The sequence below is a fragment of the Cupressus sempervirens genome, chromosome 7 (assembly GCF_028749045.1).
Source record: "Cupressus sempervirens isolate cs-2001-9-10 chromosome 7, ASM2874904v1, whole genome shotgun sequence".
NCBI lineage: Eukaryota > Viridiplantae > Streptophyta > Pinopsida > Cupressales > Cupressaceae > Cupressus > Cupressus sempervirens.
Window position 1 is genome coordinate 848,303,971 of NC_143124.1, and position 144,179 is coordinate 848,448,149.

The 144,179-nt window shown below is 36.0% G+C and overlaps 1 protein-coding gene across 2 annotated transcripts; it reads left to right on the forward strand.

The window, feature by feature from the left end:
- Positions 1-9,264: 9,264 nt before the first annotated feature.
- LOC149550083 (mediator of RNA polymerase II transcription subunit 33A-like) lies at positions 9,265-110,201 on the forward strand. 2 transcript variants are annotated; one of them, XM_089793227.1, is made up of 13 exons: positions 9,366-9,505; positions 9,618-10,110; positions 13,383-13,493; positions 20,826-21,179; positions 41,640-41,953; positions 42,060-42,151; positions 42,285-42,672; positions 42,865-43,075; positions 43,234-43,348; positions 43,661-43,822; positions 43,978-44,689; positions 108,782-108,988; positions 109,070-110,201. In XM_089793227.1, exons 2-13 carry the CDS (start codon positions 9,833-9,835, stop codon positions 110,182-110,184), a joined length of 4,059 nt encoding a protein of 1,352 aa, XP_089649353.1. In that variant the 5' UTR covers positions 9,366-9,505; positions 9,618-9,832; the 3' UTR covers positions 110,185-110,201. The 2 variants fall into 2 exon arrangements, with proteins under 2 accessions (XP_089649354.1, XP_089649353.1); XM_089793228.1 differs by having other exon boundaries at positions 9,265-10,110.
- The last annotated feature ends 33,978 nt before the right edge of the window (positions 110,202-144,179 follow it).

Consider the following 144,179-nt stretch of genomic DNA (forward strand, 5'->3'; position numbering starts at 1 on the left):
TCAAATTCTTAGTGTGAGAAATAAAGATTCCTTCTTTATCTTGTACAATATATAATCCTAGAAAATATTTCATTTCTCCTATCATACTCATTTCAAATTCATTCTTCATTTCTTCAACAAACTTGTCACTTTCATTATCATTTCCTCCAAATATGATATCATCAACAAATTCTACCAAGATCATTAATCCATCATCAATTTCTTTCCAATATGGATTACTATTTGCCATACCTTTGCTATATCCAAGCTTTGTCAAATGCTTGTCCAATCTTGCATACTAGGTGTTGGGTGCTTGCTTCAAGCCATACAATGCTTTCTTCAATTTGCACACTATGTCCTTGTCATTTGTCAAAGGACAACCTTTAGGTTTCTCTATGTATAGTTCTTCTTCAAGTTCTCCATTTGGAAATGTTGACTTGACATCCATTTGATATACTTTCAATTTCTTATATGCTGCATATGCTAAGAATAACCTTACTGCTTCTATTCTTGCCACAGGAGCATAGGTCTCATCATAGTCTATTCCTTCTTGCTATGAGTAACCTTTACATACAAATCTTGCTTTATTTCTTACAACTTCACCTTGTTCATTCATCTTGATTCTAAATACCCATTTTGTTCCTATTACATTCTTGTCTGCTAGTCCAAGGACCAATTACCATGTCTCATTCTTTACTATATGATCCAATTCTTCTTTCATAGCTTGTTTCCAATGATCATCTTTGCATGCTTCATCTACATTTTTAGGTTCTACTTGAGATATCAAACATAGTTCTTCATTGACTCTGCTTCTTTTCATCACACCTTTATCTTTGCTTCCAATGATTTGCTCAGGTGGATGATTCTTTGTCATATTCTTACCTAAAGTAGGAGTTCCTATCTCAACTCTTGGCTCTACTGAAGGTTCTGAGCTTTGTTCCTACCTTGGATCTCCTTTATTCTGCAAATCATTGTTAGTCACAAGGAATACTTCATCATTCCTTGGTTTAGTAACAACATCATCATCAAAATTGTAATCAACTATTCTTTCTTGTATCCTGAATTTCTCATCAATTCTCACATTTGCACTTTCCATTATAGTCTTAGTTCTCAGATTATAACATCTATAAGCCTTGCTTTTCAATGAACAACCAAGAAACATACCTTCATCACTTCTAGCATCAAACTTACCAATATCATCATCTCTTTTGATATAACACTTACTACCAAAAATTCTAAAATACTTAACTGTAGGTGAGTGACCAAACCACAGTTCATAAAGGGTCTTGTTTATGTCTTTACTGACTTGTACTCTATTCATAGTGTAGACTACTATATTCACAACTTCTCTCCAAAACATCTTGGATACATCATTCTTAGCTAACATAGCTCTTTGTAGTGTCTGCCCCCTAGTTCACATTTTTGTTATCATTGTCAAATTCCTTAGGCTAATTTTATGCATTGATTAGTTTTAGAGATATTGGATTTACAATATTATGATATTATTTCATGTCTTGAATTACAAATGTATCGGTTATTATTGCTTAGTTGATTTCATTCATGTGTTGTTAATGGTATTTTGATGATTCCTAGTTAGTAAATGTGGTTTCTTTCATAAAAATGTTAACATGATGTCTTTAATGATGATTATGTTGTATTGATAGAGATGCATTATTATATGTAGGCATTTGATGTTAGACTTGTGATTTTTACGATACTTACCCCATACTTGCATGTGTATGGTGTGCGTGTTTATTTTATCTTTCTGTCTGACATGTTTGATGTGGTTAAGGGAGGGAGTCATAGTCACCTGCTAGTCGGGATCTACACGATGAACCACTCCCCGCCATTGTCTGTTTAGTTTAGATATATTATATACATGTACATGCTCGTCTTTTATACAGGATGCAGGTATCGGGCATTGACTTCCCTGAATTGCCAGGATGAGCGTGCCCTATTACAAATACTCAAATGGTGAGAATGGGAAGATAATGATCAGGTCCAATCCTAGCCATAGCCTAAAATACTTGTCCTGCAAGGAGGACTTGTAATAGACTGTCTACCCTTTTTAAACCCGTGCGTATTTTGTGCATATGTTGTTTTGTGAGTCTTTGATGAATTTCTATTAATTAAGTCTAATTAATAGATTAAATTAATAATTTAATTTAATGGAGAATTATTATGACTTTTTGAATATTTAATTATATTTAATTAATTGAGAAATTAATTAAATATAAAGAATTAAATTGAAGATAAAAGTTTTAAGATTAAATTTAGAACGTGATAATATTTATTTAATTTAATAATAATATATTTAGAGTTCATTTTTAAATAAATGCTAAATATTATTGTTATTTAAGTTAATAGATATTTATCAAATTAAATGTTCAAAAATATATTAAAAGTGAAAAGATATTAAATTATCATAAAGATTATAGTTCGCATGAATTATGCATGAGTTGAAAATAAAAGAGATTAATTTAAAAGATAAAATATGTGAACTTGATTAAGATATTTTAAAGTGTGCATGAGATTAAAGTTATAAATTAATTTAAAGTAAAGTAAAGTGGAAAGTTAAATAAAGTAATTTAACAATTCACTTAAAGTGCATGAAGGAATAATAAAAGAATATTTTAATTTAAAAAGAAAATTAATTGTGCATGAATGAATTAATTAAATAAAATTATTATTATTTTAGACTGGTGGTGATAGAAATCCTAAAGGGTAATTAGATTCTATATTAGAAGGTTTCGGGTCATTATTGCACACACAGGTTGATGGAGAGCAACTCGAAGGTTTTGGAAAGAAGAGAATTTTATGTGGCTTGAAAGGTTTTGCTTGCGGTAGGAATTCACATCTAGTTGTTAGAGGTTAGCATCGATACAGGTAGGGTCTTGTGTTTTGATTAGTAATTGAGTTATGCAACTTTCGTTCTTGTCTTCTTCGTGCTTGTGGATAGTAGAATCATAAATTCTTTGTGATAAAACTTTGAACATTTAATGTTGTAAATTTACTGGGTGTGTGTCTATATCTTTTGTGTATGTAGGGATTAGAAAAGCAATAAGAAAACTCTAGTTTCGTAGATTGAAGAAATTAGAATTTGATTTGAATAGGGTTTGAAATAAAAAAAGAAGACTTTAGATTGAAATTCAAATGGTGAGAATTATTTTCTCTATGAGACTGTATTTCTTTATATTTAAAAAATAATAATAATAATAATAATAGTAATAAATTATTTATCTAAGATATTATTATAGAAATTTTAAAGGAAGTAAAACTGAATTTATATATATATTTAATTGGTAATATATTTTAAAAAGTTTATTTAAAATAAAATAAAACTAAATTACATATTATAGCAAATAAATTTTAAAAGTTTTATTTTGATAAAACATAAAATTAAAAAATATATATATTTAATAAATGAGGTGGGGTTATATTTATATTTTGTTTTTTTGTTTATTAAATATATATGTAACTATTTATATTTTGTTTTTTTGTTTATTTAATTAAATTTTAATACGTTTTAAAATGTATTTAAATTACATTGTAATAAATTTACTTTATAATTTAATAACATTTTTGTATTATTAAATTTTATAATTATTTATTAATTTTTAACTATTAAATTATATAGATGTTTTGTAATTAAATAAAATTAAATAACTTTATTAATTATTAATTAATCTAATTAAACTTGATTTAATTAGGATCTATTAACGATAAGAATTAGTTAATGAGGTTATTAATTTATCATATTTAATAATATTGATTTTATTAAAATTATGGTTATTTTATTTAAAAATCAATGAACTGTTTTTTTTTTTAATAACCTAAATGGAATAAAACGATTATTCTAGATTATTCTACTAGGAAATGACTTTTATTATGATGGTAATTTTACATATTTAAGTCGAATAATGAATGGGTTAATGGGTATAATAAACCGAGAATCTCCTACACTTGAACGTTCATTGTAATCCAAATTGAAAACATTACTTTTGATTTCTTTTTTTATGTCTTTTCAAATCAAACCCAACTATGAAATTGTACTGTTTTCTATGTATTGTCTTTACTTGTGGATTTTGGAGTTGACCTAGTTTGACTAGTTTAGGATGTACACCAGAGGCTTTGTCAAATTTTTGTTTTACCATTTATGTGATTGGATGACATGATGTGTTTTAACTTTCATATTTGAGATTATATTTATGAGTTTTATTTGTGGAGCTTTTATGTGTACTCGAATAGGAGAACCTTCTTGTTATCAGGTTGCCTGTTAAGGAACCGAGTTTGATCTTTATGGGTGTTGTGGTATGGGACACAACTGTGTTTTTATGTGCTTAGGAGAGGTTGTCTAGGTACGTGACTTGGGAGTGGCTTGCATAGGGGTCCGGGACCCAAAGTGGTCAGTACCAGGGTAACCTAATGCAAGTTATGTAATAAGTGATAATCTAGTAATTAAAATTTATGGGGGGGAAACACACTAAAAAGATAAGTTAGGGATTTTGATCTACCCATACCTCGAGTGCTTAAATAGACTAAGGATGGGAATGAGATGAGTTACTCGTCTTCTTGAGAGGGCTTTCTAGTTTCCATATGTGTGATGTTGAGGGTCCGGGGTTCAGAGTAACCAGTCCAGGGTAACTCAACACTTGAGGGTCCGGGGTCTATTAAGAGATCAATCCAGGGTAACTCAAGCAGCCATGTGATGACACTCCCTAGTATGTAGCCTGAGTCTCCTCTGTAGATTTTGTGTGTACCTCTGGTGGTGTACTTATTATTGATTGTGTTTATTGTGGTTATTACTTTCATTGAGGATGATTGGTGATTCATGGATGATGTACTCTTGATATGTGGTTTTTGACTTGAGGTGATTATCTTTCGTTGAGTTTATCTTATGATCTTGGTATTTGGTTTATACTTGGTTCGTGTATGATGTTTGGTTATGTGGTGTCAGTATTGGATTGAGTGTTCTTACTTTTGGATTATTTTATCTTCTTGAGTAGTATGTGTTACCTTTGAGATAGTTTTGGCTAGTAGGTATTCCATGCCTAGGAATGTTTTATGTTTGTTAGCCGTTTGTGGATTGTTCATTATCTTCCTTGCACGGTGGGAGTGGAAGCCTGACTAGGTAACCACGCGGTCGGGAGGTAGTGCCTTCTTACCATTTGGGTTCCCCTTCACATTGCTAGCTGTTGGATGTTCATTGCAGAAGACGTACCTTTATCATTCTTATTTCTTATCTCAGAGACTTCTTTTCAGATGATGTATATATGTTATCATGTATTCTGTTGTACAGTATCTATTTTCACATACCTTGCGACATGTGCAGTGGATGTTATTGATTGGATGTATTTTCATTGTATTGTTTATACTTATGCATTTGCTTATGCGATTTATGTATCTATTATTTCTTTATGATCATGTGACATTGTACTTGAAACTTAAACTAATTAATTTAAAATTATTAAATGTGACTCAACGTAAAGGAACCTTTGAGGAATTGAAACTATATCTGTAATTGCAAATGTGTATTTTTTGTGTATGTTCATATTGCTTCCGCATTAATGTTATCTTGATGTTGTTTAAACTTCAAAAAAAAAAAAAGTTCAATAAACATTGTAACATGTTAGGTTTATTTCTCTTGGGTTCCCGAGCGGGGCGTTACACTCTTGTTGCTTCTGTTATAGACCGATTTCTTTTCTCTGCAATGCCATTCTATTTAGGAGTCTTCAACTCAATTCTTTCTTCTTCTCTAGGATAAGATCTTCATTCTTTAATCTGATTCACATTCTACAAATCATTGCTAATGATAACTTCCACTTTTTTATGGTTAGCCTTTGGATCAACAATAGTTACCAAAGTTATCGCTTCTACTACTTTCTTTTCCTTAATCAATTCAAGCTCACTATCTTTATCACAATCATTCAAGAATCTTTCCATACTTGCTTTAAATTCTTCATCTTCATCAGAAAGCAAACTCTTTCTAGTTTTCCTTACTCTCTTAGGGCATGTAGATGAAAAATGACCAAACTCTTTACATATGTCCAACAAGTAAAAATTTCCATACCTTCTTTCTCTCTTTTCATAAGCTGATTGATACCTTATTTGATCTCTATTTCTTTTGATCTTGATCTATCTTTACTTGTTCCTCTATCTTGAAGCTCAATGCTCAATTCTGTACACAATTCTGATCTCTTACCAAGAAGCTCCATCTTTTGGGTGTCAAAATTTCCTCCATCAGACTTAGGACTATCTTTTCTGAAATAACTTGTCACTGATCTCCTAAAGCTATTAAGCTTTATCTTCAAGGACCTGATGCTCTGATACCAATTGTTAGAAACAATAGTCCAACAAGATAATTGAGAGGGGGGGGGGAGGTGAATCAATTATCCAACAATTAAAACATTTATCGACCTTAAACAATCTTATCCATTCAACCAAAGTAAACAACAAACATAACAAGATGCACATAGATAATTACACCAGATATGTTAATTAGGAAAACCCTTGATCAAAGGGAAATTATTGGTGGGAATGATACCCACAAGATGATGTACTAATATAAATATTCCTTGTTATAGGATTGACCCTGTTAGGAGTCTATTACAACGTTTAGTACATATGAGTCCCTATTAGGAGACTTTGAATCCTTGTTAGAAGATTCCAACCTTGTTAGGAGTTGTAGAAGACAAGGACCTAGTGTCCGAACAACTTCTAGGCAAGACCATTGAACTCACTGTCCAAATGATCTCTCAACTATTCCTTGCAGAATAATTGTGTGTACTAAACTTTATCTTCTTTCCTTTGTCCTAACAACCGAACCAATCACTGTCAAACATTGTAGATTAGGTCACAAACCTCAGATCCAAGTATCCAACCTCGAATCACTCAATAAAACCTCGACAATGAAGTTTCCTTCACTTCTGCTCTGCTTTACTCAACTTCGCATTCCACTCTTTCTACTGCTTACAATCACTTCTCTTCAATACATATCCACACAAAGGAAAATGTCCTTCCTTTATATTGAATCCGTAAAATAATTCCCTGAGTCAGCTACTAGACCTTCTCATTAATTATTATAGGACCACATTCAAAACACTTTGCACGTAGCGATAATATTAATCTTTCACCTTGCAACTTAAATAAATTTTTGTACACACAATATTATGATGAGCGAGCTTAGCTACGTCATCATCAACATGTCTTCTAATTCACATCCTCAACCTTGATTCTCAAAATAACAATTCTGCTAAGAGATATAACAAGTTTACTAAAACATGCCTCTGCAAACTCTATCCCAAAACAAACATTACCAAAACTTACATAACTTCTTCTAGACTTAACATTTCTCCACCTGACGTTAACTGCATATACAAGATACTTAGAAGTATCTACCATAACCTCAGATAGTGAGAATACTCAACTAGCTATCCATACCAACTTGATCTTTCTGCCGTTCTTCTGTCAGATACCATAGAAAATTGCTATGTTGACATCAATGACAAACATAGTCATGAATGTAACATACCATCATTATAACATATCTATAATGCTTCCCCATAGGAATATCATTAGTATTCATGCTTCCAACACACCAAATACAATCTCTTCGATTAAATGAAGGATCGGCCTTAAAGACCCATTAATGGGTAAAAGGGATTTGATTTCATTATAAGGCATAGTACTTGGTTATAAGGTTTTGAAGATGGGGTGACAAACCCAATGTGATTGATCTATGGGTTTCTTAAGTATGCTTAAGTTGAATTGGTACCAAGATTGGTGAACTCCCAAGAAGTCTTTGATTCATCATTATGAGCACTACCTAAACTTAATGAATGCTAAGTGAACTATTTATTGTCATGAGATATCACAAGTTTATGTGAACTAATACCTGTGAAATATGGGCAAATAAGTTTGAATAAAAAAATACACAATCTAGTCCTAATGAAATTTCTCAATTTGACACAATATGAAAATAAATCCTTGCTAATGAATGCCCTAAGAGGGATTTATAATGAATGGTTCTTAAGGATTTTTTTAAAAGGTTTTACAAATGAGGTGGCAATCTAAGTGGATTTTATCTTGGAAGAAATCTATGGTTAAGTAAACTTTAATCAGTGGAGTACTAAGATAGTAGACTTTCCTTCTTGAAAGTCTCAATACTTTACTCCATTGAGCATCACCTAAATGCAATGAGTGTTATAAGGATCCTACATGCTCATGAGTGACGGGTTCATGTGAATCATTACTCATGAAATATGAATTTGACTTAAAAATAGATAGTTTAATCCATAATTTGATACATTATGATAAATAACTACTCCTTGTCAATGAATGAGTTAAAATGCCCACTAATGAATATATCATAAGACATAATACTTGTTGAAGGCTTTAAATATGAGATAGCATGTTATTAGGCTTAATCTTAGAATACATTCTACAATCAAACATGTTTGACTTACAATATAATTAGAATCAATAACCTCCCACAAAAAAATTCAATACTTTCACCTTTATAAATATTACTTTAAAACAATGAACATTACATAAATAATTGATATTTATCAAAGACATATTCATATGAACCATTTCTTAAAAATACAGATCAAGACAATTAACTTAAGAAAACATTGTAAGCTTAAATTAATAATTAAAAAAATAAAAAATATTTCACAATTACAAATAATGTAATATTACTTTTACACGTACATCGATAATAGAAACTATTGATACAAAGACCACTACATATTCTCTATATAAATAATAATAATAACATAAACTTCAAAAATATCATTTAATCATCAATAACAAAATCTTCTATAAATGAAACATATAATATTGTTGTCAAGATCAAGATTCATAATAGAATTGTTTTACACGAACTATACTGAAATTTTGCACATAAAAACAAGTCCACTCTCTAAACTTGCTATGTAATACATGTGGATTCGTATCCATATATATTCTACATAGTTTATTTGTTTATAAACAATTTGCTTAGAACAACAGATGTAGAGAGGAGATTACAAATTACATAACATCTGGGTTCTTTGACCTCATAGATATGTACGATTTGCTGATTGCTTCGACTTCATAATATTATTAAAATCATTAGTCATTGTAGACACCAAATGTAACTTTGGTTCCACAAATTAACAAGTACTGTCGTTTGAATATACGTCACCTCATATTCGTACCATACATTTGGAAAGGATTAACTACATGAATTCTAAACCGACGGCTGAAGTATAACTTTGTCACGCACGAGTTGAATCGAAGACCGACCAAATCTGACGACTGCACAGACCTCCGGGGCTGTCTCATTTAACGTAGGGCATGACATCCAAATATTTTCATCTTAAATCAACAAGAAGCTTCGATCAAATTACGATTAAAACTATAGGAACACAGCAACTCAAATATTAAATAAACGGAAAGGCAGCTGGCCTTCTTCCTCTCTCGTACAATTTTTTTTCCTTGGTTGTATCTGTTTTCTCAAAATCCTCGTCTGACCAATCTTAAGGTCTGTACCGACTCATTTGGGCATTGCAAGTCCGTGTTCTTCATTACTTAATCCCTGAATGAAAACCGTGTATCAATTTTTTCTAATTTAGTGTTTTTCGGGCGCACTGCAGATCTTTGAATGTGTCTTTTAAAGTTGTAGATTGGCTTCAAATGGTTCAGCTGAGATGGGTGTTGAGGAAAATGCTGCAATAAGGTCTATTTGGTGCAGTATATTGATTTGAAGGGGCGTGTGTGTAAAGGCATGGCTACAGATTGATTCGAGGAGCCTTATGTTTTGATGGGTATGGTTCTCTGTTAGTTTGATCAGAAAAGGTACTTGTTTGAGATGGGTAGTAAAGAGGAAGGATGGGTGTGGCAGCAGCATGTGATGCAGGTAACAAGGGTGTGTCAGGAGCAGAGGGACACCCCTCTATTGTGGGCAATTGAAGTGAGCAAATGCCTCAAAGCAGCAGCTGTCAGCACGCCCTCTGTGGAGCTGGGAGATATGCTCATATCGCATTTGTGTTGGAGCAATAATGGACCTACGTTGTGGAAGTACATTGAACAGGCTATGTCATCACACATGGTGCCTCCGTTACTTATCTTGGCCTTATTAACTTCCAGGTAAATGTGCTCTCTGTTTGAATTTCAGTTGACAAAACAGGACTTTCATAGAAGTGTCATGGGATCTGGCTGCTCAAAATACTTGAAGGCTTTAGTAGTAGGTTAATAATTATGATAATTTTTAGAAAACAGCATGAAATTCGTGGTTTTTGTCAAAATCTAATTCCAGGGTCCAAGGGTTTGTGGCATAATGGCAATGGGCACGCTTATAAGAACATGTGACAAGGTTTTGTTGTAACATTAATGGCATACAAGCGAGCCTTGACGGTGCTTACAAATCTTTTAAACGCGTCCGAAAGCTAATCTCACATCTCGTAGGCTGCTCATAACTTCAGCCTAGAATTACTAAGCGAAAAAGGTCACATGTTCAATTTTAAGAAAATTGTTGATGACCAAGCGGAGATTATAGTTATATAGCATTTTCTTGCGAGTCAGGACTTACAGTGTGTAAACTGAGCAGATAACATTGATACCCAAATCCACTTTCTGATTGTTACAATGATACTTTATGACGACAACATTAAGTTCAACCATACTTGGCTAAATTAGGGTCTCCAGTACAGTTGAAACCGACAGTGTTAGTGAATTTTGACATTTGCTTGGCAGTAAACATTATTGACTACCTGAAAATATAAATCAATCTGCGTTTCATGTAAGCAATGATTAATCAATTTGAAAAGAATTGGAGTAAGGGGAATAGATAAATGTCAACACGAATGAATGCAAATTGAATTGAGGGAAAACTGTATCCTTCATTTACAATTACCATATTAATGTTTTTGAAACAGGCTAAAATCTTTAAATTGCTAATAGAAAACTTGAAAAACAGAGAAAGCATTAAAACAGTAGCAGATTTTCAGGTTTTTGCATTAATTGAGTCATGGATTTCTCAGGAAAATTAGGAAGCCCATATGAATATATGATGAAATCTCTTGTTCCAAACAGTACTATGGTAAAAATTACTAGACACCGTTCAAGAAATATGGTAAAAATTACTAGAAACTGCAGACTAGAGCCATGATTATTGGAAATAATCAACGGCATAGCCTTTCTCAATAAGGACATGACAAAGTAGTAACATAAACATGCAATTAAAGGCCATTCAACTTCCAGAATTTTTGATCCATTTGTGAAACCCTTGCTAGCATCTTACTGCTCTCTGCCCATAAATGCATTTTGCCTGTACTAGCAGAGAGGTAATGACCATTATCATTATGTTTTTTCTCAATAAAATGTTTCAGATACATGTGGGTCTCTGTCTTTAATATCATTTAAAATTTTGAGCACCTAAGAATTTGCTCAAGCCAAGCAACATCTGGTTTGAAACTCTTAGTATCAGGCAAGACCTTCTTAGGGAGCTATGGTGTTAGAGCAATCTGGAGGTGTTTATAGTGGCAGGACCAGCTGCTTACAACTTGATTTTTCGGTGCATGACAGGCACCTTCAGATTAGTTAAGTCTTTTTTTTAATATCTTCCAGTTGGTAGGTTTGGGAGGACGCCTCAAATGTTTCACTGTACGAAGCATATTATCTAACTACTCTAAAGATGATTTTTTCTTAAATATGCTGATGGTGATATAGATTTTGATGGTGCATATACTATAAATCTACAGCCAGAAGCTTGATTTCTTCTTTAATAGATTCCTTAATATATAACTATTTGACCTTAAGAGACCTTGCAATTCAAGTGTGGTTGAGTTTGGTGATGGCTGTCACTATTTAAGATCAACGCATATCACAAGTGTTGAAGGATTAGGTTGGATATAGACTTTCAGGTATTCTAAGCCATCAAAGTATTAGATTTTTTGCTATTACCAAATCTTCAATGTTCTCAATCATTTTACTTTTAGAGTCTGTGAAGGAGTCATGGTGACTCGGGAGCCTTTTGGAAAGCTTCTTATAGGATTTGAGTGCGTCTTAGTCGAGGATTTAAGCTTCATTGAGCTAGGGCCTTTTGAAGATTTACTCTTTGAGAAGTTAAGGTTTGTCCCTGGTCATGGTGTTGCAAATGGACAAACAATAGAAAATACAAATCTGAAAAAGCAGAGAAGCTCCCAACACAGAGTAAGCTAAAATATTTGAGTAAAGCATTGTTGAAATTTGTGATCCAAAGTTTATTTTGTGCATGATTTAAAAAGGTTTGGTTTTTTTATTTTCATGTTTGCACATATTATTGTGGGAATGCATCTCCTTATTCATTATGTCTTGGGTTGTATGTTGTTTTCTTTTGTTAATGTTTTGTTTTCTGTTTAGGTTTTACGTTTTCTGTAATGTGGTTTAGGAAGTTGTGTGGGAGAGGCTCTTATATGTTGTCTTCCTTGTTCCTTGAAAACCTATTTTGAAGGAAATTTAATATACAAATTAAGTTTATAAATTCATGATGTGAGCATTCAATGTTTTTAGTGTTTGTATAACCAACAAGTGGTGTCAGAACTACCCATGAAAGGTTATATTTTGCTTGGTTTACAGTTGGATTTGGTTGAGATGTCTTATGGACTAACTTTATATATGATCATTTGTTATAGCTTTCAATGTTAATTCAGTTCTTATGCAATCTATGGACTACTTTGTTTATTAAAGTTTATTAATGATTTGGCTTAACATAAGTCTTATTTTATAGCAATATTTATTAGAAAAACTTATTTTATATTTATAATATTTACTGGTAAATGTACTTTTACAGTTGATTGGATCCTATAGAAAAAATTTCATAGGATTTTTGACTGGTAAAATTGGTACCTGCTTAGCTTGAGATCAGGTTGGGCATGCCTTATGAAGACCTTTGTGTATATTTACTGAAACTTCTGGTGTCACTTATTGATGATCACAAGTATATCAATACAATTGTATTAAAATTTATTTCCTTTTTTGGGCATATAGCTTTCAAACTTAACAAGTTTGTTCTCCTATTCTACAAAAGTATAACACTCATGTAGGTTAATTGCATAAACTATTTAATTGTACATAGTTATTCTACTCTTTCAAATTTAGCAAGGTCGTATTCCTATTCTATGGAATCATAACACTCTTGTGGGTTACTTCCATAAACTATACAATTGTACATAGTTATTAATTTTTAGTAGACAGATGATTGTTATTTTTAACAGAAAACAGAATTAAAGCCAACACCACACTACTATTAAAAATGTTAAGCATTGTAATTCTTTCTAAATGGAATACTGTATGGGCTATAGTTTTTTTACTTAAAATCTTTCTGAATGTTTTCTATAGTTAGAGTGTTCATCTATATTTTATTTCTAATTGAATTGCAGGGTGATTCCCTATCGCCAAATTCAGCCTGAGGCATATAGACTTTATCTGGAGCTTATTGATAGATATTCATTTTGTTTAGCTATAACAAATGCTACTTCCAATACCAAGAAGTAAGTACACTTTTTAAAACCTTAGCATGCCAAATACAAAAAATAAGATCATAATTTGCTTTTCATTTTTAAGCATATTTATTGAAAAATAAAGATAAAACTCATAGATGTACAGGTACGATGTAGTTTGTGTGTTTAACATTCTCCCGTTACAACAGTTAGAATTATGAAAGTTTACTTGAGTCCATTCGTGTCTTCCTTCCCTATCTTGCTTATCCAATTTCATAATTGTTCAAATCTTGCAAAACTCAATTGATATATCTCCTCTTCTGTGATTTCTTTTCCAAAGTAAAGCTGAACTAAACAAAGCCAAAATCATTGATGTAAAGACATTCCAAAGACCAAGGTCCCAAACATTATTCAACCTGTCTAAGAAAAGGATAACACCTTTAAATAATAAATGGGAAGCTGGTACAGTACAAAATAACTGTTAAAGAATTTACAGAAGCAACAGAGTATTTGATATACTTTTTCATTTTTAAATGTGACTATTGACTGAAATACTTGATCAGAGATAGCAAGTTTTTATAATCCATGACAATACGGAGATGCTTCTGGGAATGATTGTGTGTCAATTTTTAACCATCAATGTTTTGGATTATATTCCATAATCCATCATCACAATGAAAGAGTGGAATAATATGCAAAAAATAAATAAGTTCTAGACTGATTGGTGTCTTGCAGAGTCTAATTGTTTTATTCTGAACTATATGTTTTTAAGAAAAATATTTTCAAGTAATGCTTTATTGAACAGAGACAGTTTTCGATGGTTCAAAGCATCCATCATATGCCAGGCAAAAGGGATGACTCGTGGGCTAACAAAAAAAAAAAGATGAAATAAAGAAAGATTACATATCAAATATTCCCACTTGTAGAAAAAATAAGGATTCCACATCTAACTCATCAAAAGTGATCACAAATGTCAACATATATATGATTGATAAATCTTATGTGTATAGGTGTTTCTAAAATGCTTTGCTTATACCATTACTATTGAACTCTGAAGCTATGCAAGTGTTGGTGTTATATGCATCCTTGCTTTTTCTGGTGTTTTCTGCTCGAGATCTTTAGAGAAGTAGGTGGAGATGCAGAAATTATTTCTTAAATTTTTTTCATTTGCAACATTGAAATAACGGAAAAAATCTTCTAAATATAATATTACAGAAAATTTCCACAACCAGCAGTGATTTTCAGAATTGGAAGTACAATATATCTTCAAAATATGAAGTACCCAGATAAGTGAAATACAACAAAACACCATGTATCCAACATTGTGATACTAAATTTGCATAAAAAATAGCAAACATGAGACTCCAAACTTGGATGCCACACCTCTAGATGATCTCCTTGGCCTATAAGATGAATAGGAAACACATGTTTGGCCTAGGGTATTCCAACCAACAAAGAAAGGTCCCTCCACAACAACATCCAACTACCATAATCCCTCATTCCTAGAACCAGTTGTATGACCTCCCTAGGAAAGGGTTGACCAGCAAAAAGGAGCACAAAATACACAATGAAACTTTCAAAATTCCTTCTAATCTACTACAATTTGGTCTCTAGCTTTTGTACTCAAAACTAAAGAGAAAAAATTGAAATCTAACACCAATGAATACTCACATGTAGTCTCTGCATGAAACCACAAATCAGTCCTCTGGGTTAGATCTTTCAATTGTGAAGAAGATGCTCATTGCAAAGGTATTCGTCCTGATAAAGCTAGAGGATGAATAAATTCAATCCAACAAAGTCTGGTTATCACTATTTAATCAACATACTGAAAAATGAGTTTAAAATGGACCTCCCAGAAGCCCATGCCCTTTTTTAGGGTTTCACCTTTTAATTTAATTTTAAAACACTTTATAACTTCCAAAGTGGACGCCCATCCTCAAAAACATCGCTTAATTTATTTGCAAAAGTACTTTAATTATCAACTTGGGTGCACACTTGACAAATATTCTATGTTCCCCCGAGTTTCTGGGACGGGTTTTGTGGACGGCAAAAAAATTTGCTGATTTTGGGACAAGAGGGACGGCTATATACTAATAGGGAAAATGAAAATATATAGAGAAATTTAAAATATTTATATGAAAACATAGATAATGCATATAGAACCTTAAAATATAAGAATCAACAGGTTTCATTTGCCAAATTTGTGTTACTTTGAGAGTGAAAGTCTAATTTGTTTTAGAAGTGAAAGTCAAAGTCCCTTAGGTGTCCTCAAGTCTTTGACACGTTTTCCAGGACAGGGACGGCCGAATTGGAAATATTTAATAAATTACATAATAAATTTGAGTTATTTAAATTAAATGTTCTAGACCACATTGAAAACTGAAATATTATCATCTCTTGTTCCAACTGATATCCCAAACTAGGAATACTACCAATTATCCAAGTCAATGTGTAGCTTGACACTTTCTAAAAATACTATAGACTAATTTTCCAAATCCACTCTGAAAAAGGGCATTATGCAGATCTCAGCTAGCTGAGCTCAATGTGACCCTTCCATTGCCAAATAATCTGAATTATATTGTTCCCAAGAGTCTCCTAACCGTAACTCATTAGTTTACAGGTAATTGCTTCATATGCTAAGAGTCACCATCATAAGAGTGCTTATAGAGGGGACAGTATAATTTTCCCTCCCAAAAATTGCTTGCCCACAAGTAATTCCAACCATGGATGCTACAAAATCTGCTTATTTTTGAATGTGGTTCACACATAAATCGACTCAATTTACTCACCTTATAGCATATATCAGGTCTTGTGTTGATCAAATACTTTTAAGGAACCAATTAGCTGCATGTACATGGTAGGGTTTACTAAATCTGAAACAGCTGCATCCTCATGTAGTTTTTTCACATTTGCTTCCATAGGTGTCACCATAGATTCATACTCTAGCATTCCAAATCTTTCCAAAATATCTATTGCATATTTGCCTTAACATAATTTCGTTTGGCTTTTGCCAAACCTCAAGTCCAAGAAAATAATGCAACAATCCAAGACCTTTTATCTCAAATTCTGAAGTAAGCTATTTCTTACACTTATCAATGAGATCATCATCACCAGTAATAAACAAGTCAAAAACGTAAAGTACAAAAATCAACACTTTGTCATCATTTACTGTGAAGTATACATTTGAATCAGCATTGTTCTTATTAAAACCCAAACTTAGAAGGTAGTGATCAATTCTTTTATACCAAGCACGGGGAACTTGCTTAAGACCATATAATGCCATTTTAGTTTGCACACACGAGACTCCCTGTCATGAATCACAAAGCCTTCCGACTGCTCAATGTAAACTTCCTCTTCAATTACCCCATTTAGAAAGGCTGTTTTTGCATCCATTTGGTGAAGTTTCTAGACCTTTGCTACTACAATAGCAATGATTATTCTAATTGAAGTGTTTCAAGCTACAAGAGAAAAAGTTTCTTCATAATCTATCCCTTCTTTTTGAGAAACACCTCTAACAACAAACCCAGCTTTATATTTATATTCTGTACTACCATCAGTAATATGTTCAATCTTAGAAAATCATTTGGAAAAATCTACAGATCTACTTTTTGCTCTTGAAATTATATCCCATAGATCATTTTTAATGATTGACTGATATTCTTCCATCATGGCATCTTTCCATACTTGCTAATTAAAGGCTTCTTCAAAACTTGAAGGTTCAACTGCAATAACATGGCTCACAAATGCGACATAACCAACATATTTATGAGGCCTTTTACTTTCTTTGTAAGTGCCACGGGGGCTGCCTATTGGTCAGCTTCTTCTGCAGTGTTCCTAGCCCACAATGGTCTTTTCTTGTCGGCTGAAGTATTACTAAGACCTGCTGAAGTATCAATAAGATCTATAGGATCAACTGGATTAGTTGAATTATTCAATTCTGTATTCTCCTTCTGAATCTCAGAAGGTCAATCTAGATCAGGCATAACTGAATCTTGAGGAAGCTCAAATTCTTCCTCACCATTTTCAATGATAGATTCATTAAAAATCTTGCAAGCTACATCTTCATCAAAAGTGGCATCCCTGCTTGTTTCAATTTGTATTTGACTTGGAATATAAATCTTGAAGGCTCTTGAGGAATCACCATATCCAACAAAGATATCTTTCTTTCCTAAAGGCATTTTGATCTTTTCTCTTTTGAAAGCTTCTTCAAGGTCATGTTGTCAAGGACCCGATGAAGATTACAATTTTGAATATGAACTACTTTTTTGCATGCTTCAACCCATAGAAAAGTTTAAAGACTTTTATCATGAAACATTGCCTTTGCTGCCTCAATAATTTTCTTGTTCTTTCTTTTAGCCACACCAATTGTTGAGGATTACAGGGAAGACAAAGCTCCATCTTAATCCCAACTTCAACACAGTAGTCGTGAAATATACCAGATACATATTCATCTCCATTATCAGACTTTAAGATTTTAATTCTTTTGTCAGATAAATTTTCAACAAGAGTTTTGAATTCTTTAAATTGGGAAAACACCTCATCCGACTCCTCAGACTTAAGAAAATAAATCCAGCATTTACGAGAATAAATATCTATGAAAGTAACATAATACAAAAAACCGCTAAGAGAAGCAAATATTATTGGACTGCATAAATCTGAAATTATTAATTCTAGAATATCTTTAGCTTTACTTTCACTAGTATGAAAAGTGCTCTTGATATTCTTACCTAGAGCGCATCCCTTGCAAATTCTTTCATGATGTTGGTTCAGCTTTGGGAGACCAACTACAACCTTCTCCATAGAGGATTAAGTCCTGGAATTGAGATCAAAACCTCTTGTGCCCAAGTTCATTTGAGACCGAAGTATTAAGTGCAAGAGCATCCAGGGGATGGGCTGAAAGCTTGTAGAGACTATCATGGCGAACTCCAATTTCACGAGCTGATTGATTACTGCAGCTCTTTTTCCATGCTAAGACCTTGCCATCAACAAAAGTAACATTATATCCTTTGTCTTCTAAAGCTGATATGGAGATCAGATTACTCTGATCACTTAGATGAAGAGGAATTCCGAAATCTAATCTAAATGAAGTAGAACCACACCCTCACTGAGTAATTTGCATCGTCACCAATTATGGCTTGAAGACGAGAATCTTTTTTATTCAAATTAATAAGATGCTTTTTGTAACCAGTGATATGATGAGGTGCACCACTATCAATCAGCCATGTATCACTGTTTGTAGGAATAATGCTAGAAAGTGCAAAAAGAAATAAAAATCCCTCAACATTTTCACCTGACTCCTTTTGAGGAGAAGAGTTTCTCAACAATTGTTGCAGCAGCTTGAGTCTTTGGTGGTCTAGAATAGAGATCTCTTGCAATCTGTCCATACTTGTCACACCTGAAGCACTGGATTTTGGAATGATCCCGTTTTTCTCTCTTGGAGTTGGGATTAGATTCAAAGTTCTGATCTCTGAGACTATTGAAGTTTCCTGTCTTTCCTTTTCCTTTTGAATTGTGACCTGCAAGACCATTATCATCTTCATGATGATTTCTATTGCCATTTCCTCTTGCTTCTAATTTGCTTTCTTCTTGAATGCAATCAGCCCTTAACCTGACAAATTTTGGAAGCTCATCTCTTCCACTAGTGCCCTAAATGAATGATTACCAAGATTGGGGAAGACTGTACATAGCAAGCATGCCAATATCTTTGTCTGAAAATGTCACCAATTGCACTAAGCTGATCCTTCATTTCTGTAATTTTCATAAAGTATGAGACAGCAGAGTTGCTCCTTTCCATTTTTATATGCTGCAGTTGACGCCTCAATGCAAGAACTCTACTGGTATTATTAAACTCATACAAATCCTTAAGAGTCTTGAACATCTCTTTGGCTGATTTTAATTTGAAATAACAGGAATCAAATGATCCTTGACACAGTTGATCATGATCTTTTTAGCCATAATCTTGTTTTTCCTCCAGAATTGTATATACATAAGAAAGCATCAATACACAAGATAAAATCTATTAGACTGCATACACATGCATCAAAATCAGACTGCATATACTTGCAGCATTAACGCATAAAGGACTAAATGCATAATATGTGATGCTCAATAACAAATTGATCAAAACCCAATAATCATCTGCTCTGTCTCTTAAGTACAACAGAACCTTTTGAATTCTACAGCATCAAAACAAATCTTGTAACTATACTGTAACATATGCTGCCATATATCCAGAAGATATATATATTCACCTCCCATCTTGAGACCAAAAGCAATACCAAGAATAACCACAGAAGAAGTGTCAACGATAGCCAAAATTGATTGCCGTTACCAAGGAGAGGAGAGAATAAGCCCAGCAGTGAAGAGGGAAGAGCTGTTGACAACTAGCCAGGGAGTAAACAAATGACTGACTTAATTACACGAGAATAAATAATAAAAGAAAACCGATAACAGTAGCTGGCTCACGAAAGATGTACAAAGAGAGCCACATCATTAATAAAAACACAGTCATCAATCCCACATCACCATAGGTGAGAATATGCACACACAGCATGTAGAGTGCCGAGACCAACTGACAAAGATCATAGAGAAACAGGGACGGTAGCGACAGAAGAAGAATACTACAGAAGAGAAAAACTGAAACTAGCGAACCACTGAGATACATGAAAGTGAGGAAGACAGAAGACCAAAATTTGCAGAAATAAACAGAATTATGAGAGGATCTGTCTCGCAGCTATCACGGTTCAACAACCAACTGGTGTAAGCTTGGGTTTCTCAATTTTATGCCACTAAATAGTTTAGAAGTTACCATATCAAATAGCCATCATAGTCTGTTGTATCTATCATACTTAACTAATTGGAAACATAAAAAGTTAAAAACCATAACGCAGAAGACAGTTGATGGTCTGCCTCATTTTAAAATGCTCTTGGTCATCACTGCTAATTTTATCGTTTTTTGATTTCCTATGTTACTTCAAGCGCAATGTTGTCAGCCTTGTGGAGGAAATTGACCATGAATTATATTTCCAACGAAATGTATTTATGTCCTTGGTGCAATGTAACTCGTATGCTTACGCCATTCTACTTTCATACTTATGTGTTATTTCTTTTTTTAGCTTTCAGTTGCTTTATATATCTGAAATTTTGCTTGCTACTAATTTGGTACGATGCAGTTTTCTTTATGTTCGCCCAATTCATTTAGTGCAGTAACTTAAGTGTTATGACACCTTTTGTAGTATTGCTGTAATCCAAAGAAATATTTGCTTTAGTTCTACATCCATTTTAATTCCTTCCTCCATGCAAGCATTATATATAAGTATAGATTTGTAACATTCAAGAGAGGACTGAGTTTAATTTACTTTATGGTTTCCAAAATGTTTGCAGGATAGTAGAGGCTGTGGATGATGCTCTTCAACTTTCCAGAACTTATGGGATACCTGTGACTGAGCTTGGGAAAACTGCAGTGCTATTTACTTTTATGGTTGTTTCCACTTTGATCAGTGCAATAGCAGAAGATTCAGGTCTGCAAGTTAGATGGTTAGAGAAACAATACCAGTTAGGTGGGAATGTGGGACAGCATGGCATGGCAATAGGGGCAGATAAGGATGCTAGTGAGAAACGATATCAATATCAGGAGCATCTGCGAAGAACAAATATTGTGATGGCTCTTGAGATGATTGGGAAACTAATGGAACACAAACAAACATCTACCTTTTTCCGTCTGGCATGTCAAAACATGTATTTCTCTTGATTCTTGTCTTGTCTATTCAGTATAATTGTAGTTTTTTGTTATTCTTGAAGATGGATGGAAACAAGAATGCAGATCAAGCTGTGGGCACACTTGGAAAGTCTTTGCAGGTAGAATTGAAGCTTTTAAAATGCAGAAGCAGATTGTTGTATTAAATATGGTATCTAATGGTTAAGATTTTTGCAATGTCTGTTCAATGCGGTTTCCTTTTCCTTGCATGTATGACCTAGGAAAATGCTGAAGACATAAATTTGCCTTTACTACCTTTACATGCAAGCAAAATTTTCTATGTTAAAGCATGAAGGTAATATATGGATTCACACATAGAGATCTCATATATTGCGGCATTCCTTAGTTGGAAAATTTCTGAATTATGACAATGATTGGTCTGCTTCATTTTTGGGAGGTCATGAGGGAATAAGCTAACAATAATTCTTTATGGTTTCGTGGATTTTCTTTTACGATGACCGGGATCAAATATGGCAGTGGGATTGCAGACTTTGGCTTCACGGAGATGCCTTTCAGGATATGTTTCACTCCACAAATTTGAATCCTTTCAGGTATTTGAATTTCAGCTTGAATGTTGACGAGGATTCCATTTTGGGGTTTTAGGAGAGGAGAGTGTTGTTGTGGCATGATGATTTTACAATTTTCATCCGAATGGCACAGTGTTAGTTTGGTGGCTCTTTTCTAGGATCAACTTGGAAACCTAGGATCACCTCGGTGTACAGTTCAACAATTTATGGGAATGAGAAAGTTGACAATGGATTTTTTAGCTAATCTCTATGATGGCTCGGTTTGGTTCATTCAAAGAGTGATTCCCAGAGGAGTTTACTGAGTATATGTTGTATTTGATTGCTCTTGTTTTAGGAGTTTTTAGGAGGTCTTTCTTTTTCAGGAGAAAAATTGATGGTGAATGAGAGCACCGAAGGTAGTAGGGATAAAGAATTTAAAACAGACCAAGCCTGATGGTGGGACATGGTGAAAGAACTGAAGGCCAAGAAAGAAAATCTAATAGAAACTAAAGAATTATGGTGCATTGACTGGAAAAGAGGTCGCACTAAAAATAATAGCATGAAAAAAATGATTCTTTGACATTTGTTAGGTAATAGGATATTCCATTAAAGAATGCCCATACAATAAAAAAAACAAGGAGCACACAAGTGCTCTTCAAACAAATAGAATAATCACCTGCAACCATGCCTAAACCTAAAAACTAAGTTGCTGACTCATGGGACTTTTTCATGCAATTCTGGATATAAAATGTACCGGAATCAGGTTCTGAAAAGAGTCTCTTGTGGGTACACATCTGTGATTTGTGTTTTTAAATGCCAAAATGTTTAGTGGTTCTAGTTTGATCTTTTAGATAGTTTTAAGATCAAAACTACTGATTAGCAAACTCCAAACTTATCATAAGATTTCGGCTTGATCTTTTTGATATAGAAACTTGAATTTAAATCAGAATGATTTTTTTCAAAATTTGAAATTTGTAATGGTTTTGTTTAGCATATGTATTGGTATTGACATTCTAACCTTAATTCTATTTTGTAGCTGCATATATATACATATTCATATGTGTCTGTGTGTTTTTATGAATGTAATGAAATGTACCTATGTGTGTCTGAATGTAATGAAAATGTACCCCCACAAAAAAAAAGAAAAAGAAAAATATACGGTTGTACCAGCATTTCCTATCCACATATCTTTACCCCTTCCCATTCCCGATTCAGCAACTTAGCCAAAAAATAATAGTAATAAATGCATCTATTTGCAATTTTGCAGGTACCACAATTTAAGGCAAAATAATAATTGATACATTAGCACAACTTTTGAAGTTGACTCTGGTACAAGTCTAAAGGAAGAGTGTGGATCTAGTGCCGAAAATGTAGTGGATGGCGTCACTTCACCGAAGAATGCCAAAATAACAAAACAGTGGAGGCATTTTGTGTAAATGATGTGGATCAGTGTAAGAACCCCTAAAGGAATCTTGCCCAATATGCCTAAAAAATTCTATCAATGAGAACTTTCAACTGTGGACATTTTATGAAACAGATTGTAAGCACAGGATTTACTTCTGGCTTGTGTTGTCAATGCAAGATACATGGAACCAAACATGAATGGAAGCCCCACACAAATAACTGAACTGAAATTCAATGTTTATATTTTCTTTTATATCAGAACTGAGCATGAATAATACATTCTTGATTATACTACTCAAATTAGATTGCAAGGAAAATACAAGAGCTCTGTGCACAGAGCTTGAGTCCCTGCCTTGTGTTATTGGCCTGAACTTGGTGGGAATGCCACTGAGACTCACCATGGTCGCTACAAATATGAGGGCAAAAGACAAAAGTACATGGTGAAGATTTGGACTTCAGAAAAGAAGAATATGATGCAAAAAATGTAAGACACATTTAAAATTTTTAAAAGAAAAACATAAACAAATTGGAAAAGGAATAGATTAATGATTTTTTTTTTGGTTAGTTTTGAATTAGATTTTGAAGGGCCTTAAAATCTGGAGCATTCAAACTGTTTTTAAAAAAAAACATTGATTAAGATTTTATGAATAAAAAACTGAGTTTTAATAGTGAAGAAAACAATAAACATTAAATAAAATTTTTAAAAATAATTTAGAGTACATTTCAAAAATATAAAATAATAAAATTTTGAACTTTTGAAAGAAATGAAAAAAGAAAATAAAAAAACTACTGAATATTTTTATTGTCATTATTCAAAAATTAGTTATTGTAGAGAGATTTTATCTTTTACTTCTAAATTTTAATGAATTTTTAAAATGACTTAAAGATTTTTTAAAGAATTTAAATTAGGCAAATAATATCATAATAGAGTCTTATAATAAAGAAATTGAATTTTTCAAAATAATGCTACTTTATTCAAAATTAATATTTTTGCAACATCACCATTAAAATTATAATATCGACTAACATAGAGATTTTTCCCATTGAAAGCAGTGCATTTCATACGGTTTTCACAGCCACCATTTTCCTTCTTTCAATACCGAAATGCCCCCAGAATTTATGTTTTACCTATTTAATAAATCATCATTCTTCTCAACCATATATCTACAGAATCCTAATTATTTCAGTCATTTGCATTATTCCTTCTCCACAATAAAAACGAAAAGCTCAAAAATACAGTTCATAATCTCAGTGTTTTCCCTAAAATGCTTCAGCCATAGGAAGCGCTGATTCTATGGGCAATCCTGAGTGAGAGGGTTTTGGATTGATTGTGAGAGGTTCAGTTTTGGACTGATTGATTGATTGCATATCCACCTGATTCATTGACTGCCTATCTGCCCAATTGATTGATTAAATTGAGGGCATGATTTAGAGTTGGTTTCCCTAGTGTTGCCCTCCCTTTATTGCATGATTAGCGTTGCCCTCCTCAGTCAGTGCTAGTGTCATAAGCCAGCTGGGATACAACACATAATCAATCGCCGACCACGAGAATGGAAGGACAGACGCCCAGCAGGAGAAGTGAAGGAGGGATTGATTCATAATCAAGGGGGTGGCTCGCTATTTCTGCACAGATTTTCTGTTAAACCATGGATAACCATGGGCTCATTCCGTGAGAGGAATCTTCTGGGTTCTGTGTGAAAGTTGAATTGGAAGAATGAAGAATCTTCGAGAAACTTTTTTTTCAATTTTTGGTGGAAAAAATTCATTTTTACCCCTAGCATTATTGCTTTCAGCCAATCAGAAAATAGAAATTCTTGACTTAAAATTAATTAAAAAATAAACTGCCTTCTGAACTTTAGAAATTCATTACCTGCAGGGACTAATAAAAATTATTTGGGACCAACAACAAAAACATTAGTACCCTGCCTTATGCAAGGCAGGGACTAAAAAGTATTTTTGACCTCAATATTGCACATTAAGCATGGGCATCAACTAATTGAGATTTGATGACTTTCCAACACCTGCCCACATAACAGACTTACCTGCAAATTACTTCTGGTCATTGCTGTAGCTGTTTTACATCTCAAGCCTAATTAGTCTGTAGATAAATATTCCCTTTCAGCTCTACTAGTAGATTTGTCACTGAACATATGAAAAATCAGAGTACCAACCAAACCCTTGAAGCCAACTGTTATCGGCAAAAGCATAACAAAGCTGACGAGATTAGTTAGTACTTGAAAGGTTGCACGACGGTTGAGTCGCCCCTTCGGAATATATATGTATATTGTCTTATTGACCTATGGATCATCATTATGGTTGTAATTGTTACTGTATGTTCTGCGTATATGAATACAATACTATCTTATGCTGTGTCATATTCTAGTCTTTGAATGCAATAAATCTACGTTTACCTTGTGTGGTAAACATTTGGTGCCATTGCTGGGGACAAACCTGGGTCACCCATGTGACAGGTGGGAATACTCACCACTATACTACAACGACTCTGCGGTGAACACCAATGTATGCATAAAAACTCTCTTGTGATCAATTCGCTCCCTTTTCTATGATTGGTGCCAAGATTAGGGTTTGAAACCCCAAGTCTTCAAGTCACAATGTCACCAATGATTGCCTCCAAACTGATCTGAAAATCTGTGGTGCAATGTGGCTCCAAACTTGCTCTGAAATGCAATGTAGCTTCAGTGGAATCCTGTGATGAATCCTTCCCTAAGTGATCTTGGGTTTCTGCCCAAGTCATGCAATATCTCCAAGGTTTTCCGCCCTAGAAGATTATCCAAGAGAAAGCTCTCCAAAACAAGTGAAAACAAATAAACTCTCCATATAACATATCCTTGGAGAAGGGTGAGGTCCCTTTATACAAACTTCCCAAACCATTGGTGAGCCTCCCCTCTCAATGTGGGATTGGAACAAACTTTTATTTTATTTTGTCTCTAGAAGCAACTTTATGTTATAATTAAAGTTTAAATTATAGTAAAGTTATTAATTTAAACTCCCCCATTGTTCCAAAAAACGATCTCTTCATTAAAATAATGATAATATGACACACAAGGTGTCTATTTTATGTACCCAAGGCTTAAAAATTCTCATCTTGGTTCTATGAGCTGTAACACCAAGATTCTCATTAGACAAATATCATTAAAATAACAACCTTAGTAAATTTAATTAAACTATAGCCAATAGTACACCCGACTCACAGAATGACCAAAAAGCATTGAAATTGAAAACTAACAACACAACTAGGTCTGTTTTCAATCCATCTTGTAGACAATGTATCCCAACAACTTTCCTTGTGGCACCATGAACGTTTACTTTTTTGGATTTAGTGCCAATCTTGCTCTCCGACACCTCTCCATGCACTCCTAAAGGACTACCAGGTGTGTCTTTTGTCCACTATGGATGGACAAATCATCTAGAAACACCTCTAAGTTTCTCGCTGACATCTTGTCAAGGATATGCAGTATTATCCTTTGAAAAGTCTCTGTTGTGTTACAAATACTGAAGGGCATCTAGTTGTTCGCATAAATGTTGTCTATCCAAATGTTGTCTTTAGTTTATCCTCTTCGATGATGGAGATTTGATTGCCTCTCGAAAATCCATCCATAAATGAATATATTTCATGTTCGACTACCTCCTTCAGGATGATGTTTGTAAATGGTATGGGGAAGGGGTCTTTAATGGTGATGACATTTAGACACTTGAAGTCCACACAAATGCGGATTTGATTTGTCTCCTTCAGTGATATGATGACAGGGGTGCCCATTCGCTTGTTTGGATCCTGAAAATGATATACACTTCCAATATTTATTTTATCTCTTCACTAACCTTTGGAGAATAATTCTTATTCATCCAATACGGTCTCTTTTGTACTGGCACAACTCAAGGCACCAATCAAATGATGTGTACGCACAACTCTGGAGGTACTCCCTTTAAGTCCTTGTACGTCCACATGAAGACATCCTTGTACTCCATGAAGGTCTTGAATGCCGTTGTCTTCAGTATTGGATTCCAGTTGTCCCCTACCAATATATTTTTGGGTTTTGCCTTGTCCTCGAGGTTTGTAATCTTCAGTGAAGGTTATATGTACTACATTGGTTTCTCCCAATGGAAGAGTTCATTAGTGAAACCATTGTCTTCTTCCGAGCAACCCTAATGTTCCAGTATGTCTTCTTTATTCGGCTCTATCCGATGCTTCCCTTTGTCTTCCCCACGCATTTCACCTTTAGACTCCAACATTTAGGAAGATGGGAGTTTTTCACTCACCATCTGGGTTATGACGTTGATGCCATATTTCTTTTCTTCGTTCTTCGTTGACAGAGTGCTCCTCTTCCAATTATGGTTCACCTTGGCTGTGGCAAGCCACCCTTTCCCCAAGATGACATCATATCCTTTCTTCTTCAAGGGGATCACGATAAAGTCAAGGACGAAGGGTTGGTTTCCAATTGTCACCCGTTGTGCCATCAATATTCCAATCGACTAGATGATGTGCTAACTGACACCCACTAGGTTAAACACTGGTGGCCATAGTGTCAACTTCCCCAGTTTATTTCCATTTCTTCTTCGATAGTACGCTCACCCCTAACCATCCATAGACAATGGTATTTGTGAGGATGGTCCCAAGGATGCTCATCTCCATGACTGCAGGGTGCCAATTGCTATTTACCACGAGTAACGTTAGATAAGTAGAAGGGCCGATGGGAACATCCATGTGCTCTTCCGTATGAGTTAGTATGGGTATGGTTCTCAACAAAGACCTTAATTGTGGCCTAGTTTCAATGAGTTCTTTGATCTTTACTAGTACTTCCGATGACAACATTTGACTTAGAATGTTTTGTTCTACTCCTATTCGAGATGTGATGGTTGTTATCTCATACATCTCTATCCGTTGGGCCATCATTTCCTTTTTAATGTTCGCCTTAGTTTCTTGTACTCTACTTCTTTGTACAGGGGTCAGGATACATTACCTTCTTGGCTTGTGCTCGATGATTGCCAACACCCCTTCATTCACGCCAATCTTCTCAATGTTTAGTAATTCAACCCAAAGCTTCAAATAGTTGGCATCTTCATAATCACATGGACCGTAGGGTTCCCTCCTTCGTGTATTCACATGCAAAGTGCCCCCATTGCTTACAGGTGCGACATTAAATCATCAACCTACCCTTTTGCATATCAAATTTGGCTTCAATTATTATTATTGTTACTGTTGATACTTCTCCTTCTATGTCGGTTGTTCCATATCTGCTAGATGATGTGTTTGTGTTTGTCTGCTGGGAGGTGCCAACAGTTGCGGACATGGATGACTATTCCTGTGTGAAAAGCACTCGTTGATTCCTTGTTTTCATATTATAGGAGCATTCCTTGGTGGAATATCCCACAAGTTGGCAAATGCCACAAAATGTTTTCTTGGAACATGCTCTTTGAGTGACCCTCCAACCTATGCACCATTGCTCCCCTTCAACATTCTTACTAGTGCTCTCCTTCGTTGCCTTAAACTCCATCATTCTTTGTGTGTCTTTTTGAAGGGTTTGTAGCTTCTTGTTGAACTCCTTGTCATTGGTGCGTTCATTTGAGGAGTCGTCATCATTCGATGACCTGCTTGTCTTTTTCTTTGAGGTTCTGTTTTCACTTTCAAGGTCAATAGCATGGTTGTACATATCAATTTATGACGTGGAAGGAAACTTTTTCATCCTCTTGAGGGATGGTTTTTGTTCTTTGAACTACCTTTTTTTCAAGCCATCTGTTGGCTAGCTATCCATTTTCCTTAGCAATTGTTTTAGTCTCCGATCGTATGCTATGACGATCTCATTCTTTCCTTGCTTTGTACTTTAGGTCTTTGCCACAATTTTATTGCGTTCTGAAGCAATTGAAATTCACCTGAAGAAATTCTTTCCTTAAGTCATCCCACATACTTTTATTTTATCAACGTGGAGTACTAGTCTATGGCTACTCCACACAAAGTTGTTGGAAACTATTGAGCCCATTTGTCATGGTTGGTCACCCCATTTGCAAACCAAATTGTTTCACATGTTCGACAGTGCTTTATAGGATCCTCCTACTTGTCCCCTGTGAATTTAGGCCACTTCTGTTTTTGTGAAATTACTATAGTTTTGTTTGTTGCAGTATTGTTTGAGTTCTTGAATTGGATGTATTAGAACCAGACGGGTTGTTTGACTATCGTGCCCTTGTGTCCCTCTGACAATCCTTGCTACACTGGGTATCCTCTACATCCTTGCCCCTGGTCTCCTTTGCTTCACTTCGGGCTTCCCTTGCTTCTGTATATGGTGTAAGGGTTACGTACTTTAATTGATTTTTGGTTTCTTCGTTTAGTTCCTCACTGTTTACTTCTGCACGATGCCCTTCTTTTGTACTGTACATGTACCTTTCATGTTTGGCTGGTTTATTTATCGTGGTGCCTTCTTGGTTCCCCTCTAGCAACCCCCCCTCCGACTATCCCTCGACAAGTCTTCTTAGCCTTCGCCTATGCTCTACGTGTTGTTCTACTCTCAAGGCCCTCTGAATGGCCTCTAAGTCGTCTATTTGCTCCTTGCAATTTTTGTCTTTATTTAGAAGGTTTATATAACATGCTAAAATTTCCATTCCTATTTAATTGATTAAATACCAAAATAACATTTCTTTTCAATATCACATGAAGGACAGTTATAACGACCAACCTATGATATACACATGAAATATAGTTACATCCTCAAATTATATATTCAAATGATAAGAACAACAGATTTAACTGATCCTTTATCAAATAAAAGAATAACCAATTTAACTATAATAACCACCTAAGCAATACATAAATCATAATGCGGTTATTTAAAAGTAAAGTAACCAAAAAGTAGTTATCTTGCATGCAAATCATATCCTTGTGTTGTGCAAGCCTTGGCATCCAGAAGAGAGGAGAAGCATTGCCAAGGGCTTAACCTCCCAACCACGGACCCTTTAAGTATCCCCACATAATCTCTATTGAGAAAGGCCCTCCTTGTCCTGGGATTAGGCTTGGGACAACACTGTCCAGCCATTGAGCATCCTGATGTTAGAGTGTCGGCTAGACAGCCAGCTAGGCTATGGACTCCTTACATTAGCCTATCTGCCATCTGCTAACAACCTTGACCTCTAGTGATCACAACAACAAGCATGCCACTAACCTACCTTGGCCAAGGATTTGTGTGGACACTATGTATCCAATCACCCACTGCTCGACCTCACAACAAGACCTATACAACGTACTACCATGAGCTGACTCAGTTTAAAACATTTTTATTACTTGCATATTTTTGTTATTAATAGTTCTTTGTCTTATCATGCAGGGATAACTCGTGGTTGAATAACTATTTGTAGACACCCTTCATCTTGACCTTGCTGGTCTTCCTTGATGAATTCCTGGGGTGACTGTCTAAGCATTGTATAATCACAGCCAATTACATTTTGCCCAATCTGGGCTTATGGCTTAACAATAGATTCATGATGCTTGTAATTTATTCCTAACTCTACATAAGAGTGTTGTATCTTATCTCAGAGGGTATATAACAAATACCCCTATATGCTTGCAGTGGTTGGATCTTATTCCAAGTTAAGCAACAATTTTGAAAGGAGTTATTACAGGCTGCCAAAGATTGCTCGATCTTGAGCATATTTGCAAACTATGACAAAAATAAAATAAATAGTTCATTTCAGAGCTAGGCTGGCTCAATGAAATCGTTGCCTTCTTTACTTCCAGGCTAAAATTTATGAGCCTCTTATATCAATTTGTAAAGAATAAAAATAAGCAGACATATTGCATGACTTGGTTGTAATATCACTTTCTTGAATGCCCAAATCAGACCCTAAGCAATTGCCGGTAGATGTAAAACCAAGGTTGCAAACGTAGAGCAGAGAAATATTTGGTACAGCCTCCATTGTGACTCATGACACCTCTATGCTTGTGACCTCCAAGAAGAATGCCTAACACGGTATGGCAAGATATGTGCAAGAGATTTCACGGTGAATTGATCACACAACAATTGAGCACGGTTCAATAATCAAGGCAAATGGAATCACAATTATATGTGGCTGTGAGGTAGTATGATGGAAATCATAGGCAATATGTGATTGTGAAACAATACGAATTGAAATGTAGGTAGTATGCGAGTATGAAATTGCAATATCTTTGTTATGATGTTTCAAATGCTTCTTATTAGTAACCATCACACAAATAAAATCGGTCTTTCTCGGTTGCATGCTCATTTACGAGCAAGCAAGTAAAAAGGTGGCAAAGAGTTACAAATAAAGAGCGATCGATAGTATGTGGCAATATTATAAAATTTAAAATGACTACCAAAAGATATAAGGGCTTGATGAAAGAATATAAGAAATATGGCTGCTCATGATATAATAATAAAACCATTGCCAAGGTTGGAAAATAATAACTCCATACTAAATGTCCTAATATAAAAATATCATACCATACCTACCTATACTTGTGTATGTTGGGAGGTCGGTGCCTCCATCCCCTCTAGGTTGGTGCCTCTGTCCAACATAAATCGATGGATTTGTGACATGTGCTTAACCGCCTCCCATGGATCCTTGTCTTTGGCTATTGTAACGTTCATTGAAAGCTCGAGCTTTTGGTGTAGCGGCATCAATGATTCCAACAAGTTGTATCAGAGCGTTGGGTTATGGGTTCAAAACCCTCAGGTCATGCTGAAGGGGGATTGTTGGGAGGTCAGTGCCTCCATCCCCTCTAGGTTGGTGCCTCTGTCCAGCATAGACCAATGGATTTGTGACATGTGCTTAACCGCCTCCCGTGGATCCTTGTCTCTGGCTGTTGTAACGTTCATTGAAAGCTCGAGCTTTTGGTGTAGCGGCAGTAGTGATTCCAATAATGTATGCAGGCACACATGTGTACACACACACACACACATATACATGATATTCTAACAAACCTATCTAGTATATACATCATATTTTAAGTGGGTGTATACATATTTTTCATTTTAATTTACGCATACATACATATATGTGTATGTACAAATGCATGTGTATGTACTTATGCAAGTGTATGTAGATACTATGGTACTGTTATATTAAGACATGATATATATCAGAGGAAGCTCTAAGATCAATCCAATTTATAAGGTAACACATTAGTTCTTAGTTTTAATTAATGCTATGTGATTTTTCTTTTATAATACATATATTGACTGGGTTGGCTCATGGTAGTCCATTGTATACTCTTGCTTGCCTAGCCGTTTACCCTTAGCCTTGGTGGTTAGAATTCATACCTATTGACTCATAGGCAGATTGGTATTCTTTACCAAATTCCTTCTCTGGCAATGCTTCCCCCCTTTGTCATGCTTCTGCAAAAGAGAAATTCCACGATAATAACATATTCCTTTTTATAAAATCAAGTTACTATAAAAAGTAATCATTTTCATAAAACATCATAAAGATTAACAACCATTTCACTTTCCAAGAAATTATTATGAATAACCAACTTTTCCATTTCACATGAAACCATAATGTTTAACTAATATACCACTCAACCGACTTCACATGAAATCTCAATGCTTATAAGGCATTTTAAATTAAGTAAAAAAAAATTGGGATGTAACATACGCTCCCCCTTGTATTTCATCGCCCTTGGTGAACTTTTCAAGCAAAATTATTCCAAGATTACAACATACATATCATCACATTACATTTCAAATTGAATCATAATTTATTTATGTGGAAATTTTTGGAAGATTTTATCATAACCTTCCCAAGTGGCATTCTCTTCAATATGCTGGTCCTATTGGACCTTGCACTGAGTGATATCTTGATTCCGGAAGCAAAGCTTACGCACCTCGAGTAGTTTAAGTGTCTCCATTTCCACCACCCCTGGATCTCACACCTACAAGAGATTCCGATCATTAACATGTTAATGTCTAGTTATATATTTCTTAAGATATGAATTGTGAAATACATTATGCATTTTGGCAAGGGTTGCGTGTAGGGCAGCTTTGTAGGCCACAAGGTTTATGACTTCCAACACCTCAAAGGGTCCCACATATCTTGGGGCTAATTTGGCATTCCTACCAGGCTTGATAGTACTTTTCTGTGGTTTTAACTTTTAGGAGAACCTTTGCTCCCATTGCATTTGCATAGCTTTTTTGATGGTTGTTTGTCTCCTTTGGCCTCTAATGGATCTGAACTACCTGTCCCTCCATCTCTAGAAGCATCTCAGGCCCGACAATAATTCAATCCTCAATTCTATCCCAACTTACAGGTGTTTTGCACTTACATCCATATAGAGCCTCAAAAGGTACCACCTTAATAGCAGACTAGTACGAGTTGTTATAGGCAAATTCAACTAGGGGAAGATTTATGTCCTACTGATACTATCGATCCATGCAATATAATCTAAAGAGGTCTTCTAGCACTTGGTTTACTCTTTTTGTTTGACCATTGACGTCTGGATGGTAAGTTGAACCGATATTTTGTTCCCAAAGTTGAGAATAAGGTTTGCTAGAATCTAGATGTTATCCTAGCATCTTTGTCAGATATGATATTTTCTAGAACACAGTGAAGTTTGAAAATCTCTTTCACAAACTTATGGGCAATTTCTGGTGCCCCATCTGTTAAATTTCCAAGGATGAAATGTTCTACCTTAGTTAGTTGATCCACAAACAACAGGGTGGTGTTATGCTTGTTTCGTGTCATGGGTAACCCTTGGATAAAATCCATAGTGATTATTTGTCATTTCCATTTTGGAACGTCATTTAGAAGTAACAGTTTGGCTAGGTATCTATGCTTGACCTTAACCCTCTTATAGTTGAGGCATCCTGCCACATATTCAACTGTTTCCTTTTTCATGCCTTTCCAAAAATACAAATGTTTTATGTCAGCCAACATCTTGGTTACTCCAGGGTGCCCTAAGTAAGGAGTGGCATGGGTCTCTTCCAAAATCATCTTTCGAATCCCTAGGTATGTACATCCTACCTTTATATCTTAAGAGTCCATCTCTTTCTAGTTGGTATCCTTCATACCTGTGATCTTGAGGATCCTATGGAGTGCTTGACAAACCTCATTATAAAACTCATCTCTTGGTAGACATTGAAGTACTTTCTCCCTGAGCCCAATATTTATTGCTACCATGGATGATATATGTCTTCACCAACCTAAGGCATCAGGGTCTCTGTTCTCTTTACCCTTGATATAACTAATCTCAAAATCATAATTGGCTAAGAACTCTAGCCGCCTGCTCTTGCGAGGGCTAAGATTGGGTTGGGTAAATATGTACTCCAATCCATGGGGGTTTGATCTGAGCTCAAATGGTTTCCCAATCAGATAATGTCTCTACATCTGTAAAACATGGACGATGGCTGCTAATTCCAAATCGTGTAGTGCATAATTTTGTTCGTAATTCTTCAACTTCTTGGATTCATAAGTAATGACTTGGTCTTCTTGCATCAAGACAACCCCTAGTCCTTCTCCTGACGCATCTGTTATGACCACAAAGTGGCCTTCAGGGTTAGGTACTCCTAAGTATTAGTGTAGAAGTTAGCTTATCCTTTAAGTATTCAAATGCTACTTGACATTTTTCAAACTAGATAAACTTTTTTCCTTTCCTTTGCAGTGTGGTGTGATATATGTGCTATCCTAGAGAGGTCTCTAACTAATTATCTATAAAATCCTGCCAAACCCATGAAGCTTCTGACCTCCATCACATTCCTAGGTACCCATCATTCTTTGATTGCCTTGATCTTGGTTGGATCTACTGTTATCCCCTTGGCTGAAATAATATGGCCTTAAATATTGGATTTCTTTCTGGTAAAAAGAACACTTAAATAGTTTTCCATACAACTTATGCTCTCGTAATCTCTACAAAACTATCTCAAGATGTTTCTGGTGCTCCTTATTCTGGGAATAGATGAGAATATCATTGATAAAAACTAGCACAAACTTGTCTAATCAATCCTAGAATATCCTATTCACGAGGTTCATAAAAGTTGTAGGGGCGTTAGTCAGTCCAAAGGGTAAAACTGTGAATTCATAGTGCCCATAGCAGGTTTTGAAAGCAATTTTGTGAATATCTCTTCTTTAATCCAAAGCTGGTGATAACCCGATCTCAAATCGATTTTGGAAAATACCGTTGCTCCCCTCATTTGGTCAAATAGATCATCAATCCTGAGAAGTGGATATTTGTTCTTGATGTTGACTTTGTTAAGCATTCTATAGTCTATGCATAGTCTCATAGTTCCATCCTTCTTCTTAGTGAAGAGTACTGGGGCTCCCTAAGGCGAAACACTCGGTTATATGAGTTTCTTATTTAAAAAATTTTGTAATTGCACCTGCAATTCCATTAATTCAGTATTGGTCATCCGATATGGCACTCTTGATATGGGCTCTGCCGTAGGTACCAAGTCTGTGGTAAAATTGAATACCCTAGTAGGGGGAAGGCTAGACAGTTCCTTTGGAAATACGTCCTGATAATTCTTAAGATAAGGATAATTTTCCTCAAAGGATTCTTTCAGTCTTTCTCTAATCTCCCCATCTTCGAGAATGTAATTATCCTAATAGGTGGTCTCTAGTGGTCCCTTAGGTTTTCTATCTTTACCGCAAAGATTTTACATCACACCCTTTTCTCCTACATCTCATAAGTTGCATAGCTGAGATTTGACAAGGTTTTACTTCATGCATTATTCCTTGAATACTCACAAGATTTCCCTGGTCATTTAGGCATTCCACTGTCTTTGCAAGACAATCTACCTTCTCTTTGTGCTCATTGAGCCAATTTATTCCCATGATAATATTGTAGGACCTTGAGGTGCTACGTACAAATTTACCTTAGTAGAGAAATTCAGAAAGTCTACCTGAGCCTCAAACAAACATTGATTTACCTGAGCCTTTGACTGGTTTGCATATTCAATAGTCCAGGGTTTTTCATAAATCCAACTCTTTTGGAAATCTACTTAATGATTTTGGGGAAAAAAATATTTTGTGGCTCTAATATCAATTAATATACAGATGGAGTTTCCATAAATCTTACCTGTGGTTTCTATAGGTCCCAACTGTTGCTTTGCTTGAGGGTTATCTAAGGCTGCATGTATCGTCCATTGAAAGACGACCTGTTGAGGAGGTAAAGGAGGTTGTGCTTTCTTGTTGGAGATACCTTTATTAGAACATTGATTGGCATAGTGGTCTCCACCACATGTGAAACAACCCTTAGGTGGTCATTTCCTCTCACCTCACTTGTTGCCATTGCCACAGCTGGGATTACCTTTAAACTCTGTATTATTATTCCCATTATATTATGATTTGTTGGGCTTAAAGTTTTTTAAACTCTTTTTGTGTGTCCTCAAGTCAGAGTTGTTGTTACTCTAATTAGCTTTCCTTTTGTTGTCTCGAATGGAATCATCCCTTTTAACTTTGTGTTCTTGTCAGATGCCCTTTTTAAGAGCTTCCTCTATGGTTCGTGGGGCGAGAACATCAACTGCTACCCCGATCTTGTTGTTAAACCGCATAACGAATTTCCTAACCTTTAGGTTCTTATCTTGCTAATACGGAGGGACATACTTTAGGAGACGAGCGAACTTCTCCTAGTACTCGTGTACAATCATATCTCCTTGTTTAAGGTTCTGGAAGTCTAGCAACTTCTGATCATAAAGAGTTTGGGGTTACCATCGGTTCTTGAAAATAGAGAGAAACTTGTCCCATGTGACATCGGCAGTCTTAATATTCAGTTCTATCTTGGTGTTACCCCACCAGGTGGTCCTAAAAGGTGATAAATTCCCCAAACTGCTTTGGAGGTTTCAAAAAGACTTCTGATCTCGAAGTATTGTTCCATCTTGGCTAACCAAGCCTTTGCGACTTCACCAAAATCAGACCTTGAAGACCTAGGGGGTTTAATCTTTTTGATGTCAGTAGACATATCACTGACCATCTCTTGTGTCTTTTGCATCTTTAGATGGAGTTAATGGGGCTTGGTTTTCTTGTTCACTATGAGCAGATAATTCTAGCTTAGTTCTTGGAGGAAGCAAGGAGCGAGTCTCCTCTTGACCTTGCGCAAATTGGGCTTCTGTATCATTTATTCTGTTTTCGATGTTCTCCATTCTTTTTTGAGTGTCCTACAAAACTTGGATCAACAAATCCATGGAGTTTTGAGGATTGGCCTCACTAGTCACCTCATTTTCAACATTGTTTTCATTGCTTGCCATAGTTTAAGTTTTGTTCCCTAAAACATTTAGTTGATTCCTTAATCAATGTCATGTTTTTATTCATGTGTTTACTACTTTAGAGAAAGAAAATTCAATTGATTTCTTAAAGAATTAAGTACAAAATGCCATTTCTTCTCATTATCATTCAAAAATAGAAATATTTCTCTTGTTGCAATTGCAACCATATTTATTTACAAAATTTCCTCTTTCTGAGGATATAACAAAATAGCTTAACATAAATCTTTCAAGGAAATTGGACACCCAATTCCTGGGTATTTTGTCCGTTTCCTTCCTTGGGTGTATCCTGCCCTTTACAAGGTTTACGATAGATCATGAGTGGATTTATTTGTTTGTGTTGAATTTTCAGATTTTAATTTTAATCCTTCTAACAATTTTGATATCTATCTTTATTAAATATATTTAGGCAATATAGAAAGGACCTTGCAATAGAAAGGACTTTGCTAGATATATTAATAAAGTTTACTCAATTTATAATATTGACTTGTCAATAACTTTACTCAATATAAAATTGAGTTTTTATACCCTTTACATAGACTTTATGAATACTGATGAGGTCACACAGAAAAGGTGGTGAGTGACGGTCAAAACTGAAGGACAAAATAATATGTTAGATCCACATTTTCTTCTTAATTTTTATCGCAGATTGAATGAGGTAATATATGTATGTTTAAAGGGAGTCATGACCCCGATGGGATGTGACTCCACATTGAAGTCATGTCCAATCGGACTCGTGACTCCTGATGTGCGAGTCACATCCAATCGGGCTCGTGACTCCTGATGGAATGAAACACATATGATTTGCACTTATCAAAACACCAATTAAGTTAAATGAGAGCAATATAATTGCCATCGATAAACTCATGAAAGATAGATACGTATTGGGTTATATATATATATATATATATAGAGAGAGAGAGAGAGAGAGAGAGAGAGAGAGAGAGAGAGAGAGAGAGAGAGAGATGAATAATGGAAAAATTAATTTATATAACACATAACAAAGGATATCATTAATATCTATAATATTAATCAAGGGCTGAATGTTATATTTATTCTTTAAGTTTTATTTGACAAAACTATAAAACATTAACAGTTTGGCATTCCATGCCTCAATAAGTTTGGTTCTCAAAATTGCCTTTTTGGTAGGAGTCCATCTAACTCTTTCCTTAATCTAGAGAAAAGCATTGGCTAAAGTTTCATCATTCTTGGGTACAGAATAGTGAGAATAGTCGTACTTCAGCATGTTCTTAATCAAATAGAAGAATACATGATGATGGGGTTTCTTTCAAGGAGTAATTTGGGTGTACATCTTGTTTTTCATTTAACACCGCATTTTCAGTTTTCTAGTTAAGACAGTGATGAGCCCAGAGTTCAATGTCGAACACAATGATCTGATACCACTTATAACATGTTAAAATTTCCATTCCTATCTAATTGATCAAATAACAAAATATGTTTTTTTCAGCATAACATGAAATATAGTTATAACGACCAACATATCATATCCACATGAAATATAGTTACATCCTCAAATTATATATTCAAATGATAAGAACAACATATTTAACTGATTCTTAAACCAATGAAAGAATAACAAATTTAACTATAATAACCACCTAAGCAATACATAAATCAGAATGCAGTAATTTAAAAGTGAAGTACCCGAAAAGTAGTTATCTTGCACACAAAGCATATCCTTGTGTTGTGCAAGCCTTGACATCCGAAAGAAAGGAGAAGCATTGGCAAGGGCTTACCTCCCAACCATGGACCCGTAAGTATACCCACACAATCTCTACTGAGAAAGACCCTCCTTACCCTAGGATTAGGCTTGGGACAACACTGTCCAACCACTAAGCATCTTATGTTAGAGTGTTAGCTAGACAACTAGCTAGACTATGGATACCTTCCATCAACCTATCTGCCAACTACTAACAACCTTGACCTCTAGTGATCACATCAAAAAGCATGCCACTAACTTACCTTGGCCAAGGATTTGTGTGGGCACTATGTATCCGATCACCCACTGCTCGACTTGACAACAAGACCTATACAATGGACTACCATGAGCTGACTTAGTTTAAAACATTTCAATTTGCATATTTGTTACTAATTGTTCTTTCTCTTATCATGCAGGGATAACCTGTGGTTCAATAATTATTAGTACACACCTTTCATCTCAACCTTGTTTGTCTTCCTTCATGAATTCCTGGGGTGACTATCTAAGCATTGTATAATCACAGCCAATTACTTTCTGCCCAATCTGGGTTTATGGCTTAAACAATAGATTCATGATGCTTGTAATTTATTTTCTTGACTCTACATAAGAGTGTTGTCTCTTATCTTAGAAAGTATATAGCAGATACCCTTGTATAAGCTTGCAGTGGCTGGATCTTATTCCAAGTTAAGCAACAATTATGAAAGGAGTTATTACAGGCTGCCACAGATTGCTCTATCTTGAGCATATCTGCAAACTTAGACAAAAGTAAAATAAATAGTTCATTTCAGAGCTAGGATGACTATGATATTGTTATCTTCTTTACTTCCAGGCTAAGATTTATGAGCCTCTTATATCAATTTGTAAAGAATAAAAATAAGCAGAGGTATTGCCTGACCAGGCTATAATATTGCTTCCTTGTGCGCTCAAATCAGACCCTAAGCAATTGCTGGTAGGTGTAAAACCATGGTTGCAAACATAGAGCAGAGAAATATTTAGCAGAACCTCCAATATGACCCATGACACTTTTGTGCTTGTGACATCCAACAAGAATGCTTGACATCGTATGGCAAGATACGAGCAAGAGATATCATGGTGAATTGATCACACAACAATGAATGATGCAGGGTTCAATAATCAAGGCAAATGGAATCACAACTATATGCGTCTATGAGGTAGTATGAAGGAAATCACAAGCAATATGTAATTGTGAAACAATACAAATTGAAATGTAGGTAGTATGTGAGTATGAAATTGCGATATCTCCGTTACGATGTTTCGAATGCTTCTCATTAGGAACCATCGCACAAATAAAATCTGTCTTACTGAGTTGCATGCTCGGTCACGAGCAAGAAAATAAAAAGGTGGCAAAGAGTTACAAACAGAGAGCCATTGACAACATATGTGGCAATATTATAAAATTCAAAATGGCCACTGAAAAAGATATAAGGGCCCGATGAAAGAATATAAGAAATAGGTCACTCATGATATAATAATAAAACCATTGCTAAGGTGGAAAATAACAACTTCATACTATATGTCTTAATATAAAAATATCATACTACACCTACCTATACTTGTGTATGCGCGCGCGCGCACACACATGCACATATACGTGATATTCTAACAAACGTATGTAGTGTATACATCATATTTTAAGTGGGCATATATGTACGTGTCATACGAATACACACATACATACATATATGTGTATATACATATGCAAGTGTATGTAGATATTATGGTATTGTTATATCAAGACATGATAGATATCACATGAAGCTCTAAGATCAATAAAATTTATAAAGTAACACATTAGTTCTTAGTATTAATTAATGCTTAGTGATTTTTCTTTTATAATAGATATATTGGCCTGGTTAGCTCAAGGTAGTCCATAGTATACTCTTTCTTGCCTAGCTGTTTACCCTTAGCATTGGTGGTTAGAATTCATACTTGTTGGCTCATTGGCGAATTGGTGTCCCCTACCCAATTCCCTCTCTGACAATTATGTGCACTATATATCTATATATATATATATACAAATTGCGCACACACACACAGAGATAACTATATGTGTATATATATAACTTGTCTAATAAATATTAAATCAATGATAGATAATCAATTAGGATAACTAATTTATCTCTGATCAAACTAATCTGACTGAAGCTATAACTTCAACAGCCTAGATAATTTATTATTGTTATTTGTTGAAATTAATTATTATTATATGTTAAAATCAAGTATACTTGAACCCATGACCTCTCAAATGAGAGGCTCGCAATCTACCATTGTCTTGTAGGCTCTTATTCATAATTAAGTATATTTAACAAAACTGTGCATTAGGAGAAAACTATGGTCAGTTCTCATTACAGAATATAACAGCAGTGATTACAAAATATTGATTAATTAGCTGGCTATAATTTAACTAATTTATTTGAGTTATTTAAAGTGATTTACTTCTGATGGATTTAGCATTGTAGTCTTGGTTTGCAACTTGAGTTTATGTCTGCAATTTTTATTTATGTATAATCTCTATCAGAATTTTAAGCAAGAAACTCTTAGAAGATATTGAAGACCATTTTTCAAACCTTGCAGGACTGAGCAGTGGAGTGATTTATGTCAACACCTGGAAGTATTAGAAGCTCATACATCATCACCAAATTTGAAGATAGATGGTGGATTATTCACGCAGATGATTATCTCCATTCAAAGGTCCTTATCCCTAGAATATCAACCTAAGAAACACCAGGCAATTAGAGCATTTATTGATTCCAGTTATCGGACATCAGTATTTGGGCCATGTTGTGGAGTAGGTCAGGCTTCCACATGGCTTCCTCTTGATTTGTTCATGGAAGATACAATGGATGGAAGGCATCTTCAAGCTAAATCTACTATTGAGGTCCTAACAGGTATGCAAAAGTGAAATAAGAAATGTATTCCACCTTTTGTAATTAGTCTCTTTTCAAGATTTCTCTCTGTACTAATCAGCATTGAATTGGATGATTTGATGTTCAGAACTGACAAAATCTCTCCAAGCTGTAAATGGTGCAAGTTGGCAAGAGACTTTTTTAGGTCTGTGGACTGCGTCTCTTCGGCTTGTTCAAAGGGTATAAAAGTACACTGCTAAAGTCTTTATCTTTTTCAAGAGAGACCAGTTTATAAATTTCAATTCAGACCAAGAAACTACATGTGACTTCCACCATAAATTAGAGAATAATTTTAGTTTTGATTCATTTGTAGGAACGAAATCCCTTCGAGGGTCCTGGACCCCATCTTGATTCACGGTTGTGCATTCTACTAAGTGTTACACCATTGGTAATTGTTTCTATTATTGAGGAAGAAGATAAGATTCTTCAAGCAGCCAAAGATAATAATGTATCAGGAAATATTGTGAGCACACATGCACACGACAAAGAGAGGAAAACCATGGGGTTAGGTACAAGACATGCAGCCTTAGTATCAAGTCTTCAAATTCTGGGACAGTTTGATGAACTGTTAAAACCCCCTGAGTCTGTGGTCTTGGTTGCTAATCAGGCTGCTCTTAAAGCGAAAAACATGATTTCTAGCCTTAACTGTCGATCTGGGAGCTTCAATGGGCTTGGCAGCAATAGCGTTTCAAGTGCAGTAGGTGATTTTGTCAATTGCTAACTAGATATCTTTAAATTCTCTTTATCTTTGTTCCATTCCAACATTTTAGTTGGGTCACAAATTGTGACAGTATGTGTACAATGGTTTTTATTCTAGGGGTATTAAATTTATTAGATGATTTAATGAAACATATCACCAGTGAAACTCTAAAAATCATTTATTTCGGTTGCAGGGGGTAACATGTGGCACTTAATTGTTGAAGCTTGCATTGCCAGGAAATTGATAGACTCTTCGGCATATTTATGGCCAGGCTATGTTGAAAGATCAGCAAGTCCATTGTCTCATTTGACAGCTGTTCAAGATTCTCCTTGGACTGCTTTTATGAACGGAACACCCTTATCTGTTTCACTCAAAGAAGCTCTTATTAAAACTCCTGCTTCAAGGTATGTTAGCATTTCTTCGCAACCGTAATTTTTTTCGTGAGAAGGCTGCCTTATAATGTAGCCAGTTTTATCTGTGCGACTTTTTTATAATTGCCTTTTCTAGTAAACAAATCATTTTTAGGATAAAGACATTGAACTTTATGTGAATCCAATGAAAGATTCGAAGAGCTGGAGAAGGTGTATCATATTGCAATGAATGGATCAGAGGAGGAAAGGTCTGCTATGGCGAGCATTTTATGTGGTGCATCTCTTATCCGTGGATGGAATGTCCAGGTGATGTATATGTTTGTGGAATTGAATAGAATGTTTCTGTTAATGTTATAATGCTTGTGACTTATCTCGTTGGTCCAAATATTCTTTTTGGTTGATAAACATGGATATAATTAGGATTTTCCAATAGCTCAAATAAATATGTGGAATCTACATACATACACGTTACAGATTATAACATTGTGACTTGCTTTGTTAACTGTCCTGATGGTGAATTGTTTTTCAAAAGAGGGTAGGAAAATAAGTGATGAAAGAGGCATGAGTTCTATTGATAATTCTCTCCTTTGGTTTCACATAATTGGCTATTTTCTACAGGAACATGCAGTTCGCTTTGTAGTGAATCTTCTTTCACCTCCTATTCCTGTAGATTATCATGGATCTGGAAGTCATTTACTGGCATATGCACCATTACTTAATGCTATTCTTAGAGCAGTAACTACTCATGATAATGTTCATGTACTTTCGTTGTATGGAGTTGTAAGTTCATTTAACCTGATACACTTGCTTCTGCATTGTGATTTTTGTTGTTCCAGATTGTCTAATTACTCTTTGAAAGTAGCATTTTCATGGATAGTTCTGTTCCTGATTCTCTGACATGATTACCATCTTACATCTAAATTCTCTCTTGGCAGGTTCCAGAGGTAGCAGCTGCATTGATGCCAATTTGTGAGACATTTGGATCCATTTTGCCTACCGCACCACAGATGCCAAGCAAAGGGGATGAAGTTTCAGTTTATGCAATTTTTACAAATGCTTTTCTTTTGCTGCTTAGGTTGTGGAAGTTCTATGGATGTCCTCACACACATTGTTTATCTGGAAAAGGAGCTCCAGTTGGTACAGAACTTGCGCTTGAATACCTTTTACTCTTGCATAACAGTAGACTCACCAAAGATGATGAACACTATCAAGTTAAAGAATCCTTGTACTCAGGCTCTAATTTCCCACAAGTTTTAATTTCCCCAGACGATCAAACCCTTGCAACTTCATCTTTTTCCAAGCCATTGTTTCTTGACTCATTTCCAAAATTGAAAGTTTGGTACTGTCAGCACCAAGCTTGTATTGCATCGACTCTTTCGGGCCTTGTTCCTGGGAATCCTGTGCATCAAACTGTTGATAGACTTCTGAATATGATGTATTGGAAACTGGGTAAGGGAGTACCTCCACTTAGTACTGTGGCATCTGGGAGTAGCAGTCTAAGCAGCTCTTCAGGAAGTGCAGGAGGGGACACAAGCCGCAAGCCTCTGTTATCAGCATGGGATATTCTTGAGGCTGTACCTTTTGTGGTAGATGCTGTGCTAACTGCTTGTGCACACGGAAGAATTTCTCCTCGGGACCTTACAACAGGTTTGCAATAAATAATTCATTTGAGAAATGGTGACTTTTGCTTTAAATATTCTGTTTGTCTTTCTAAATTCTATTCTGAAGTCTTCTTTATTATTTTTTGTTTGCCATCACCTTTCCATTTAAAAGATTGTGAAAAATGTTTCAGTTTTCAATGGATATGCTCTTAGCTTTATAGAGAGTTTCTCCTGCTTGTTTTAATGTCTCGGTGACAAATATACAACTAAAAAATCTTTTGCTCAGAATACATGGGTACCTCTCCCAACGTAGGCTAAATTAGCTAGGTGATTCTGTCTGTGAAGATAGAAGCTGTCTCAAGACAGAGACTGGACAACAAACTTTATTGGACGGAGGAATCTGTCAGTTGTGACTAGTATACACGTAATTGTGATGGTTTTTGCTCTTCCAACATCTTCCCAGTTGGCAAGGATGAAAACCTTAAATTGGGTTCCAAAACATTTGATCCATAAAGAATATTGTATTTGATAATCGTGTTGAAGAAATGCATTGTTGAAGGATAAAAAAAGAAACATGCATAGATAATAAAAGCACATGCACTCCTTGTCAAGAAGAAAAATGTCAGTGACACACACTAGAATTATAATATTTTCATATGTCATATATTGTTGTAGATTTGCTGACATGTCATACACATATCCTTTCCCTAGTCACTAATATGTTATAGAATCTCTATTTTTTTATAAGAGGCTTCATTGTAACTTCGGAATGACCCAACCCAATAAAAGCTTAAAATAAGGGCTAAGCAGGTCTATGTATGGGTATTGGGCATAGAGTTATTGTTTCTTTGTAATATCCTACCCAGTTTATCTTCCCAAAAATTTCAGAAATATTAAGTTTTAACAGATAATCTAATGCACAGTTTTCAACAATTACCAAAATAATGCCCAGTAAAATATACTCAGAAAAGCTATGTTATATTAATAATCAGCAAAACAATAACTTTATAAATATCAATCTTAAAAACAGTAACAACAGTTGGATCGGATAAACAAGAACCTAAAATACAAGTGCAAACTCTGCTGTGAATTTGTCACAGCTGTTGTTGAACCGGGTTTACATTCGATTCATCAAGAAGAGCATGAAGGTTGCCTTCCTCAGGATCCTGAATAGAAGCTTGAGATTCCTCTATTTCTCCAAGAGAAATCATAAATCAAATTCAATCCAAGCCTGGTGAAATGAGCTCCTCTTCCTTCTTTTAAGCACAATTTGGTGACTTTTCATATTCCCTTGCCGATCTATTCATTTTTATTCTCTTTTATTCTTTTTAATTCGTTCTTTTTCCTCTTAAGAGAATAATATAGCCCTGTAATAATAAATTGACTTATTCAGATGCATATAAAATTAAAAGTCACTTTGTTAAAATTATGTAATCTTCAGGCATTAAAATAAACAACCAGTCAGACTGAAAATCATTTGTGATAGCTTTTTGGGAAGAGCTCGATGAGGGGCTCTAAGTCCAACATTAAAAAAACCAGAAATATGTACCTCTGTTGGCTTGGTATAAACAGTAAGTATTTGGAAACCTTGCTATCTCAACTCTGATCTGCGTGAAATTCAAGATGTCTATGTCAAATCTCACACTGATCCTTGCAAAGTGTCGGTTAGCCCACAGGACCATGGTAAAAAGGGCTAATGACGCATCAAGAAATGATGGCTAGAAAAAAGGGAAATTACAGTCTTCCCTTCCCAAAGGTTTCTTGCCCTCAAGCAATCTGCATCTGCATGCTGTGACCAAAATGTCTGGATCCCGTATCAACCTCAAGGAAGCTGCTTCACAAAACTGTTTGTGCTACTTCGATACAAACTTATCTAGAACTGTGTAGCTACTCATCGATTACCCATAATAGTAATACACCAGTTGTTCTAATACCGGGATCCCAAATCACTCCCTGTGCATGATTTGTCGAGTCAACCTGCCAAGTGCTACTATCATATGTAGAAAGATCCTCAATCCAACTGAGAACCTCACTCCAACTAAGGTCAAATGAAAGTAGGAGCTCAACATTATGCCAACCAACTCCCTGAAACATTACTAACCATGTGAATGTTTCTCTTGGGTCCCACAAGCAAAAAGGCCATCTATGTAACGTACCCTATTCTGATAAGCTTAGAATACGGGAAGAATTTCAAAACTTCAATTAAAGAGATTTAATTCAATTTAACTTTTGGTTTCTACTTTGTTGTTAATGCAATAACAAAATGATGAAGATTAACTTGTGTCTCATTCCCTTAGGTCAATCTGAAATTCAAGGAAATAGTATGTCGTTAACTCTCTTAATTATTTGAAGATATCTTATACAATATCATCAGATGAATAATGAATGATTCTATTTAAATATTGTTCAATATGATAAATGATGGAAATCCTCAAGTAAAACACTATATTGGCTCCAAAGTATGTCACTGCTGTTGGTATATTGCTGGATACAAGTTTTGTATAAAATATATTATTCTGAGTTATATGCTATTCTCTGATTAGATCTTATATCTATGTTAGTCATAGATGATTTTAGTTCTTCCTCCTGATGAAATGATCATGAGATTTATTCTTTTCCTTTTCTAGTTTAATTATAGATCTAGCATTTGGAGATTGTATGATGTGAAATAATCCTTGAGGTGTGAAAATATTTTGGTACTAATTTGTTTGTTTAGTCTATAATTCAATCCATTAGCATTTCCTCAATCAATGAATTGGTCTATGTGATATTCTGTCCGGACTCCTAAATCCGATGATTATTAGTGATGCCTGATATGATAGTGTTACCCACAGCATATATTTATATTTGACAAAGGTGATATACTAATCGCAAAGTATCAGTGTGATGACTGCACTCAACTATAGGTAACATGTCTAATATTCTTATTATCCTGAGTGCTGGTTATTGTAGCTGCTATCTCCATTTCTTTTGTTCGTTTAATTCATGGTATGAGCCGATAATGGGTTATGTTCCAGATATTATGTCTTGCTGGGACCTTGATGATTATTTTCTCTGACCCGAATAGTTTTTTTCCCTGTTCGAATGCTAATTCTCATTTTTTGAGTTTGAATGCTATAGCTTATCCAATCGCTGCCTTAAGAATTCACTGAGTGAACTGATGATTCAATTACCATCGAATCTCAGAAAAAGGCTGAGTCGGATATGTAAGACCTTTCCTCTTCCAAATTCTCGTCCTCTTCCTTTGGTGCCTATTCACGCTTGATAGAATTCTTTGCTGGTAATCTGACCTTCCTTCATTCTCTCCCACGACTGTATATCTCGTCTCTTCCTGTTTGGTATATCATAGGTCAATTCTTTAATGATCCCTCTGGTAAGGAAAGCTGTTTCCTATATGAATTGATTACCAAGTTTGGTGATGTGGCGTCTTATTCTATTGTCTATATATTCTGCTGCTAAGAGTGTTTATACCATGCAATGGTTGTCGCTCCATGCTATTTTCAAGTCTAATATTGAAGAAAATTTTGAAGTATGCAGTCTGTGCTTGGTCTTTCATTTTGTATGCTAGAGGCATATTCTTATAAGTTTCTCTTCCATTCATATGCACAATATCAGTAGTAACAAATCAATCGGTTTGTGTATTAAATACTAATCTAGGCATCTCCTGAGTTTACATTTCTCAGCTATCATTCGACTTTGGATATTTCTTTGAAGGTTTGTTTGTCTCCTATCCTTCGTATGCTCTTCGCTTCTAACTGGACCAAGGATTATCCTTCTTCCTTGTATGATGAATATCTGTGATCCATATGCATATGTGCTGTGACTGCTCGATATAGACTGCCACTTCTTCTTATACGGGATGTGTATGAAAGGTCGACTTTTGTGTATAGAATGGAAGACTGCCAATTTTATGCTGCTTTCATCTTTCTTTCTTTCTACCCAAGAGAATTAAATCCTTTCATATAATATATCTTTCATGAATCATTCGGTATGGTTGTGACTCTTCAACATATTAGGAATTTTAAACTGTTTATCTTTAATATGATTATAGATATTAGGTATATTCATTGTATCCATAATGAATTTATTATATAATTTATTATATTAGGTAATCTAGATTATATTCGATAATGTCTGGGTGTAATGTCTATTCATTCATTTATTTATTAAATCATATTTTGAAAGGTATTATTTCGGATAATAGATTAGAATGCAACAATATTGTTAATTAATATATCTAATATTATCTCATATATATATATATATATATATATATATATATATATTACTATCTCATTATTATTATATTAATCTAGTTTACTTAATGATAAACTAATTATTCTTTTATTCTTTTATTCATTATCCATTATTAAATTTGTAATGTCCACTATTTTATTATATTTTAACTTTATATAATTGAGTAATAAAATATTATTATATTAATATTTAATTATAATTTCATTATTAATTAATTAATTTAATTAATAATATTTTATTATTTATAATTAAAATTATATTTAGGTGGGGACATGACAGTCTACCGTTCCTCAAAGTGCTTGCCCTCGAGCAATTACCAATATGAGTTGCTTCTTTGTGCTCCTCCTGACATCATCTTGAATTTAATAACCTTGAAATTATGATTTCAATTTTGCGATTAGAATGAGAACATTAAAAAAATCTGTGTAAAATGCTGAGTAGTTCAAAAAGGCAAAAATTATCTTTGTATAGTACTTTTGTATTCCTTGCTTAGGCACATTGTCTTGTCCCTCGATGAGTTGTAACAAGTAGACCTTGTAATTTCTTAGAGAGACTTTATCTCTTCTGTAACAACCACTTTTCTCAGGTGTTAACTAGCAACTAACATATCAAAGAAATACAATTAATACTTATTTTTCATAGGAAGACAGTTATATCAGTTATGTTTATGTGAATGAGAATTAACAGTTACAATTACTTAAACGGAAAACTCATAACTAACACTTGAAAACACCGTTAATAAATTTATTATGGAAATTAAAATCTGCATACTATGGAATTCGAAACCGAAATTAATCTAGGGTTGCTTCTGCAAACACCCAGGTTAGTCCACAAATACCACTATATCAAAATCAAATGACGATTACCATCAAATACCACTATATCAATTAGGGTATGCGAATTAGGGCATCAATTACCTTTGGATCGTTTAGGGCATCAGATACCACTGTACCATTTGGGGCGTCAATACCATTGTATCATTCCTTTCTTTCCGATTTGCTTAACTGTGGCAATGACATAAGATTAGAAAATATGCTCATAATCATAATTCTTATAAATGAAAGATTGAAATAACAATCCATCAAATAAATCCATCTCTCGCAAATAAATATATTTCACATTCAGTTAGAAGATCAACCGATCTAACCAATTGCCATTTATATTGACGATAAGAGTCACTTTCATTTAAAGAAATAACTGTAACGATGATTCAACTCAATTAATCTTACCTTCTACTTGAACATACATCATAAAAGTAAAAATACTTGTTTCCGACAAACGTTTGAATGCATAACTTATCTTTATCTGGTGCTCGATCGACATTTTTTGGAGAGGGGGAACATTGTTAGGGGCTTAACCACCCAACCTCGGAGCATAACTTACCCCTACACAATCTCTAACGAGAAAGATCCTCCCTATCTGGAATAGACATGGAACACCTTGTCATCCACTGAGCATTCTGGTATCTAATCACACCACTCAACTTGATAGCAGGTGAATACAGTAAACATGATCATGCATGAGCTATTAAATGATTCTTTTTAAAAATGATAAACATTGTTATGTCACATCTGATTTTGTTTCATGTTATTGTAGATTCTTTTCTCTCACCTCTTCACCCTTTTCCTTGGCTATACAATTGGGTGAGTCCCAGGTGTTTGAATCTTAGAGCAACCAACTCTTTCTGTTGATTCTCAACTGTTTCAATATATATATATATATATATATATATATATATATATATATTTGAGCTTATCACAATCTATGATTTGAAGAATGTGTTCTTGAGATTGTAGAAAATATCATTCCAATGGCATATTAAATCATGATTTCACAACATGGTTACTTGGCTTTTTATTTTCCATAGACAACTCCTATTGAGTAAGATAATTTACAACATGTCATAAGCTGTAGCTTACTGCCATATAAATCGGGATGCTGTAGCAAATTTGGTTGAAATTACATTGTAATGTTTGGTTTTAGGTTAATCACATAACCTGATATATTCTGAAAGAAGAATGGAGTTTTGCTGATAGTTCAACAAGCCGCCTTGAACCCCTGTTTCTAGTATAAATGTTGCTCACGATTTCCGCAGATCATCTGAATAATCAGAATTCGTGGTTGGAAAAAAAAAAACAATGCAAGGATTTCTAATTGACATGGCTATCAGGTGCCAAGGTAATGTGGTTGATAACATGGAGAAGTTGGGTGCTTGAAACATATGGAAGTTGGGTGCATGAAAAGTAAATATCTATCCACTTCTCACTCTCGATTTCAGCAAGGATGAACAATATACGACAGACTCGTAACAAGAAAAGTGCTGTTATAAACTGCAGAGATATCGAATGGAATTTGTAGAAATTTGGATGGTTTTTGCAGAGTATTGGTTTGTAGATGGTAGCTGGAAATGAACAAAGAAATCGTGAATAATAAAAGGAAGTCGGGTATGCTTGAAATATATATTCCCGTCTCTCCTGACCTATGATATAAAAAGGACTCTTTGGTTTTTGTAACTTAAAGAATTATATTGGCACTTTGAATGCCAATTAATGCCAAGTGATCAATCGGTTTTAAACAAAAGAAGAATAAAAGGTAGAAAAAGAGTTGGAAGGTTATAATTCGAAAATTATTATGATTTATATTCATATACGTTCATGTAAATATATTGGTGAGGTGGCATCATTTTATTATAAGAAAATAATATGATGGTGTCACTTCATTTTTATATCTATGTGTATGTACATAGATATATATTATAATAATATGGTGAAAGATCATTTAAAATCCTTTGAGGTACGTATTATATTTTAATTAAATTAGTTTATGTTTTAAATTATTTATTTAATAGCTCATGCGGTTCCATCGATTGTATCCTGATGTTCAAGTTGCTAGGTCTTCAACCATGATGATTCACGATTCATTCCATTCTCCTAGTGATGGTGATTCTCATGTGCCCAATTCTTTTCTGACAATGCTTCTGCCCCTTCGATGTGCTTCCTACAAGGAAATTCTCCGCAGTTAAATCATATTACCATAACAAGTTATTTAATCATAAATAATTATAACGGCTAACCACCTTTTCAATTCCATGAATTCATGATAAATAATCAACTAGCATGTTATCTTCACATGAAATTATAACGACTAACCATTTTACCATTTCGTAGGATTATAACAAACAAATTTAACTGTCAACTGACTTCATGCGAACCTCAACAGCTATATTTTAAATTAGGTCAAAAATTGGGATGTAACATCTTCCAAGACCTTATGGTTACTCTTTTAGTACGCATTTGTAAACTTAAGGGGAGACTTATCTCGCCTTAGGCCTCTAAAAACACAAGTTCTTCTTTATAGTGGGGTGTCCTAGTAGTTCTTCCATATTCACAGTGTAGGAGGGTGCCCTATTGGTAGTTCTCCCTTAACTACCGCTACAGAAGGGTGCCCTTGGCGGTTATCCCTCAACTACTTCTACAATAGGGTGAACTATGGTTCTTCCTCATTTATAACACAATAGGGTGCCTCTATAGCATCTCCCTAATTGTCACTATAATGGGGTGCCCTTTGTGGTTCTCCCTTAATTGTAGCCTTGGTATCTTCTGCAATACGACACCCTAATGGTTCTCCCTTGCTCACAGAGCAGTAGGGTGCCCTTATCGCAGTTCTCCCTAACATGCTACTATAATAGGGTGCTAACAATAGGGTGTTGTAAGTGGTCCTCCCTTAATTGCCACTCTTTTCTTTATTTATTTTGTCTTAAATGTCCATTAATCATAGTTAGAATATTTTATAAAATATATACATCTATACATTATCAAACTTTTAGATTGTTGGCATGGCTATGGTGAACTTGTTTGAACTCCATTTCTTTCTAAATTCCATGTAAAAAATCACTATCTTGTGCTTGTTCATTACCATCGTGTCTTTAGTCTAAAAGGATGCTTTCATAACTTTGTCTTTTTATATACCCGACAGGATGGCAAGATCATGCTCTGATACCACTGTAATGTCCCCTATTTTGAGAAGCTTAGAATACCGGAACAATATCAAAACTTCTATTACAAGAGATTTAATTCAATTTAACTTTTGGTTTCTTATTTGTTGTTAAATCAATAACAAAATGATGAACTAACTTAGGTCTATCTGAAATTCAAGGAAATAGTATGTCTTTTTCTCTCTTAATTATACAAAGATATCTTTTATAATATCATCAGATGAATGATGAATGATTCTCTTTAAGTATTGTTCAATATGATAAAGGATGGAATCTTAAATTAAAAGACTATATTGGCTCCAAAGTATGTCACTGCTGTTGGTATATTGCTGGATGCAAGTATGGTATAAAATGTATTATTCTGAGTTATATGCTATTCTCTGATTTGATCTTATATCTCTGTTAATCATATATGATTCTAGTTTTTCCTCCTGATGAAATGATCACGAGATTTATCCATTTCCTTTTCTAGTGTAATTATAGATCTAGTATTTGCAGATTGTATGATATGAAATAATCCTTGAGGTGTGAAAATATTTTGGTACTAATTTGTTTGTTTAGTCTAAAATTCAATCCATCACCATTTCCTCAAGCAATGAATTGGTCTATGTGATATTTTGTCCAGACCAAATCTCCTAAACCCAATTATTATTAGTGATGTCTGATATGATAGTGTTACCCACGATGTATATTTATATTTGATAAAGGTGATATACGAATTGCAAAGTATTAGTGTGATGATTGCACTCAACTATAGGTAACATGTCTAATATTCTTATTATCCTGAGTGCTGGTTATTGTAGTTGCCATGTCCATTTCTTTTGTTTGTTTAATTCATGGTATGAGCCAATAATGGGTTATGTTCCAGATATTATGTCTTTCTGGGACCTTAATGATGATCTTCTTTGACTCAAATAGTTTTTTTTCCTGTTCAAATGCTAAATTCTCATTTTTTGAGTTCCATAATGCTATAGCTTATCCAATCGTTGCCTTAAGAATTCGTTGACTGAACTGATGAGTCAAATACCTTCAAACCTCAAAAAAAAACTGAGTTGGATATGTAAGACCTTTCCTCTTCTGAATTCTCGTGCTCTTCCTTCGGTGCCTAGTCACGCTTGATAGAATTCTCGCTGGCTAATTTGACCTTCCTTCACTCTCTCCCATGACTATACATCTCTTTTCTTCTTGTTTGGTATGTCATAGGTCAATTTTTCAATGATCCCTCTGCTAAGGAAGTTGTTTCCTATATGTAATGTCCCAATTTTTTGTAGGTTCCTGCAGTTGGCTTGGTTAGTTCATCATCGCGACCCTCGTGAGATGATGGTGGGATTTGAGGGTCTCAATGGTGGGGTTATAGGTTTTCCAACAGCCTATGGTGAGTTTTGACTCAGTTTTGAGGAACTAACTATTTATAATAACTCAATCGTTGGTTTTGATGAGCTAAACTGAGTTAAAGGAGTTAAGTGATGCTCTTAGTTTTTATTTTACGCTTTTGGTTCAGGCTCCAATAATCTTGGAGGGAGTGTCTATTTATAGTAAGTCACCTCGTCTGGTTCATTCATCATCTTTCTTCATCAAGATCACTCCGGTGTTGTCAGATTTGGATTTTGATGCTTCTTTAGTCATTTTCGCAATACGGCTGAATTACTGTTTTTCATCTAAATATGCCGAGGTTTCTATTTTTGCTGCTTTTGTACTTTGGCTACATTAGTGTCATAGCTCATTGGAATTGGGTTGAAAAGTTAAAAATCTTGGGCACAAAAAACAATGACCTTGTGTGTCAAAGTTTCATGATATGGTTGAAAAGGTCATTTTTGGAGCCAAAAAGGAAATTAATAAATTATATCATGTGCCTAAGTAGAAAGTAAGAAGGCTTTCAAGTGAAAGGTGTTTAGTTGAAGCTAGCTAAGTTGCACAAGGGAGATTATAAATATGGCTCCCACTATGAGGATTGATCATTCTTATCTAGTGCTTTTTGATATTCTTTCTGAGGGTTTGGGGTTTGAGTTTGTGCATCAATTCACTGCTGAGGTAAAGTGGTATTGATTTTTTTCCATTTTGATTTGAAGGGTCTTCTCAAACTGTATCTATTGTAGCTGAGAAGTATATATTTCTGAGATTGTTGTTGTCTTATTTGGACTGTGTGATTACTGTGGTTGGGTGGCAACATTGATTGCCGAAGCTGATTGTCATATATCTGCAATTGAGGGCATTACATACTGGATGCAATTGGCTTAACTGGGCGGCTACAATTATCAGTTTCAGTGTGGGAATTATATACACATAGATGCTGCATTTCTGAGCAGATAAGTCCTGGAAATTGGGTGATTTACAGAGGTGCTGGACGGCATCAGCTGTAAGGTTTTGGGCGGAACAGAATACCTTACTGGGTCTGCTTGTTATTGGCTGCCGTTGCCCACTGAATTGGGCGCTCTTCTACAGGAAATCGGGGCCTTTTATTGTCTGAAAAATAATGCCATTTGCAGGCATCTGTTGCTGCACGTGGTTGGCTGAAATTATATCTACAGGTCTGCAATTCATTGAATGGAACGATGAAGGCATACGGCACATACCAGGTTCCTTGTTATGTTTAAATGAAACATCTGAATGTGTTAAGTGTTTTCTGTTATTGAAAAGGGGAATAATTGTAATGGAATTCGCCCACTTTCTTGTTAATTGTTAATCTGAAAGTGCATTACAATTTCTAGCTCATGCAAAGCACATAGCTAAATGAATTAGGAAAGGCCTTCATGAGTTTGGTACCGTATTTCAGTTATTGATATATTTAATCAAGTCTTATATCCTGAAAATCACAAAATTGCAAGCCAATTCAAGTGAGAGCAATTTTCTTCGCATATTCTGTAGTGCATGAGCCAGTTGGGCTCTTTACACTATATGAATTGATAACCAAGTTTGGTGATGTGGCGTCTCATTCTACTATCTATATATTCCTCTGCTAAGAGCATTTAGACCATGCAATGGTTGTTGTTCCATGTTATTGTCGAGTCTAATATTGAAGAAAATGTTGAAGTACGCAGTCTGTGCTTGGTCTTTCATTTTATATGCTGGAGGCATATTCTTATAAGTTTGTCTTCATTTCTTCCATTCATAAGCACAATATCAGTAGTAACAAATCAATTGGTTTGTGTATCAAATACTAATCTAGGCATCTCCTGAGTTTACATTTCTCAGCTATCATTCAACTTTGGATATTTCTTCAAAGGTTTGTTTGTCTCCTATCCTTTGTATGCTCTTCGCTGCTAACTGGACCAAGGACCATCCTTCTTCCTTGTATGATAAGTATCTGTGATCCATATGCATATGCACTGCGACTGCTCGATATAGACTGCCACTTCTTATACAAGATGCGTATGAAAGGTTGACTTCTGCATATAAAATGGAAGACTGCCAATATTATGCTGCTCTCATCTATCTTTCTTTCTCCCCTAGAGAATTAAATCCTTTCATATGATAAATCTTTCATGAATCGTTCGGTATGGTTGTAACTCTTCAACATATTAGGAATTTTAATTGTTTTTCTATAATATGATTATAGATATTAAGTATATTCATTGTATCCATAATTATTATTGTATAATCTAGATTATATTTGATAATGTTGGTATGTAATGTTTATTTATTAAATCTTATTTTTATAGGTAATATTTTGGATAATATATTAGAATGCTACCATAGTTTTAATTAATATATCTAATATTATATCATATTATATATATTACTATCTCTCATTATTATTTTATTAATTTAGTTTACTTAATAATAAATTCATTATTCTTTTATTCTTTTATTCATTATCCACTATTAGATTTGTAATGTCCTCCATTTTATTATATTTTAACTTTATGTAATTGAATAGTAAAATATTGTTATATTGTTAACTATTATATTAATATTTAATTATAATTGCATTATTTATTTATTTATCTTATTAATAATATTTTATTATTTTTATCTAAATTATATTTAGGTGGGGACATGACAATCTACCTACCTAGCTGTCTGAAATATCTTGACGATCGATACTCATAACAGGTGTAATTCCAATATGTCCAGTTGCCACAACACTGTCACTCTAACTCGTAACTCAAAACAATAATAGTATTGAAGAAGCAAATTAGCAACACTACTAGACATGGCTTCCTCCTTTATGATGTGCACTTATGCAATAATCGAAATAGCAAGTCCTCTGTAGGTGCGCTGAATGGAAAGCAAAATTCATCCCATGCATTGTGTCCACAATGTGATGTGCTAACCGACTCCTTTGGGAATCTTGAATCAGCATTAGGATTCCATATTTGTCTCAATATACGAGGAGTGTTTTACCACATAGGTTAATTAAGAATTGCACACAGACAATGAACACGAACACGAACAACAGAACTCTTCTTATTATTATTCGCATATGCCAGAACATTACATTATGCTTGAATGATAAGATCTGATCATAAGATGAATACAATGCTTTCCGAAGGGGTTATAAATAATTTCCGAAGAACTTTCCCGAAGGAGTCCGTCGGCCACATACATGTCGTTACATAAAAACCTTTCCGAAGGGATCTGTCGGCTGATACACAATTTCCTTTCCGAAGGGACCTGTTGGCTGATACACAATTTCCTTTCCGAAGGGACCCGTCGGCTGATACACAATTTCCTTTCTGAAGGGACCCGTCGGCTGATACACAATTTCTACCGATGACATCATCCCCCCCAAAAAGACAAGTCGTCTCTTGACGACTATTACAAAATCTCTGAGACAAATCAACAACCAAAATACATTGATTGACTAACTGGTCTTCAACACTGTCACCTTAGCCAATTTGACATCTGACCCTGATAGCCACTTGTGTTGCTTTCTGCCTTCCAATTCCGGGTACATTGAACCAAGTGTCACTGTACTGCCTTCAACTCCTCCCGAGCTCTTTACGCATCCACCAAGATAGCCTCACGGCCAACACCTACTCGCAGTGCCTTTGGTACACAGACACTCCATGCCTGCAGCAGCTCCAAGTCTTCTCAACTGGTCAGACTCCCACGATTGATATCCGCAACGACTGGGGGTCCAGGGGGCGGGGTCGGGGCAGCGCCCCTCGCCGCCAAGACCGAATGAGCACTCTGAAACCCACACAAAACTGCACGGAACGCACCATTTCTGTCATTTTCTACTGATTCTACACTCTTTCTGGCAATCATTGGTTCTTCCTCTACCCTGTGGCATCATTTGTTACTCATTCTGAGCATTCTTGATTTGTCGACGTTTTTTTTTTTTTTTATAGAAAACCTCTTGTCACCTTTACACCATACATCCTGCCACTGTATCGACTCCTTCCTTATGCAATATCTTGTAACGTCCTCCAAAGTCTGAATGCAATAGAAGCCGCCGCACACCAAAACCCCACTCTTTAGAATCTGTAATCTTGCAATCCAAATCCGTACACATGATATGCTTGCAAAATCCGTACAATCACCTCGCATTCCAAATTATAATTTCCGTATGCTGTCTTTACTTCCAAATTCCGTATGCCGTACGGCCAAAATCCGCAGTGTCAATGGCTTTCCTCAAAAATCCGTACAGCACATGTAGAAATCCGTGCTGATCAAACTCCTAAACAATCCGTACGGTCACTATACTAGAAATCCGTACCATAACTGTTGTTGAAAATCCGTATTGGGATACCGTACGGTGATTTCAATAAAGTTCGTACGTTAACCTTCTCAAGCTATTAAAATCCGTATGGTGGTCCCAATGTTACAATATGCAGCTCTTTAAGAATCGTACACTGCTAAAAAACCGTACTATACTAAAACCGTACACCAGCCTTCAATTAAAATCCGTACATTGTATTAAAAACCGTACTACAGCAAAACTGTACACCTTCAAATATGAAAAACCGTACAGTGCTACCTTTTCCTTCAAATATGGAAGCCGTACGATATTCTTCCCTTCAACTATGAAATCCGTACGACACTTTTTTTTTCAAATATGGAAACTCGTACACCAAAAAGAAAACCATACACTGCAAGAAAAAGCCGTACTTCTCATACTTTATAATATGCAAAAGCTGTACTTCCTCCAAAACCGTACGGTGAATAGTTAAAAATCCGTACGGTGCTTTGTTTCCAAAATCCGTACAGTAGCTCCCAACTTAAAAACCGTACAACTCAAAAATCAAGTGAAAACCGTACGGTACTTTTTTTTCATTCTTTTTTTTTTAATACTTTTTTTTTTTTTTCCTTCAAAATTTTTTGTTTTTTTTTCAATAGCAAAGTCAGTTTTCCCTCCGACCGTCGGCATCATCGGTTTGCAACGACAAAGGGGTCACCCGAAGGCCATTCTCTGACGCAGAAGTCTTCCGGCCGTGGTATACCTTCAGCTTCGAGCCATTCACCGCCTGAGGCACTTCCTGTCCATCCAAAGTCCATAATTTTATTGCTTCATTGTCCCCTACTTCCCAGATTTGATACGGCCCGACCCGCTTAACTTTGAACTTGTTTGGTTTGATCTCATTTTGGTCATCGTACTTCAACACCCACTGTCCGAGTTGAAACCTGCTACGCCTGTTCTGTGTCATCTCCATATCGCTCAGTGTGTTCCCGAAGCTCGCTACCATGGACTCCGTCAGCTGCCCCTTCTGTCCGTCAATAACACATTCACTCTGTACTGCTACAACTTTTATTGAACCCTTCCTCTTTGTTGCCTGTGCAGATCGTATCGTGTGTCTTCCTTGCTGCTGGTACCTTTCTGCTATATTTGTGGTTCGACGTAATACTTTCTTTCCGCGCAGTCGTATAGTAGAATCTTTCCTTCTTTTGGGTTCGTATTGTATGTTCTGTCCTTCAGCTTCAGTCATATCCGCGTTTTCTTCTTCGGCTTCTCTGTGTTGCTTCGAAAATTTATTTCTTCCTTCGGCTTCTCTCTGTTCCTTCAAACATTCATTTCCTCCGTCGGCTTCTCTGTGTTCCTTCGGACATTCATTTCTTCCTTCGGTTTCTCTGTGTTCCTTCGGACATTCATTTCCTCCTTCGGCTTCTCTGTGTTCCTTCAGACATTCATTTCCTTCTTTTTTACCTTCGTCGATCCTTAGCATATTACAACTTGGAAAGAGCTCGTAATCCTCTATCTGCCAGTGGTAAAGACCATTTACTGAATCCAGATTATCATCTCCTTCCAATTGTAGGACTCCCTCCTGATCGGGTTCCATACTCTGCCTCCTCTCATCATCTTCTCCTTCGGAATTCGACAATAGAGCTTCTTCTCCAACCATCTGAGTGTGTAGATCGATGACGTACTTTCGGCCTTTGCTTTCAAGTGATAAAGTATTTTTCTTCCAATCGTGTTTTGCCTTGGCTTGTATCAACCACCCCCGACCCACAATGGCATCATATCCTCTCCGCCTTAGAGGAATCACAACAAAGTCCAATAGGAATGGTTGTGTTCCAATTGTCACTGGTTGCGCTGTGAGAATTCCCAATGGCTTGATTCCATGTTGATCGGCTATTAACAACTGGAAGGTAAGTGGCCATAATGTTGGCTGTCCCAACTTTTTCCAAGTATCCTTTGGCAGCACATTGACACCGGATCCTCCATCCACGATCGTGTCCGTTAGCACAGTCCCGAGAATGCCCATTTCAACAACCGTCGGATAGCGTCCGGATGAAAGAGCTAACAGCATCGGGTCTCTTGCACTTGTGCCACTTTCCTTCTCCTTTTTGTTCGTTGTACTTGCTCCACTTTCTTGCTTCCTTCCATATTCTTGTGGTAGTTGAGCAGTGGGAACGATGTTTGTGAGTGCCGATCAGAGCTGAGGCATAGTGAGCAACAGATCACTTATCCTGACGGGTATCTTGGCTTGCAATATTTGCCATAAAATGTTCTGTTCTGCGCAGTTTCGTACGGAGGTACTCGACGTGTCCTTCAGGTGTGCCGTTTTTGCCTGTGTTGCTTTTTGGATCTCTGCTCGTGCTTCCTTCAGTCTCTTCTTTTCTTCCGTTGGGTCGGGGTACACTTTCGCTTGCTTCCGAGTGATTGCCAGAACTTCTTCCTCATCCATCCCAACAGTAATCAAGTTTACTCCGGACTTCGGGCACCTAGCATCTTCATGATCACCAGGTCCACACCATCTGCATAACAACTTCGGTGTGTTCGCCGTTGTACACTCTCGGGCGAAGTGACCCCACAGATTGCATGCGCGGCATTGAACAATCGGTTGACCATTGGCATCATACTAAATTCGACTCCTTCCACCATTATTGTTGTTGCCGCCATTGTTGTTATTGCCTCCTGATGGGGATGCCTCCTGCATGAGGAACACTTGCTGCGGTGTTCTTGTTTTCAAATTGAAAGGGCATTCCTTGACCGAGTGTCCTAGAATCTGGCAAATCTCACAAAATTGATCTTTTAGGTAGGATCCCTTCGTATGGCCTTCTTTCTTGCACTCCGTGCACCATAGGTCATTGCCCTTAGTCTCCTTGTTCATGTTTTTGAATTCCTTCATCATTCGAATCATGTCCTTCTGGAGAGCACGGACCTTCTTGTTGCTGCCCTCGTCATCGTCGCTGCTATCTTCTCCTGAAGGGTCATTGTCATTTGAATCTGATGAGCTAGTCTTCTTTTTCTTCTTTGTCTTCTGGTCACTTTTGAGGTTCATTGCCCGATTGTACGCTTCAATGTATGTCGATAGTGGCACGATCTTCATCTTTTTCCGCAGCTTTGGGTAAAGGCCTTCAATGAACCATCTTTTCTGGAGCCCATCTGTCGGCTTATTCTCCATTTTACCGATTAAGTCCTTCAACCTCCTGGCGAAGACCCGTACTGTTTCATTCTTCTTTTGTTTGGTATTGAATATCTCTGCTACAATTTTATTATCATCGCGCAAAAGTTGAAATTCTGCGATGAACTCCTTCTTAATGTTATCCCAACTGTTTAACTTTTGTGGATCAGTATCAGTAAACCAATCAATCGCAACACCCCGTAGGGTAGCGGGAAATTGTCGAATCCATTCATTTGTATCTGTTATGCCATTTGCCCTCCAGATGGTTTCACATGTTTTACAATGTCGAATGGGATCAACTGCTTCATCACCATCAAATTTAGGCAACTTTTCCTTCAGACCTGCCATTATCATTGTATGTTGGGGGTTTTGTTGTGTACCTGCGCTGTTTTGCACTCCCACGCTGTTTTGAGCACCCGCGCTGTTCTGAGCTCCCGCGCTATTTTGAACACTCGCGCTGTTCTACACACCCGCGTTGTTCTGCACACTTGCGCTGTTTTCTACACCTGCGCTGTTTCTGGCTTCCGCGCTATTTTCAACACCCGTGCTGTTTTTGGCTTTCGCGCTATTTTCAACACCAGCGCTGTTTGCAACACCCGCGCTGTTTTCAACACCCGCGCTATTTTTGACTTTGCGCTGTTTGCAACACCCGCGCTATTTTTGACTTCCGCGCTGTTTGGTGAAGAAGAGGGTTCGTCAACTGAAGCTGTTCGTTTCGGAAGTATATCTCGGACGAAGAGGTCACTCCACGCTCGTGCTCCCTCGGCACTCCGAGCCGTGCGAGTCGATCTCCTTCCGTCAGGATTCTCTTCCCGTGGCGTATGCAGGTTCATAAACTCCTCCCTCGCTTCTTCTACCAAATCAAGCCGTTGTTGAATCTCCTTCAACAATCCTTCCGCACTCCTATTTCCGTCGGCAATCTTCTGGAATCTTCTTCGGCGCTCTATCTGCTGTGCCAGAATTAAATTTTCTTGTGCGACGCATATGTCATCCTTTTCCTTCAGCTTACTCTTATCTTTGTTCAACTGATTCGGCATTTAATTCATATCCGCCTGCCTGGGTACCAGGTCCATCAGGCAACGGTGCCAAATGTTTACCGCATAGGTTAATTAAGAATTGCACACAGATAATGAACACGAACAGCAAAACTCTTCTTATTATTATTCGCATATGCCAGAACATTACATTATGCTTGAATGATAAGATCTGATTATAAGATGAATACAATGCTTCCCGAAGGGGTTATAAATACTTTCCGAAGAACTTTCCCGAAGGAGTCTGTCGGCCACATACATGTTGTTACATAAAAACCTTTCCGAAGGGACCCGTCGGCTGATACACAATTTCCTTTCCGAAGGGACCCGTTGGCTGATACACAATTTCCTTTCCGAAGGGACCCGTCGGCTGATACACAATTTCTACCGACGACAAGGAGTCCTACAATGCACAACATCGTGTGAAAAATTCATACCATCAATCATACCAAGCTTAGCCATCCCATACTGAATAGACTCTACCTAAGTGTCATCATCATGCTCAACTTCTGTGATGGTGGAGTGAAAAGGAGAATACATTTTAAGGATGCTCATTAGCACTGTCCTTTCTCCTTATATGCTCTTTGGCTGTATTGATGGTCAAGTCTTTATGGAGGCTAATTTGTAATCAACATTATGTCCGTTTGTCAAATGTGACAAGTCAGCCACCTCCTGGCTGCAATCAACATCAATGTGGGAAGTACTCTCCCCAGATATCAAGAGTTGGGACTCCTGATCAATATCAAGAGGTGTTCCATCCTTCAACTCAAATAGTGGATTTTCAAATATCCAATCATCACTCATCACAAAGAGTAAGCTATCAATCAACTTAAACTCTATATTTTCACTATGCTCCATCCAATCAACGTTATGCTGGATCAAAGAATTACCAGCATAAGAGTGAATTGCTGCTCCACAAATAGCTGATCCAAAAGATGCTCTATCAACCCTATAGTCATCAACCAAAGGACATGATGTCATAAAGCATGGTGACTCCTTCGCATTCCCAAGCAGTGGATCCATTTATTGTGTCTGTTTTGGTAATCTAGAATTTTTTTCGAATCTGTGTACACAACTCTTAGAACAAGTTCTACTTTCAGATACCCTTTTCCCCAAAATCTGAGATTCCAAACTTGTACATCTAGCTTTCTCCTCTTTGGTGACGAACCACGAAACCCTCACTAATGATGCCTTGGTAGGCCTAATTGGTTATTTACAAAGAAATCCCTATTTGTCTTGATTATCTACGCCAATTAATGGTGTAGAAATTTCTGTATACTCAAGGGAATGCCCAATCCACCTTTGGATTGATTGTCATCCGAGTACAACTTCCTATGTACTCCAATATGCAGTCATTTTAAGCTAGCCACATAAAGATGTCTAGCCTCAAATCTCCCCAAATCTTCCAAGTGCACAAACCACTCGATCCTAAGCCAACATAATCCTTATTGATACATGGTAACCTTCCATTTCACCAAAGATTAAAATTTTCTACTGGTGAAATGAAGAGATACATTATTTTCCTTCAAAACGCTAGGCAATTAGGGTTTCAGATCTGTCAACACTAATCGAGTAATAATTTCTTTTATTCTGCACCCAATTCAATGAAACCAGATTCAATAGAAAGGTAATTCAAAGCTTTATTGGCTACAATCGGTTACAAAGTGCATTCAAAGCATATATGATCAGTCTGAATATTGAAACACAGAAATTATACGTTGACAAAATGGATCAGTTGCTTCATTCAATGGTTTTCCAACAACAACCTGTTTCATACGAGTTCAATCGATCATATAGGCCTTCCCTCAACTGTTTGGTACCAACCCTAATCAGCCAAAACAAGGTTTTAAACCACATAGCCATTGGATTACTGTGAATGTAAATTATACTTCTAATCAGCTGGTATAGGTTTAACAATTTGCAGATTTAAATACAATAGTTTTCTTTTGTTGCAGATTAGATCAGACTTTACTCTTGATAGGTATAATGGAGTGTATGTAATACAAGTATAATTCTGAAAATGCAATTTATATTCAGATCTGCCAGTGACGAACTTCACAATGAGAGAGTATTTGTTGATTTCTATGTCTCTCTTGGACTTATTGGTTTGGTATAAATGTTGCTTCCAATAGACATATCATGAAAAGGTGTCATGAGTGGACATCTTGTAGCTGCTCATGACAAGACTTTACAATTAAACGAATAGTCAATGTTAATCATGATCAGATTTGTTTATACATAGCCAAATGTTCCTCTTAGCAAATCGCTGATCTGCTAGTGCATTAATGGATGATTACTCGATCCACAAAGAGGCTTAATGTACAATCATTATTTGATCTGTATATATAAACTCAAAAGATTATATTTCAATCTAAGTCGAGAGAAAAATTATAATCAGAATCTGCCAATACTGATTGTAGCCTTGATCTGCGTAGGGTTTCGATTTGGATATAAGGGTGATAGTTTTGTCTTCAAGGTTTTGTAATGATTACACTTATATAGCAATTGTGTATGTATGCATGTATATCAGTTCACATCACTCTAATATCTGACCAAAGCTACTATGTATCAACAATTACAAATGGACAAAATGTTGTCAATGTTGCTAAGCAACATTTTGATGACATGACAACATTTATGCATTTTTTGCATTTGTCACATTATACTGACCAAACCACCTTGGAAACATCACATTAAGACCAGTTAGATTCCCAAACATCAAATTTGGCGATTTGGGCAATTTTCACAAAGGTTGACTATCGATGACTACTAATGTCCCATTCAGGACTAAAGGATACAAATGACCAAATAAGCTTGTTACAAACAAAAGGGTCTAGGAAGACCTTATTACATCAGTTGAATGATCACAAAACAGTATAAAAACAAAGTTGATCCCCTTTGAATAGGTTGAAGGGTCCTCGAGGTGCTCTTGCACCACATTCCTTTACCAAAAGGGAACATAATTTGAAGTTTGACTTGAGAATATGAGCTATTGAATGGTTTACTATGATATACATTACATTTCCAAATGTATGACCCACCTCTTGAATCCTTTGATAATTTTTTGGCATGTCTCCATAATGGAGATCCTACATCAATTTTGAAGTTATCATTTGCTTGCCCTTTCACTGAACTTTGACTATTGACAATGGCCATTCTTGCACAATACAATCTAATAAGAAAAATAAATAATTTAAATTAGAAATAAACTATGAACATCAAGCACACACGTGCAAAAAATTGATACAAAAATATTAAAATAGATAGCTAAACTTGTTTTTTCATTTCCTAAAAAAATGGAAAAAAAAAACTTGTAAAAATTCTTCCCAAACTAGAAAACATTCAACAAAGTCTCCAAAAAAATTCAGTAAAAGACTTAAGAATGGGATCAAATGCTTACCTTATGTTGGTGCTCAAAATCGCATTCCCGTTTTGAGTGTCCTTTCCAAATTTTGAGTCACTTTGAGCCCCTATGAATACATTTTCATGCTTTTGTACCCAGCTGTTGTATTATGGTCTAAGTGGTGTTTTATGTTTCTAACACCTTGCATTCAGCTTGTCTAAGTGTTTTGTGATGATCAATTGACATTCCGAGCTATTCTGCGAAGTCCCATTTTGAGTTGTTTTCAGTTCTGCATTTTTTGCCTAAGTGTCAAACAGTGACGGGAGGGCATGTTTGCCTTTGAATATCTTTTACCTTAGATGCTTATAACTCCTTTGTGGAAGCTATTTGACACCCCAAGAAAATGGTAGGATTAACAAGTACTGAGAGAGGGGGGCTGAATCAATACATGCAAACTTCTATAAACTTTCACTAATCTATATGATTGAATTGCTAACTTCCAACTTATTAAGCATATCACCGGTATTAGAAAATAAAGAAAAACAAAATCAATTTACTGCATATAAGAGGCACATAACACAATGATTTTGGTCTCACAGAAACCCTTGGTTAGAAGGTAAAAACTGCGGTGGGGATTGTATCCACAAATCTTCACTACTGCAGTAAATGAGTTTGCTTGGTTAAGAGTATACAATTACCCTTTCTGGGAGTTCACCCTATTAGGAGAGACTCTGTACCTTGTTAAAAGTGTAAACAAATAAGCTAAGATCTGCCTTATCAAAGGATTTACAAAACTCTATTAAGAGTTTACCTTGTTAGGGGATTTACAACTTTGAGCTTGTTAGGTCCCACTGGATATAGGGATTTACTGGTTGCATTTTTAGGTAACAACTAAATCTCTGATTTGTATATGGCACTCTTTGCCTATCGGATCTCATATGCTCTCTTACTTGTTTCTGTTGCACTGTGCACTTCTCTTCTCCTCATCTTGATCACAATTGCTTGATCCCTCTTCTGCTAGCTTTCACCAATCGTCTTCTTTCACCTCTTTCTATTTCTCTTTTGAACAACATATGATTATTTGTGATCTTTTGCCTCTTAATCTTGTCTCATTATATGGATTTTTGTTTCCTTCTTTGTTTTCTCAATCAGTTTATGAATTTGGATGATTAGACTCGATTGGGTTGACCTTTTCTGCTTTCCTATCCACAGCTCGGACTGGTCAAAACGATCGCATATGGAGTCTATACAATCCAAACATGTTACATATGGATAGGTAATACATGTTTCTTTTCTTCTATTGGATTCACATTATCCAATGTACTTCCTTGACCTCTTTGCTGACTGCCCACACTCTGTCATGTAATCACTACTTGTCACTTAGTGATCACCGATTACGACAGGTGTCCGCCCCATTGCTTGGTAACCTGTTGAAAATATAGTTCTCTTCGATCAAAGCTAAGTAGACTATGAATAATATGATTGCCATCAATGACAACCATTTGATAGTCATATACCTTTCAATCATGAGAAATGATTAGGTAATGCCAATTGTCTTCACTATATCTTTCAATGCCAATTATCTCAACAATCTCCCCCTTTGGCATTGATGGCAATACCCTTAAACTTCTTAACTCCAAATACTTGAGATCACTGATCTACTCCCATTTGGATCATATCTCCTTGCTTTTTGGTCTTCTCCTAATTTGTTCCTCTAGTCTCCTTCTTCACTCAACTTCTCCCCCTTCGACAACAATGCAAAGGTGCAATCTTTAGCATCTTGACCATTAATTTACAATCTATGAAAACTAACCTTGTAATTAGCTTGGGTTAACTCTAAGGATGTCTCTCATGTTTTCTTTAGATATCCCAATCCAACAACCTGTTCTTGCATCTCGGTTCTGATACCATCCAACTTCTCAATGGATGCTGCACTTGGAAGTGCCAAAGCTTCCTTTTCCATCCTTATGCTTTTCTGCATTGCCTCTATGACAAGAGATAGAAGTGCTTGTACTTCTATCATGTTCAACATTTTGCTATTCTGTTCATCCTGTAGTTGTCTAATCTTGTTCAATGTTTTCTTCACCTCTTCAGTGAATAAGGTAATTGAACTTGACAATGGACCAATTCCTCCTGGGCTTCTTCCTTCTGCTGCACCAAGTCTTTCACAATTTCTGAATAATTTGATATTTTGGTAAAGACATTTCCTGTTGCACTCAATGTCCCTTTTATCTCTTTTACTGAGTTAGGTAGCTGACCTCTGGCTTCAGTAATTTTCTCTTCCATTTTGTCTACCATCTTCTTCTACATGTATTCCTCGACCATATTCATGGCTGCTGACTGCAAATCAGTGTCTTGATCAGATAGCCTTGATTAATGTATCCAACTAATCAATTTCTGGTTCATCCCTGTTGTAATCTGCTTCATGTACCAATTCTACTAAAATATTCTTGGCCTGTCTAAGTACTCGTCTCTTCATCTTCTTGGCTCTGATAGCTTTCGTCTTTACCTTTTTTGAGTATTCCATTAATTCTTTAGGTTTTAACTTGTTCACATCCATAGGTGTAGGAACAATCTCTGTTTCACCTAGATCTTCAGCTTCTTCAATTAGAAGTTTTACTGGCTTCCTTTTCTTTGCTGTGCTTGGCTCAAGATTGAGCTTTCTTCTTTCTTGGTACTCTTCCTCACTCTTTTCCTATTCCTCCTCTTGCATTTCTTCAACCATTTCAGCTTTCTCCTATAATGCAACTGTCTATACTTGATGTGAAGATAATATTGGTTGGCCGGTTGTGTCAGTTTTTTTGGCTTCACCTGTTGGTGTCTCCACCTGTTGTGCTTGTAGCTCTTTTACCTACTGGGGAATGTCCTATACCACACTGCCAATTATCTCTTTAACACTATTAGTGTCATCAATTTGTATTGGTGATGAGTGTCCTTGTGACTTCTCATTAGGCTTGACCAATTTGAGTCGATCATTGAGCAAATAGCTTGACCTTTAATGCTCAATTCCATAGGTGGATTTCATAAGAAAATAGCCTTAGACATTTACAGAGTGTCTCTTGTAATATGAAAGAACTCCTTGATGATTGCTCGTAACTATTGTACCTCTATAATCTCTTAAAAATAGTGCTATTAGAGTGAACTTCTATTTCTTTATATTTTATAATTTTGTTTGTTGGGTGGATATTTTGCAACCGACACTTTTGGGTAAAAATCTAGATGCAAAATAGGATGACCAGCCATAGTGTGTGAGACAGAGTCTCTCCTACCTTAAAGGGAAGGCTACCCCTTCTTGTTGTTCCTTGGATCAACTCAAGGTAAGCAAGAAGTCGAGAGATTTTATAAAATGGGTGTTACCAATAACACTTTCTTCTTATCTCTCAAGAAAGAATCCACTTACTCATGGAGTGAGTAATGGGCAGGGTGAATCTGTAACTACATTTCTATCAAGAGTTGGAAACAGTGATACCGATAAACCTTCACTAACTCAAAGGCTTGCTGAAAATGTACGGGTTTGGCTCTAAGTCCGATCTTACTTCTATATGGAAAAGCTTTACAATTAGGGCACAAAGACTCCTAAAAGTAAGAATAACTTAACTATTTTGCGAATTAAGAAAGAAGTATAAGCTATAGACAAAGCTTCTAGCTATATATTTCCACATTTGCTCCTAGTCAAAGCTTCGGCTCCAATTGCTTCTTAACTCTTTTTATATTCAATTCACAAGATACAATTACCAAGAATACAAGATAACATGAATCAAAGATAACTTAGATGAATTATAGACAAAGCTTATAACTCACACAAGTAACAATTGCACTTAATCAAAGTTAAGTCTCAAATGCTCCTTTGTATTCACTTTTCTTTTAAAATAGTGCTACACAAAGAAAGTTTTGCTCACACAATTTCTTTTCTCCAGAGCTCTCTTGTATATAGATAAAGATGATTTTACAATGAGAGGATACTCCTTTATATAGGCATAGGAGTTGAGAAAAGGTGGATGAAACAGTGGGAGCAACTCAACCAACTTTGACCTAGTTTAACTAAAAGAGAAATTATTGGGTTACATGCAATTGCATGTGCAACTCGCATTACACTTTCTTATGTACATGCAACTCGCATTGCATGTAATTGCACATCTTCATGTAATACATCCTCTTTAATTACAAACATGAAAGAAAAAGAAGAAGAAAGACAAAAGATAATTGAAACAATCCTAGGGATTGTTCTGAAAGGCCTTGTACTTGGCGATGCTATCCTAGATGATAAAAGGACTGGGAGTTCTTGTATTTTGTGCCACTGCATTCACCTTGATAATCACGGTGTTATGTCTTTTCATAGCTTGGCTTTTTTTGCTGAATTGTCCATTGTCATTTGAAAACTTGATGTGATCAAGCTTTTCTCGCTCAAGTTGTCGTGAATTCTTCTTTGTATTCTAGATTCTCTGACACTTTGAAAACCTTCTTGACGATGTCTAGATGTAAACTTAGAACAACTTTCCATTAGATGTTCGGATGTAAACTCGGAATAACTTTCCATCAGCACCTTGAGCTCTTTTTTTTTGAAATAAAGTGCATGGCACATGGGAATGCGTGCAAATGAGAACTTTTGACTTTTAAAAAGTGATTTGGGCTTTCAAGATGTCATTGCACAGAAATGGATTACATATAAATGCAGCATGTAATGAGGAATGAAAAGTGAGATGACATGCAAATGCGGATGGAGGATGCACTTTACATGTAAGTGCAGGTGATGGGATGAGGTGAAAAGCATGGAAAGATGCGGAAACATGTATTTGCTCATTAAGGTGTGAATGCATACGAAGAGATGAAAATGGAAAATGGAAGAGGGAGAATGAACTTATGGTTATGTTTGGTGAAAAGATGAAGTCAAAGTACATGGAAAATGAAAATGACATCTTTTGGACTTTTCAAAAACTGACTTTAAGTCAAAATCGGGGTTTTGAGATGCTATTACACGTAAGGCTTTTCATGTAATCATGTTGTGCGAGTGGATGCAAAAAGTGAGATGAGTGAAAATGGAAGTGGAAAATGGGATTACATGCATGTGCAGATGGTGAATGAGATGGAAAACATGTAATTGCATTTGTCAGATGATTTATGTGAAGTGTTGTGACATGGAAGATGGAAGTGGAACGTTCGCATGAAGTGAAGCAACAACAAGTTCTTGGGAAAAAACTTGTAACTTCTCCAAAGTGGAGAAAACGAAAAAGCAAGCACAAAACACAAAAACTCAAAAGGAAAACATACCTTTGGAAAGTGACTCAAACATGTCAAAAAGCAAAACACTTCAACATGCAAATTCAAAAAGTGTGAAAATGAGAGTTTTCATCATTTTTAAAGGCAAAATGCACTTTTGATGGCATATTTATGGACAAGTGTACAATAACAAGCCATAACATGCATGGAAATAGCAAAGATAAGCATGAATTGATGAGCAAGTTTGAAAATGTCCACTTACTTGGAGATCAAAGAGCCAAAATAGCAATAATCATAGACTTTGATGACCAATTCTTTCTTCTTCAAATTTTCAAACAACTTTTGACTTTTTTCATAATTGCCTTTAACGAATATTAATGAGCAATGAAGGGTCAAATTTGACATGAACGTGCCAAACACATGGTCTCCAAAGTCAATATCATGCATTTAAAACTCAAAAACAATCTCTCTTGATCAATGGTATGGGTTGGAAATGTATTTTTTGAGTTTTTTGAACAAAAACATGACTTTTTAATGCAAAAATCTGGGCCCTTTTTGCAAAATATGTGGCCAAAAAATGCATGTTTTTGAGTCATTTTTGACTTGTGAATGCAAAAACGACTTCCCCAAATGCAAATACATGGATCCAAATGTAAAAAAGTGGTTTCAAAATGTAAAAGAGTGGATCAAAACCCTAATTTTCTGGGCTTTTTAGCAGAAACATGATTCATAGAAGACATAATATAAGTCGTTTTTCACTTCCAATTGCAAAAACATGACCCTTGATGTATTGCCAATTATTGAATATGCCAAAACGCCTCTTTTCCTTGCAAAAACATGATTTACATCACTCTAAAATAGATCTATTTGAAATTTTTGCCAAAAAGTGCCCTTGGAAGGAGTTTGAAAAATGTTTTTAGCAAGATAAATCCATTTTTGATGTTAGAAAATCCATTGCCAAGAAAAAATGACCCTATTGTAGAAGATCTCATGCAAAAACATCAAGTATATCTCTCACAATGTGCAAAATCGGGTTCTTGGAGAGAAAATGCACGTGTTTTTCCAAAATTGGACTTTTTAGGAGGCACAACATGTTTTAAAATATGCTTTTGGTTAAAATCAGACCTTTTGGGGTGACATGCATATTTTAAAAATTCTCAACAAGGTAAATCAGACTTTTTAGGGTGCATGACACATTTTAAAACATGCATTTGGTCAAAATTGGACCTTTTGGGGAGGATTGCATATTTTTAGTGAAATTTCATGTTTTTGATGTAATGACATATAAAACTCACTTTTTGATGTAATGACGCTGAAAAGATCCACTTTTGATAGTGTTATGCTTTTAAGTTGAATTTTATATGTAGTGACATGCAAAATGTCCACTTTTGATGGATTTTACATGTAATTGCATATAAAATGTCCACTTTTGAAACTTAAAGTCATTTAACAAACTTATATCAATTTAATTTCATTAAAATGTTACTTTAATGGGACATGAACAATAATTCTATATCATATTAAAAATATAACACAAATATCATTTAAAAAGTAACATTTAAATGAGCATTTGATTTATATATCAAAAATTAAACTGAAACTATATAGTTTATATAGTCACTTTAAGTGAAAAATCAAAAAGTAACTCAACTTAAAATTATAATATAAAGTGCACTATAGTTAGTTTAAGTGAAAATTTAAATGATAAAGTAACTTTAAAACATAACATAAAGTGAATTTAATTTATATTTTTCAAAAAGTAAATGTCAAATTAAAAATATAACATGATATTTTTAATTCATGCTGTTGTATCAAAAAGGTCCACTTTTGAGACACTAAAATGACCATAACTCTTGACTAACAATTCCGATTGGGCTCTAGGTTAGACCAAATCGAAGGGGAAATTGAAAGCCATGATATGAGCAAATCCAAAGGACTAAAAACCAACAAATGCAAACTCGAGAAAAGAAAAGGACGATGAAGGCCTCAAAAATCAAACAAAAGCTCAACAAAAGCAAAACGAAAAAGACTTGACGAAAGCCTTTAATAAAACAATTTGATATTCAAATCGAAGTTGATTGATTGATCAACATTAAGAAATTGAACATCAAATTCAACTTATCAAGACGTGAAACTAGCTTGAAAAAGTTTCGTGCTATTACCAACATTTTGTGGTGACAAAATGCAGGACAACATTTGGCTCTGTTTGGGGAATGTTACTCATTTGTTCTTGGAAACAAAGAGTGACGTAGAATCTAGTTCTCTAAGTGCATTTATCGACTGCATTGGGCTATACAGTCAGGTGACAAAAACCAAAAAGAAATTTAACGCGACTAAAGCAAATCTAATAAAACAAAAATGTGCAAGTGCACTTATTAACAACAAAGGAAAACCTACCTAATTAAAACTAGCCAAAAATGCAAATTTTAGATGAAACCATTTACAGGTTCAATAAAATAGCTACCTTTTTTCAATAGCTTGCAATACCTTGCATGTTCACATGCAACTTCATATAGATGGAACACGAACAATTGGAGCAATGATGTCAAGGCTTGATGTAACACCTCCTGGAAGAGATGGAAGAATTCACCTTTTTGAGATGAATCATGTGTACTACTGCTCCAAGGAAGGTTTATGAATTGAAACTGCTCCTTCATAACTAAACACTCTTCTTTGACATCTTCTTTGATAGTATTTTCATGTTTAGGTACATGTGGAATCTCTAACTTTGCATTAGCTTCCAAGCAAGCAAGATGTCGGATTGGACATCCTCTTGATCGAACAAATTCTAAGTTCTTTATGTTAAGTGTAACTTGCTTAACTGGCTCATCAATCACCAACACCTCAGAATGATCAAGAAAACCTTGCTCATGGAATTTTTGTGATAGCATGATTGCACTGTCTGCCTCAACATATTGCTCACAAACTTTTGACTTGGGAAAGTCTTTATTGTTTATGAGAAATTCCTTTTCAAACTCTGGGGTAGAACATTTATGCAAAGTCTTCCCAACTTTATGACCTTGAGACACAAATACATCATTTTCAGCTCGATTTGAACTTGCTTGCATGCCAACTTTTATGACACAACCATCGTGAACCTTGGAAGAAAATTTTGCCTTCCTCATCTTTTCATCACGAGCCTTCTGAGATTGCGTACACCAGATATCAGAGTCGCCAGCTATGTCTTCTTCCTTTGCCTGGAAGTGAATAGCAAGATCACTAGCTTTAGATATAGGGTGCTTCACTGTTGTCTTTGCTAATGGTGCTTGAATTGCAAGCTTCTTAGATGGTGAAGCTAATTTTTGTTGATTCCCAACAATAGAACTATGCGCAATAGTTGGAAGAGGCCTCCTTGGTACATCTTCATGAGGAACAAAGAACGTGCCTTGAGCTGTTTGCTTTTTGAGGGCAAGAATCTCATTTGCTAATCTCTACACTGCAGGATCCGTCCCTATGCTTAAAGAGGATGAATTTGAAGAATGATAAATTTCTTCAAATTCACTTGCTTCAATTCTTATCTTCCCAACAAGAATAAGATCATCTTCAATTTCAATTGCCAATGCTTGTACAACTGCAAGAGTATTTCGGATTTCTCTCCTTGATGGAAAATTGACTTCAAGAATTTGAGCATTGACAAAGAAACACTTCAGATTGATAGTTGTAGGTTGAGCAACAACTGGAATTCTTCGTGTCAATTTGTTGAAATGAGCAACAAATTCACGCATAGGCACGTGAGATGACTTTTTTAGTTGAGCAAGGTGGGCTAATAATGCATGAGCATCTTCAGGTGGCTTGAACCTTTCTTCAAACTTGGCTATGAGGGTAGCCCAGGTTGTGATAGTATGTGGTGGTAAATGATAAAACCAATCAGTAGCCACACCTTGTAGAGTTTCCATGAACAACCTAATAGACACTTCTTCGTATTCAATAGATGAACACCGCATTAAATGTAGAAAGCAGCAATATGCTCATTTGGATGTTGTTCTTCAACAAAGAATTTGGGAAAATTCTTTTGTGAGCCTTAGTGAGATCATGTAGAGGTGGAGCTAGATTCAATGGTCCAAAAGAATTTCCCCAAGGACCTTGGGCCATTTACATGTCCTTGGTAAATGCATGAAACAATTACAATGAATATTTACAATGAAAAAGGTTACGAGTATGCTTCAAATGAAAGCATGAGGCTCTCAAATGTGCATTGTATCCCCAACAGTTGCCAAAAAACTGTTGGGTGGATATTTTGCAACCGATAGTTTTGGGTAAAAATCTAGTCGCAATATAGGATGACCAGCCACAATGTGTGTGATAGAGTCTCTCCTACCTTAAAGGGAAGGCTCCCCCTTTTCACTGTTTCTTGGATCAACTCAAGGTAAGCAAGAAGTCGAGAGATTTTATAAAATTGGTGTTACCAATATCGTTTCTTATCTTTCAAAAAAGAATCCGCTTACTCGTGGAGCGAGTAATGGGCAAGGTGAATCTCTAACTACACTTCTATCAAGAGTTCGAAACAATGATACCAATAAACCTTCACTAACTCAAAGGCTAGCAAAAAGTGTACCGGTTTAGCTCTAAGTCCGATCGTACTTCTATATGGAAAAGCTTTACAATTAGGGCACCTAAAAGTAAGAATAGATTAACTATTTTGCGAATTAAGAAAGAAGCATAAGCTACAGAGAAAGCTTCTAGCTATATATTTCCACAATTGCTCCTGGTCAAAGCTCTGACTCCAACTACTTCATAACTCTTTTTTTATTCAATTCACAGATACAACTACCAAAAATACAAGATAACATGAATCAAAGATAACTTAGATGAAGTATAAACAAAACTTATAACTCACACAAGTAACAATTGCACTTAATCAAAATTAAGTCTCAAATGCTGCTTTGTATTCACATTTCTCTCAAAATAGTGCTACACAAACAAAGTTGTGCTGGCACAATTTCTCCAGAGCTCTCTTGTATATAGATAAAGATGATTTTACAATGAGGGGATACTCCTTTATATAGGCACAGGAGTTGAGAAAAAGGTGGAGGAAAAAGTGGGAGCAACTCAACCGACTTTGACCTGGTCTAACTAAAAGAGAAATTATTGGGTTACATGCAACTGCATGTGCAACTCACATTACACCTTATGTACATGCAACTCGTACATAGGCCTGTATGATGTAAGTATTGAAATAAGTCTCACCACTTCTTCCTATTTCAATTCAGAGTCATGCCACCAGGAATGAGATTTGGAGAACATTGTGGCAGAAAGGAGCAGCCCCTATCAACTCGTACATAGGTGTGTAAAATGTTAAGTATTGAAATAAGTCTCACCACTTCTTCCTATATCTATTCAGAGTCATGCCACCGGGAATGAGATTTGGAGAACATTGCAGTAGAAAGGAGCAGCCCATATCAACCTTCAATACCTGATAAAATTCTTCCTTTTATCGAACTTTGGTAGATATCTGTGATTTTCTCCATTTTGGCACGAACACCAAAATAACTAACTTTTATTGAGGTTAATTAACCTCTTGATTTTTAACCTTTTAAATTGGTAAAGAAGTTAAGATTTTGAAGTAAAATACGTCTTTTGAATTTCCCACTTAACCTCCATCTTTCCAAGAGGTTAGAGAGGTTAACATTTTGCCTCAAAACACGTTTTTAAAGTTTTCCCACCTAACCTCTTTTTGGTTAGAAAGATTAATATTTTGATTGAAAACATGTATTTTGGAGGCTTTGATTAACCTAACATAACTTTTGACTCAGGAATCAGATTCTAAAAATTCGAAGTACTGGACGGAGCTAGGAACGAGCCAGTGACCTTGGAATCACAATATCATCATAAGTCTGATCAAAGAATGATCATTTTAGGGCTCAAAGTTGCACACGATGAAAGTTTTGAAAGTTTGGGTCGGGTTTATTATCAAGGCAACATGATTTCAACAAACATATATTCTATTTGAAAATTCAAAATATATATAATATCTCTAGTACTGGGGTCTTGTTGATCATGATCCCCCATATTTGTTTTGGTTTCCTCTAACCAATTCATTTCTGGATTAGACTTCTTACTCCTAAGATAATAATTATGTGAATGTGGCTACCAGTTCATGCTATGTTTTATTTTTCAACTCCCACAGGCTGGTAGGGTATACAACTCTAATACCATTGCAAACTTTACTTCCCATTTTCTCCCAAACTCTTTGTTAATATGATAGAATTCTGGTTTCTAGAAGTGTAATGTACTATTGTGTGATTTTATGATTCCATTTGGTACATGAATGTAGTACTTTGTATATGATAATTCATTCAAATAGGAAATCTAGATTTAAATAACAAGTCTAATTTCGGAAGAATGCCCTATAATGTTTATAAAAACAAATATATATAAGTATACATCTCTTTGAATCACTATGTGTGTATGTTGCTGTGATAGGAATAATAGGTTAATGAGACTGAGTACATCAACAGTTATGTTATGATGCTTCTGTCGAGTTTCAATTCTCCTTCAGACACCAGCGACCTTTCCAGAATTCCGTTCGGGACTGTCTTTTCCTGCAGCTGAATGAGGTCTGAGATATCCCAATATTGGAACTGGAATGTAAGTCCTTAATGTCTCTTGCAAAAGTCTTTGACTGTGGCCATGCCAATGTTAGATTCTGCCTTCGCTGGAGGTATATAATCAAACATGGGCATTGCACATCAATGATTTCAACAAACATTTGTTCTATTTGATAATATATACAAGTCTCTTCAAGAAAAGACAACATTCCATTTGAATATATATATATATATATATATATATATATATATATATATATATATATATATAACTCTTCAGAAAAAAGACCTTTCAGAAATGCCAAATCAGTAATACCCTGAGATAGAATCAAATGTCTGCACTCATATAGTGCCAATAACCTTTTTAATAACATTCCAGGATTTCTGCTGAATAGCACCAAAAATAATACTGCTGTCCACTAATGTTTCTTGTCAGGACTGTCAAGGGGATTGTAGGATATAGTCAAGTAGTGTACTGTACAAATCAATGTCTCCATATTGCTGAATACCTCCCAGTGAGTGAAATCGGTCTTCTCTGAAGATTTCACTGATTTCAAATTATCTTTTTTATTTAATAAAACACTGAAGAACTTGTGTGATTCGTCCAAGACCACCTAGGGCAGATGGTTTCACTGCCAAAAATGATTTCCTTAGACACCTGTCCCAAGGCTCTGATTTTGAGAAAACTCTGAAATCAATAGTGGAGAGAAGATTGTTAATGTCATATGTTTCATCAATCCCAAAGTCCTTTAATATAATGTTATTTTTCAGTATCTTTAGTTCCCACACAGTTACTAGTAGTAATTAGTGACTTTAATTGATCTTTTGACTAGACTCAAAATTATATAGTATTACCTTTTAATTTAGCTTTTATTTAATAATGTTAAATAATTATTATAATTTTTTTTAATAACTTAACCCGGGAGAAGAGAATTACAAAAATAGCATTTCTTATTGATTTGTACATTTCTCTCTCAATTTCAAACTATTGGGATAATGTTTTCTCACAGCAAACAGGTAGAAATGGGAAGAGGACTTCGAACAAATAATATTCCTGTTCAACTTAAGCTCACTTAAGTTAAGTCCTCTGTAGACCATTTCATGAATTTGGTGTAGTTGGCCTGGTTTTTCAGATTAAAAAAATTCTGCAAAATTATAGTGAAAAATCCAGTTATCCATTGGGAATTAGGGATTGTGTGTTTTTCAATTTGTTATACCCTAGAAAAAATCCCTAGATTTTGTTGCCCTAATGCCTTTTGTGCCCTAGGTTCCTAAAAAATGGGTTTACTTTTGTCCGTATCTTCATAAATTGCACGGAAAGATTTTATAAAGCCCTAAATGCCTTTGAAAAAACCTTTTGTTATATGGTTTTCATGAATTTCTTTATTATTTTCTCGAAAATCCTTTTACCCTAGCGCATATTACTTTTTAACCCTAGGTCTGCCTTGGGTCAGTTCATGCAGTGTTCTTTTGAAAATCTTAACCCTTGGAGAGTTATTCTATTGACCGTTGATTAAGTAAAGATTGACGATGGGTGTATCCCTACACTCTAAAGTTGTGTGAAGTTTAAACAAAGTGGGGAAGTGACCTTATGACACCTATCCCTGCGGGTCCCCTTTCTTGGTCTTTTAAAGCAGCGTAGATCATGCAAGTTTTGGACCGTCGATCAAATGAAGATCAATGCTTATTGCATCCCTGCATTCTAAAGGTGTCTGAAGTTTAACGAATGCGGGAAAGCGAGGTTGTGACATGTGGAGCTGGTGGGTCTGTGTCTGCTTGTGGGCCGCAAAAAAGAAATATGTCAAAGTAGGGTCCAAGTGACATGATTCCATTGGTTGTATGCGCTGACTTTAATAAAGAACTGTGATCTTTTTGACATTGTCGATTAGATGAAGATCAACGCTTATTGCTTCCCCAGATTCTGAAGATGTGCAAAGTTTAACTAATGTGGGGAAGCGACAAGCTGCCACGTGGATAAAGTGGGATTGGATTCAGTTGGTGGGCCGCAAAAAGGAACTATCAGAGTAAGTGACAAATTGGTGTGTTTTGGTTGGTTAGAGTTTCTGACTAGGACAGAATAAGGTTAGTTTTGCAGAATTGTCGATCAAATGATGATCGATGGTTGTCACTTCCATGCTTTTTGGAAATGCTTGAAGTTTAACGAAAGCGGGGAAGCGAGGTTGTGACACGTGGACTTGGTGGGGTCAGCTATGTCATGAGTTGCCAAACAATGCTGAGTTGAATAATGTGCCAAATGTTTTGTCCTGATTCGCCAGAGGTACAATGTGTAAGCAAATGTGGATGCTGAGTTAGATCACTGGGCCTGATGTTTTCAAAAGCGAACATAGTAATGGTAGGGTCATTCATGATTGTCGATCAAGTAAAGATCGACGATCGTTGCTTCCTCGTATTTTGAAGATGATTGAACTTTAACCAAAGCGGGGAAGCGATGCATTGACATGTGTCCGACTTCTCAAAAAGGTAATGCAACTTTTAGAGTTTTAAAAGGAATCGTACGATTTGGCATAAATCGATTGCTAGGTTTTAGATATTGCGGCACGGTTTGAAATATGACTGTTAGAACATTAACTCTACTCATTGTGAATTTGTGTGGAGCCAATTGCCATAAAATTTGTGATTGCTCTCATTATTGAATACCAAGCAATAGAGATTTTAGAGTGCAAAAATATTCAGAGTTTCAAAATTGTGTTTCCTCAAGCCACGAATTATTGCAAACAAAATTCTTAGTGGAACAAACAAGTTTATCCGAGTGAGTACTGAGAATCTCTGGTTAGTCGAGAATTTGTAGTTGTAATTGAGATAATATAGATAAAATGCCTCCACGAAGGGATTTTTCAGGAAAGGTAGATTACCAGTTGAGAGCCATGCATGATGATTTTCTGGAGCAATTACCACAATCTACTAATGAGTCTGCTAAAGGAAAATAACTAGTGCCTAAAACCCCTAGATTACTGGTTGGAGAGGATTTCTATGACAAGGACAATTGCTTAAGAGATGTCGAAACATCTACTGGGGGTTTAGAGCTTTTTCACAAATGGTTTTCGGAGAGAAAACTCGATACTCCTCTAAACAATGTATGGGAGTTCGACATTGGTAAGCTAGTCGTCCTAAGTGTTTTCTTCGATGATGATTTATTGGCAATGATAGCAAAGAGATATGATCCAGTGTCAAGGATGATCAAAAATCATAGTGGAGATAATCTCTTTAGGGTTTCACCGAAGGTAATTAGGGAAGTTTTTAGATTAAACCCTAATCACACAGTGCATGAGAAAATTGATTTGGAGGATTTGCAGGCTAGGTATGATGCTCAGAGAGTGTACTTGAAGAAAGGGCCATTGCAAGAACACTTTATTAAAATAGGTCAATTGGCATTGGTGATTGCCTATACCCGAGAGCCATTATTAAGGAAATATTTTAATCCTAAGGGCTCAAGCATTATACTTTTCTCTCTGTAGCTTTTTGGGATGGATGAGTAGGATCACATCCAAGGGTCCATTGTTTTCATCATTGCCCAGAGACTGCAATATGGCATGAGCTCAATTTTTTATTTTGCCACATTTTTAGTAGAAGAAATCCATGGTGGATTAATAGGTATAAACAAGGCTAAAGTTGTAAAACCATTCTTCTGGTACTCAATGTTGATGTACATATGTTTGTACAAGGGTGTTTCCTTCTGCAAAGAGATGAAATTGGAATTAGAAAAGGATGGAGAAAAGTTACTTGTCTAGCTGTGGAATGCATACATGACTTGGAAAGACATCGATGCCAGTTTCGTCAGATTTGAAAAATATTTTGCTTCCAAGCTAAGGCTTCTACTGATTGGAGATAACCCTAGAATACATCAGTCCTTGCTGGAATTGATTAGACCTAAGGATCATGCCAAAGGATTGAAGTTGAGTCATAATTGGGAAGACATCATCCCATATTCAACGTCTACTGTGTTCAGGGTATATGGTTTCCTAGGGAAACCACATGTGTTGCCATATCAAGTACCTTTGAAGATGGATTGCAGAATTCTTATGGCAAGTTGGTGTTTACCGCATAGGGTAAGAAGTTCAACACAAGTATAACACGATTCAATTTAGAACAGGTACTTTATTCATGTATGCACTTGCAGATTACAATCCGATTACAATGACTACAATGATCTATCGATTATATCTCCCCCTTCCAAAGTCCATCTCGGACGTGTACACATACCTTTCCGAAGGGGTGACTCAAGTGTCATGCGTCTATTCGGATACTACTCTACCCGTCGGCTACACTATACATTTTATCGACAACATCACCCCCCCCCCCAAAAGAAAGGTCGTCTCCGGACGACAATTACAAAATATCTGAGACAAATTAACAACAAAATACATTAATTGACTAACTACAACAAGATAGATCTGTTTCTGTCGCATCACTTTCACATTCATCCTATGCCTGCACCAAATTGGTCTCCAACACACGTTGCATCTGTAGCCTCTGCTAACACAATACTATTTTCTTAGCTAACCTTGATAGCCACCCATGCTGCTTTCTCTGTTTCCAACTCCTGGTTACACCAAGCCAAGTGTCGCCATACTACCTTCAACTGGATGATCAGCTCCTCCCAAGCTCTCTACGCATCCACCAAGACAGCCTCATGCCCAAAACCTACTCCAAGTGCCTCCTTTGACACAAAAACACTCATGCCTACAGCAGCAGCTCTAGGTCTCATCAACTGGTCACACTTCCCATGACTGATATCCGCAATGACTGGGGGTTTAGGGGTCAACGCCCCCAGCGGGGTCGAGGGATAGCGCCCCCGCGAGGTCCTGGGGTAGTGCCCCAGGTGCGGGGTCGAGGGGCAGCGCCCCTCGCCGCCAAGACCAAATTAGCACTCTGAAACCCACACAAAACTACACGGAACACACCATTTCTGTCATTTTTTTCCGATTCCACACTCTTTCTGGCAATTGCTTATGTCTACCCTTCCCTTTGGCATTATGCATTACTCATTCCGAACTGTTTCAATCTGTCGTCATTTTTTTTTTTTCTCTGCCACTTCCTCCCTCTTTCCTGATACCCTTCGCACGTCTGAACCAACTTCTCCCTAGTAATGGTACGACTTTCATAAAATTCCTATTATTGCTTTCTTCTTTTCTGCTCTCAACGCTGTACGGTGCTTTGAATGCCGGTTTATACTATGTATTATTTGGAACTATCTCGGTCAATTGCTCTCCCACCGTACGGTATCCGTATGAAGTTTCCTCATTGCCCAGGGGCCGTATGGTATTCTATGTTTCCCTTCATATGATGAGGCCGTACGGCTATCAACTTTCTGTAACTATGTTTCGATTTGCTTGGGGCCGTACGGTCTCCTTTTTGCTTTTATCCTCACCGTACGATCTTTTTCTTCATGCATAGCAAGCCGTACGGCTTATTCCCTTCCACATCTGCTGTACGGTGGTCAAAAAATCCTTCCCAATTCTTTCAAGGCGGTACGGAGTCCTAGCTTTTGAGAATATTCAACAGTCGTACAATGTCTTATTTCTAAGCCGTACGGTCTTTGATTTATAACTGCTCATGATGTTCCCCAGGCCGTATGGTCCTTAATTGTTCCCCCTGAGGCCGTACGGTCATCCATCTTATTTGAAGGTATACTTTGAATCGTTTTCTTTACTTATTACTATGGCTTTTCTTATTATTATTATTTTTATTTTCAACATAAGTCCTTGGGGGCTGTACGGTGAACAAAACTGCTCCACTTTTCTTTCAAGGCCGTACGGCCTTTTTCTCCAGGGTTATTCTTATGATTCACTTTATTATTTTTGCTTTTCTTCCATTTTCTCTGTATAGTCCCGAGCCCCATTAGTTTAATAAAAAAAATCACCTCTCAGTACATTTACTTTATGCTTCTTTTATCACTTCATACTTCTATAACTACAGTTTACCAACTATATTTGACTTTTAATTTTATACATATATACACTATTTACAAACAACTTTTCTTCGTTCATCAATTGTTTGTCCGTGGAGGAGCCTTTCTTTCTCTATATATTTTCAACTTTGATCCATTTACGGCATCTGGTATTTCTTTTCCGTCTAGAGTCCACAATTTAATTGCTCCGTTATACCCAACTTCCCGTATCTTGTACGGTCCAACCCATTTAACTTTAAATTTTCCAAGCCTTATTTCATTTCGTCCATTATACTTTAGTACTAACTGACCAGGTTGAAATCTGTTTAATTTTAAACGCTTCTAACGCCATACCTTCCACCTATTTTGTGCAACTTCCATGGCCCATGCTGCATAGTTCTTATTCCTTCGGTACTGCCGCTTCCGTACGGGTACTGCACCTTCAATTAATGGTATCCGGTGGACACATAGCTCTGGTGGTACTCCTTTTAAGTCTTTATACGTCCAAGCTGCTGCCTTCAATACTGGGTTCCAATCATCTCCTACAAGAGTGTTCTTCGGATTTTCCTCATCACCCAAGTTCATTGTTTTCACCGTCAGCTCTTCATACTTCATCGGTTTATCTTTACTGAACGTATGGGCTGGTGTTTCATCCACTTGTACTTCTCCTTTCAGTTCACTGTACTCCTTCAGAAACTTATGGCCTTCTTTTCCTCCCTCGACACTCAAAATATTGCAACTCGGAAAGACCTCATAATCTTCCATTTGCCAATGTAGCAATCCGTTTACTGAATCTAGGTTGTCATCAGTTGACCCTCCTTCGATTCTCAGCACCCCTTCATCATCTGGTTCCATCCTCTTTTTCCCTTCGTCATCACTCTCGCCACCGCCTTCTGAGTCCGACGACGCAGCTTCTTCTCCTACCATCTATGTATGCAAATCGATTATAAATCTCCTACCTCCCTTCTCCATTGACAGGTTGTTCCTTTTCCAATCATGCTTTACCTTAGCCTGCACCAACCACCCCCATCCTAGGATGGCGTCATACCCTCTTCTCTTTAATGGAATAAGTACAAAATCCAGTAAAAATGGTTGTGTCCCAATTGTTACCGGCTGCGCCATCAGAGTGCCCAAGGGTTTTATCCCATGTTGATCTGCTGTAAGTAACTGAAAGGTGGGTGGCCATAGTGTTAGTTGTCCAATTTTTTTCAGATATCTTTCGGCATCACATTCACTCCCGATCCTCCGTCTACTATTGTATCTGTTAGCACTGTACCCAGAATGCCCATCTCCACCACTGCTGGATGTCTACTTGTCGTAAGTGCTAGTAACATTGGATCTGTTGCTGCTGCTGTGGTTGTTTTCGTACTATCCTTTTCTTCCTCCGTTACTCTCGGGGACGGTGTCATATTTATAATAGCCGTACGTAACTGTGGCATGGTGAGAAGAAGATCATTTAATTTAATTGGTACTTCCATTTGCATTATCTGTTTCACCATGTCTTGTTCCGCCAAGTTTCTTTTCGAAGTTTCCGCAGTGTCTTTTACTTGTGACTTCTCCGCTCTCATCTGCTTCTCTATCTCTGTTCGGGCTTTTTGTAACCTCTCCTCTTCTTTCGCATTCGGATATTTTTCCTTCCTCGCCTGCTCCCGCGTGATCGCCAACACGTTTTCATCACATGTTTCAATACTTAATAAATTTACACCTTGCTTTGGACATTTTGAATCTTCATGGTCCCCCGGACCACACCATCTGCACAGTAGCTGCAGCGTCTCTTTCGTAGTATAGTCCCTCGCGAAGTGACCCCAAAGATTACATGCCCGACACTATATCATCGGCCGTCCACTTGCATCATATTGTATTCTACTTCGGCCTCCATTGTTATTGTTATTGTTTCCACCCATTCCACGTCTATTATTATTTCGATATCCACCTGAAGTTGCATCATTGCCCGCGTTGTTGCTATTGTTTGAGGCTTCCTGCGTTAGTAACACCTGCTGGTGTCCTTTTGTTTTCAAGTTAAACGGGCACTCTTTCAGGGAATTCCCCGCCACCTGGCAGATGTCACAAAACTGCTTCTTCGGGCATAAACCCTTCGTATGGCCGTCCTTGCAATCTGTAGACCACAATTCTCCTTTTATTGTATCTGGATTCTTTTTCAAATTTTCAAATTCTTTCATTATCCATAGCATGTCTTTCTATAGCGCTTTCACCTTCTTGTTTGATTCCTCATCATTACTACTACTCTCCGAGGATGAATCATCTGAATCAGATGACTTATGTTTCTTCTTCTTACTCATCTTCTGTTCGCTTTCTAAATCCATGGCATGAGTATACGCATCGGTGTACGATGCCGGTGGTACAATCTTCATTTTCTTTTTAAGAGTCGACCGTAGCCCCTCCACAAACCACCGTTTTTTCAACCCATCCGTTGGTTGACTTTCCATCTTTCCGATCAATTCTATCAGTCGCTTGGCATAGGTTTGGACTGTCTCATTCTTTCCTTGTTTGGTGCTGTAGATTTCTACCACTATTTCATTATCATCTCGGAGTAATCTGAATTCTGCTATAAATTCTTTTTTAACATTCTCCCATGTATTAAGTTTTTTAGGACTAGTGTCAGAAAACCAGTCTATCGCCACACCCCGTAGGGTTGCTGGAAATTGTCTTACCCAATCATCCTCATCCGTCACACCATTTGCCGTCCATATGGTTTCACACATTTTACAATGTCTGATAGGGTCTGCTGAACCATCACCGTGAAACTTGGGTAACTTTTCTTTAGGGCCAGCCATTGTTACTTGTGTTTGATTCTGTGGTACTTGTGTACCCGCGCTGTTCTGAGCTCTCGCGCTGTTCTGTGTTCCCACGCTGTTATGGACTCCCGCGTTGTACTGTGTTCTCGAGCTGTTCTGGACTTCCGCACTGTTCTGTGTTCCCGCGCTGTTTTGGACTTTCGCACTGTTTTGGACAATAGTCTTGTTTCCAACAACTGCATTGTCTAGTGAAAAGTCTTCAAGTGACGTTCTATTCTCCGCTTGTATTCGTTCATCCGGTGTATCGGGAACGAAGAGATCCCTCCACGCTCGTGCTCCCTCCGCACTCCGAGCCGTGCGAGTTGCTTCCCTTCCGTTTGCGTATACAGGTTAAGGAATTCTTCCCTTGTTTCTTCCACCAAATTCAAGCGTTGTCGAGTTTCTTCCAGCAATTCATTGGCACTCCTCAACCTACTAGGTGAGTGCATTCCCTTCGTCTGTGCCTCTTCACCCCTTCGGTGCCCCTCGGCAATCTGCTGAAGTCTCTGTCTGCGTTTTGCTTGCTGTGTTAAAATTAAAATTTCTTTTGCTGTACTTAGTTCATTCTTATCTTTCACCTTATTCCGATCTTTGTTTGGCAAATTTGGCATCAATCTTCATATCATTCCTTCGTTCCAGGTTCGTCTGGCAACGGCACCAAATGTTTACCGCATAGGGTAAGAAGTTCAACACAAGTATAACACGATTCAATTTAGAACAAGTACTTTATTCATGTATGCACTTGTAGATTACAATTTGATTACAATGACTACAATGATCTATCGATTATATCTCCCCCTTCCAAAGTCCATCTCGGACGTGTACATATACTTTTCCGAAGGGGTGACTCAAGTGTCATGCGTCTGTTCGGATACTACTCTACCTGTCGGCTACACTATACATTTTACCGACAACAGTTGGAGGGTTAGAAGAAAAGGAACTGTTGGGCAGATCTAAAAGTACTTTCTTCCCTCAGATTACTATTGTCCACAATTTTGTTTTTGTCAAGAAGGGTTGGAGGCAATTAGAATTTTTGTTTAGACAAATACCAGATGGCCCAATCCCATTCCCATTTTAGTGATCCTGAAGGTTTCTATGATTTATAGAAGGAGAGAACAAGAGCTAAATCACATGAACATATTGTTTATTTTCCTCAAGATATAAATAGAAATCAGTTTTCACTACAAGAGTAGGAGGTTAGAAAAGAGAAATGGAAAGTGTACAGCAGGTTGCTTGAATTTGTTAATGTTTTGGAGCCTAAATATAATCCCCTTTGTGATAAGAAATATTTGGGTGCCAGAGTAGACATGCTTATGAACATTTTTGCTGGGTTTATGCAAACCCTGAATGAAAAGAAAGCAATTTTGACCCTAACATATCTAGAGCAGGCCATTGAGGTAGAAAAAACATTGGCTAGCAGAGCAGTCATAAACCCAGGCTAGTACACATTGCAGAAAAAGGTTGGGTATGTTGTGGCTAGGAGTATACAACCAGTGCCTTTATACAAGAGACAACTTTATGAAAGTCCACTCGTTGCACCTACTGCAAAGAATTAGAAACTGGAATAGGGTTCTACATCTAAGATTGAATAGTATTCTCCTTCACAGACCCTTATCCAAATAGATGATGAAGACTCGTTAAGGGAGCAATTGAAAAAGGTGGGAGATGAGAGGAATATTGTTATCTACAACAGAAATAAAGGAGGGATCTCGAAGAGCCTCCCATGCCATTATTAGCTCTTACTGTAGGAGATTTTCAAGGTAGAGAAATTGACCCTATGGTGGAGCAGGCCTCCAAAAAATTTATAGATGATGAGAATTTTGTCAATCTAGGGCTTTCATTCAAATTTTGTGGAGAAATAACAAGCAATTTTGAGGCAAGATGTAAGAAGATTAAAACAGAGCAACCTGATAGGTAGGACTTTGAAATTGAAGAGGAGGCCAGGGCTAGCCTAATAAAAGAATTTGGGTAGATAACCCTTGAAGGGGGAAGGCAATTGTTGAGAGATTCAAAGGTCATGATATTACTAGAATGAGACATTTGCAATGGTTTTTGATGCGGTTAGAAAGGCAAAAGACACCCAGTTCAAAACTGAGGAGGAAGTTTTGCAAGCCCATAAAGGGTTGAAATACAATGATGATCATCAAGCTTTGGTCATATGGTTTGTTTGGAAGAGAGACAAAGTGGCCTGAATGACCAAAGAAATGGCTGATTTTGGAGTTGTGGTTGCTGCCAAGGACAAAAATAAATTCTTGGAATTAAATGATAGATTTGAGAAGGTTTTGGATGCATATGAAGAAAGAGGGAGGAAGATATACCAATTGGAAGGTACAATTGCTCAAATGTAGAAATAGTTAGGGAAAAGAAAGGTAGGCATACAATTTGGTCAGCTCAGGATTGCTTATCCTCCTCCTCCAGTACCACTTTTCAATACCATCCCAATATTGTGGAAATTCCCAGTACTCCCCAAGAGCCACAAATGTATATTGTTGAGGAATTGGAAAAGATATGGTCATTGCATGTAGAACTGGGCATTAAACATGAAGATAGAATCGGAGATACAATTTTGTATCTAGTAGATAGAGTAGGTTGGCCCTCATTTTATTTAGAATTGTTAAAATCAGTAGAGATATGGAATGAGTTAATAAATAATGAGGCAACCTTAAGGCCAATTTTGGATAAATGGATTGGTAGGGATGATCTCATCACAACCTTTTGTTGTCATGTGATTGATTTTTCTAATGAACGAGTTGAAAGAACTTTTGACTAGGCTATTGATCTCTTGGAATTTGATCACAAGAGAAATTTATTACAGAGAAAAATAAATAGTTGTTTCTTGAATACCTTGGTAAAAATTTTGATTTCTTTCCACATGTACTTAAAGGTATGGGTCAGATAAGAGAAAAGGAGGAATGGGCTAAAGAATTGAATGAATTGATGAGCATCAGGCTTAATACAGTTGTCAATGATAAAAAGTATATTTGGTTTGCCAGAACTACAGAGGAAGTAGTACAAGTGCAATTATTGTTTAATTCTTTTAAACAAAATTTTGAAGAAATAAGGAGAATTGGAAGAAGTGTCTTGAGAAAGGAACAAGAAATATTGAGTTTCAATTGGCCTGATGATACACTTTTTGACAAGTGGGTAACTGGTTATGCTCCAGCAACACAGTTATTGCAAGAGGCAGTTGAAGGAGAAAACGTAGACAAATCTGTTGCTACAGAAAAGGTGCAATTAGTTGATGTATTAGTGCAAACTGAGGGAATAGATGAGGAATAACCAAGTGCAATTATGGACATGGCAGTTCAAATTGATGATACCGCAGGGGATCAACCAATTGTGATAAATATCTAGATTGCTAAACTTGATACATCACGTGTAAGTCAAGTGGTCCCATAGTTGGAAGAGCAACATATGCAACAAAGCCAATCAGCAGATGCAGTGGATCAGCAAATGGTTGTTACAACAGAATTGGTCCCACCACGAGGAGATCAATGATAAAGACATTCTGTTGCAAAGATGCAAGCAATCACCAAATTTTGTCTTTTTGTGATAGCGACAGCTTCTACCCTATTGTCTTTCTTTTGTTCTAAGGACAGCTGTCCTTTTCCCTCTATGCTTGTAGCTTATTGCATCTCACACTATATAAGTGTGTTCCCAAGGCTAGAGGAGGGTCCGAAGTTTGTATATTTTTTAGTGTTATGCTATTTTGCAGCCGGTCAAGTCAGTCTTTGTGTAAAACTTTGTGATGTATTCAATTATGTAAATCTGAGGATACAAATGAACCTTGAATGATAGTCCGTCATATCTTGAGTTATTTTGAGTCTATACTAGTAATGTATTATTTTCAAGGAAGATAAATAGAAAGGAATGATCTACAACATCTCTGTCTCTGAAATTTGTCTCCTATTTCATGTCTGAAATTTTGGGAATGAATGAATTAAGGTTCTTTCATTTGAATGCAGCTTGGACGGGTTGTATATCTTTTCATTGATTGCATTTAATTCAAACAGTTAAGTAAATGCTTTCATTGAATTGATAGGGTTTCTAGGTGTATGGGAGGGATATTCATAAGAATGAAATTTAAAGTTAACTGCTGATAATTTCAATTGTAAGGCAATTGAATAGGTCAAGTTTTACTAGTGTGATTCTATGTAGCAATGGATAAGGCATTGATCATCATTTTAGATGCAAATTATTTAATTCATGTGGTTGCACAATGCCACAAAGCACAATTTTAAATCAAACCAATATTTACTTTTCGTACTGAAGAAGTTTACAAATGGTCAGTGCTTATTTGTAATATTTTCCCTCTTAATTATATTTAGCTGCTGTAATCAAGGAGTTATTACAGCTCTAAGAAGTGTTGACCATTATTTGCTATAGGGGATAGATCTGAGGAAAAGAGTGTGAATGAGTGAATTGTGAAGAAGAATATCAAATCATCCAGTCATTTCCATCCCTAAGGTGCACCTGCCTAGGCCCTGCAGAGCCTGAAGTGTAAAGAGTCCTTTGTGATTCCTTTATGTTGGTCCAGATCTGAAGAAAATCCAGTTGAATATAGTAAACAACTAAGCCTTAGACTGAATCTTGTCTTCTGCATCCTGGTATTAGGTCCTTTGCAACCTAGTAGTTTTCAAACACCAACAGGTGGCTGGTAGCATGTTTGATTATCTCCATAGTAGACGAGGTACTCCCATAGCTCCCCTCAATTCCTGAGTGTTCTTTGCTCTTTTTCAAGTCCATCCTAATCAATATTTGGAACATCACATTTATTGTGCATGGGCATTAGAAATGTTGAGTTCCAAATTAAATACTGTCATTAAATCCACAATTTGTATTAATGTAATGGTTAACAAATTATGTTCACTAGCGATAATAGATTTCCACAATCCATGATATTATATTTATGCTACTGGATAAGGTTGTGTGCATGTTTTTTAACATCAATGTTTCAGATCATACACAATGAGCCATCCTCAGAATGGGAGAGGTTAAGAATGCTAAGTGAATCATAAGAAATGCCAAGAATTGCAAGTGAAGGATGAGAGATTATGTTTAGATTTATGTAGAACTAGAAACCAAGGCTGAAATATGTCAAACATTGAAGTATAGCCGTAGTTTCAGCGTGTGTTGGCCTCTTGTTGGTTTCTAAAATTGTTGGTTGGAATCTTATGAGCTTGTCTACTCAATGATGGTATTTTCAACACAATTGTCCAATGAACGGGATTGATCCTCAAAGATCAGATTCCCTTGCTCTTCAATCTTTGCAAAACCTAGGTGGGTGAACCTACACCTTAACTTTTCAAAACTGGTTCAAAGCTTTTTATTGCAGACTTCTTGGGTGATTCTCTTTGGAATGGCAAGTACTTCACAAGAGAAATCAAAACTGAAACTGAATACCTTAAAGTATTTTGAAAGATTGAGAGAGTGCATGGGAAATAATTTAATGATATGTAGATGAATATGGTAATAAATTTCACCAGCTACAATAACTAACCAATTTAATGAAACAAACAAGACTAGTTCCTTATCCAATTAAGGGCAAATAGAGTCCAACTTACATGAATTGGCAATCATCAAACTCTTTGAAGACAGTGCGCGCTGCTATCAACCACTAGAGAGAGAACATCAAAACAAAAAACTAGTCTAATTGTATTTAACTTCAGCCAAAGCAGACTAATTAGACAAAGCAAGCATTGCATGGAGACTTTGATGATCGAGAGTGTGTATTGAATTCAATCTATCAACAATAGTTTATAATTCAAGAGGAAAATTTATTGAATGCAAGTATATGGAAATCAATTTCCCAAATTTCCCAATCTTGAAACAAAAACGGGGTCTTTGTATTAATTTCAAAAAGATCGATACAATTGAGCGGTGACTGGTCGCAATACCTATTCAAAAAGACTGCAAAATCATTCGCTTTTGATGCTATATTCAGTTCTATTATTGCTATATCAACTATATTTACTAAAGTCTTGGTATCCCTTCTTATAGAAAATGAAGGGGTGTAACATAGGCTTCGGACCGTTTCAAAATGTAACTGACTAAAACTAATTGCAACTAGTCACTAATATGTACAATGGTAAACTAGAAACAATAAACCCTATTGCTTCCACGGTCAAGCTAGTTGAACTCCACAAAGCATTTCGAGAATCTCGTCCATGAGTCAATTGTTGCACTGCTGATCTTGAAACTCTACTAAAATCTGCTGCATCTCGACCTTGTCCTCCTCCAGTTCTAGTTCATGGAAATCGGAGGCATATCTGGCATAACTGGTCGTTAAGTCCCATGTGGTTGCATACATGTTGTGAATGATATCTAACTAGTCCTCCTGTTCTATGCTGAGATTTAGTTGAGCGACTGGCTTTGGCTCCTCACCTACTAGATGTTTCTAAATTGGCAACCCCATTCCTATAGACTTCAGCAATTGAAAATGCGATGTGATGATGGTGGATCTTTGACTTGTCTGCTTAAAAGTTTCATAGTGATATCAACCTAGCACGCTCGCATAATATAATGGATGCATTAAATACTCTCTTTATTTGAATGTCACTTCAAATACATTCCACACATTTACATTCATTCATGCTCTAAAATTGTCACATTCGACTAGACATTTAATTCCAATTTTTTACTTTTCCAGATGTTATGATAGATCATCATTTTACTGTTTCGCATGCTTCGCTGCCCACGGGTTTCAAAACTTGGATCACCATCTTCAAACTTCGCCAACTCGGAACTCTTCAACTTCTTTCCTGCGATTTTGCAAAATTTTGCTATTTCGCAAGCTTCCCTCATCATGTCTGCGAAATTGCGATTTTGTAGGGTCTTTGCAGAATCTTTGTGAAATAGTGAAAAATTGTTGTTTCGCTTCCCTTTGATATGTTTCTTTTGAAATAGAAATTTTTTGCTGTTTCGCTGGCCAATGATAACCTGCTTTTGAAATTGTGAAAAGTCACTTTTGATGGACTCTTGATGATCAATTTTTAGGAAATTTTGGAGGCTCCATTAGTGGCTCTTTCTGGGAATGCATATTTCCTGCAAATATGGTGAAAATCCAACTATCTCTGGGAAACAAAACAAAAAGAAACAAAAAGAAACATTAAACATACTAAGCTTATTCAACTATACAAAATATCATATGCTACTTAGGTTAAGAGAAAAAGGGTTTGAGATACCGGGTGTGCATAGGGAATTCCTGGATGCTCCCATTGGTATTTTGTTAGAAATAAGAGCATTCTCCTGCCTTTTCTAAAATGATGAAGGAACCCAATCATAGGGCATCAATTTTACCATGCTTTCCTTTATCTTGATCCTTACCGTTTCACTTTAGAACCTAGTCTCCAATATTAAAAGATCTATCTCTTGTCATTTTATCATGGAGGAATTTAACCGTTTTCTGCTTCATAATATTATGGTTCAGTGCTGATTTCCTAGTCTCATCCAATTCAACAAGTGCATTTATCCTCTCCATAAAATCAATATCTTCAAGTTGTTCCTCAATCGTGAATTTGTACACTGGCAGCAAATTGTTTAGGGGAAGTCTAGCTTCCTTACCATAAATTAGATTGAAGGGAGAAAAACCAGTAGATGTGATTCGAGCTGCCCATAATGCTAGATTTAGTTTGGTGTCCCATGCCCCCTTATTGTTATCCAACATTCTTTTGATGATCTTCAATATGTTTTTATTACTTGATTGAGCTTGTCCTGATTGACCCTGTCCATTTCCTTGAGGATGATATGGAGAAGAGTATGAGATGATTATGCCATGCTTATTACAAAAATCAGAGAATTCTTCTAATCTGGAGCACATGCCATTATCCAAAATAATCTTATGAGGGACTCCAAACCTAGTGATGATATTTTCCATCAGGAACTTAGTGACAACTATCCTAGTAGATTGCTTAGTTGGTACAACTTCCACCCCATTTAGTAAATAATCAATGGCTGCCAAAATCCAACCGTATTCCCCACTTGACTTAGTAGTTATCTTTACTACAAAATCTATCCCCCACATTTGAAAGGGTTCCTCTATCTGCAGAGTCCTTAGCGGAAAAGCTCTATTATACTTAAGTTTTCCTAAATTTTTTTGACATGCTTCACATTTTCTCACATAAGCCTAGTAGTCTCTAAATATGTGTGGCCAGTAATATCCTACATGCAAAATCTTGCGTGCTGTAGTTTTAGTTGAGAAATGACCTTTGCAAACTCCCTCATGGAATTCTTTTAGGATAGACTCCGCTTGATAAGTATCTAAGCAAAAAAGTAGTACCCCATCTCTATTTTTCCAGTAGAGGTCACCTTGAATTAGAACATAGTTTGATGCTTGGAGTTTATAGTTCTCTTTTGATTTTCATCCAAATCATCATGGTGTTTCATATGTCTCAAGTAATATACTACCTCTACCAAGGGCATCTTTCAATGCTCACCTTCGTATGCTCAAGATTTGTTTGATTGACCTGGGCTACTTCTATGTTTGCATTAGCCATAAGTTTTACCAACCCTCGATCTCTTACTAAATTTTTTATTTGGATGTCAATGTTAAATTCTTGAATTTGATTTATCCATCTTCATCTTTTTCCCATGGTCTCCGTTTGTCTAAAGATATCTTTGACAACAACATTTTGCACATAAGCAATTACTTCTGCACCCACCAAGTATGGTCTAGATTAATTCATTGATTTTACCAATGCATAAACTTGTTTCTCATTGATGTCATAATTAAGCTCAACACTTTATAAGCTTTTGCTAAAGAAAGCAATGGGTTGTTCATGCCCTGCTTCAATCTTTTGCAACATAACTACATCAATATTATGATAAGATGCAAATGAAAAAAAATGGAATGGTATCTTGAGATCAGGAGCTTCAAGTACTGGTGCTTCTTTAATTGCTTTTTTTATGTCTGAAAATGATTGTAAGGCTTCTTCATCCCATTCCATCTTTGCTCCTCTTTTCAACATCTTAGCAATAGGCTTGATTATTTTTGCAAAATTGGAAACAAATCTTCTTATGCCTAAGAATGATTGAATAGCTTTGACTGTCTTAGGGATTTTTATGCTATCAATTGCTGCTACTCTCTCTGAATCAATCCTTACTCCATCCTTGGACACAATATGCCCTATAAGCTTTCCCTTTGTTACCCCAAACTAACACTTCTTAGGGTTAAGTGATATCCCATATTCAAGAGCCCTTTTGAATATTTTCTCCAAGTGATTACAATGATCTTCTGCCTTCTTTCAGTAAGCGGTGAGGTCATCTTGATAAACAACTAGGATGAGATTGATCAGTCCTTCAAAAGAAACATCCACGACCCTTTGGAAAGTGGCATTGGCATTGGTCAATCCAAAAGACATCCTTGCATACACATACGTACCTCAAGGAGTGGTGAATGTTGTCTTATGTTGCTCTAGCTCTTCAACGTTTAATGATTATAGCTTGAAAAACCATCCATCATGGAGAGTAATTAATTTCCCATCACCTTTTGCAATAATGCCTCCATTATTGGTAATGCGTAGTTGTCTTTCAAAGATGATATATTCAGATTTCTGAAACCCACACATAATTTAATATCTTCATTCTTTTTTATCACTGGGACAAGTTTGGAGACCCATGTGGAGTGCCTGATGGGCTCTATGATTTCAGCACCTCTCATTTTAATTAGTTCTTCTTTCATTTTTGGGTCTAGCATTGGGTTAATGGGTCTCTGCTTTTGTCTGAAGGGCTTAGCATCAGGCATCAAAGGTATTTCATGCTGGAAGAAGTCTTCACTTTAGGCTTTTAATCCATCATAGGACCAACCAAACACGTCTATATTTTCTTAGTAGAGAAATTAGTTCTGATCTTATTTTAAGGGATAATCTTTTGTCAATAAAGATTTCCTTTGGAGTGTGCTCATTTTCAAGATTAATCTTCTCTACTTCATGTATAGCAGTGGGTTTATAAGCTTCAAGACTTTCATGCTCATCAAAATCTCTTTCTAATTTAACCAATCCTTTTGGTATCTTATTTGTCTTTAGCTGCACTCCTTCCTTCCCTGACAAAGTTTCCTTTCCATCTTGGGGTTCCACAAATCAATTCCAATCAATGCTCTGATCCTGATATTGGTCTTCATGGGTTAAAAACTTGAGTAAGTCTCTATCATTGTCAAAGACTTGCCAATTATGCACATTGTCTATCACATATGGTCTGTTTTTTATTTCAACCTGTACAATTTCTTCAAATGGAATGTCAATTTATTTGATGGCTAGCCATCAAGTCAGCCAAGGAATTATCTGCCCTATCAACCCATTTGATTGAGAATGTGTCAAAAGATTCAATCAAGTCCCAAACATAATTCTTGTATCGCTTTAACCTAGAATTTTTGGTAATGAATATATTCCTAATTTGATAAGCAATCAATCCAGAATCACCAAAGACAAAAAGTATCTTGATCATATGTATTTTTGCGAGATTCATTCCTAGGACTAATGCTTCATATTCAAAGATGTTAGTACACTCAAAATTTAGTGAGAATGAGTACTTGAAGCTCTTACCAAGAGGAGACATGAAAATAACCCCTACCCCATTACCTTCCTCGCTACAAGCTCCATCAAAGTACATCTACCATATCTCACCACTTTCTTTTTGCAAGTGTACTTGATTAGGGTTACCAACATTTTGGGTAGGCTTATTTATACTCACCTAAAAATTGCCCATGTCAGTTTGACAAAAAATGATTCCACAGTTGGAGTCAAAATCTTCTACCAAATATGTTGATCTTGGTACTATCAATTCTGACATTTCTATGATTTACTGGGATAGTTGCATATGACAGATCCAACTGGACATGTCCACCAACCAAATTTGACAATTGTCTAGATGGAAGCATTCGATAGTAGGCTGGTACTACTGTGACATCTGTCTTATATGATACTTCTCTGAAATCAACACTCCTCATGATTCCAACTACAAGCGGAGACCTATCATTCATTGCATAGCACCTTCCACACGGTGTATCTACTATTAACCCTAACTCTCTCATAACATCTACAGGTATATTATTCACGGCAACACCTAAATCAATCATACAATTCTTGAGCAATTTATTGTTGATTAGTAGAGTCAAATAAAAGGGATCCACTTTTGGTGATTTCTCATTAATATTGGTTCCAAGATATATGACTGGTGACCCACTAATAGGTTGCCCTTTTGTATGCTCTTCAGCAGGGATTTCATTCACCTTAGACTAAACACTCCTAACTTCTTTCCTATATTCAGGAATCTTAATAATGTCAAGAAAAGGAACTGAAATTTTTACTTGAGATAAAGCATTGGAAATGAATGAATGGGTACTTACCTCCTCTTTACCTGTCAGTTGCTTCTCAGAGGGATTTGTTACCATTGGAGGAGTTACTTGTTCTTGGGTATGATAATCATTTGGCACTGCTTTCTCCTTGTCCTTCTTTTGTAAGTTAAGATATGACCTTTTAACAAGAACCTCTGAAGATTTTCCCATATCCGGATTTATAATCCTATTTCTTAATTTGTAATTTCTCCTGGTTGTTCCATGTCATGTCCCATTTTCAAATAATTTAAAAAGAAAATCTTTGCTAAGGCAGGCGGGCCCAAGAAAGTGAAGTTTCGGAAAAAGGGGGTTAATCTTTGGAAACTGTTGGACTAATAAATGAAAATTATTATTAAAATAAGTTTCATTAACCTCTCTTGGACGTGAGTTACATTTATGCCCTCTTTTAAGGGGTTTGGAGGCATTTTGGGCTCATTCCAAACTTGATTTTCGCTCATTCTTTGTTATTCTTCAGAGGCTGCCAAACCTGTGGAGAAGGAGACCCAAGAACGGGAGTTTGCAGGTTTCCAGGGAGACCCAAGAACGGGAGTTTGCAGGTTTCCAGGAAGGCTAAGGACGGGAGTTTGAAGCCATTCCATGTGCATGCTCATACAGAGTTTGCCTTTGTGCTGAACAGTGCAGATTTGTGAGTTTCCGGGTGTATTTTTGTAAGAGTTTGGTGTTTCCGGTTGAGTATTTCATATCAGTTTTGGTTGCTGCTGTATTTTAGACTTTAAGCTGTTAAAATAGAGCTGAATATATATATTGGGACGTGATTAAACTTCTGAGATAGATTATTAGTGTTCTTGTGGTGTTTCCGGGCATATTTTGTGCTATTTCGGGAGCCCGATGAGCATAGTTTTGGTCCTACATTTTTGAGCTGTTGTGTAAAGGCTATACGGATCTGGAAATGTCAATTTGTAGGCTGTTATGCTGCTGAAAGTTCTATAAAAATTTCCATTTTCAGATTCATTAATAATTTGTGAAGTTGTGAAGCTTTTAGCACTATTTTCAACATACCCGATTTGGGGTTTCTTGAGGAATTTGGTGGATCTTTGGGATATTAGCTGTTTGATTTTAAAGATCTGATTAGAGGTTGAAAATATCATGAAAAATCAGAAAAGGGACATTTCAGAACGGGAGTTTGCAGGTTTCCAGGAAGGCTAAGGACGGGAGTTTGAAGCCATTCCATGTGCATGCTCATACAGAGTTTGCCTTTGTGCTGAACAGTGCAGATTTGTGAGTTTCCGGGTGTATTTTTGTAAGAGTTTGGTGTTTCCGGTTGAGTATTTCATATCAGTTTTGGTTGCTGCTGTATTTTAGACTTTAAGCTGTTAAAATAGAGCTGAATATATATATTGGGACGTGATTAAACTTCTGAGATAGATTATTAGTGTTCTTGTGGTGTTTCCGGGCATATTTTGTGCTATTTCGGGAGCCCGATGAGCATAGTTTTGGTCCTACATTTTTGAGCTGTTGTGTAAAGGCTATACGGATCTAGAAATGTCAATTTGTAGGCTGTTATGCTGCTGAAAGTTCTATAAAAATTTCCATTTTCAGATTCATTAATAATTTGTGAAGTTGTGAAGCTTTTAGCACTATTTTCAACATACCCGATTTGGGGTTTCTTGAGGAATTTGGTGGATCTTTGGGATATTAGCTGTTTGATTTTAAAGATCTGATTAGAGGTTGAAAATATCATGAAAAATCAGAAAAGGGACATTTCAGTGGTATCAGAGCCATGATCTTGCTAGCCTGAGGGTTTGTAGAAGTTGCAGGTCAGTTTTGACAACTACCCAGATCTTGCATTTCAGCTTTGAGAACTACCCAAATCTTGCATGTCATAATTTATGATTGCATGTTGCTTCTAATCAGTTGCATGTCAAAATTTATGGTTGCATGCTACTTCTAATCATTTTCATGTTAGTTCTTGGTGAATTTGGTGGTTGTAGAAGTTTGCATTTCAGTTTTGACAAGTACCCAGATCTTGCATATCAGTTTTGACAACTACCCAGATCTTGCATGTCATAATTTGGTGGTTGCATGCTTCTAATCAGTTGCATGTCCAAATCTATAGTTTCATACTACTTATAATCATTTTCATGTTAGTTCTTGGTGAATTTGGTGGTTGTAGAAGTTTGCATTTCAGTTTTGACAACTACCCAGATCTTGCATGTCATAATTTGGTGGTTGCATGTTGCTTCTAATCAGTTGCATGTCCAAATCTATGGTTGCATGCTACTTATAATCATTTGCATGTTAGTTCTTGGTGTTTGAAGAAGTTATATCCTATTGGGGTTACACTCTACTTTATCCAGAATGGACAGGTATAGTACAGAGTCTCAGAGGGAACAATCTTGGACAATTGATAGCCAGAGTCAAAATAATAGAAAGGATGGTTATTTAGACATTCGAGATAAACTTATGAAAATAAGCCATGACATGTCTAAACAGTTGGTTGAGCACCACCGTATAAATGACATGTTATCTGACCCAGCTAAGGTGGATAAGTTGACTGGATTTCTATTTGGCAGATTTTCTCACAGGACAGATGACACAATTCCCAAGAACTTGCATGAGGAGTTTGAGAAACTAGCTGATAGCCAGGTAGAGGTCTCAGATTCTACTCTGCCACAGGAGGTGGTGGGAAAGGATATTACACAGATTGATAGTAACGGTCAACTTGATACTCAAATTAAGACAATTGTTTACAAGTCGTCAAAGGGTGATGCCACAGGTATTCAGGATGGTATAGTTACAACAGGCAGTGACTACAGTGTAGTGGGTTCAGATGATGATTATGAGGATGTTGTTGTGCAGGATGGTGAGATACCTGGTAGAGATGAACAGACATTGAGCATTCATGACTTTGCTGAGAAAGAGTACCAGACACAGTTAGATGCTTCATCACATGAGGTTGAGGCTGGTAGTACTTCACATGATTTGTCCAGCCAGCTGAAGGTGAACAAAGATAGTAGTGTGACTTCATTATCTCATCATGATAGGTATGTGGAGTTAGTTGGTATTGGTCATATTACTCAGGTGAGGAGTTTGCTTGAGTTACCAGTTGATTCTAGTTTACGGATATGGACTCGAGATTGTTATATTGGCATTTGGGATTCAGTTGATTGGAGATCTTTAACACTTTTTGGTAGCAGTGTTTGTTTGGGTGCTATCATGGATTTGATTAGCAGATTACACGGTGTTGTCTTTCCTTGTGCCAGTATCTTGTCTGATGTTGGTATTAGTTTTTATACACCAATGTTGGGCTTTGTTCATATATCCAGTCGGCCATACTTGCTGGAATGTGTTGATGATATTTCATATTTGGCAGTGTGTATAGATGAGTCCCAGGATCATGTTGGCATTGATGACATCCAGAAGGATGAAGTGGGCAGTTTTGAAGACTTAGTTCCCTTGGGTATAGAGGAGTTGGACAGCAATGCTAATGTTTTTGATACTCTGTATGCTGATATGAGCTTTAGATTTGATTCACAGGATATGGATGGTAATACTCTAGAGACTAGTAACTTTGAGGACACTCCTTCAGACAGTGCATCAGAGGAGGTTTGTAGGAGACAGTCAAACCAGTGCCATCATGTGTCTAATCAGTTGAGAGTTAGTGACCAAGACATTGCTATCACTTGCCAACATTTCGATGCTGCTCGTCAGTTGTTAGCAGTTTATGGATGGGGTTCTCCTACTAGTGATGAGCAGGGAGGAAGTTATCTTTCCTTGACAGAGATCCACTCTTTATGGGAGGCTATTCGGATTTTGAGACAAAATTATATGCAGTTGGTAGCCGACAGAGATTATCTTATGGAGTGGGGCAGTACAGCATATGATGCATTGTTGGCCAAGGAAGATGAGGTGAGTGAGCTTACTGAGCAGCTTGAGGTGACTTCTGAGACTCTTGAGAGTACACAGTTGGCTCTCAAGGAGTCACAGTTTCATTTGGCTAAGGTGACCATGGAGTTAGAGCGACTACAGTCTTTACCTAATTCTATAGAGTCACAAGCTATGGTGTTTGGTGATCCGAGGATGTCCATGGCCGAGATTGTTAGAGACAGTGGAGATGGGGATGCATCCATCCTTGATACTAACATTGGCATATCAGGTTCATTCCCGCTAGAGTCAGGTTCAATTGAGTTGGGTGCTGTAGCAGATTTTTGTGGTGTGCCTGACATGGTGGTGACCTCTAGTACTAATGGCACGAAGACTAGAGATGTTGTATCAAAGACCATGTGTGACGTTGGTGAGCTGATAGTTGGCATGGTTCCTACTAGTAATACTACTCCCTTCGTAATGTCTTTAGAGGTAGTAGTCAGTTCCAACTTGGTTAATGATCGATTGCAGTTAGTTACATCTGGATTGCAGTCTGAGCCACTGACTGAGATTGGTGCATTCTATCGGCATTACACTATGAGGTATGCTCATCTATCTACCTTTGATGACCATGTTGATGAGATGATGATACAGAGATGTACTTTGGTTCCTAGTGCTTATCATCAGTTATGGGATAGTTTGATGCCTCGGGATGAGAGTTGTGATGGGCATGACATGGTGATAGGTCCTGCAATTGATAGGTTGATAATACATGACTTAGAGCAGGAATTTTGGAGTGATGCTTTAGCAGGTGTTGTTATTGATTCTACTCCTTTGGCTATGACATCTCTTGACTTAGCTGGTGATCAGTCACAGTGGGTTGTATCACTTCTTCATGGTGAGCTGTTGACTGAGGTTGGGTTTTTTTTATCAACATTATATTTCAGGGTATGTACATCAGTTAGCATTTGATCCTTGTGCTAAGGAGTTGATGGCAGACAAATTTGGTTTGGATTCCATTTCCTACTCTTTATCTTGTAATGTCTTTTCACCATCATCAGTGTATGGGAGTTATGGTTATGAGATAGTAGCCGATGATTTGCAGAGTTGTGTTGACTACAGGAGTTGTACAGTGTGTGGATTCTCCATACTTGGTACAGTTTCATTCGAGAGGGTTCACCATTATTGCAGAGTTGGATTGTACATTCCATATAGGCCAGTGGGATGCGTTGATGGTATTTACTGTGTTGGTAGTTTGATTTGTCCACTTTACTTGGGTTCTGATGTTCTAAGAGTTTGTGCCTCATGGGTTTTTGATTGTGGTAGTGGTGATTTCGGAGTTTGGTTGAGCTATAATTGTCAATTTGATTATGGATTCCTCTTGGTCATATTGCAGAGGATATTACAGGAGCCTGTGTTAATTGTTAGTAGTATAGTTCATGACTACATTTGGGATCCAGGTGGATTGATTGGTTTATTGTTCAGCCATTGCTTGAGGACAAGCAATGATTGGGAGGGGAGGACTTGTCATGTCCCATTTTCAAATAATTTAAAAAGAAAATCTTTGCTAAGGCAGGCGGGCCCAAGAAAGTGAAGTTTCGGAAAAAGGGGGTTAATCTTTGGAAACCGTTGGACTAATAAATGAAAATTATTATTAAAATAAGTTTCATTAACCTCTCTTGGACGTGAGTTACATTTATGCCCTCTTTTAAGGGGTTTGGAGGCATTTTGGGCTCATTCCAAACTTGATTTTCGCTCATTCTTTGTTATTCTTCAGAGGCTGCCAAACCTGTGGAGAAGGAGACCCAAGAACGGGAGTTTGCAGGTTTCCAGGGAGACCCAAGAACGGGAGTTTGCAGGTTTCCAGGAAGGCTAAGGACGGGAGTTTGAAGCCATTCCATGTGCATGCTCATACAGAGTTTGCCTTTGTGCTGAACAGTGCAGATTTGTGAGTTTCCGGGTGTATTTTTGTAAGAGTTTGGTGTTTCCGGTTGAGTATTTCATATCAGTTTTGGTTGCTGCTGTATTTTAGACTTTAAGCTGTTAAAATAGAGCTGAATATATATATTGGGACGTGATTAAACTTCTGAGATAGATTATTAGTGTTCTTGTGGTGTTTCCGGGCATATTTTGTGCTATTTCGGGAGCCCGATGAGCATAGTTTTGGTCCTACATTTTTGAGCTGTTGTGTAAAGGCTATACGGATCTGGAAATGTCAATTTGTAGGCTGTTATGCTGCTGAAAGTTCTATAAAAATTTCCATTTTCAGATTCATTAATAATTTGTGAAGTTGTGAAGCTTTTAGCACTATTTTCAACATACCCGATTTGGGGTTTCTTGAGGAATTTGGTGGATCTTTGGGATATTAGCTGTTTGATTTTAAAGATCTGATTAGAGGTTGAAAATATCATGAAAAATCAGAAAAGGGACATTTCATTCCACAACTACTATTGTACAAGCTCTCCTTTCTTCATCAGTTGTTGGCCTTATTCTTAGGGTTTCATGTTCATCAGAGAAAAATTGCTGTGAATATTGCTGCCTTATTCTCATCATAGTAACATCAGCGATGTACTCATCCACAAAGGAATCATCTTCCTCGAAAGGGGTTTAGATGACAATGTATTCACAGTAGGTTGCTCAGCATCTTGATGGTTCCCTTCTTCTAATATGCTTTTCACGCTTAAGCATTGCTTAGGCGTATGTGGTCTGTAAATTGCACACTAGGGGGTGTCTTCAACATAATGATCATTCCTTTTGAGAGGATCAGGAGTCTCATTATTCTTTATTGGTCTGCCATCTTTCCAAGTTGTGTTGTATGACATGTCTTGAATCCTAAACCTTTCTGGTTTGAAGTAAGATCTATCATTCCTGTTTGATTTTAGGCCTTCCTTTTTGTTTTGCTTGACATGCAAATCCTTAATCATGCCTAATAGATTATCAATTGTATCTTCATCTTTACATTGTTTTGGTGCTTTTGAATCAAACAATCTTGGATCTTCTCTAACGTACCAGCAACTTTTTATATCATTTTCAATGGTTGTTGCTACTTTAAAAGCCTCTTGCAATGTACTAGGTCTCTGATACCTTATTTCATAATGTATTTTATTGTCAAAAGTACTTAGATAGAACTTTATCAAGAAATAATCCACTGGTCGAATGTCTCTTGATTTCCTATTCAAAACTTGTTGAATCTTTTATTAAACTCAACCACTGATTCATTTGGACTCTTCCTAATACTGGTCAGTTCATGTGAGGCGAAAGATGTGTCACCGTGGTCTCCAAACTGTTCTATGAATAAATCAACAAATTCTTGTCAACTAGATATAGACCTATTGGTGAGTCCCCTGTACCATTCAACGACATCATCAGTTAAGGATTGCACAAATAACTTCATGAATACATCATCATAATTCTTCTCCAACTCCTCAATTGCATTCTTTAGATTAATCACATGGGCTTTTGTAGATTGAGTTTCTTCAGCAGAGAATTTAGGAATGATGGTTCTCAAATCTTTTGTTATAGGGTTGGAATATCCTACAATCCTTGTAAAGTCAAGTTGTCTATACCTTTCAATTATCACTGGAGCTCTTACTCCTTGACCTACATTCAATTGATGACAATTATGCCCTCTTTGATTATTCTGCTGATTGTTCTGAGCATTATTTCTCAAATTATTTTCATTTCTATTAGATCCATTTTGATTCTTATTGTTATGATATCCATTTCATTTGTTTTGATCATGCCTCCAATGACCATTCACTTCTTCTCTCTTGTTTTCATTTTAAGGATTCTTATGTGAAATGTTGAAAATGGATTCTTTATTTCTATGAGGGGGGTTATATTTTGATGACTTGTGAGTTTCCTTGTTTCTGTTATCATCAGTTCCTCTCGGAGTAACAATTTCATCTCTCTTTATGCCTATTCTCTCCAAGATCTCACTTGGGACTCTTCTTAAGGCTTTGGCTGCTTTTGTGGGTGAGATTCTGCACAATGTCTGAAAGGTGGCATCCAATTTTTGGGCTTCTTCATTGTCATCATCTTCTCCTACTCCTACTTCATCTTCAACTTGATAGATTTCTGAATGGCTTTTATCGTTAAGTGCCCTCACGTTGTAGAATTGATTCTTTTCTTGTTCTGGAGTTTTGTTATTTACTTGTTCATCGTCTTCAATGTAGGGTCCTTTCTTTCGGTCAGCAAACCTTCTGTATCTAGTGAATGATATAGCTGAAGATTGTTTATTCTTACTTCAATTCCTCTTCTTGGGACTCCACTCCAAATACTCATCCCCTGTGTGGACAGACCTTCCCCACATAAACTTCAAAGATAAATGTCTAAAATCCTTCTTTCAACACAAAGAACTTGATCATTCATAAGATAGGAAATTCAACATAGAGTCGCCACCTCCTTTGGAGGAAAATTTAATTTGCCGGGTCTTTTGGGCTCTCCCTCTAGCAGAGTGCACTTTGAAAAATATCATATACTTCTGGTTCTGATTTGTGAAACAAGAAACTCTGGGTAACTTCACAATGCAAATTGTGAGCAACTCTCCCCATTAGAGTCGTGAACTTGTTAGTTCCTCAAATTGTTGGTTGGAATCCTACGAGCTTGCCTACTCAATGCTGGGATTTCCAACACAATTTGGCCAATGAACGGGATTGATTCTTCAAAGATCAGATTCCCCTGCTCTTCAGGCTCTGCAAAACCTAGGTGGGTGAACCTACACCTTAACTTCTCAAAACTGGTTCAAGGCTTTTTGTTGTAGACTTCTTGGGAGATTCTCTTTGGAATGGCAAGTACTTCACAAGAGAAATCAAAACTGAAACTGAATGCCTTAAAGTATTTTGAAAAATTGAGTGCGTGGGAAATAATTTAATGATATGCAAATGAATATAGTAATGAATTTCACCAACTACAATAGATAACCAATTTAATAAAACAAACAAGACCAGTTCCTTATCCAATTTTGGGCAAATAGAGTCCAGCTTAGATGAATTGGAAATCATCAAACTCTTTGGAGACAGTGTGTGCTACTATCAATCACTAGACAAAGAACATTAAAATAGAAAACCCTAGTCTAATTGTATTTAACTTCAGCCAAAGAAGACCAATTAGACAAAATAAGCAAAGTAAGCATTGCATGCAGACTTTGATGATCAAGAGTATGTATTGAATTCAATCTATTAACAATAGTTTTTAATCCAAGACGACAATTTACTGAATGCAAGTATGTGGAGATCAACTTCCCAATCTTGAAACAAAAATATGGTCTCTGTATTAATTTAAAAAAGATAGGTACAATTGAGCGGTGACTGGTTGCAATACCTATTCAAAAAAACTACAAAATCATTCACTTTTGATGCTATATTCTGTTCTATTTTTGCTATCTCAACTATATATTAAGGTCTTGATACCCCTTTCTATAGAAAATGAAGGGGTGCAACATAACTTCAGACCTTTTCAAAATGTAACTGACTAAAACTAATTGCAACCAGTCACTAACTTGTACAATAGTAAACTAGAAACAAAAACCCTATTGCTTTCCATAGTCAAGATTGTCAAATTCCATGAAGCATTTCGGGAATCTCGTCCATGTGTCGATTGTTGCCCTGCTAATTGTGAAACTCTGCTTAAATTTGCCGCATCTCGGCCTTATCCTCCTTCAGTTCCAGTTCATGGCAATTGCTACCATATCTGACATAACTGGTCCTTGAGTAGCATGCAGCTGCATACATGCTGTAAATGATATCCAACTGGTCCTCCTGCTTTGGTGTGAGATTTGGCTGAGCAACTGGCATCGGCTCCTCACTTGCTGGATGTTCTTGAATTGGCAGCCCCATTCTTGCAAACTTCAGCAACTAAAAACATGATTTGATGATGGTGGATCCTCGACTTTGTGCTTAAAATTTTCAATGATATCAACCTAGCATGTTCGCGTACTATAATGGATGCATTTAATGCTCTTTTAATTTGAACGTCACTTCAAATACATTCCATACATTCACATTCATTCGTGCTCTAAAATTGTCACATCTGACCAGATATTGAATTTCAATTTTGTAGTTTTCCAGACATTATGACAGATCATCATTTCACTGTTTTGCCGGTTCTCTGCCTATGGGTTCCGAAACTGCGATCACCATCTTCAAACTTCACTGACTTGGAGCTCTTCAACTTCTTTCCTGCAAAATTTCAAAATTGCGCTATTTCAGAAGCTTCCCTGGTCATGTCTGTGATTTCGCAGGGTTCTTGCAGAATCTTTGCGAAATAGCGAAAAATCGCTGTTTTGCTGGTCAATGATAACCTGCTTCCGAAATTGCGAAAGTCACTTTTGGTCGACTCTTGATGATCAGTTTTTTAGGAAATTTGGGTGGCTCCATCACCTCTCATTTACTAAACAGAAATCAATGATAATTTACTCTATGTTTTATAATAAAAGCAAGAATATACATAGCAGCTAGTTTTAACAAGGTTAATAATTAAATACAACACATTCAGTGTTAGATTGCCATGCAGTGAAAACCAAAATGTATTTGATTAGCACCAGTCTCAAAACTAAATTTAATAAAAGCATATTTTTGATGAAATTAAGGACTTCAGAGAAGTTTTCATGCTAATATCAGATGTACCAACATACTTTTGTGGACCTAAAATTCAGATATAAATGTACATGGAAAATTTAGTTTCTTAAATAATGAGCCATATGGCTTGCACACAAATATGAATGACGCATCTGTTTTCAGAGTGGTGGAAGAAAAGGTTCCCGGAATCATAATATGAAGCCTTCTGAAAATTATTGTGAATTCTCCTTTATATCCATCAGGAATATTTTAGAAGCCAATCTAAAATGTTTCTTATTTTAGACTTAAACATTTAACAAATCCCTTAATGCAAGGGAAAAAAAAATCACTCTGATCACAGTCATGTTGTGACAATATTGGAAGATCTGCAGTACAGCCAATATAGAACAACTACAAGCAGCACTTTTCTAGTGCAGTTTCAAGTTACAATGACATAAGACTTCTGTTGATTCCTTCAGAAACTGGTGTTAGTGTACTATGGTAATGTGATTGATATTATATATATATTTTTTCAAATGCAGGGCTTCGTGACCTTGTGGACTTCTTCCCAGCTTCTATTACAACTATAGTTAGCTACTTTTCTGCAGAAATTACTAGAGGTGTCTGGAAACCTGTCTCAATGAATGGAACTGATTGGCCTAGTCCTGCTGCAAATCTTTTGTCAATTGAAGCTGTGATAAAGGAGATACTAGCTGATACTGGTGTTCATGTACCAAGCCTTGTCATAGGTATTGGTTTTGATTCTTAGCTTCTGCAGGAGAGATTTATTAGTACATTTTGTTTGAAGACTCATGATGTGTATTTAACAGGTGGAACTACATCAGCTACCCTTCCATTGCCATTAGCAGCACTTGTAAGTCTAACAATAACATTCAAGTTAGATAAGCATTCAGAATTCATGACTGGTATCGCTGGCTCAGTTTTGGGAACAGCTGCAGCAGGAAGCCCATGGCCTTGCATGCCCATTGTTGCTGCACTCTGGTGTCAGAAGGTCCGAAGGTGGCATGATTTTATTGTCTTTTCTTCCTCACGTACAGTATTCATGCATGATAAGCATGCTGTTGCACAGCTTCTCAAAAGTTGTTTTGCTGCCACTCTAGGATCTACAAATAATTTGATGTCTAAGCTGACAGTTAATGGTGGAATAGGAGCTTTGCTGGGGCATGGTTCCTCTTCACACTCCTCTCCTTGTGGCACATGCCCAGCAGCACCTGGCATCCTTTATCTTAGGACTTATGGTGAAATTTATGACATAAAGTTTATAGCTGAAGAAATTCTCTCACTCGTGGTTGATGCCATAAAAGATTCTGTAACTGGGGAAATGGACTGCCAACATTCTGGCCAATCCCTTAGAGCTCCACAGCGCTTAAAATCTCAAAATGTGTCATTGACAAATTTATTGGAAAGAGCTAAACTTGCTTCTTCCCTGGGAGCCTCCTTACTCTCTATAACTGGTGGTCTGGAACTGGTTCAACTACTTTATACAGAAACCTTGCCAACTTGGTTTTTGTCTGGAAACAGAATCAAGACAAAATGTGCAGCAAGTGCTTCTGCCCTAGAAGGCTATACGATAGCACAATTTTCCTTTTTTTGTGGAGTCTTCACATGGGGAGTAGACTCTTCATCATGTACAAAGAGGAGGGCCCAAATTCTTGGCACCCATATGGACTTTCTGGCAAGTGCAATTGATGGGAATATGTCTGTGCAATGTGAACATGAAACATGCAGAGCCTACGTATTGGGCTTCCTTGCAATGTTAATTAATTGTTCTCCTAAATGGATTTGTGAAGTAAATACAGAAATTCTCAAAAGGCTGTCCACAAGGTTGAAATGGTGGCATGAGCCTGAACTTGCTCTTGCTTTATTAGAGAGGGGAGGCCCTCTATCCATGAATGCAGCTGCTGAACTTGTTTCTAGTTATTAAGTTGCCTTTCCTGAGTATTTGTTTTTTCAGTTTTGCTCTCATGGTTTTTTCTTTCTTCCAATGCTCTCTTCTCGCTATATAATTTTTTTGGGGGGAATTTAGATCTTGACATCATTAGTAAATCTTTGAATGGAATATGTATTGCATAAAATCATTCATAGTTGAAAAACTCATGCTCAACAATTACTTAACAAGCCCAGCCTTTTTTAAGAACTCAAGATTTGACAAAAACTTGGACAAAATTTATTGAGCGTTTCAAAGCATCATTTAAAAAAATATACTATTAAAAACATATGTATTATTTACTTCCATCATATCTACATCAAAATTGTAGCTTGATACATATCATAAAGGAATTCACCTTCTAAAAGTATTACAATGGCTCTACCACTTGCAATGCTATATATAGAAGTTGTCTCATCTAAAGAGACTTTTGGCAAGTTGTATTGTGTCACTATGTAACTCAAAATACTCAAGTTACAATCGGATTCTTTGTCACCTCATTGTGATCAAGTTTTATTTGTGGCAACAGATCGTAATAACTAGTCAGGGTTTGAGGACAACGCCCCCAACAAGATCAAGGGTAGTGCTCCTCCAAAGCATCAAGGAATAATGCTTTAGTGGTGTTGATGGGTAGTGCTCCTATTGCGGGGTTTAGAGGCACACTATTTTAAACCAAACCCAACTTAAGGCCTTTGAAACTACATAAACCTTAATGACACAAGATTCTCACAAATTTAGCATGTAAGGGTGAAGTTAGGTATGTGAAGTTAGGTCTTTGGATGCCCTACTCTGATAATTGATAGCTTCTATTATTAGTTAATGGTTATCTATTTGTAATCTATTGTAAATATTAGAATGTTTCTAATATTTGGTTAGGCTGTAGATAATTGTTGGTTTTCTTTTAGCTAGAATAGAAAGTTTTTATTCTTTATGATCATTTCCTAAAAAACATCGTTTCATTCTTTTGTATATATTGACCTCTCGGTCTTTGTTGATATTAAGAAAATATTTACCAATTGCTTCTATAATATGGTATCAGAGCATGGTTGTTTTTTTTTACAAAAATTATAATTTCACGTTGAAATTATTCTGCCCTTAATTTTCGTATTTATAATTTTTATATTTTATTTGCTTCATGATACCTAGTTTCGGCTAGGGTTTTGATACATAGTTTGTAAATTGTGTACTGGTAAATCACGATTTCCTACACGTTTTTTGGAAATTTCTTTGCAAATTGCAATTGGAAAAATGGTGATTTCCTGTGTTTTTGCATAGTTTTTCTGGACGTGTCTTTTGCCCTCTCTGTGATTTTCGAATGCGAATCAAAGCTTCAAATCATGATAGCTATTTGCAAATCAAGGTTGGGAGGGCTTGGTTTGACTAAAAATTGTGTATGATATGAACTCTTTTTGCTCTTGTCCAATATCTTTCCATTTCCATCTACTTGCGTCTGCAATTCGAACACCATTTTTTTCCATGCTTGAGGTTTTTTGCAGCCTCAAAACACCATTGGTGGAGGCGTCCGGGGTTTTTCAACCTTTTGTTGTTCACTCACTCGTCAAATCCAGCGCAGATAACATGTTTTTCTGTGCTTCGGCTATTGATTTCAAGCTTTTTTCAACCTAAGACGTTTATGTTCAAAATCTTAATTTTTGGGCTCAATTCTTTTCTTCTAATTACAAATTCTTGGAGGGTTTTTCGAGAGCTCAATTGGGTTGCGGTCAAACTTTTCTAGGTGCCTCTATTTTTGAGCCAACGGATCCAAAAATCGACAACATTTTTTTTGAGTTTTTTGAGCTCTCTTCTAGGTACCATTCCATTTCTTTTGGGTCTTCCATTTTCTACCTTGAAGCATGTGTCTTCACAGAGATTCATGCTTTTTCATTGAAATATGTGTCATGACATCTTTGACTAATACTCTACTTGAGGGCAATTCAAAATTCAATGGTTGGAATTATAGCATATGGAAGCAAAGGATACAAGCAATCTTTGAATATCATAATAATGACCAGATTGTTCTGGGTGTTACAAAGCATCTGACTGGTACTGATCAAGATACATGTGATCTCAATAATCAAGAGGCGGTGATGCCTCTCAAATTATCCATAACTAATGATTAACTCCCTTAGATTCCACATGAATGATAGCTATTGAGATATGGGAGCACCTCAAGAAACTTCTAACAAAAGTAGAGCCTTCTTTTTTAAGAGCACTCTGTTTTTATTATCATGGATGAGTGGAAATCCCTCAAGGAACACTTGAATAGGATTCAGGAAATCCGTGATCAGTGTGTTGTTATTGGAGACAAGATGGAGGAAGAGGACATTGTGGTTATAACCTCAAAAGTTTGCCCAAGTCCTACGATCATTTTATCGATACTCAACATTACTTCTACCAGTGTTAATATGAAATTCACAGATCTTTGCACACTTTTGCTTCAATAATATTGGTGGAAGCAATAATTTGGTAGCAATTCCAACTCCACCTCCATAGAGCAAGTCTTTGCTCTGAAATCCTTACTGCAAGATAATGACAAGTCTCAACAATGTTCTCAGCAAAAGTCCTCTACTCCAGCTTCAGATGGCTATCGAAAGAAGACTATTTAGTGCAACTACTGCCACAAGTTTGGCCACATGAAAGTTGAATGTCGAAAATGCTTAGCTGCACAATCTTAAGCAATTTAGTTTGTAGCCCAAAGCGAATAGTGTAGAGCACATTGGCAGAACAAATTTGTCTTTTTTGCCTTCATAGCTAAAAGATCTGCAGATCATGTGAAGTTGTCTGCGTGATACATTGATTCAGGTGCCTTGTCATGTCACCCACTGCAGAGACCGGTTCACTGACTACCAACCTTATTCAAATTCTGTTATTTTTGGTGGTAGAGAAGACTACATTGTTGTTGGTAAACACAACATTCTGATTCAGTCTGCTGGGAAGAATCTCATTTTCACCAATGTGTAGTACGTTCTAGGGATGAAACTAAATCTAGTCTCAGTTAGTCAATCTTTTGAACTAGTCACTCACAATGGTAGTCAAAGGTAAGATTTTGGAAGAGGCCTGGTTAGGTTGCAAGCCCAAAATCAGTCACCTGAAGGTTTTTGGCTTTTTTGCTTTCATTTGGATCCTTGATGTATCATGCACCTAGTTGGATACAAAGAGTCAAAAACTCATGCTTGTTGAATACAATAGTCTTTACAAAGCCTACCACTTGATCGACACTGAGACACCTCGTCTCTTGTATAGTCATGATGAGAAACAAGGGTCATTCATGCCTCTTTCTCTTGTTCCTGATCCAACAAATCAACCTATTAAGGCTGATGATTTAGGAGTTAGGCTTCCATTAGGTCCACCTGTTGGGAGGGATCTAACAACTCTAGTTATACCAGTGATCCCTGTAGAGACACCTTTAGCTTCTCTTGCAAAATCACCCATATTTGTAGATGTTTCACCTGAGTTTGATCCATATTTGTTTGATGAGGAACTTGATTAGAGAGCATCTCCTGATACTAATGTTGTTCATTCTCTTCTTTAGCCTAAGCAGTGGGCTAAGACACTTGTTGATCTTCGTGATGATGAGCTCATTAATGGGAGAACTGCTCGAAAAAAGAGCAAACCCATAGAGTCAATTAATTTTTCTTTTATGGCCAACATTCGTAGTGTGTTTGAACCTCTAACATATTCCAGGGCTAAAGGATTTTCAGATTGGAAAGAGGCCATGACATCTGAACACTAGGGCTTGCTAAAGAATAACACCTGGGTCCTTTCTGATCTTCCACCAGGGAAGAAACCCATTAGTTGTAAATGGGTTTGCAAAATCAAATACAAATATGATGCTAGTTTGGATAAGTACAAAGCTTGTTTAGTTGCAAAAAGCTTTTTGCAATGTTGAGACATTGATTATGAAGAGACCTTTGCTCCTATTGCAAAGATGAGTGCAATCAGATTAGTCCCAACCATGGCAACATAGTTTGGTTGCAAGGTACATGAGATGGATGTCAAGAGTGTTTTCCTAAATGATGACTTACAAGAATAGGTCTATATGACACAACCTTCTGATTTCAAGGTCGTTGGTAAAGAACATCAGGTTCTCAAATTAGTGAAAGCTCTCCATGGCTTGAAGTAGACCCCTCGGGCATGGTACAAGAAAATTGACAAGTACCTCAATGACCAAGGCTTCTAGATGAGTTTTTTAGACTCAAATTTGTACATCAAGACTACTGATAGTGACACCATCCTTCTGGTTATTTATGTGGATGATTTGATCATCACTGACAGCTCAACATCTTTGATTCAGCAATCAAACAAAATTTATGCCAGTCTTTTGATGTAACCAACTTTGGGCTCATACATTATTGCCTAGGCGTTGAGGTTTGGCAACAATCTTCTAGTATATTCATCTCTTAGTCCAAATATGCTAGGGCTTTGTTAGACAAATTCTGTATCCAGGATTGCAAGCATGCATCTACACCCATGGGGAAAGTTCTCATGTTATCAGCCAAGTATGATTCTCATTCCGTTGATGATACTACATACAAGCAAGTAGTAAGCAACCTCATCTACCTCTCTGCTGCTAGGCTTGATATCAACTTCACAGTCAGCTAGATAGCTTTTATTATTAGTTAATGGTTATCTATTGCAAATATTAAAATGTTTCTAATATTTAGTTAGGTTGTAGATAACTATTTGTTTTCTTCAAGCTAGAATAGGAAGTTTCTATTCTTTATAATTTTTTCCTAAGGAAACATCTTTTCATTCTTTTGTATATATTGACCTCTCAGTGTCTATTATTATAAAACAAATATTTATCAATTACTTTCATAATATGCTCACATGTGTGCATGCCCTAAATTTTTGTCATTCCTTTCTTGAGAGTAGAGAAAAGTGCATATTAATTACTAAAAAACTAGGTGATGTAAGTGCAAGGTCAATCCAACTAAAAGATTCAATATATAGGGCATAATTATGTTGGGAGGGCTGACTTGTTTGAGGTTTCAACAAATAATACATAAAGGGGAAATGAGCAATTTGCTGTCCAAGTACACATTGCCACCACGTCCACATCCCCAATTACTGCTCACTTTCCCCCCAATTATCCCCATAAAAAGTCCCCAAAAATGATCACACATGTACTAATAGTTGATCTTTTTTAATTTTCTTGGTTGTTGATTGGTTCATTTGTGCAAAAAGTACTATTGTTTGGGTGAGTGGCTATTCGGGGGTCTTAGTGGTTGTCTTAGTGGTAGGTGTTGGATGGATGTTTTAAAATGACACTTTTAGACCATCTCGCACTCTACGAGTTCTACAAATAGCTCAGTAAATGCATGAAAGCTAAAAGATTAGCTTTGAGCTCTTCACTCACCTACGAAGGTTCATTGAAAAAATTGACAAATTTCGATATACGAATTAGGAATTGTAGGTGCAGGAAGTTAGCCTAAGTGGTTACTAGGTCTTTTTCCCCTTTAAGGCCAACTCCCTTCAATTAAAGTCAAAAGACACATATTTAAGGATTGCAAAAGTATGATAACATAGGGGGTAGTGAACAAATGTTAGGTGACAAATATCGTACAAAAGAGCAAAAGACAATGATCAGTCTTTATGAGTGCTATAGTTTACATGTGCAATGTCTTAGTTTATCAAGGAAACAATTATAAAAGAACTCAATTTATTAATAATTAACAATTGCACCTTGGTGTGCAATAGGTATGCTGAAGAGGTGTGAAAGGTCAATTAAGAAATACATTGGTCTAATTTTTTGCATTCATTTGTGGAGAACATGAAGTGGATTAAACCATTTAGCAAATGTTGTTTGTGCAATGAAGGTCTCATTAGAGAAGTGATAAGTTGTATTGATATTGGAAGATCCAATCATGAATGGAAAAAAATCATTAAATCAAGAGGATAATTATCTCCCTTATGAAAGGCTCATGTTATGCTTGCAAATAGGGAGACAAGAAGAGTCAAGAAGACATACATATCAAAAGAGGGAGAGATACAAGGGAAAGGTTAAGAGAGAGGGGGACTATAAATTGTTAGGGTTTGATAGAGCCAAAACAATATAAGAATAAACAGTTATATATGCATAAACACAAGAAGAATACAAAAGGAACACAAACAACACACAGATTTAACGTGGTTCACCCTAAAACTTGGGCTACATCCACCTACACAACTTTCAACCTTTCTATTATTCAACAAAAATGTACACCAACATTACAATGCATTATGCATCTCAACTGCTTACTATATAGACAATTTGTTGGACTAACCGCTAGCCTTCCCCGTTGGGATTGGTGACATGACTTAACCACCTCCTGTGTTGTATAAGTCTAGTGGTTGTATCGAGTATTAACAAGTCAATTTTTTGGTGCAATGGCAACTCTAGCTTGTAACAAGTGGTATCAAAGCCTGGTCACAGGTTTGAATCTCCTTGGGTAATGCTGAGGGGGGAATTGTTGGACTAACCACCAGCCTTCCCCTTTGGGATTCGTGACAATGCTTAACTGCCTCTTGTGTTGTATAAGTCTAGTGGTTGTATTAGGCATTAATAGATTGATCTTTTGGTGCAACAACAACTCAAGCTTGTAACACAGTCGCTACGACATCAACACCCTCTACATGATCAACTACCACAATATCAACAATCTCCCATTTGGAGACTAATCAGGCTTCATACCAAACAATAATGACCTAACTTTGGAAGGTGTAATTAGTAGGCTTACTACTTTTGAGATGTCTAATTTTGATAATTATACTCCTACTATTGTTGAATATGCTTTTAAATCACAACTAGTTCTTAGCAAGAAAGGAAAAGACAAACATGTGAAAAGTGATAGTGATACTTCTGATGATGAACTTGATGAACTTGAAGCATTGATAGCTAGGAGATTTGGAAGAGGCAAAGGAAAATACAAAGGTAAGCTTCCATAAACTTCTTTTCATACAACAAAGTTGGTCATATTGTTGCTAGGTGTCTTGATAGAGAAGTCAAGGATGAGAGAAAGGAGGGCAAGTACAAAGGAAGAATAGATGACCGTGACTACAAGAAGAACAAGGACTGCAAAGACAAAGGTAAGAAATTTTGTTATATTGCTGAAGAAGAAATTGATACTGAATCTCAAAGTAATGTTGAAGAAGTAGTCTATGTTTCTAGGAGAAAATATTTTGATAAAGATGAGAAAATTGCATTAATCTCTTATTTGAACAAAAGTGATAGATGGATAATCAATAGTGATTGTTCAGATCACATGACGGGTGATAAAAGTAAATTTGAGAACATTAGACCATACAACTGTAGTTGTGTTAAATTTGGTAATGATGTTCCATGTCTTGTGAAAGGTAAACGATCAATACAATGGACTGATAAGATCAAATATGACAATATTTATTGGGTTGAAGGACTTAACTATAATTTGTTGAGTGTTTTACAGTTAAACAAATTAGGGTACAAAGTTGACTTCTATCACAAAAATGCCAAAATATTTGGTGTTGATGGTAAACTAATTGGAAGTGGTGATCAAACAAGAGGTAACTTGTTCTATCTATATTTATCTAATGAGACATGTCTGTTTGCACAACATGAAAATATTTGATTATGGCACATGAGGTTAGGTCATGTGAATTTTGACAATTTGGTTAGCATTAGTAAAATGAAAAGAGTAAGAGGTTTGCTAAAACTAAAGAAACTTTACAATGCTATGCGTAAACAATGTCAATTGGGAAAAATGACAAAGTCTAGTTTCAAGAGAAAAATATATTCATATGATGATATTTTGGAATTGGTTAATATTGACTTATGTGGACCTATTGGTGTTCAAAGCTATTGTGGGGACACATATTTCATTCTATTTGATGATGACTATTCTAAAATGATGAACTTGATGTTTCTTAAAGAAAATTCTAATGCTTTTTAGTTTTAGATTAAGATAAAAGCAGGTTTTGAAGGGGCCCTGAAACCCATTACATCAAAGAGAAAGATAAAACATTAAGCACAACCAGGTTTTAAAAGGACCTGAAACCAGCCAAACAACTAAAACAGGTTTTGTAGGGACCTGAAATCAGCAGATATGACCAGTAAAACTAACAAAAAACTCTGGAATCTGAAAGGACAAACAGACTGGAGCAAAGCAGCCAGGAAGGCTATCCAAACCAGATACCAGAAAACTAGTGACAAGACCATAACACCAACCCAGAAGAACCAGTCAGCATAAGGGAACAAAAGTTTATCCTTTTAAAATGAGGTTACCCTTACGCGACCGAAGGGTCATATCTAAAGGGGGAGCAGAAGGCTTAGCCTTCTTCCCTTTAACCACAATCCAACTGTCCTCAAACTTCGCTGCCTCGGTCACCCAATCCTTAGAGGAAAAAGACCCGTGGAACCCAGGGGACGCAGAGGCCTCAACAACCCTATGAGAGATAGTCGACAACTGACCCCAAGGAGGGTCAACCAAAGCAGGGGGAGAGACCAAATCCTTTACCACCAACTTGGAAAGAATGCTGCCCACAACCACTGAATCCATAGGATGAGACACCAAAGCAACCTCCGCAACCACCGGCATGAAAGGAACACTAGCCTCAACCTCTGAAACCACAGGAGCAACTGAGGATTGTTTCACCGTATAATGCTCAGAGGAGGCCCCAGTCCACCAAGAGGGGGAACGCCTAGGTTTGGATTTCCCAGCTACACAACGAGCAGCAACGTGACCCGTCAAGTGGCATTTCCTACAACGAAAAGGGATTCCCTCGAAATCCAACATTTGAGACCAAGACCCCTCGGGGAATCCAAACAGACTGCCTCAGGAAGACCTTTAGAAACATCCAAGTCAACAAGGAAGTGAGCACAGGTTGAGTGGAAAATATTCGAAGTGTTAGCATCCACATATAAGAAATCCCCAATAGCGTTCCCAATAGATTCAAAAACTGAATCTTGCCAAAGATGAATCAAAAGATTACGGAGCCGAACCCAGATAAGGTACTTATTAAAGGATTCCGAGAGAGGATCAAAATCCATATGCCACGGTTTGGCCATAAGTGGAAATCTGCCCTGCCAAGAGAAATTATTGTGACATAAAATAATCTTCCTATCATTAGAATCTTGAAACTTAGCTATAAAAAAACCTTTAGCACACGGAAATATGTGAACATTATTACCAATTAGTGGCAACCAGTTCTTGGAGATCCAGCCATGTAGATCAGCAAGGGAGGGCCAATAGCCACGGAAGGGAAAAATTGCAGCAAAAGAAGAAAGGTCATCTACTGTTTGAAAAATGTCTTCAATTGAATCTAGATCCAAAGGGACCCTAATAGGCTTTAAAGCACTTACAGGCGAAACCAGAGAGGGGCCATATGAGTTAACATGAGGGAAAGAACCATGAAGCCCAGCCTCAAAGGCAGCAACGTCAGCGAAAGTTCTTCCCCCGGAACCAAAAGAGCCCGAACTAGGAGCAGGAGAACCAAAAGCTGACAAAGGGGCAAATGGGACCCTACCGCCATCCATTGAAGAGGTCGGGCGAGATGTAGAAAGAGCCTTAGCCCCACCCACAGAAGAAGCCCCACCCGCAGGAGGAGCGGGAGCGACTCCAACAACCACGTTGGAGCAGCACAGAGACAGGGGAGTCGCAGCAGATCTTCCAGTTTGAAAAGGCGCCTGGGCGAGAGAGTGGGGAGAGCGGGGGGAGCGACCCATTGAACATATCTTGTTATATCTGTTTTCCTAATGCTTTTTAGTTATTTTAGTGGTATTTGGCCATATTTGGAAGGAAACATGGAAGAGTTTGAAGTGTTTGAGAGTTGACAAAGGTGGTGGATTCATTTCCAATGAGTTCAACATATTTTGCAAGGATAGAGGAATCAAAAGATAGATGTTAGCACCTAAGACCCTTTCTTAGAATGGAATAGTGGAAAGATGAAATAGATCAATAATGGATTGTGCTAGAACATTGATGATGGAAAAAAATGTGTAACAAAAATACTGAAGAGAAGTTGTAAGTACAACTGTTTATACCCTAAATAGAGTGCAAGTCAAGAAAGGTACAAATGCTACACCTTTTGAATTGTGGTATGGATTTGCACCTAATGTGAAATATTTCAAAGTTTTTGGAAGAAAATGTTACATTCTTAAAGATAATAGAAATGGAAAATTTGATGCTAAAAGTGATGAAAGCATACTCCTAAGATATTCCATTAAGAAAAAAGCTTATAAGTGTTTGAATTTTAACATTAACAAAGTTGTGGAAAGTGCAAATGTGAAAATTGATGAATATAAAGAGAAGAATGAAGTTTAATGCAAAACATAATCTGAAATTAAAGCTCATTCATATGTGTGAATGATAGTGCTCCTATCACTCCACTTGAAAAAGAAAACAAAGCTCCAGATCCTCAGCAGACTGAGAATGCCAAGTTGTAACAATCAGTTGTCGAGCAACAAATCGTCGGTACCGAGCAACATGGAAATGATGCCGAGTCATAGACAGAGGAAGCTAAACATCAGAGAGGCAATGCCAAGCATGCACAACCTAAACAAAAACCTAAACAAGAAAGAGAAATGAGCTTGAAATTATTTTTCAAGATGAACTTGTTGAAGAACAAAGAAGAAAAGAGCTTGTGTTAGCAAAATATGTAAGAAGACATCATGCACTTGAACAAATAATTGAAGATAAAGAGTTTGATGTTATAAAAAAGAAAAAAAACTCAGAAGTCATACATGTTTACTTTGTGAGTTTGAGCCCAAATCTATGAAAGATGCTTTGAAGAATGAAGATTGGATACAAGCAATGAATGAAGAAATTGAACAAATTGAGAAAAACAAAACATGGACCCTAGTACCCAGACCTAAAGACAAAAATGTTATTAGAACAAAGTGGGTATTGAAAAAAAAACTGATTAAAAAAGGTAAGCCACCAGGAACAAGGATAGACTGGTATGCAAAGGATGTGCACAAGAAAAAGGTGTTGGCTTTGGGGAAACATTTTCCTCTGTAGCAAGACTAGGAGTTAAGGTATTAAGGTATATCATATGGATGTCAAATCTATATTTTTGAATGGGATACTTGAAGAAGAATTATACATAAAACAACCTAAAGGATTTGTGGATCCTAGCAAGAAGAATATAGTGTGTAAGCTACACTACTTGCATATTCTTCTTATAAAGGATTTAAGGTATATCATATGGATATCAAATCTGCATTTCTAAATGAGATACTTGAAGAAGAAGTATACATAGAACAACCTAAAGGATTTGTGGATCCTAGCAAGAAGAATATGGTGTGTAAGCTACACAAAGATTTATATGGTTTGAAACAAGCCTCTACCACATGGCATGAAAGACTGCGTAACTATTTGGTGAAGATTGGTTTTGCAAGAACAAATGGTAACAACAATTCGTACTTGAAGACATGTAAAAACAATGAGGTATTGTTATCTGAAATTTTTATTGATGATATCATATTTGTAGGCAAGGAAACATTACACAAATCATTTGCTAATGAAATGAAAAAGGAATTTGAAATGCCAATGTTTGGAGAGATCAAATTCTTTGTTGGTTTATAAGTGTATCAAATAACATAAGATATCTTCATTACTTAGTCCAAGTATATCAAGGAGAGAGTAAAAACTTTTGGGATGGAAGATTCAAGACCAGTGAGTACACCTATGTCTACTAGACGTACGTTATCTAAGAATGATGATTCTACTGATGTGAACTAGACACAATACAAATCAATGATTGGAAAATTGTAATATGTTGTTCATAGAAAACTTTATATTGCATTAGTAGTTGGGATAGTTGCAAGATTTTCTGTGAATCCTAAAGAAAATCACATGATGGTAGTAAATAGGATACTGAGATATCTGAAAGGAGCAGAAGACTATGGATTGTATTACAAAAAGAATGACAGGTTTGAACAAAAGGTATTCACTAGCTCTGATAGGGCGAGAAATATTGATGATAGAAAAAGCACAAGTGGTGGTGCATTGTTTCTAGGAAAGAGGCTAGTTTCATGGACATGCAAGAAGCAAAACTGCATTTCCCAATCAATAAGTGAAGCTGCATATATGGTAGCAACAATGAATTGTTCAAATATCATATGGATCAATCAGTTGTTGAAATGTATGAAGGAAGAAATTACTGATCCAATGGCTATCTATTGTGATAACACTAGTGCTACTAACATATCAAAGAATCATGTAATGCACACAAGACAAATCACATTACTATCAAGTATCATTGCTTGAGAGAGCTAGTTGGAAAAAAATGTTAAATTAGAATATGTGAATACTAAAGAACAAATTGCTGACATATTCACTAAAGCTTTACCTAAGGATGCTCATGAATATCTTAAAGGTAAACTAAGGGTGATTTCCCTAGACCAAACAACTTAAGCAAAGATGGTGCTTTGCATGAAATATATTCATTAAACTATCTTACACATTGATGCAATCAATTCTACTTTAGGAGTTTCCTAAGGTAGTAGTGAGGAAGAAGAACTGAATGATGAACCAATCATACAAAAATGACATTTGATGCTAAATTTAGAACTGACATGAAAGTATCTACATGAGAAAGATGGATGAGATAAAGTTGATAGTGCCTTTGGCATTGTTGTCAAAGAGGGATAGAATATAAATTACCTAAGTTATCATTAAGAGAGAGAAATAATGAGAGATATTATTAGAGAGAATATTTAGAATATTGAAGGGAGACAATGAAATCTGGAAGATATATCTATGTAAGAGGCAGAGATTATTTAGAGGGAGTTCATACAACTTACTAGAGGTGTTTCCAGAATTGAGATATTAATGAAGGTCTGATACATTGAGGGTGTTTCTCGAGAATGTACAAGTTTTAGATTGTATGGTAACTTGAAGTATTCTTGAAGTATTTTTGAGGTGTTGCCATCAATACCAAAGAGGGAGATTGTTGGAAACTATAATTGAAACAATTGCTATATTATAATTGATGTCAAACCTATTGGCGAGACATTTTTCTATCTAATCTAAATACCATATCTATTTAATTGATGAAGAGGATTTGAGAAGTTGTTCATAACAAAAGAATTTAGAGGAAATGTTGAGTTATGAAGAGGAAACTACAAATGGACATTTGATTAGTTGGACTTTGACAAGATATATTGATTGTTTAAATCATGTTGCAAGTGGAGAAGATAGTAATGCTCAAGTCTTGTAGGTGTGATCACATACATATCAAATGCATAGGCTTGACCAAGAAATAGAGCAAAAGAGAATTTTGAAGTGCATGCCAACTAATGCTAGTGTCAATCAAGCCACAGTTAATGCCAAGAGAACTTAGTGTTGACCGAGCTTCAATATCAATCGAGTGATAGTGCATGTTCTGAGCAACAAATTTAGTAGTGACTGAGTAACCCAGTGATGACCGAGTGTCAAAACACAATGTTAGCCGAAGAATATAATTTTAACTATTTACGAGAAATCATAAATTCTAGCCGAGCAAGTTCATTTCTTGAAATATGGAAAGTGTGTTAAAGATAAAGATTGATGTGTTGAATCATTTAATTCCAGGAGAGGATTAGGTAAATGACCTAAGAGATGGATTCCAGGAGAAGTTTCTAGAAAAGAAAAGATAAACAAAATGGAGATCAAATACATTGTATTTGATGGATCTAATCGTAAACCCTAAGATCTACAGTGTTGTTTATTAGAATTACCTATTTAAGGAGGTACAAGGGTGGACTTTCAATAAGTTCTAGAGAGTTTGAATATTGGAGAAGATGTTGATGTTATTGACTAGCGAATCTAAGTAGAAGGTTGAGATGAGTTGAGAAGAGAAGAAGTGTGATTGCTTGAAGGGTTGCCAAGAAAATCTGAGATTGAGAGGACAATGGAGGCCTATCAATGAATCATCTCAAGAACTGAATAGAGATTTGTACATGTAAAGTGAGTTGTACTTAACAGATCGAAACCCTGTTGTTACTTTCTAACTAAACAATATTTGAAATCCTTTAATCAAGGTTGACCTAACAATCATGTTTAAATCCTTTAATGGGGTGAAATTCTAATGGAACGTTCTAAAGTCCTCTAACAAGGCCAGTCCTAATAGAGTGATTAAATCCTTTAACAAGGTCACATTTAATAGTGCTTTTTGTAACCTTTAATAGGGTTGCCTCCTAACAAGCCTCAATTTAGAAGAGTGAAAGTTATTGACATGTAGCTGGTGGTTTTTCTCAAATTGAGTTTCCACATTAAATCCCACTGTCAAACTTGTGTGGATGTTATTAAGGTATTTTACCCATTAACATTTATATTCTACAAGTCTGTTATATTTAGAACAATGGACAACTAGTTGATGTTTCTAATAGTTTACAGTAGAGACTCAGTAATGGAATGATAAGATCCAAAGTTGATTAGTGTTTGTTTGTTCAATTGGTACATCTGAACCTTGGATAACTGATTCGCCCCCACCTTCAGTTATTCTAAATATTCTAACAAACAAGCCAACCCAAAATTCTAATGCATAACAACATTCCCATAATAACATTATCAACATTTCCTCACATGTCGATAAGACCATAACCCTTTGCAAGTTATAGGTCAAACTCTTATCTACCACCCTACAACCAAGATTAACTGGGGTTCTACATGATCCAATCTCCACAAGGATGAACCTGATTCTGATACCAGCTGACACAAGGGAGGTCAGGTAATTAGGGCTAAAGGCACACCTAACAATCAAACTACCTCGCTAAGTAAACACAATGGAAGAAAAACATAGAGAACAACACCAAGGAGAGAGAAACAACAATATCTCATTAATTCATCAAATGATTTGCAACATGTCTGGTTGTGAGGCCTTCCAGGTTATGACTAATACAATGATCAGATATACATCAAAATGCATCCAACATGATATAAATGCGATCAAATATCCAAACCTTAGCGCACTAACTTCTACATTTCTTCTGCTTGATCTGATGCCCCCCTTCTTAAACCTAGATCTAGACTCGCTACTTATACTTGCCAAAATAGCTTAGAGAAGATTCTAGATCATCACATACAAAAGGCCTACCACATAACAGTCTACACAACTTAAAATAAATGATCAAGTCTTCTCACAAAAGAACTAGGGCACAAAGAAACTTAGTCAAAAAAGGACTTAGATATGATCGAGCATCAAGGAAAATGGCCACCGAGAAGACTCAACTAATAAAACAGTAGACGAATACTAGTGCTTGTCACACACTAGAACTCAACCAATATTGAACTGGAACTCAACCAACACTAGAACTCAAACTTGGCCAAAGCTATAACTCGACCAATATTGGAACTCACAAAATCAAAAAGACAAGTAGGATATAAAAGCAACCCAAGATGCTCCTAAGTCATATTTTCATATTTTAATTGAGTTGATTGCATACATATTAGTCCTAGATCTAATTTATCTTTGTAATTTAATCAATTGATTCAACTTTTATTATGATTTCATATCTTAAGGTTAATAAACATTGCATGAAAGAAGACTTGATTGTGTACTTCCTTAGTATAATTTGGATTTAGTATTGGAATCCCTTCATCCTACTTAGAATTTGCTAATCTAACTTGAGTAATAGTTAGAGTTATGATTGGAAGTCCCTCTTTCTATTGTATTTGAATGTTAGTGAAGTTGAAGTCTTATATTTACACATTTTATTGTATTTGTCTAGTTGTTCATTTAACATTATCAAAAACATCTTCTATATCCAACTTGTTTAGGTGAAAAATGGGACCTAGGCTTCCACTTTTCACTAACATTGAAATGTAATGTAAGGGGAGAAGGAGAATTTCCAAGAACAATCCCTTTTGAATTCAAATTAGATTAGTAAGACCCAAGTACAGGAAGGGATGCCAATACTAAATTCAAATTGTGAAAAGGAATTCAGTGCAAGGGAATGCTCTTTTTCCCATATGTGATAATGTGTAAATGTAAATACAAGATTGAACTGATTAACTTAATAAGATGTGTAATACAAATCTAACTACTAAATGAATGCAAACAATCCAATTAAGATATGCAACTATACTTAAATTGAAAATTGAAATGAAATGATAGAGTACTTATTTTGAAATATGTAGAGGAAAGTGTCATTTTTCTCCATAAAGTGTGGATCTAGTCCCGATCTTTAAATTTCATTTGTGGGCCCCAAATAAAATTGAAAATCTAAAAAACCTCATAAAAGATTTTTCCTACCAAGGCTTTGGGAATGGGTTGACCTGGAGGAGAATTGTCCGAACATCGTTCCACAAAGTCGTCATGTTTTTGGGACCCTATAAGAAGTTTGACTTGATTTTTTCTGAAAGGTCTCAAGGAATTATTTCTAGATCTGCAATTGCAATTTTGCTAACCTTCTCCTACACGTAGGTAATCTAATTTCTATTTTTGGGTGGATATGTGTTTGCCTTGGTCAAGTCCTAGTTTGAGGAATTAACATTGAAATTAAATTGCAATGATAAAGGAAATGCTAACATGTTGTAGGATCAAATATAATAAATGAAAGATGCAATAACCTTTGTAAATGCAATTGAATTTTTTATGTGATCAAGTATTCATATGGAATAGCCTTGACTCAATGAAACCAAAACGAATTCAAAGACATCAAAATATTATGTATAGGGTGTATGTAACATATCATGATGAAGGATCAAAGAACTTGAATAAATTAGAATGGTAGATCCCCCCTTTGAATCCAAACTCTACTACCACCTTGACGAAAGAAGCTTGATACAAGGAGGAAATCCTTGAACTTTGACGAATGCTTGAAGATGCTTGCTTGAACCCAAAAATACTAGATTGATTGTAGATATTGAATGCCTTGTGCGTCTCTTGGATTTTAATGGATGTGAAAATGGAGATCCCAAGCCTCCTTTTATACTAGTTTTTGGGGTAGAAAATAAACCAAGCTAACCTAGGAGAAAAATAAATTAATTGGAAACCCTGAGGCACTTCGGGATCCATTCAACCAACACTTTGAGGAAGAGGTCAACCTATTAAGAAATAGGTTTGACCAATTCCACCTATTCACAAGGAAGGTCACATTTAAAGGTTTCAAAGGCCTTGGAGGAGGTGTACAAATAATTGGGAAATAATGGATGCATTGGAAGATATTGAAAAAGAGAGGAGATAATGCAACACCTAAAGCATCACATTGGAAGATAAGAGATGATCTAGAAATGTGAGATGGATTATGGAGAGAAAAGAGAGACGAAAACCACACTAAGGAGGGCTAAAAGGTCTCAAAATGAGGTGCTTCCATTTTAATACGGTATACAACTTCAATCAATAAATTATTTTCCCTAACCATCTTCATGCTAAGGTGATTAATCGACGTAAACAAAAAATTAAGAATAGTCAATATCTTATGAATATTCCTCTATGCATGCATCCTTGATATCATGACTGCTCTACTAATTAATATCAAGCCTTACATTACAAAGTTCAACAAAAAATTGATAATTACATTATTCACATAACATGTCACCAAGAGTTATTTTTCAATTCTAATTTCTGTCAACAACATTTAAGTCTCTATTATGTTGATCCAAATTATGTAACATTTTTAGCCTATCCTTTGGGGGCTCATTTTCATGCATGGTGTGATCATACTTTGCAAGTATCATAATAGATTCTCTTTCTCATTATTCTTGTATCCATACTTGGAGGACAAGGGTTCTATAGCAATATCATCTCTCATCCTCTCTAAGGATCCACTTTTCCCTTGGTCAAGAAATATTTCTCTATTATGTGTAATCCAATATTACAGCTATATCAATCTCTCTTACTCTCTCCAAGGTTCCACCTTTCCCTTGGTTAAGTAGCATGTATCTATTATGTGATATCCAACCTTACATAGACATATTGGTTTACATTAAGGATTATCTTCTATACTAGATATATGCATCCTTGATCATAACCTCTTAATTTTTTGCAATTGGATTTCCATGATAAACACATCCCTTACCTTAGATACAAAATTATTTTCATCCTTCATTAAAGAATTCATTTACCTAGAAATGGGGAAGATGTGCATTCTTCCTTTCTTAGTCATGATGGTTTTTCAACATCCTTAAAAAAGATCCCTTTTACACTTCTTGCATGATATCTTTTGCATTTGTCCCTTCCTTGACCTCATAGGAGTTGTGACCTCTTTGGATTGGATTTGATGTTTCTTGTAGATTCTTTCTTGGTATTAAAAGTGATTTATCCTTCTTCATATTTTAATTAATTTGCGAAAATGATACTTATTTTCCATCTTAAGGGGGGCTTGTATGTGCTAAAATTGGTTAGACACACACTACAACATGGTCATTATTTGTCAAATACATCTACTAATGAACATGAGATTGTTCATCTTGAATGTCTGAACAAGGCGACTTGTTGCCTTCTATCTAGACAAGGTTTGAATGTGCTCTCTGAATTGCAAGTTCAGTAACCATAGACCAATCTAAGAATGAAGGATTTTAATGCATGTAATTCAAGATTAAGCTAAGAAAGTAAATATGATTAAGCTATATGAATGCATATTTAAGATATGAAAGTAAATGAGATGAAGCTATATGAATGCAAGTTAATCTAATAAAGTAAATGAAAGATTAATCTAAACATGATGGCAAATTAATCTAAATGAGAGTGCTCAAATAAAAAATGCAATAAAAATCTTGTTAATGCACAAATATTGAGTATTCAAATTGACAAAGTTTTCTTTACTCACAAATTGCATCCTCATGAAATGAGTGGCAAAAGGCCCCTTTTATAGAATCTCAACATCAATCAATGGTCATGATCAAACAAGATGAACAGTGGAGATTTTACAAAAGTTCAATCAGAATGTAAAGTTTCCTTGAATGTGCAATTTAATTGATTGCTTTTGAGATAAATGAGGAGTTAACCAACTTTATTTATTTTTCTAATTTGAGTCAACTTAATGTTTCCAATCCTGAACTGAAGAGAAGATATTGGAGGATATATTTGATTAAATTAAATTAAATATGACCTCATAAATGAATTTTCTCAAATATTTAAATATTTAAATTCAATAATTAAGATGAGGATATTTATTTAAATCAAATACATTTAATTCCTTTTTCATGAGTATTTCAATTAAAAGGAGTGAATCTAATTTAATTAAAGTGCTAGGACTTATACGTAAATTAATTTGATCAAAAGGATTATTTAACCATATTAAATTGATCTTTAGGAATTAAATAAAAGTGTATGATTGATGTAGATTAAGGGTTGTCTGCATTTGACACTTAAGTGGAGTAAAGACAATCAAAATCAGAAATGCCTAGTACAAAATGACTTAAATGATTAAGAGACTTGATGTTGTAATATCGATGCACCAAAATTGGTTCAGAATGACAATGTGTCAATTTTGGGGTGTTACGCTCGCCCCTCTTTGAATTAATGTGCGAGCAACGCGTTGATTAAAAGAAATTGAAACTGTGAATGATATAATGAGAATTGAGATTGGCTCCGAGATTGATGACATGAAGACCAGTTGATGAGATTTTTAGGGTTAATTCTAGAACAAAGCTTAACCCTCTGGATTCTAAATAGAACACCTAGATACCGGTCCAAGAGAGCAAATATAGTCATGATTAATAGGATTGTCCCTAGACTGAGGCTTAATCCTCAGGAGTTTGGGTTGTAATGCGCTAATACTTGTCCATTAAAAGATGACAAGATTAATCACAATTCATAGGATTGTCCTCAGAATGAAGCTTAATCCTCTAGAGTCCAGATATAACACCTAGATATTGGTTCATAAAAGGGATAACAAGATGTATCATGAGTTAGAGGATTATCCCTAGAACGAGGTTGAACCCTCAGAAGTCCAAATAGAATGCCCAGATACCTATCCATTGAGCTATGATAAGGGTCGCTATAAGTTTGATGAGTTGATTGATAGATGATATAGGTATCATATGATGCCAGACAGAGGGAACACAAATTCCCCTAGTGATGAGATACCCCTAGCAACAAGGACATTAAGTTCAGATGAAATTTGACGAAAGATTTGATTGATTCATTGATGTAATTGATCATCTTGCCCCCTTAGGAGCAAAATCAAAAGATAACACATCAGAATATTAATGTAAATCAATAGATTTGAAGATATCAATGTGATTAGAGATTTAGAAGAATGTAGAGTAGACTAGAAGAGCATGTAGAAGGTTTTGAGTCAATTCAAAGTGATTGTGAGGTCCGTTTGACCAAGATTCACCTTGGTTGACTGGAGTTGACTTTTGATGAAAATTTGAAAATTGTGAGAAAATGTTGATATGATAACATTCTAGTATGAATATTGCGTCAGAAATATGGACTACATAAGCATTCAATCATGTCGGACCCATTATTTAAAAAAATGAGTTTGAGTTGTTCCATAGTGTCAGATTTTGATTTCAATCCCGAAAATGAGTTCAAAATAGTCAATTTAGGTGGGTGTGATTAATTGATCACTTGTGCAGTCAAGATGAAAATGTGACATGTATAGTGAGTCTCATTTCTCTCATTTTGTTGGATGTAACCAATGAGTGATTGAAACAATGCTAAAGTACAAATATAAGATGAGATGCAAGCTAAAGCTAGATGCAACCCTAGGACTTGGTCACTGAATGCATAAGATATAGTTTTCATCATAGAGCATTTTGTTAAGGCCACCAGATGTCATACAACCCTCAATGACATTGCAATAATGAGAATATAAATATGACATGGGTCATAATTTTGTCAGAATTAGATGTAAGCATTAAGGCAAAAGATGCTCGAATGACTAGAACATCTTTTCCTATTAATTTAGCAAGTTAACATAAGCATCGAGGCATAGACACTAGGATGACCTGAATCTTTCTTGTGTACAAGCGCACCAGACACACGAGAGATCCTTCTCATGCTAAGTAATTAGTAAGTATTCCATCTAGAACGACCCTTACAATCGTAAACTGATGTAGAAGTGTGCTAAATATACTTGCAATGACTTGTACATTCAATTTGTATGACAAGTATCAATGTTTACTATAGCATAGAGACTTCACTCGAAACAAACAAGGAGAAGAACCAGCCTCACCAAAGTTTCCATATAAAATGAGTTGACATACACATGGTCATCCAACATGAGATAAAGGCTCTTATAGTGAACACGCCTTTTATATGGACCCTTCATATCATGGAAACTAAACCAACAAATATAAAACAAAGAAAAGATCATGCCCCAGTCTTTGGTTCTCTTAGTCTAACTAGACATCCTAAAGCTTCTTGAAGGGGAATGACAAAGCAAAAGAAAAACAAACAAAGAAAAGCTCAAAAGGTGACTGACACAAGAGAGATCTTCTTCAAGAGGAATTTCATCTATAGACTAAGAAACAATAGGCAGAAACAATTAGGACAACTGATGATTGATGTGAGAGAGATCGTCTAAGAACATAGGGCATTGCCCAGTAGACCAGGTAGGTTTCACCTAGACTATGACCGGTTTCAATCCATGTAGGTACAAGTATGGTCTTGAAGATAGTTGAGAGTGATGAGAGAAATAATCTAAAGTGAAAAGAAAGGAACTCAAAGAAGGAAATCAACTATAGAAAGCAATAAGGTACGCTAATAAATATAGGATTTGGTACAAGAGGCACCTGTTTACCAGGTTTTCACCTTCTTAACAAAAATTGACTAGCTCTTAAGCAATATCACATTGTTTTGTTTTAGTGTCTAGCATAGTGTAGGATAGGATGTAGTAGTGCAAAGATGGATAGGAAAGGAGAATGAAATGAGTAAAAGTGATCCTCAAGAACTAGCTCCTCAAGAGTACCCAAGCTATGAAAAATGTAAGATAGTTATATTAAGCAGGTTTTAGATAAGAAATCAAAGTCAACGAGTGAGATAGCATGATGTCATGAAAGCAAGTAATCCAAAAGAGTGGATATGTCAAGAGGCCTCAAAGAACCATGTTTTTCTTCTTTTTCTTTTGATCAAGACCAAGGGGTCAAGTGGATAGGATACTGAATGTAAGCATGCTTTTAGCACACACTTTTTTTAAACTTTGAAAATTGGCCCCATGGAAAGAATCTTTAAATCATCTTGATGTTTTAGTTGATTTTTATCACTAATGCTGGTTTGTAAATTGTGAGTTGTGAAGAAGACAATGTTTCGGGGATATGTTGAACCTGAACTTTGAACCTTGAAGTTCAGATGTTCAAGTTCAAAGTTCAAAATTGAATTCATTAATTTAGAGTTCAGTTCAAGTTTGCAGAATCAAAACTCAAGCTTCAAGTTCAAGGTCTACCTTGTCAGGTTTTGAAATGCAGATTCAGAGGACATGTGGTTCCAAAGTTCTAGACTGAGTTCAGATTCAGTTTCAAGGTTTAGAGTTCAAAGCATAGATTCACAATTTCGATCCAAGTTGTCAATCTCACTGAGATCTTACATTGCGAATCTCACATTATAATAAAAAAGGCCCAAATCCAAAATTTTATCGGACAATATAAATGAGGCTTATAGAAGATGTACAAATGATCATTGCCAATGAATTGGGGTTGTGATCTTGATACGCAAGATTATAACTAACCTATGAGTTCTATGGGTTTTATAAGGTCATAAATGCCTGACACATGTCCATTGATGCAAGGCACTAATCGAACTCATGGCATAGCATGGTAAATAATAGCCAATTTTATGGAACCCAAGAACCCTATCGAGATCATGCAATCTGTTTGACAGAATGCCGATGCATATTTTATGATGTCAAGAAAGGTATGGGTTACAACATTATGATAATCACAGAGAGAACCTGTGTGTGCTCGATACCCGCCCACCAAGCTTCTATATTCCCAATTTATTAAATACGGTGGATTTTGGTCAATGAATCTCGATTGCAGATGCAGATGAGTTTAAGCTTTGGCCAATTCACAGAAGCCGTGAATTGGGTGCTCATGGGGATCAAAATTTCCCATCACAAAGAGGGATCGGGTTGCATGCTTTATTCTTTGGCTGGATGTATGGACCGACGGTTGAGTAGATTTGTGAGGAACATATGCCCGTCCCTGCAATGTGGGCACCTGGGTATGAGGAGTTTGAGATCTTCATTCGCAAAAGTTGATTGCCGTATCCCTGCCGAGCATATAGCACAAATCCAAGACATTAAAAATGATGAAGACTGCGAAGCTGAATTACCATTTGGTTGAGTATGTGGAGGTGGTGAGCCATAACATCCTCGCATTGGCAATCTAATCCATGTTGGAGACATGATTAGATGAATTACTTCATGTGAATTATCTCCCGCCAATAGGTGTAGAGATCATCCACCCTCAATGATTGATGTACAAGATGGAAAACACATGTACACACACAAAACCCGCAAATCAACCAAATATAGAAAGATGGACTTCACCACCCACATTGTTTCATAGGTGAGTGGTAAAGAAGGTCCATAACAATGAATAGAAGAAAGACACTTGGCATTTAAAGTTTATTTCATTTTATATGAATTGAGAAATACTCCTTCTCCCCACCATAGAGTATTCTCAATTTATGAGTTAGATTCTCTACGAAGTAACTCATATTCTGTAAACCTTTTCCACAACCACGGGTCAAGCCATTCCATGGAAAGGAGAATAAAACTAAAAGTATATATATCATAAAGGTGTTATGTTTTGGGAAAAAGAGGTAAAGTATGATAAGGAAATATTCTGAAAGATCTGAATTTCAAGACTCAGTTGTGAAAATTGAATGATACTGCTGGAAGTCTATTTATTGAGAGACTTAAGGAGGAAGGGTTCTTCTTTTCGCAGTGGAGAGTCTTGAGGCTGCCACAGGAAGAAGATAGTCTTTCTGCATATTGATTGTAACAGAGGATGGGGGAATCTTGTTTTATTTTCTGTAATCTATTTGTAATTGCAGGGATAGGTCAATCTTATGGTTTTCTATTATGCATTTATAATAAAGATAGATTAGGTTTATTAGACCTTTTGATATGAAGATCTAATTCTTGGATTGGAATGAATTATTTGGTAATTCCTTTCATGTTTTAGATGTAGTTTTGCATTGCCATTCATGGTCTACATAATAGAATATTATTATCTCTCTTTCTCTTTTGTGATATCAAAAAGTTAAACAGACAAGTCTTGTGGCTTCCTGCCTACTTTTACTTCTTGTTGAGTTATCAAGTTTTATAAGCGCATTCATTTCATGTTTATGAATGAATGTCAAAAAGTCCTTCATATCTCTAGGTTAAAGATACACTCTATTATTTAATTCGTTGAATATATTTTATGAGAGAGCCGTACCTCTCAATTTTGATGAAGATTATCAATGCAATGATAATCTATCCAGCTGTTACCACATTTTGTTCTTCTTTCTAGGTATATTGAGTCATTCCTTACATTTCTTTTCGAAGGATAAATCTTTTTGCTAACATTGATAAGATAACATAGTAAGGGAAGAGTTCATTATGGAGGTTTGAGTGAGTGACTTGGGATAAGAAGGATCATGATAGGAAATCCGATGGATAAATAACCAATACTCATGGATAGTTCAACAGTGCCAAGATCAAAGAGGAAAGATGGAATGAATGGATTATGGAAGAATTATGCATAATGCCTATTTGCTAGGTTTTCATCATGGCACTTACGCAAGGTGCCATAAGAAGTGGTTTTTACCATAGGAAAAATTTATTTCTCATTACTTTTGCTACCAAGGTGTGTGTTTCCAGGTTTTCACAAAGGCAATGTTTTCACATTTTTTTTGTCTTTTTATATTTTTTTGAAATAATCAAAGAACAGTGCTCCTATTGGAAGGAGAAGTCATGATAAGAAAAGACCATAGAAAGGTATCCTAAAAGATGTTGATAGGGTGATGAAAGGGATATTGATATGGAATGAAAAGATAGTAAATGGCTAAAGGTTTATTCCATGGATTCGATAAAGGGGATGGAAGAATAGTGAAAGGGGGGATAAGAAGCATGCTTAGGTGTTGGATAAGAGATAGGGTATTAAAAGGGATGAAATGATTGCATAAGGGTAGTTGAGAAAATGGGAAAGATCAACTTTGTCACATGTCTTGAAGGGTAGTGGGACGACGAAGGAAATATGGACGAAATAGCTCGAGGTTTAGATGTATGAGGTGGTAGAGTAATTTTGGAGGAAGATGGAGTGTGGGGCTTCAAAATCTTTCAAGGAAGATGTCTGGAAGAAGATGAAGTGGAAGCCTTTGGAAGCTTTAATGTCAACTTTGATTTGTTTTCAAAATTCACGTCTTTCAAAAAAACTTTGGAATCCATGTAGCTTTTGACTTTTCCTTTTCTTTGGATGCTTTAGAATGTATTTCTTCAATCACAGATTTAGGAACCCAAATTTGCTTTGATTTTTCTCTTTGTTTAGTGGACCTTTGTGGTCTTTGAATAGTTCTTTCCCCTTTGTATTCACATGTTGATTAGATAAGACACAATGACCTTCATTTGCAAATGGATTCTTGAGTTTATTCTTAATTTAATCATCTAAATTGCTTCCAAAAGACTTGGGACTTATGGATGAATAAGGTTGATATGACTTGTTTAGATGGAAAGGTGGACATGAAAGGTTCAAGGATGAGTATCTTTGTTGATCTTGAGGTGTGATAGGAGAAGTAGATGGTAAGATAGGAGTGGAAGTAGGAGATGAAGGAGCATAAGGCCCTAATATGGAAGGAAGTTTTGAAGGTTTTAGCTTAGATGGATAAGGACCAAGGATAGACTTAGGAGATGCAAAGAGAGAGTGGGTAGGTATATCAAAACCTTTAGAGTGAGAAACGTGACCTAGACCATCAATAGACTCATAAGTAGCTTTGATAGGAACAATATTTTTAGTAGGAGGATTTGAAGCTTGAGCATATTGTTGAAGTGGGTATGGAGAAGTAGAAAAAGAGGCAATAGTTTGACCTTGATAGGTTTATTGGGATAGCATAGGTGTAGTGATTTGCTCATTATTTTTAGTAAGCTCAATGGGTATAGTAGAAGTGGTATCTTCACCATACTTAGGAGATGTGAGAGATATAAGATATGGAAGAGTAACATATTGAAGGATATGAGAGGGTGCTTGATCTTGATCTTTCTTGACATTTATATCTTTATCTTTTTGAGAGTCCTCTTGACATGGAGCCACATCTAACGATAAGGGATCTTGAAGGGGGAATATAATACTAGTTGAAGTATGCATATTAGGATAGCATTGCATGACAGTTGAGAATTTTAAATCTTTTTAGTATGGAAAATGTTTGCAACCAAGTGTAAATTAGCTTGAGTTTCTTTTAGAGGAAGCCCTTGAGGATAGGAATAGTCAACATGAAAAACATTAGGTTCTTTATTTGATGGAGGCATGCTCAAAATCTTTGAAGCTTTGGAAGCTCACAAGTGTTGGAAGAAGTAGGAGTGTCAAGGGGACCATCACTAGAGATAGGTTCACTAACATGATCTTGCTCAAGAGAAGTATCCTCATCACATGAGTCACCAAGAATTCCAACATCAACGATCTCATCATCAATAAGATCTTGGACTTTATGTTTCAACTGCATGCAATCCGAAGTTCTATGTACATTATGTTGATGATAAACACAATAAATTTCCAAGAATGGGTTTGCACAATTGAGTCCATATGAGCTAGACTTAGGCAATGTGATGAGCTCATTATCAATTAGTGCTTGCAAAATTATGTCATAAGAGTCCCCCAAAGGAGTAAGAGTCCTCTCAAAAGTGTGGCTAGGATCTTCTTGTTGTTTTTCAAGTGCATTGTATTCATCCATGTCTTCATCATATGGGTCAAATATAGGGTTATCATGAAATTGAGAGATAGGCTAAAAAGAAGTATCACGTGCTTGTTTTTTAAAAACATCTTTAGATAATTGGTGTCTTGGAGAGACATTGTGTGTAGACATAGAAAAAGAGGATGAACTTGAAAAAGATGATTCATATGCATGCAAATACATTAAGAAAGATTCATTTGAGAATGATAGTCTTTTTTTTAATGTTTTCTCAAGTTTAGACTACATTTCTACAATGCTCCTAGTGAGACATAGGTAAGCAACATCATCTATCTCTTCTAGTTCTTTGTATTGAGCATATAGGTCTTGAAATACTTAAGTGTAATGTAGGAGATCATGATCATCCTCACTTGGTTGAGGTTTAGAAGAAGCAAACTCAAAACCCATAGTGGTAGATAGAAAATCAAGCATAAAGGAACCTAGAAGAATCTAATAGGAAAACTAGAGTGGCCTTGATTTCTAAATAAGGTAAACAAAGTGTCTACTTGCCCAAAGTGAAAAAAACATAAAAAGAGATAACAAAGATAACTTGTCACAAGATCCCCAAGTTTTGGGTTAGAATGCCCTATGTATGACACTTGTGAGAAATCAAAGATAAGATAAAAGATAAACAAAGGAGATAATAAGACAGGATGGACAAGTGAACAATTCACTAACCAAGAGTGTAGTCAAGTAGTTTAAGCTAACATTTCAGAAAAAAGAAGAAGGTCCTAGTATGCTAACATAGACTAGGAAGGTAGAAAAGACCATGATTGCTAAGACATAAAAAAAGACATTAAAGACATAAAAAAAGAAAAACCTAAACAAGCTAATGTTTAGACTTGGAGGAAAATATTTAAAAAAAAAATAGGTTTTATGATTTTTTTTGGATTTTTTGAATAAAAACACACAACTATATCAAGCAAAGAGAAAGTTCCTAAGGCTCAATTTGATGGATGTGTCTCCTTTTTGTTCAAATTGGGGAAGGTTCTAAACATTCAAGCACATCAAACACACCAACAACCTATTCAAGTTTCTATAAGGATGCACAAGTTCATCTAGAGGATGTCCTTGATATACACAAGGTACACGAGGCCCAAATCTATAGATGAAAGAGAATACTGCCAAACAACCAAGAGGAAACAATAACCTAATCTCCACCTTCACTTCCCAAAGGTATAATGTTCTTTAGGGCTTAGCCAAGAATGACAATATTGCTACTTGAAAGAGGTTTGTCTTTAGATTCAAGCCCCACTATTTATACTCCACTAGAACACGAGAGTTGAGGTTGTCCCCTAGAGTCATTACTTCTCTAGGTACGCCCCCTAAAAATAAAAAGTAGGATCCCTTATTTATGTTCTCCTCAAACTCCTTAACAAGGATGTAAGAAGAAAACAAAAAAAAGAAAATCTTGGGGATTGAAAGATAAAGGGGTTCATTTTTATAGTCCAAATCCAAATGTGAATGGTTGATTTTAAACCCTCTTTTCAATATTGGAAAAATACACCAAACAAGTTGACAAAGAGAAAAACACTACTACATTTGGGCTCGAATTGCGACGATAGGCTTGTCACAATTATGACAATAACCCATCACCCAACGACATTAGTTGAAATTGGCTCCCGTCAGACAAGCATCAAACTTTTACTGTCACAATTTGTGATAGCAAGGGTTATCATCGCAATTGTGATAACCACAAGAGTCGTAAATTGGCAATTGTTCTGGCAAACTATTCATTTTTATTGTAACAATTGCAATGTCTGTGCGATAGAAATGCTATGGGCCCCACGACAAGCCGTCAAAACCATCCATTGTGATTGGGACGGGCATGTGGCAAGAATACTACAGGATCGACAACGTGCTATATTAATAAAAAAAATTGGTGACAAACGTTGAATAACTATGATGCAATCATAGGTTAATATTGTCATGCAATCATAGGTTAATATTGAGCTACACTTGGTTGTGTGAATAGTTTAATATTCTGCACTAATCAGGGCCAACCACGTGAAGGTGGAAGCTCATTCCCCCCACCATCTAAATTCCTTGTTAACATCTAAAATCTTTAAGAAATGATCAATGTTTAAAGTACAAAAAGGTTCCAGACTTGCAAAAGTTACCTCATTTTCCCATCTTCTGGTGAATGTCATTTTTCCATCACATCCAAAATAAGATTCTACCACTTTGAATCAAGAATGCACGTGCAATTGTGGTCTCTATGCATGGACAATAGAAGCAGTTACAAACACCCAACACATTTACATTTATTTAATAGGTCTATGCAAACCTCTAACAAAAATGCAAAAATGTTGTTTTTTTTAAGCTCTACCTAATGTCGTATGCATATGAATTGAGATTGCATATTGAACTATGGCGTCCTTTTGCATTACCTAAAACCAATAGATTCATACAGTTAGTTGTCATACAATCATAGGTTACTGTTGAACTTCACTTGGTTTCAAGAATAGTTTAATATTTTCTACTAAGTAGGGCCAACCACATGAAGATGAAAGCTCATTCCCCCTTGCCCAACAACATCTAAATTCCCCATTAACATCTAAAATATTTAAGAAATGATCAATCTTTCTGAATATGCAAAAGTGACATCATTTTCCCATCTTCTGGTGCATGTCATTTTTCCATCGCATCCAAAATAATATTCTACTACTCTAAATCAAGAATGCACGTGCGACTACATTCAAATGCATGTACAATAGGTGGAGTTGATAAAAAATAACATGATTACATTTATTTAATAAGTCTATAAAGTTTTTAAAATTATAGACCATAATCATGAACAATGTTTGTGATGGTCTATAACTTCAAATAGCTAATTAAAGACCTCTAACAAAAATGCAAACTTGTTGTGTTTTTCAGCTCCACTTGATGTTGTATGCATATGAATTGACATTGCATATTGGACTATGATGCCCTTCTGCATTGCCTGAAACCAAGAGATTCACACAATTAGTTGTTATACAATCATAAGTTATTGTTAAGCTTCACTTGGTTCTGAAAATAGTTTAATGTTCTCTACTAATCAAGGCCAACCATGTGAAGGTGGAAGCTCACCCCCTTGCCACAAATTTAAATTTCCTGTTAACATCTACAATCTTTAAGGAAGGATCAATCTTTAAAGTACTTGGAATGTCCTCATCGTCTCCTATTACTCTCAAGGGAAGTCTATCTTCATTGCTCACAAGCAATTCATCAAATGAGTACATCTAGGAATGTCCTCATCGCCTCCTACATAAAATGAATCTAATATTAGAAAATTCCCCCTAAGAAATAATAATTCAAGTGAATTAAACACATGAAAAATGAGAGAGAAAAAGAGGAATCTACTTACCAATAGGCCTTGCCGTCGCATTTGTGGCCATCGCATTTGTGGCCATGCTACCTATTGAGTGAGTTTTATTGTTTTTTTGTTATGCCAAGATCTCTCTATTATACATACATACACATACACATATATATACATATACATATTTATACATACATACAAACATACATAGACAAAGATCACAAGGGCACAACAATGAGATGTAGAGATCACAAGGGCACGATAATGAAATGCAGTGATCACAAGGGCACATATATACATACATACATACATATACATATACACACACACACTTATATGTACATACATACATACATACATACATACATGTATATATGTATATGCATACAAGGAGATCTTTTTAAAGGTGCTAAGTGACTTACCTCAAGATCCTCCACAAAAATAATGTAGACTAGGAAAAATGGGCAGAGTTCGCAATAATTTTTAGAAAACATATCATAGTAGATATTTTTAGAAAAAAAAGCCATAACGTAGTTAAATGGGTCTAGTTGTTGATTAGCTTAGTTGATATATATGTATATTTAATTGGGTTATGGCTTTTGCAAGGGAATGAGCCTCATGATTATGACATTTACATAGAAGCAAAACTACTTCTTCAACTCCTTATGCTCAACTCTTCATTGAAGTTATTCTTCCAGCAGTGAGAATAGCTGCTACAAATTTTTGGGAGCCAAGGGACCTTGAAACTATGCTACATTTTCTAGAGACATGGGATAAGTTACTACTGGCTTCAGTACTTCATAACATTTAGGATCATATAGTGATGCCCAAATTAATAGCAACAATAGATACTTGGGATGCAAAGATCACAAGGGCATGACAACAAATTCCTATAGAATTGTCTTCATATTAGGTACAATAAAATGACAAGATGTAGAGATCAGAAGGACATGAGAACAAGATGCAAAGATCACAAGGGCACGACAACAAAATTTAGCAATCACAAGGGAATGACCATGAAATCCTAGATCTCCACATGATATATTCATACATACGTACATACATACATGCATGCATAAATACATATCTACATACAAATACATACATACATATCCATACATACATACATAGATACATAAATACATACATATATACATACATACATATACATGTATGTATGTATGTATGTATATAGAGAGATCTTTTTTAAGGTGCTTATTACATCTTAGCACAATAGAAAAATTGACCCAACTACATACATATTCCGGAATCCAAATAATTAAACAATAAAACTCACTCAACTTGTGCTAAGTGACTTAGCTCAAGATCTTGCACAAAAATAATGCTGATTGTTTCTTTTATTGTACCTAATCTGATGACAATTCTACAATAATTTGTAATCAACCCAAGTAATCAACAACTAGACCCATTTAACTAGGTTAGCGCTTTTGCAAGGGACTGAACCTTGTGATTATTGCATTTATGTACACAAAAGAAAAACTTTCTTCTTCAACTCCTTATACTCAACTCTTAACTTAAGTTATTCTTCTAGCAATGAGAATAGCTCCTACAAATTCCTAGGAGCCAAGGGACCTTGAACCTATGCAATGTTTTCTAGAGACATGGGAGAAGTTACTACCCAATTTAGTACTTCATTACATTTTGGATCATATAGTGATGCCCAAATTAACAATGATAGTAGATACTTGGGATCCTCACAAGGAGAGTGTACCAATACATGTAAGGTTATGTCCTTGGCTTCCATTGTTGGGCCAGTGTATGGAGCCTTTATATCCAACCATTTGTTATAAATTGGGGAATGCGCTTCATGCCTGGCATTCAAGTGATGCATTTGCATATGCAATTTTATCACCTTGGAAAACTGTATTTGATCCTGCTTGCTAGGAACAACTAATTGTTCATTTTAATGTACCTAATCTAATGATAGTTCTACAAGAATTCACAATTAACCCAACTAATCAACAACTAGACCAAATTAACAACAATAGTAGATAATTAGGATCCTCACAGGGAGAGCATGCCAATAAATGCATGGTTACATCCTTGGCTTCCATTGTTGGGCCAATGTATGGAGCCTTTATATCCAACCATTCATTATAAATTGGGGAATGCACTTCATAACTGGCACTCAAGTGATGCATCTGCATATGCAATTTTATCATGTTGGAAAACTGTATTTGATCTTGCTAGCTGGGAATAACAGATTGTTCATTTTATTGTACCTAATCTGATGATAGTTCTATAGGAATTTATAATTGACCCAACTAATCACCAACTAGACCAATTTAACTAGGTTATGGCTCGGGTATGTGCTATTCCCATTTATCATACGGTTGCAATGTTGGAGGAAACATTTTTTTATTTGTGCAGGATATGGAGGAAGAGCAATGGTGTTGGCAAACATTAAAATTTAATAATGCAAATTCACCTTGAAGAACTTGTGTATAACGTTGGCAAACATTTCATTGAAAATGTTCATCATAACCTCTTTTACTTCTACATGTTTTTGCATAGAGCCTTCATACGCCTAGTGCTCACAAATGCCTACTTAAGAATGTTTGTGAACCTGCAATGCATTGCTATGTGTAAATATGTAGAAAATCATATAATCCTTCATCACACAAGGTCTTTCGCTTGGTGTGCACATTCATTAAGTTAAGCACCCAGGTTTGCATTTCAAATAATGATTTGTTTATTTTGGGCTTAAGAACTAGTACAACAGGGTGAACCCACAATAATGGGTTCCACTTTAGTGGGACGAACAAAAATGAAAAAAATGCATATATATATTCGTGCAAACATGATTTGCATGTGATATATGATATATGTGATATATATGTTCACACAAATATGATTTCCATGTTCGTGCGAACATACGTTCATGCGAACATACGTTCATGCGAACATGGTAAACGTGTTCACACGAACGCCATGTTCGCACAAACATGCAAAATCACAAAAAATTTAACCTTTTTTTTTTCTTTTTTTTTGCTTTTTTGACTGCCATAATTGCAGGAGAATGATCTCTTACTGTAAAATAAAAAATGTCAAAATGTGCTGCTCAGAGCAAGCTTTCCAACGACTATAATTTTATTACATAATTTAATCATTAAGACTTTCAAATATGAGTTTAACTCATTATAGGTTCATTACCGATTGAACATCAATTGACTTTGACACCTCGAGAAAATTAGTAAATTAGGTCAATTTTTTTTTGAAAAATATGGAGGCACTGGCTTATTGAGATGCCTTTCTATTCAAAAAAAAATAAAAAATGGTTTATGATAAATTGACTTCAAATTATCTGTGTCAAACGGAACGTATGTCTGAATTGCGGTTCATGTCACTTCAAAACTTCATAAACTATACAATATTCAACAAAAATAAATCAAACCAAATGCAGACACTGGATATTGATGGTACAAATCCAACGCCGAAAGAATTACTTCATTATCATTTCTAGAAAAAAAGTTGTGTGTGTCAAACGGACTGTCACTTTTTAAAATATTGAATTTTATTATGTACCACTTTTTGGAGGAGATAAAAAAAATTGACATAAATAATTTTTTTTTTAGATTAAAAAATATGGTTACAAAGTAGGAACAAAGTACTCAAAATCACTAGTTTATGTCATCTTGAAATTATTTATAGTTTTGGAGATATAGTCACTTGAACGTGACGTTTGTTGCAAAAATATTGATTTTAGTGTCAAAATTGGTCAAAAAGTGAAACCCATTATTGTGGGATCACCCAACAGCCTAGAAAGAGTACCTAAGAAGAGATGGATCTCACATTTATTCATTAATAAAATATAGAATTCATTCATTATCACATGAAGTAAAAACACAATTATGAGCATCCATAAAATAATCTCATAATGTCCAAAGCTAACATCTAACATTAG

Excerpts from the sequence above, each read along its gene's own strand:
- LOC149550083 (XM_089793228.1), top strand. The coding sequence starts at position 9,833 with ATGGGTAGTAAAGAGGAAGGATGGGTGTGGCAGCAGCATGTGATGCAG. Across the intron at positions 42,152-42,284 it reads CTCTTCGGCTTGTTCAAAGG|GAACGAAATCCCTTCGAGGG; the intron begins GTATAAAAGTAC and ends ATTCATTTGTAG. Across the intron at positions 43,349-43,660 it reads TCCGTGGATGGAATGTCCAG|GAACATGCAGTTCGCTTTGT; the intron begins GTGATGTATATG and ends TATTTTCTACAG.